At 34.9% G+C, this 144,179-nt stretch overlaps 1 non-coding gene and 1 pseudogene across 1 annotated transcript; both read left to right on the forward strand.

Moving 5' to 3' along the window:
- Positions 1-29,459: 29,459 nt before the first annotated feature.
- On the forward strand, positions 29,460-29,567 carry LOC121477210. Its single transcript, XR_005984139.1, has one exon. It is a non-coding gene; the product is annotated as a U6 spliceosomal RNA (small nuclear RNA).
- A 7,460-nt stretch (positions 29,568-37,027) lies between these two features.
- LOC121476754 lies at positions 37,028-102,244 on the forward strand (annotated as a pseudogene).
- Positions 102,245-144,179: the final 41,935 nt, after the last annotated feature.

Genomic DNA, 144,179 nt, shown 5'->3' on the forward strand with positions numbered 1-144,179 from the left:
GAGGGATAAAATGGTTAATCTAACAAACAAAAAAGTAGTCATTTGTATATGATACATTTTCAAAGAAGTGACTATGTATATATGCACACATGCCTGGATATGGAAAGTAATTTACATAGTAGTTATTGGGAATGGTCCTACAATTTAGGTCACATTAAATTGTGGGTGAAGAGTAAGAGACAAAGAAACCAAAGATACTAAAATTTCAAAGATGTGGCTGATCTATGGAGTAAACAAAAGCAACCAGAATAAGAATATAAATAAAAACTAGTAAGAAAGAAAGAAAGAAAGAAAGAAAGAAAGAAAGAAAGAAAGAAAGAAAGAAAGAAAGAAAGAAACCTATTTAGTAGTCCTGAAAAACAATGATCTCTTGTATGTTTTGGCAAATACTTAGTCCTACAATTGGGTCATAGGGGAGTTCAATTTTTAAATTTTTGAGGAGCTCCATACTCCTGTGGCTGCACCACTCTGGATTCCAATTAACACTGTAAGAGGATTACCTTTTCCCTGCATCCTTGACAACACTTGGTGTTTCCTGTGTTGGTAATTGTAGTGATTCTGACAGGTGTGAGGTGTATCTCATTGTAGTTTTGATTTGTATTTCCCTGATGATGAGTGATGTTGAGCATCTTTTCATGTATCAGTTATCCATCTGGATGTCTTTTTTTTTTTAATGTCTATTCATGTCCTCTGCCTATTTCTTAACTGGATTATGTGCTTTTGGTGTTGAGTTTGATAAGTTCTTAATAGATTTTGGATACTAATCCTTTATCAGATATTTCATTTGCAAATATCTTCTCCCTTTCTGTCAGTTGCCTTTTAGCTTTGTTGACTGTTTCTTTCACTGTGCAGAATCTGTCTTTTATCTTGATAAAGTCCCAATAGTTCATTTTTGCTTTTGTTTCCCTTGCCTCTGAAATGTGTTTATCTAGTATAAAGTTGCTATGGCTGAGGTCAAAGAGTTTGTTGCCTGTATTCTCCTATAGGATTTTGATGGTTTCAAGTCTCACATTTAGGTCTCTCATCCATTTTGAATGTATCTTCGTGTATTGTGTAAGAAAGTGACCCAGTTTCATTCTTGTGCATGTTGCTGTCCAGTTTTCCCAACACCATTTGTTGAAGAGACCATCTTTTTTTTTTTCCATTGGGTGTTCTTTCCTGTTTTGTCAAAGATTAGTTGACTATATAGTTGTGAGTCCATTTCTGAGTTTTCTGTTCTATTCCACTGATCTATGTGTATGTTTTTTTGTCGGTATCATACTGTCTTGATGATTGCAGCTTTGTAAGGTAACTAGAAGTGTGGAATTGTGAGACCTCCAGCTTTTCTTTTCTTTTTCAAGATCCCTGTGTCTATTTGGGGTCTTTTGTGGTTCCATACACATTTTAGGATTGTTTGTTCTAGTTCTGTAAAAAATGCTGGTGGTATTTTGATAGGGATTGCACTAAATATGTATATTGCTCTCAGTAGTATAGATATCTTAACAATATTTGTTCTTCCAATCCATGCACATGGGGTGTTTTTCCATTTCTTAGTGTCCTTTTTAATTTCTTTCATAAATATTCTATAGTTTTCAGAGTATGGATCTTTTACCTCTTTGATGATTAGGTTTATTCTTAGATATCTTATAGTTTTTGGTTCAATTTTATATGGAATCAATTCCTTGATTTCTCTTTCTGCTACTTCATTATTGGTGTATAGAAATGCAACAGATGTCTTTATGTTGATTTTGTATCCTATGACTTACCAAATTCATATATCAGTTCTAGCAAGCTTTTGGTGGAGTCTTTGGGATTTTCTACAGAATATCATATCATCTGTCAATAATGAAAGTTTGACTTCTTCCTTGCTGATTTGGTACCTTTTATTTCTTTTTGTTCTCTGAAGCTGAGGCTAGGACTTTCAGTACTATGTTAAATTACAATGGTTAGAGTAGATATCTTGCCGTTTGCAATAAATATGGATGAAGCTAGAGTGTATTATGCTCAGCAAAATAAGTCAGTCAGAGAAAGACAAATACCATATGATTTCACTCATATGTGGAATTTTAGAAACAAAATATATGAACACAGGGGAAGAGAAAAAAGGGGAGGTGAACTGTAAGAGACTCAATTATAGAGAAGAGGGGATCCCTGGGTGGCACAGCGGTTTGGCGCCTGCCTTTGGCCCAGGGCGCGATCCTGGAGACCCGGGATCGAATCCCACATCGGGCTCCTGGTGCATGGAGCCTGCTTCTCCCTCTGCCTGTGTCTCTGCCTCTCTCTCTCTCTCTCTCTGTGTGACTATCATAAATAAATAAAAATTTAAAAAAAAATTATAGAGAAGAAATTGAAGGTTCCTTGAAGGAGGTGGGAAGGAGGATGTGCTAAGTCGGTGATAGGTATTAAGGAGGGCACTTGTGATAAGCCTCAGAGGTTATATGTGATGAATTGCTAAGAGTTACTCCTGAAACCCATATCACACTATTTGTTCACTAACTAGAATTTAAATAAAAACTTGAAACATGGGAAAAATAATATGCTCTTATAACAGTTAGAATATAATTGATTTCAAAATAATGGAAAATTAATAATGAATTTGCTACTTAAATTTTTCCATGAAAAAAGTTTTTGATTTTTTTTTAGTTTTTGATTTTTATAACATGTACACACATAGTGTACAAACTGACCACCTTTCTGATTAGCTTCTTCCAAATGAACGTGCTTTGTAAATTACAAAAGCAAAGAATAAAGTAAAACTTTTCAAAAAAATTATGAAGTAGTTGCTGACAATTTTTAAATTAAGAGAATAAAATTGGCCACAGGAATTATTGGTAGTTAGAATTGTTTTCTAATGGTTCAATTTACTTGAAGGCAAATACCCATTTTGGTGAATTCCACAGATTCAACATGCAGTTTTGCTCTTGTAGAACAGGTTTATATCCATAATAATGGTTGAAACAGCTTCTTTATTTATTTTTTTTTTTGAAACAGCTTCTTTTTTTTTTTTTTTTTTTGAAACAGCTTCTTTATATATAGAAATGTAAATTTAGAAAAAGAAGAAAATGTAACTCTTATTAATTAATGAATAAAAATCATACACTTGAAATATAAAAGTCCTATCCTTCAGTGATTTTATAACTCTTCTAATTAAAAAAAAAAAATGCTCGGGACACCTGGGTGGCTCAGTGGTTGAGTGTCTGCCTTCGGCACAGGGCATGATCCCAGAGTCCGGGGATCAAGTCCCACATCGGGCTCCTTGTATGGAGCCTACTTCTCTCTCTGCCTTTGTCTCTGCCTCTCTTTCTGTGTCTCTCATGAATAAATAAATAAAATCTTTAAAAAAATTAAGGAAATATTTCATCAATTTAAAAGTCAGTGATACCCTTGAGGCAGATAGCAGAAGTAAGTACAAAAACTGCCCACAAGGGTCACTTTCAAAAGCAAGGCTAGCTGAGATTACCGATAGTAAACAAGTTTCCAAAAAAAAAAAAAAAAAAAAAAAACCACACAAACAAAATGTCTACCAAACATGAAATTATAATCTATCATGAATGTAGGTCAACAGATATAATATAAAAGGAAAACTAGCATTGGAAGATTTTTAATTAGATAATCCCAAAACAGTATATAATATGTTTGCTGAAAATAATAAAGAAAATTACAAAAAGGAAAATAGAAGCCTTTTAAAGCTGCTGGTAACCCTGCCTCTCCTCATGGCCACCTACTTCTGCCCTCTATTTTCTGTTGGGTGTTATGCAGTAGTATGATGTTGTGTTGATCCCTTAAAATAGGAAGCTTGGAATGGAATAGGCACACAGTGGACGTCTTGCACTCCTCTTAAAGTAGAAGAGTTCTTGCTTTTTGTTTTTTGTTTTCCTTCTTCCAGACTCAGTGTAGTGGATTTTTATCTGTGCCCTGGTAGTGTGAGAGCATTTCCTGGGTTGTTTTGTTAAAATTGCTTTTGGTGACTTTGTTCAGTGGTGGCCAATCCTTTCCATCCTAGGTGGGATGAAAAATTGTTAGAACTACTTGGAAAATGTTTTATTATATTCTTATAAACTTATTCAAAAACCTCCAGCATGACCTAGTAATTCTAATCTTGGGTATGTATTTACCCAAAAGAAATTAAAACTTGTGTTCAGACAAAAATCTATACTTGAATATGTATAGCACTATAAATCATAATCATCCTGAATTTGAAACAATTCAAATGTCTTTCAACTGCAAAATGGAAAAACAAACATAACATCTATACAATATAATATTACTAAGAAATAGGAAAAATTACTCATGTATGAAACTACATGAATGTAGTTTCATCACATTATGCCAAGTAAAAGAAGCCAAATTTAAAATGTAACATGAATGTTTAAATTCTAATTGTATTTTTCAATTAGTTAATTTATATTATTGTCCATTTCCCATTTCATTTGTTTTTATGTTATTTTATTTTTATACACTGTTTTAATCTTTTAAACACTTGAATAAAATATTTGTAACTTCTATAACAAAGTTTATTGAAATGTAATTTACCAGTAGTAAAATATACTTTTTTATAAGAGTTCTATGAATTTTGACAAATGCATAGTCATGCAACTACTAACAAATCAAGATGAAGAATATTTCCATCCTCTCCCAAATTTTCCATTACACTGTTATTGTCAACTCTTCCCCAAACTCCCATCATCTTGCAGCCAATGATCTATTTTCTGCCAACATAGTTTTGTCTTTTCCAGAAGGTGATACAAATGAAATTGCATACCTCTTTGACCTATCTTTCTGCATTCTTCCATTCCTTAGGGCCCGTGTGATTGTAAAATTCATAATCTAATTCTATTGGCAAAATTCTCTTTTATGTAAAATAACATGTTCACAGAATTTGGATATAGACATCTTTAGAGGTTATTATTCTACCTATCAGGATCTATTATCTAATCTAATAGAGGCAGGCTCCATAATTAATTCCATTGTCTGAAGACGGCAGAGGAAATTTACATGGCAATTTTTTATCATAGCCTTTAAGATCCTATGTAATCTGAACTTCTACTGCTTCTATGACCTCATATCAGGCATTTTTCTCACACTTAAACAGCAAATGTGTTTGTAATTTAGGGGCATTGTGTTTGCTCTTCCTTCTCGCTCATTTTTTTTCATCTTTGCACAAATAATGTTCTCATCTCTGTATGATATATGTCTTAATGTAAATGGGATTTAAACCCATGATATCTAAGTTAAGCACTTTCCCCATCCAATCTCTGTCATATTATCCCAGTTTGTTGTCTTCACACTAATTACTTTTTAAAATTAACTAATAAAGCAAGAATTAATCTGGCAAATAACTGTATTTCAGGAAAAATAACACTAACTAAAATGCATGCAATTCTCATTTGACTGAACAAACAAGAAGGCTACTTGGTACTTTTACATAGATGGAATAGAAGACGGTTTCATGGAAAAATCAATCCGTGTGAGAAAAAAAATCCAATATAAAATATACCAGCAATCTATAGTAATAAATGCATAATAAAATAGCAATGCTAATGGAGTTATATTAAAATAGACACGCAACTAACCAGAAATCTGCTTATAAAAATGCAGTTGTAACAGCAGGTGCATAAATTGCCTTACATAGTGTTACAATACGCAGAGCAGTGGAAACTTCTCACTGACACTCCCTTCTATTTTCAACTGCTTGATGCTATTGTTTTAGCTAAATGAATTAGATGTGTGAAATTCTAACCTTATAGAATATGACTTCTAACTGAAAAAAATTACTTCCAAATTTGTTTCTTTTGTGCAAAAGTAGGCAGTACATACATTGTATTCACAATACAATGTATGTACTGCTATATGTCTAGCAATAAATTCTCCTTGAGTCTGTGGCTTCCAGGAGATTTTGCTTCTCACACTAGGACATCTTGAACCCTACAGAATCATTTTTAAAAATTTTCTATATATATAGATATTGAGAAGTATGTTATCCTACTTCTATAAGGGAGAAAACTAATCCAACAATATATTACCAATTTTATTAAATGATAGAATTATAGACAGACTAATATGCTAGGGAACAATATTATTAAATGTTTAAATAAACATTCATATGCCCTTTTCATATATCATATTTTCCCTTCAGGTAAATTAAAAAAATAAATATATCTAATATTTTCATTTTTACAATGAATAAGAAAACTTGTTACCTTATCATTTAAATTTCAATTCAACTCTCCATAAAATGATTCTATTTGATGCATATTTCAATGAACCAAGCTCTATCTACCTTCCTTAAAGAGAACAGAAATGTGCTAATTGAATGACTAACCATTATTTACAACAATCTAAATTTTTTTTTTTAAGATTTTATTTATTTATTCATGAGAGACACAGAGAGAGAGGCAGAGACACAGGCAGAGGGAGAAGCAGGCTCCATGCAGGGAGCCTGATGTGAGACTCTATCCCAGGTCTCCAGGATCTGGCCCTGTGCTGAAGGCAGTGCTAAACCACTGAGCCACTGGGGCTGCCCTACAATAATCTAAATTTTAAAATAATGCTTCATAGCATTGTTTCATTTCATTCTTATATATCTAATCACCAAAAGAGTTGCCCATTTTTAATACTTTGGTTAAATAGAATCACAATATGATTTATTTTGGTTTATTTTGTTCTGTCATGGAACCTTCTAGAGATTTGCATTTTCCATTTACTTTTAGTGGATGATCTGAAAAAGAATATTAGAAATAAATGTTGATATTGAAGTTCAATAAATGTTGCTTTAAAATAATATTTTAACTTAAACACCCAGGTACATATAAGTGTTGAGATTTACATAAAATAGAATCAAGTAGTGCAGCCCCAATGGCCCAGCGGTTTAGTGCCGCCTTCAGCCTGGGGTGTGATCCTGGGGGCCCGGGATCGAGTTCCACATCGGGCTCCCTGCATGGAGCCTGCTTCTCCCTCTGCCTGATTCTCTGCCTCTTTCTGTGTGTCTCTCATGAATAAATAAATAAAATCTTAAAAAAATTGAATCAAGTAGAATATACAAATACTCAAGGATGGGGAGACCATATGGAATAGGTAACATCTGACAACTAATTGGAAAAAATGTTCTCATGTACTCAGTGGATGTCTCATTTATGCAGCTGAAAATTTTCAAGCACTTAAAATAGTTTATGGTCAGGACGCCTTTATGGCTCAGTGGTTGAGCGTCTGCCTTCAGCTCAGGGCTTGATCCTGGTATGGGGATTGAGTCCTGCGTGGGGCTCCCTGCAAGGAGCTTGTTTCTCCCTCTGTCTATCTCTCTGACTCTCTTTCTGTGTCTCTCATAAATAAATAAATAAATAAATAAATAAATAAATAAATAAATCTTAAATAAAATCTTAAATCTTAAATAAATCTTAATCTTAAATAAAATAGTTTATGGTCAAATTTGCAAGATGTCACCAATGAAGTTCCAGAAGATTCTCAGTTGACATAATCTAACATCTTAAAATACAATTGAACCCCACAACTAAAATCACTACTGTCACACAAAGTATTTTTTGGGTGTCTGGGGTGTTCAGTTTGTGTCTCTGTTCTTTTAAGTGCCTTTAGATTTCCTTCGCCTCTATACTGAGAAGCATAGAAGCTCCAGGCTACATCTTCAGTGTATTTGCCCCAGCCAACCGTCTTATTTAATTGGCTGACCTACTGTTCATTGCTTATATTACTGTTCTTCATGTCCTGCCTCCCTGTGTATTTTTAAATTTTGCAATTTTAACTGAATGGTTATGCATGTGCATAACATAGATAAACAAAAATGGTTTTAGGTTGTCATTACTTTTTAAGTGCCTAAGACCAAGCTTGAGAACATACACTCTGCTGCATGTCTTGCTTGAGTGTCTTACAAAATTTATAAGTTGTGTTTTATTCTCTACATCAGTTTAGGTGTCAGGAATGATATATGTAGTAATTTGTAGAGTAGTAGACCAAACATTGATGAGCTGACAGGTGTTAGATATGTGCTATCTTTTAAAAGATACTTTATTGCATCTGATTAAATTCACATTTCTACTTTAGCAGGGTATAGGTCTGTACATACAGGAATGAAAAAAAATGATGTAATGAGAATCTTAAGTCTGTGTATCCTAAGGGTGTCATTGAAGAAATGGAGTCAGATTGGTTCTTAAAAAAATAAGTCATAAAATCTGAGCTTATAATCAGCAGTGCTGTAGTTACAAAGTTTAATGCTTGGATATGTGAATCAGAACATACCATATATTATTTTTCATGCTTCCAATCAAAATCACTGGTATATTATTTACCACAAGAATTCTATGTAAATAAAACAATGTAGAAGGTACTCATAGCAACTTTGATTTAGTATGGAATAGTCCTCTCCCTGAAACTGTCAGCCCGTATGCTCTTAATACAGAATCACATCTAGCTTTCCAAGTAATGGCATGAGGATCAAACCACTTGTTATAGTAAATGAAATTTTTCTCTCCCCCAGTAATCTAGGTTTCAGAAACTTCTCTCTCATATTTGTACGCTGCGTGTTGTGCTGAGAACTCCACACCTTGTATTGAGAATAGAATTGTCATCTGCTCACTAATATCTCCCAGACTGATGCATTCAATTTTGCAGTTACTTAGTGTGATGCAGTCATTGAGTTCCCAAATGGTCAGACTGAATACTAATAATGTGAGTTTGGGTTATTAATTTAGTGTGAATAATGAACCAATTTCTAAAAATGGATGTGAAACACAAACTTTTGAGTTTTACTTCGTTCATTTAGGTATAGATTTCCCTGATAACATATTACAATCAATATATTTCTTTTCTATTATATGATGTTATGAGTATTTATTGATTTTTAAATATTTAGTATTTATGTCATTATGAATTTGTTTTTATGTGCTTATGGGTTTTTATAAGTTTATTTTATTTTTTTAAAATTTTATTTATTTTTATTTGAGAGAGACAAAGTGTATGCAAGTGGGAACGTGGGGTGGAGGGTGAGGGAAAGGGAAAGGGAGAGTATCCCAAGCAGACTGTATGTTGAGCATAGAGCCAAAGGTGGGGCTCTCTCATGATCCTGAGATCGTGACCTGAGCTGAAACCAAGAGTCTGACACTTGACTGCTTGAGCCATCCAGGAGACCCTAAAGTTTTATTTTAAAATTGGTGAAAAGCATGTGCATAAAATATATCTTAATTGACCTCTTAATTAGCCATATATATAGTTAGCTAGCTAGTTAGTTTGAAAACAAAGGCAAACTGCATATCATGTTTTATTCCTTCATAGACCACCTCCAACCAAGGGTCAAAGATGGAATTTGAGCCAACTATGTTCCATTGCCCATTTGCGTATGAGCTAAGAATGGTTTTTATGTTTTTAAATGGGTAAATAAATAAGATTTTGCCACATTTCAAAATGATATAAGATTCAAATATCAGTGTCTATAAATAAGGTTTTGGTTCAACTGTCTGGTAATCAGGTTTGTCCACTCATTCTTTACCACTTTATCAACTATTTATCCAAGTGTCAACCAATAAACCTTTCTCATAAATCATTCTCAACTAATTCCAATTGGCAGTGATCTCATTAATAAACACCAATCATTTTGTTTAACAATGTGACATTCAGTTACATATTCCATTTTTATATCATCATTTAAGAGTATGTTAAGGACACCTTGGTGGCTCAGTTGGTTAAGCAACAGACCCTTGTTATTGGCTTAGGTCACAATCTCAGCAACGGGAGATCAAGCCCCCCATTAGGCTCCACACTGACCATGGAGTCTGCTTAAGATTCTCAATCTCGGATGCTTTGGTGGCTCAGTAGCTGAGCATCTGCTTTTGGCTCAGATCATGATCCCGGGGTCCTGGGATCATGTTCCACATCAGGTTCCTTCTGGGAGCCTGCTTCTCCCTCTGCCCATGTCTTTGCCTCTCTCTGTGTTTCTCATAAATAAATAAATAAAATCTTTAAAAAAATTATCAATCTTTGTCTCTTCCCCTCCCCCCACTCACACTCTCTCCCACTAAAAAATAATATAGATATATAAATAGATAGATAATATGTAGATAGATAGGTAAATAGGTAAAGTATGTTTAAATGAACCTGGAGTTCAGTGGCACTCAGAAAATCAAGAATGCATTTTATTGATTTTATTGATATAAAATTCAAATATCAGTGTCTGTAAATAAGGCTTCATTGGGACACAGCCACACCTATTCATTTATCTATTGTCTATAGCTGCTTTCAAGCTATGAACTGCAGAGTAATTGCACCTGAGATCAGAACATGTCTTCACATACTCCACCCCTTGCTCTATAATTTATGTGTTTTAACTCTTATGTAGACACCCTTACATTACATACCCACTAACCACAGGCATTTTCAATTCCCCCTTGGTCTCTGAGCATAACTGAACACTCAAGAATTCCCTTCCATTGGAGACGTGACTGCATTCTCTCTTCTTCCAAAAGGCCATCTTGACTTTGCTGTTCTCTGCCAGTCACCCACTCACTGCCTGTCCTCTGACTCCTTCCTACTCCAGCCCAACTATATTCATTTACTGTACTCATCTTACTTCCTTAATATTATCATATTTTATATATCATCTATAAAATGTTATGCATATTTATTTTCTGTCTTGTTAATTGAGCATTTTTATAACATCCTTGGCATTGCCTTTTGGTCCACAAGTTCACACTATTTACTATCTTAACCTTTATTGAAAAAAAATTAGCTGAGCCCTGGTTCTAGACTATAAGCTCCATGAAGTCAGGGAGATCATTTTTGGTTCCTTATTTTGTTCCATAGCATAAAAACACACAGCAGATGCCAGTATGTACTTGGTGAATATCATTAGGTGAATCATTGGTGGAAAGACAGACATACTATAACAAATTTTGTCCCTTATTTTTCTCTACAAAAAAAGAGATTAAAAGGCATTTTTGTTTAAAAACCTTTTTTTAAAAGATTTATTTATTTATTTATTCATGAGAGACACAGAGAGAGAGAAGCAGAGACATAGGCAGAGGGAGAAGCAGGCTCCCTGCAGGGAACCCGATGCGGGACTCTACCCAGCTCCAGGGATCCGCTCTAAGCTAAAGGCAAACACTCAACTGCTGAGCCACCCAGATGTCCCTCAAAATCTTATCTTAAATAATAAACTTTTCAATATATTTAACATTTTAGCTATTGAGGAAATAGAGTCAATATATCTGCTTTCAGAATCCCCAAAAGGAAATGAAAGATTTTGGATAAAAGTTCTCTTAAAAAAATGTTTTATTTTATTTTATTTTATTTTATTTTATTTTATTTTATTTTATTAATATTTTAAAAAATGTTTTATTTTAAAACTTTATTTATTCATGATAGACACAGAGAGAGAGAGAGAGGCAGAGACATAGGTCGAAGGAGAAGCAAGCTCCCTGTAGGGAACCTGATGAGGGACTCGATTCCAGGACCTCAAGATCACAACCTGAGCCAAAAGCAGAAGCTCAGCCAGTAAGCCACCCAGGCATCCCTAAAAAAACATTTTTAAAATGAAAGATATAGTTAATTGCAATTAGTGTAAGCATGTTTTTTAATGAATAATACAGAGGCAGATATAAATGAGGTGTCTAGGGTCATACTGCTTAAACTATATATTATAAAACACTGTTTGAAAACCAAAATCTGTACTCTTAGAAGTACTCTCAAAATTGGAAAAGACAATTATGAACATACATTTGCATATATATTCTTATAGATGACATTCAGTTTCAAATAATTTTAAGCTTATCAAAATCCTATTAATTTCTTAATGAAATTGTTAAGCTGATAATAAAATATATTTAAAATGCAAAGATTTAGGATAGACAAAACAAGCTTGAAAAGAAAAACATTGGAGGATTATACTACCTGGTTTCAAGACTTAGTATAAACTGATAATTAAAATCATAGAACAGAATGAAGGATCCCAAATGGACCTACATATTTATGGTCAATTGATATTTGGCAAAGATGACAAGGTAACTTATGCAGAAAGAATAATATCTTCAAGAAATAATGCTGAAATAATTAGAAAAAAAATGTGAATCTCTATCCTTACTTCAAACTATACGAGAAAGCTATGTAGAAAAGGATCCTGTGTAGATGGATCATCTATCCATACATACATAAAAAACTATATAACTTCTTAGAGAAAACATAGTAAAACATCTTCATGACCTTTGGAAAATAATTTTTCAGTTTCTAATATCATGAAAAATAAATTTAACAGATGACCAAGCAGTTCTACTCCTGTGTATTTATTGAAGAAAAAACAGATATATGTTCACATAAAGACTTCTGCAAAGGATGCTTATAATTATTTCTTAAAGAGCCAAAATTACAAAGAAGCCAAATGTCAATCAACAAATGAATGGATAACCAAATCGTGGTATATTCATACAATGCAATACCTCTCAGTGATGTAAGAGTCCGAATTACTGATATACTAAAAACAAACCAAACAAACAAAAAAAATGAATGATTTGTAAAGCTTTTCCCTAAGCAAATAAAAAAAAAAAAAAAGCCAGACACAAGAGACTTTGTATTGTATAAATCAATTTATATATTTTGGAGTTAAATGGATGCATTTTTTGTATATGAATTAAATCTAGGTAAAGTTTACTTAAATATTAAAAAATGGTTACTAGAGCATGTTTAACTTAAACCACCACTACATTGTACTCTACTCTTAAATATTTTAGCTTTTTATCTGTATAATTATGTTTGTATATGCTAACTAAATTAATTGTGGATAGAGAAGCACAAGTAACAAGCAAAAGCTCTGGAAGAGGAATCATATTGTCTATAAGACATAGGTTTCCATTTACTAGTATATTCTTTTTAATGTTTATCTTACGAATATTATCCTAAATATCAACATGAGGTTTCTGGAACAGAGCAGATTGTTCTTACTTATGTATAGTAATCATCACACCAGCAACCTGTTGCCCCAATTCTAGCCCCTGGTCTAACTCGATGAGAGCCAGATGTTATCTTACACATAGCTGAATCTACTGCAGGTAAGGAGCCCACAGAAAATCAAGTTGGGTGATCACATAGAAGAGAGATAGCTATTTCTTCTCCTCTCCTGAGGAGGAGACTAAGCAAACAACTTCTCCTTGGAAATACAAAAGAGAAAGGTCCAGACCCTTTACTCTTTAAAATGTAAATAGATTCCTCCTCCAGGAAGTGAAATCCTTTTCTTCAGTTTTATAACTCAGGAATGTTTTCAACAGTTCCAGGTCTTATTCTTCCTTGAAATGTAATCACATACCTTCAAGGGAGGTAAATCTCCTTGCAGTTCTCACTAGTTACAGTCATAATTTAACTTCCAGGCTCAACTTTTAACCCAGGTCCCAAATTTTAATAAAATTTGCTCAGAAAGCCAATAGAACAGAAACAGTGTTTTTGTTGCAGTTCAACACCTATGTCTCTCTTTATTAAATATTCCCCTAAATAGTATTAATTTCATGCACATTACCAAATTATGTTGTATGAGACAAATTTATTTATCTATACCATTTCGTTGGACATTCAGTTTTCTTGCTTCTAATTTGTTGCAATTTTAAATAATATATAAGAAATGCAAATGATATCCACTTCAGATATTTCCCCAGAATAAATTTACAGCAGTGGAATTGCAGGATTGTACATTATTTCTTCAGGTGAAGTGGAATTATTTTGACAAAAAAGTTAAATTATAGAAATGCCCTCCAAAACAATGATGGCAATTTATACCTACAGAAGGTAAATATTAGAACCTTAGAATATTAATGTTGACTTAATCCATATTGAATTATTTTTATTTTTCAATTTTCTTCAATTCTGGTTTATTGAGTGCCTTGATCTACAGACATTTTGAATTATATATTGTAAAGTATGCCATTTTTCATCATTTATATCCTTCTCATTTATCTTTTACTTGGAAAGAACGATCCAGATAAAAAATGACATTTTCTTCTAGTTATCTTAGAGTGTTGTTTATAATATATGATAATTTTGAAATGTTATCAAAAATAACAAAAACACAGAATAGGAACCTAACAATAAAACTTTGTATTTATACCCAGATCCTGCTACTTTATACTAGTAGTTTATGCCCAGATTAACTACTTTAATAAAATGAACCAAAATGACTTTATGCTCATTGTTTTAAGTGCAGTAAAAATCCAAACCGTATTGTACACAGTAATTTGCATACAATAATAACTTGTACTGTATTGTATGCAGTAATTTGAATAAATGAAGTAAATAACCTACAAAATAATTTACATATAACAATTTAAATGCAGTCAAATTAAACTGAATTAAAAATAGAGTGACAGGAAGACATGATCAGTTTCCTGATACAAGGAAAAGAGAACCATCAAAATCAAGAGATGAACTTGTGACAGTCTGTCTGGGTACTGTGATCCCAAGGGCTCTACATTTCTATAAGGGGCTTTAACTCTTATGAATGTAAGAAAGGGAACTGAGAAAAGACCACAGATCTGGAGGCAATGTCAGGTAAATTCTCAACCTCTTATCCGGAATCCAGTATGTGGAAAAAGAGCTGCATTTCATAAAGTTTAGACCCAAACAGAAGGCCCACTTATGTGGGAAAGCTTGCTTGACTCAGAGCAGCAACCCATTAACACTCAGCTCTATAGAACAGTCAGCCCATGGTCACCTTCAGAAAGAACAACCAAAATAATACTGGGAGTAAAGAAAATTCCTGATAGGGATTTAAAGTGTCTTTAGAGGGAGACCTTGCCCATGTGTGGGAAAAGAGAGGAACCAAAGGATGACTCTCATTTCTCTAGTCTGGCATGGGATTAATATTTGTTATCATGTCTTATTTTTTTAACAAGTCATCTTTTGTACTAATTAGTGTTCAGGGAATATTTTGTCACATAAATATATTATCAAAATTTAAATAAATAGATAGAAATGTTTTTACAGATGAGATGATAAGAATGACAGGGTAGATGGAGAGATAAAAACAATGGTGGGAATTTCAGTCAGAAAGAAAAAGAATTAGGGATGCCTGGGTGGTTCAGTAGGTTAAGTGGCGAACTCTTGATTTCAGTCCACTTTGTGATCTGAGGATCATGAGATGGAGACTCTGTGCTCAGTGGAGAGTTTGTTTGAGAGTCTCTTCCTCTCCCTTTGCCCCTCCTGCCCCTTGCTCTTTCCCTCTTATCTCTCAAATAAATAAATACATTAAAAGAAGAAAGAAAGAAAGAAAATGAATTAGGGAAAAGTGATGTAAGCTATGATTTCATTGTTGAGATAGATGTATGTTAAGAGTGAACATTTCACCTGACGAAATGAATTACCATAAATGGATATATGCATTTAAACACATTATTTTTTGTTAAAGAAAAAAGCAGCAAGAGTCATAATGCAGAATGGATATCAAAATATAGGTGAAAAATAACATTTAAAAAAACTTAGACCATTACTTGTTTTCCTATTTTCATTATTTTCTGTTCCTAACAAATGTATTACTTTTAGGTTCTTAACTGTTATGTGAAATCTTTAGTATGTTATGATATGATATTCATTCTATTCTCATTCTTTATATGCATTTTGAATATATATACATATATAAATTTTATATACATTCTATACACACTCTATATTTTGAATATATATTTTTGAATGAATATATATTCATATATATGTATATATATATATATATATATATATAGAGAGAGAGAGAGAGAGAGAGAGACTGAGCAGGAGCTTAATAATCGCTCTGATCATGGCTCACATTATCTTTTTCAGCAACACTTCTTTTCCTCGCTCACAGCATGAGGTTTTTGCTCATATTGAGTTGCTCCGTCTCAGACACCTGCACGACTGCATGGGATGTTGGAAGGTCTCACTTCTCATCAGTAGGGAGTTCTGTTATATTGTTTCCCACTGTGCTTCACTGAGTCCTAGGTACTATTCTTCAAGCTCCTTGCTTGCATCAATCTCCTTTCATCTTTCTGTGGTTTTGTACTATTATCCATTCTTTCTCCACACTCAAGCCAGCTCCACTATTTCAAGGGCATCTTTGATACCAGTGGATTGAGTAAGATAGAAAGCAATCTAGAGGTAGTCCTTCACATTCTTTCATTACTAAGGAAATTAGTATAACTCTTCTATAAAAACTTTGAAATTTTTATATATGTCCTCAAGGGAAGATAATGGAAGCATGTTGGTTCACTAACTGCCCTCCTCCAAAACCGAGGGCTAGGGTAGACCAAAGAAAGAGGTAGCCATTCCAAATTGGTAGGTGGCAGGTTGAACAAGCAAAGAAACTTATTTATGAGGCTTGTCTTAGGGAGCCACAAGATGTGTAGATCTCTGTACCCACCTGCCATGACACAGACATTTATATAGAGGTCTTAAGTCAGTTCAATCACTGAGACCATCTAATTGGTCTCAACAACACATTGCTCTCTCAAGTTTAGTCCTTAAAACACCTTCCACTGTGGGAAGAGTGGGGACAGTGTACGTTTTGAGCACAAGAGAGAAGATGAGGTGCCTCTGATTGCAGACTCCAGTTCTTGGTGCAACTGGGAGTAATGTTCTTCCTGTTACCTTCTCCAACAAAGCACAGAAATTTGGTTTGTCATTTTATCCCTGACCATTTTCCATTATATCAGTTTATTTGCTATTTTTGCTTTGCTCCTTCCTTAAATATTTTTAGGAAGTTATAATAAAGGATCAAAATAGGAAAAGAATGAAATCCAATTCTCTAGCTTTTCAATGCTAGACTTCTCTACTAAATTTGCTTCAACATTGGTTGCACACTTTTATTACTCTAGTTGGTCTCAATATTTGATCAATCTGCTCATTATGTATGTGATATGCATATGAGTAACAAAATGAATGCCTCTATCAGCTAATGATATTCCATTCATCACTGTCCTTTCACACAGGATAAAAATTTTAAGATTCAACAAACTCTGGATTCAGAAGGCCTCTATTTGTGTTAGATTATTAGCTGTATGATCCTGAAAAATTGACTTGATATGTTATTTTCTCAAATTTATCAAGTTTATAATTTCTTGAATTTGCAAAATAATAGCAACAATAATAGTAATAACACCTAATCAATAAGATGAACATTAGATTAATAATTTACCTTAATAATTTAACTTAAAATTCTGGCACATGGTAAATGCTAAAGAAATGACATATTATTATATTTGCTGCATCATTTTTCCCTGCCCACAGTGTCACTATGTTCTTTCTGTCTTCTAAACTCTATATTCTATTCTTTCTTCTTCCTGACACTAACATCCTAGCTTTCTACCTCTCTGATAAGCAAATATCTTGAAATAAAACTATATCCTACCTTTTAAACTGAGAATATTTTTCATAAAGAATTCCAAGGTGCTTACTATACATGTAACTGTCTTGAAAATTCATCTGTGACCTGCTAAGTTCAAACTGTACAAAATATTTGAAGTGTTTAATAAAGTATTTTGCCAAACACTTAAAAAAGAGTAGTACCATTGACCTAACTCTACAGCCAGATAAAAGGGTATGATGGGAGGGCAAGCCAGGAGGCTGACTTTCTCTCAGAGATGGGAGGTGGTTGAGCTCTCCTGACTATGAAATGAAATTTCATAGGAGATTTCACATGAAAAACAAATAACATGAACTGCCTATCTGAAGACACTTACATAAAGATGAAGCTCTCTCACCCCACCAACAAAACGAAACAAAAAACAACAATAGGAACAAAAAACAATTCTGGAGGGAGCAAAGAAAACCACATGGGCTGATCTGTTGGGTTGATATCTGAATCTGTACTGTTTTCCATGTTACCACAGGGAAGGAGTCTTGAGTTATAAATAAAATAATTTCTTCAGGATTTCAGAGCACATCATAGCATGGGAGCAACTTCAAAAACTACTAAACATGAAGTGTGAAAAGAGACAAAGATGAGAAAGAAGAATTCAAGCCAAGATAAACTAACCAAATGGAAAAAAAAATAAATAGAAAAAGAAAATAAAAGAAAATAAAAATAAATAAAAAGTAAATTTAAAAAATTAAATAAGCCCATCTTGAGATGGATTGATTGCAGAGGAAATGAAAATAGTTGAATAATTTACAAAATGAATATACATTGCAAGTAAAATATGTACAAGTATAAAGGGAGAAGCAGTGTCCATTCCAAAATTACTTTTTTTAAAAAAAAGAAAGTATAAAGGTTTTTATTCCTGATTGCCTGCTGTAAAGATTTCAAGCTCTAGAATCAGATACAATGATATGAGCCTTAAAAATAACCATTATCTCGCTTCTAGTGGTTCTGCTTTTCTGCTTGAACATGAACTAACAGACAATTTTCTACTAAAAATGTTTCCAGAAAACAGAACCCTAATGGATATGTTCTGAGAATTGATTCTTAGTTATCTGGAGTTGTTTTTCTAATCTGATTAGATTTTAAGGTGCTGTTGACTCTATTTCTAGTACTAAATGGGTATGCAGTGGCAATATACTGATGGAGATAATCACATGGTGATAAACTGGCAAAATATTAATTTTCTATCCTTGCGGTGTTGGGCTTGGTGATGTAGAGTTCCTAATCCAAATCAGGAATACTTCCACATAGTGCACAGACAGTGCTTCCATTCATAGGAAGTTGACACTGCCACATAAACACTTTGTGTTCCTTATACCAATGAACTAATTGGCAAAGAAAAGCATTACTGTACAGTGATTGATTTAGATAATTGAGGAAGAAATGGGGTTGCTACCATGCAGAAGGAGGAATGAAGGATATGCCTGGAATGCAGGAAACCTTTTAGGGATGTTCTTTAGTACTCCCATGTCCTGTGATTGAAGTCGATGGAAAACTGTAATAACCCCAGTGTGGGTCATGCTCTAGGGTCTAAGGCTTGGGGCATCCCAGCTGGCAAAAAAACCACAGCCAGCTGAGATTCTTTCTAAAACCAAAGACATAGAACGGATAGGGGGAGAAGGTAATTATAAATACCAGTTATCATTATGAGAAGACTTGCAGAAACGAAGCTACAATAGTTATCAGTAGTTCTTTCTTATTTTCATACAAATAGATTTGTGTATATTTGTGTATATATGACTTTGTTATATTAACATTTAAGTAAAGCCTCAGGGTGTTGGATGGTGAACCAAGGTTTAAGAAAAAACACAGGAGAAATTGAAATAGAGAGGTTTGTTATTCATAGGTCCTGGAGGAAGTACGTAACACACCTGGAAAGGCTACAGGGGGAGGTGCAGGCAGACCAAAAGATAGAACCTGGGTCAAACACCTTTATTAGGTCCATGGGTAGCTTTGGAATTCCCAGGCTAAGACTAGATCGGTCAAGTAAAACAAAGTAGGTTTTGGCAATCTCCATGGGCTCTTATCTAAGGGACATGGAAGGTGGAAGAGACTTTATCATAAGAGCTGTTTGGAAAGTCATTCCAGGAACTTAACCTTTGCTTGTGACTCTGAAGGCTGCTACCTAGAACACATGCTTGGGTGAAGGGCTACTGTCATTTCCAGGCTCCCCTGACTGCCTGGCCAAACAAAATGGATACTGAGGCAGCAATAACATGGAGTAGCTTAGCTAAACTCCCAACTGTATGTATGTATAAGAATTTGCCCTTTAACCTTCCCCTATCAATGACAATAGAGTACAAATCAGCATTTATATTGTAAGCATGTCGTGAGACCCATGGAGAAACGAATGAACATCGACTAAAGGTGGAATATAGTTTTCGTGTATTTTTGTGGGAGTAAGAGCAAGCTTGTTTTCAGTTGCACATATGACAATCTTTTCAGAGCTGATGGAACATGAATCCCTTAATGTTTTATTTAGAAGCTACCTGTGGTTTTCAGAGTCCTGTTTGGACGCTGGGTTTATGAGTTGTATTGCAGTGGCTTTAAGATACATCCGCACGACTCTGCTAACTTACGTTTCCTAAACTTTTCTTCCCAATATATTCTGGCTAGGGAAGGCCACCAGAGATGCTGTGTATGATTTGGGAGGCGAAAGTGAAGCAACATCTGCATCCTTTTCATAACCAGAAAGCCGGTGAAGAAGCACCAGGTGCTCTTTCATCTCACACGTGTTGGTACTTATTGCTGGCTCACCTCATGCCACTGGCATGGGGCAGCAGCTTCCCAGAAGCTCTTGTACCTTCCCCAACTGTGCAGCTGGGCAGATTCAGGTCCATGCTGAAGTCTGCCAAGCTTCCTGGAGGACACCGGTGTCATCGAATCTGGAGGTGATAAGACAAACACAGTTTCCATCTACTTAAGGTGTGTTGCAGTGGGTCTCTGCTCTTCTCCACTTTCCACCACCTTCCCTTCTTGACTGCTTCCTCTTCATGCTTTATGATTCAGCATCAAATCAAAAGGCAAAAGACAGAGTCTTTTCACTCATCTCCCACAGTTACACACAAATTTCTGTAAAAAAAAAAGTCTGCTTCTCTGATTGAACCCTCATTCATGTAAGATTTATCAGCTGGTAAACTTTAGTAAAAGACTTCTATATTTTAAATAATTAATTGCTGGAATATGAGTGTACATTGGAACATAATAGAAAATTTAGGTATATGGTCTTTCATACAGAAATTTCATATAGGCTAAAAGTGGCATCGCAAATTCATGGAGAAATGATGAACTAAAAATATATGATGTGGACCTCCCTGGATGATTATTTGGGAAAGAAGGTACAGTTGGATACACATGTCACACTGTATACAAAGCTAGATCCCAAACGGATCAGAAATCTAAGTTCTGAAAGGGGAATATGCAAATAATGAAAGAGGAAAGCATACCAGCACTTAAACAGGTGATTTCTATCATAATATTCCAAGAATAAGTAAAACCATCCTAACTCTGCTGAAAAATCCAGACTCTCTGAAAGACTGCATAAATACATTCATTGCCTGTATGAATGTAGGTGATTACAATTCCCTGTATATAAAAAATGATTGATATGATTAGGACTAATACACAACATATTATAAATATGAAGTCCATTATTGCCTGTGAAATGTATATGGGCATATATCGTGGCCTATGATATATGGAAAGAATGGAAATATCTCTTGTTATTGTTATTATTGCCATTACTATTGGTAGTAGTGATAACAGTAGCATTAGCATTAGTAGAGGTGCAAGTACCAGTATTACATTACATTATTGGAGGTTGAAGACAATTTTAGTCTAAGGAGAATTAAGGACTGAACTGTGAATGTGTACATGGAAAAAATATGGCTTACAAAATGACTGGGAAATATCAAAGCATTTCTAGGTTGAAATATGACTCCTATCTGAGTAGTCTGGCTGGCCTATTAAATAAAATTCAAAATATTTATAAGAAACTGTGATAACATTTTGAAAGACACTTTGGGTAGTTTTTATGAAAAATAGTTCATTAAAATCACTCAGTGAAAAATCCAAAATTTTAAAAACATTATTAAAACTCTCTGGTAATAGCTTGAACACTAATTAAAACACAAGAGATCTAAAAATCACTTTTGTATTTAACTCTCTTAACTGTTTAAAAGAAGCCAAGCATTATTTTCCTCTTCTGATTACAAAGTTTCATGCATCCATAACAAAACAAGTTAGTATGCTTTACTGCTTTTCTTTCTGGCCTAACAATATGCTTACAAATTTGAAATCATTGTATTTTCCTCAACAACCTTTAATGAAGATATATTGCTGCTAATCTCACACGGAACTGTCTTCCATAACATAAAATTGCATCGAACATGAATACATGAGGCTCTGTGATTAAAGGTGCTTGTACAGCTGCAGTTTGCTTCTCCTAAGCATCGTATTATTACAGGAAAAAATAAACATGTTTTATTTAATAAAATAACTTACAAATTAGGTAAAATGTATCAATGAGGAGTCAAGAAACATGGTAAAATGGCATTTTGAATCAAGATCAAAGTCTGGGTTAACAAATATTCTGATGCCTGGGAAAAAAGCTCAAGACTGCATTTGTGATCATTTAATTTCGCTGAAACAGTTTGGATTTTTATGTTTCATCTTTTTAAAAAAGGAAAGCATGCAATTTACTAGGGTATGCACTATTATTAGTGTTCATTCTTTAGGGATATAACTTCTACCAAATATCAAACATTGCTGTGGGGAGTAGTGTATTCAACTATTATGAACAAGAATACCTTGCTTGAATTAACGTATCAGGGTGACTCTTTTAACTGAGTAGAATATTATAGGCAGTGTGGTATAGGGTAAATGCAAATGATTCGGAGTCATAGGACATGGTTTAAGTGGCAGCTGGAATGCCTTTATTTATTTATTTTGAATATTTTGGAACTCGACTGAGGTTGAATCTCTTTTGAATAAGTGACATGATATTATATTACTCAAATATTATGGAGTATGACTAATCAGAGATATATGTGAAAAACACAACATAGATCATAAAGTAACCATCAAATATGTCCTATTAGTAGTTACTGCAAAAAGATGTTAATTATATCTTTAAATTCCCAGGTCCTAGGTAGCATCTACACAGAGTAGATACTTTTGACTTCAAGTCTCGTTAGAGTATGATTGAGATTTTTATATGTCCCTTACAACCAATTTTAAGCTAAGATCCTGTGTGAGCTAAAATAAATTTATCTGATGAATTTATTGAAAATGTGTGAGATTTATCATTATTTTTTAATATCTACGAACTGAATCTTAAAATTTGGTTATGCTTCAGGTATTTCTTCGGTTCATGTTTATTTATGATCACAGTAGAAATCCATCTAAATGAAAGTCTAAAAACATTCTTTCAGCTCTGTTCGCGGATGCCATGTTTATTATGTTCATTTAACTTCCAGATTCTTGTTTGAAATGACCTGGTTAACTATGGAGGTATTCTCTCCCCGGAGTTATTCTCTCCAGATTTTTTGAATACCATTTCAGGAAATGTGGAAATATGTCAGTATTCACATTTACACTAACATTAACTCAATCTTTTATCACTACCACCATATGAGCAATGTACTCTATATCTCCATTTTTCATAGAAAATAAAAACACATAGAGAAGGTGAGCAAATTATCCTATAATGCCCACTATTAAGTAGTGGAGCAGCCTTGCAAGCCATCAGATTCAAGTGATTACAATCTATATTGCTATACCATAATAACTTTTCAATCTATAAAGCAGATGGAATGAGTTGAGATTACTGGAAACGTTATTTTTCTCAGTACACAAATACACACACATGCTTGCGTGCACACACATATGCCCCTCTTTAAACAAAATGGGAAGATACTGTGAACCATCCAGTTGGGCAGGGTGTCAACTTGCCATACAATATGGAGTCAATATAACTCTCTATTTGGCATGCATAAGTCAGGATTCTACTTGAATTCCACAATGAATAGGCTAATAAATATGTTTTACTGCAGAAGGGAGACACGATAACTAAAAGTCAGCAAATGAGAGAAGGCCTGGCTGCTCCTAATCTTCCTATCATACTACAGAAAATCATACAAGCAGGCTGACCTTTAAGACAAACACTAAGTGGGACCCCTGGGTGGCTCAGTGGTTGAGTGTCTGCCTTCAGCTCAGGGCCTGATTCCAGAGACCTGGATGGAGTCCTGCACTGGGCTCTCTAGATGGAGAATGTTTCTCCGTCTGTGTCTCTGCCTCTCTCTCTCACTCTCTCTCATGAATGAATGAATGAATGAATGAATGAATAAACAAACTCTTTTAAAAAAAAAGATGAACCCCAAGATTCTTCCCCACTTGTGTTCATACTCTGTATAATCCCCTCCTCTTGAGTTTGGGTGGAATCTGTGATTACACTAAAATGTTACTCCAGTGATTATGTTCTATGTTCTATGAAAAACATGACAGGATTTTTAGATGCAGTTAAGGTCCACATTAGTTGACTTTAAATTAACCAAAAGGCAGTTCTGGGTGGACCTGACTTAATTAGATGAAAGCCCTTTAAAGAGGGCATGGAAAAAAAACAAAACAAACAAACAAACAAAAAATAAGGAGGGCATGGGCTCCTACAGGCCCTGAAGAAGCAAATGGCATGCTGTAAATTGCCTATGGAGATGCCCAGTCTTAAGGAGTTGAAGCACAAGGAAATGAATTCAGCCAGCAACTTGAGAGAGAGTAGAAGTGGGTTTTTCCATGACTAAGCCTCCAGATAAGAATGTAGCCCAACTGACATCTTGATAGAAGAGGTGGAAGATCTTGAGCAGAAAATACAGCTAAGCTCTTTATAGATCTTGGAAACTAGCCCTTTATCTGATAGGTCATTTGCAAATAATTTTCCCATTCTGTAGGTTGTCTTTTAGTTTTCTTGACTATTGCTTTCGCTGTGCAGAATCTTTTTAGCTTATTAAGTCCCAATAATTCATTTTTGCTTTTGGTTTCCCTTATTAAACTCAACAGCAAAGAAGCAAACAATCCAATTATGAAATGTGCAAAAGACATGAACAGAAATTTCAGAGGAAGACATAGACATGGCCAACATGCACATGAGAAAATGCTCTGCATCACTTGCCATCAGGGAAACACAAATCAAAACCACAATGAGATACCACCTCACACCAGTGAGAATGGGGAAAATTAATAAGACAGGAAACAAATGTTGGAGAGGATGTGGAGAAAGGGGAACCCACTTGAACTGTTGGTGGGAATGTGAACTGGTCCAGCCACTCTGGATAACTGTGTGGAGGTTCCTCACAGAGTTAAAAATAGACTGCCCTATGACTGACCCAGCAAATGCACTGCTGGGGATTTACCCCAAAGATATAGATGCAGTGAACCGGCAGGACACCTCCACTGCAATGTTTATAGCAGCAATGTCCACAGTAGCCAAACTGTGGAAGGAGCCTCGGTGTCCATCGAAAGATGAATGGATAAAGAAGATGTGGTCTATGTATAGAATGGAATATTACTCAGCCATTGGTCACGACAAACACCCAACCATTTGCTTCAACGTGGATGGAACTGAAGGGTATTATGCTGAGTGAAATAAGTCAATCAGAGAAGAACATTATATGGTCTCATTCATTTGGGGAGTATAAAAATAGTGAAAGGAATAAAGGAGAGAAAAGGAGTGGGAAATATCAGTGAGGGAGACAGAACATGAGAGACTCCTAACTCTATCAAATGAACAAGGGGTGGTAGAAAAGGAGGTGGGCAGGGGGTTGGGGTGACTGGGTGATGGGCACTGAGGGGGCATTTGACAGGATGATCACTGGGTGTTATGCTGTATGTTGGCATATCGAACTCCAATAAAAAATATATACAAAAAAAAAGAAAAAAAAAAAAGAAAATACAGCTAAGCAGTGCCCAGTCTTTTGACAAATGGAAATTAAGACATTATGCATGAATACTGTTTTAAGTCATTAGATTTCTGAAACTGTGCAGCATAGGGAACTACTACAGGAATGGTACATTCAGGTCTTTGTTGGCTCAGTGTAGGTTTGAATTTCTGTACTGGGACCTTTGCTCTTTATGTCTTCTTCTTTTAACAGGATAAGCCTTGCCAATGGGAGAGGTATAGGCTGCTTAGCACTAGGTTGTGGAGAATTGGTGCACCAGCCCTTTGTGATACAGACTTGGCAAAGCCTGTTACCCTATGCCTGGGGGACCTTGTGTTACAATTCCATATATTGCTATTTTTTCAAATTTAATTTGTTTCATGACTGACAAGAATTGTTAAATCTAAAAAGTAGTATATTTAGTGCATTCCCAAATATTTTCAGAATCCTTAAAATATTCTTATTTTACTATCTTTTTCAGATTCACATCTCATTCTTCACACAATTTGATTTACATTTTCTATCCAATAATAAGCAGAAGCTATATGAATGAAGATTTATATACAATTATCTAAAGTAAGAAACAGAAGGCTTTGCTGATTTGTGTCTCCAGATGTTTTATGTCAGATGAAAAGCATTATATAACGCCTTGCTAAATATAGTACACCCATGTGATTATCATCACTTCTCCAGGGGAATATTTCCTTCAGTGTTAAAAATACAAGCAAACCAGAAAACTAAAACTTCTGTGAGTCATGATTTTTTTGAAGATTTTATTTATTTATTTGAGAAAGAGAGAGAGATAGCAAGAGACAGAGCATGAGCAGGGGTTAGAGGAGAAGCAGGCTCCCTGCTGAAATGGGAGCTTGATGGGGTTTGATCCCAAGACCCTGGGATCCATCATGACCTGAGCCGAAGGCAGATGCCTAACCGACTGAACCACCTAGTCACCCCTATGAGTCATGATTTCAATGTATAAACCTTAAAGTACAAATAGTAAGTCCACCTATTTCATTTATATAACTCAAAAAACAAACATAATTTAATTACACATAGTAATTATAATTTATACATGTTCTTTCAACTTAAATTATTTTATCATATTCCATGTCTATATTTCAAAGGTTTACTTACTTTAGATTTATGATTTTTTTGTTTTTTAATGTTCTCCTCATATATCCTAGATATTTTTAAATATTTTTTTATCATGTCTAATGTGTCTGTAAAAGCATTTTCTTCTGTTGGTTTATTTTAGGACACATAAAACCTGTATTATATTGTCTTTTCTAAGTAAAGATTTATAGATTCGAAGGAAACAGAAATTATGCAATTATAATTTTAGGGAAATCCAGAAAATGATGAATAACTTGGTGAAAATATTTAGTTATTTCCCTAAGTCATGTTAACATGAGTTACTGTATACCAATATTTGCAGAATTGGCTATTTTTGCGGGCAGTCTTTCAGCCTTGTTCTGAATCAAGGAGGGCCATTTTTGCTGTTTTTTCCCCTGGTTCTTCCTGCTAAATTAGTAGGCTCTTCTTAGCTTTGCTAACAAGGAACTACCGGCCTCTCAATCACTTGCCACTGCTTTGAGAGAATCCTTAGGGTAGAACTTGCCCAAAGTCAAGGCACTTGGGAATAGCTTCACACATCTCTTTAATTATGGCCTGCATTTCTCCTTGGGAAACATCTCTCAGCTCCTACTCCAGAGCTGGGTGTCGTGACAGGCACCCTCTTGTCTCAGAGTGATGTTCTTGCTTTGTGAGCAGTGAGCTGGTCAGGAGCAGTAGTCTCTGCTAGAGGCTCACTTTTTAGGTATGGAAACTCCACCATACAAATGAACTGAAGGGAGGGTGATTGGGACCTCTCTTTTCTTGGACTGCTATATCTACTGCAGAGGCTTTGTTCTATAAGTGAGGGCTGCATGGAAGAAAGGAATCCCTGAAACGCTGAGTTGGGAGATGAGAAATGCTGTACCTTGTCTCCTCTGAGGAGATGCTGCTGCCCTAGGTGGAATCTGTGGGAAGACATTCTTGGTCACCCATTTAGAATGTGGTTTCCATCTTGTTGGTGAGAGTGAGGGACATGGCTCAAATGCTATAGACTCAGTTTTATAAGATTTAATAGATTTTCTTCAATATATGCTTCTTCATTTGTTGCATACCCTTTGGCCAATTTGCAGAGATTTTAAATGGTTCCATTGCTCATCTATTTATTTATTTTTCTGATTTTCACCTGTTAATATTATTTCACTGGGGCAAGAATCCACAGAGTCCCCTAAGCCATGATTCCAGAAGTCTTCTGTCCGAAAGATATTTTGAAAACAAATTTTAAGTAAGCTTCAAAACTGAGATAAAATAAAGGAGACAGGAAACACTCTTTTGGCATAGTAAAGAACCTAAGGAAAATTTCAAATGAGATTGAAAATACAGGACACATTTAAGGAATGACAAATAGTCCAGCTTTGTAGAAATGTCAGGAATGTAAGAGAGTATTGAAAGAAGAGCTGGGAAAGACTGTTCGGATCAATTTCTGCTGAAGAATATACAGGGATATATATTTAATTTTGTATACAATGTAGTAGGATCAATCACTTCAACATAGGACATTAACATTTTGCCAGGTAAGATATTGACAGTTCCCTTAAAAGATAGAAGACTAGATAAACATTATAATTAAATATTTTTAAAAACACACATATTTATTTATGCTTCTGCATTCTATGAATACACATTAGCTATAAGTAATCATCCTCTTAAAAGTAGGTTGAAAATTTCAGTGTTATTTAAATCTTGACAGGAAGCAGGTTATGAAATTAAATCTCAAAGACAGCTCATTGTCATGATGTGTGTTAAATTTCCTAGTGAATAATACTCTTCTTTAAAATTGTTTTTCTCATTCACAAGTCTCATTCAACACATATAGGTGTAGTGTGTGGTGATGGTGGGTGGAAGAGCCACTCTGTATGTCTACTTGATCCAGGAGTAGAAAAGCCCATTCTCCACTCATCAATCTATTTAATTCAGTGCCTTCTCTTCTCGTTTGGGAAGCCTCTGCTGAATTAAAGTTCTAATGGGACTTTAAGAGTAGATGTCTGCCTTACACCATAGCCTCTGAGTGTGTGATGTTCAATGAAGATCAGAAGAGGATAGGTGGCCAGTCTTCAGAAAATAAAGGAATGAAACAAGTAGGTGTTGGGCATTAAAGAGGGCATGTGACAAGATGAGCACTGGGTGTTATATTATATGTTGGCATATTGAGTTTAAATAAAATAAAAATAAAAAATAAAGGAATGAAACATTCTCATGAGTGATTTTTTTTTCCGCAGAAAAACATCATTAAGCATTAGACACAACTAAATATATGCATCGCAGAGTTAACTTTTAGCACTATGGTTGACAGTGATGCACTTTTTCTCAGAAATAATTATTTAATCTGTTCACACCCTTTTGACGTGTATCTCTTGTGTGAGTAGTGATAACATTTCCCCTGACAAAGATTTAATGACTTCATACGAGAACATAAGAAAAAAAAGGACAAATAAAATGCCAGATTTTTTCCTGTGCTGTCACTGTTTTCTTTCCTTAATGTGCTTGCTGACAGCCAAAATTGAAAACATGCTCTTTCCTCAGCATCTGATGTTCACTAGATATTGCATGTCAGGGGCAGAGATCCTGTGACAGGTGAGGAGATCACTGCGAGGGAAATGGAAGAGGGAGAAAACATGCAAGGCCATGGTCACTTGTCCATTGCCAGGAAAATTGAGAAAACGATGCCCAGGATTATTCCTCTACCCTCTGACATGCTGCATGGCCTAAGAATCTCTCCAAACAGCTGCTACATCTTGTAGGAAGAAAGCACTTTCAAAGCACGAGAAGATTCAGATTTCTAATATAAGGAAGTGCTGAGGAGTTACTTCATTGTAAATTGACTGCAAAAAATAAATAGCCATTGCAGAACATGAGTGATTCTAGATATGGGTTGGGTGAGCCATAAAGACAGCTTTATAGAATTAGAATGAATCGAGATATATAAAGGCATGAAGTGGATACATGAACTTTCACTGATCTTTACTTGGACCACACATGAATTCATAGGATATTACAATTTTTGGAATTTTTTGTGAAAAATGTTTTGAATAAAGACATATGTATTTTTGTTTATTTAAAGAACAATTACAGTGCTCACTTCAGCAGTACATATACTAAGATTGGAATAATAAAGAGAAGAATAGCATGGCCCCTGCACAAGGATGACATGCAAATTGTGTTCTGTGTCTTTAGTGTATAATGCTAAGTGGAATAAGTCAGAGAAGGACAAATACCATATGATTTCACTCATGTGGAATTTAAGAAATACAGTAAACCAGCAAAGGAGGGTGGGGGGAAAGAGAGAGAAAGACAGACCAAGAAACGGACTTTTAATTCTAGAGAACAAACTGATGGTTACCAGAGAGGAGTTTGGTGGTGGTGGTGGTGGGGGGGAATGGGTGAAACAGGTGATAGGGATTAAAGGGGATACTTAACTGATGAGCACTGAGGAGTGTACAGAACTGTTGAATCACTATATTGTACACCTGAAACTAATATAACATTGTATGTTAACTATACTGAAATCAAAATCAAAAACTTTTTAAAAATTATACTATAAATTTTGGAAATTTTTGTGGCAAATGTTTTCTTGAGTTTTGAATAAAGACTTACAGTAAAATAAAATACACTTAGTGTGGGTAGTGGGATCTGATTACATGTTTGGGAACTGGGAAATGGAAAGTCTTGGTAGGGACGGCAAGAGGAAAAATTGTCTGCTAACATACAGTGTCAGGTCGAGACTGACACAAGGTGGCTCCAGGTATAGATAAACGTAACATACCTACAAACAAAGTAATAAAATGAAGATAGAAAGAGGCAGAATGGGGAAGAATGTAACACAAACTAAAATGAAAAGTATTCCTCCAATACCATGTTCCTGAATTTACTTAAGACAGAAGATACAGGGCATCCTGGGTGGCTCAGCTGTTTAGTGCCGCCTTCAGCCCAGGGTGTGATCCTGGAGACCTGCGATCCAGTCCCATGTCGGGCTCCCTGCATGGAGCCTGCTTCTCCCTCTGCCTGTGTCTCTGCCTCTCTCTCTCTCTCTCTCTGATAAATAAATAAATAAAATCTTAAAAAAAAAGACAGAAGATACAAGTGTTTTGTTTTGTTTCTATTACAGAGAACAAGAACTAACTTACCTGAGTTCAGTGACAATTGTGGAATTGGAAATATCCTTCAATACCCAGATTTGTTCATCTAGATTATTTACTATATATCTGCTGATTTATAACATGTGGAATCTATAATGATTATATATATGCATTATAGCACGTAATCTATATGTATAGTATATACATACATCTATGAAAATATGTGTATGTATAATTTTAAGTAAATATATTTTATAGGGCCATGTGATCAATTTTATTTTTTTATTTTTGTTTATTTTCAATTTTATTTCTTAATGGGATATGATTAAATATGGTTTGAAGACGAAAGTTGCATAGATAATTTAGTAAATGCACAAGGATAATGATGCTTTTAAAATTATTCAACATCTAAAAATGACTTTCAGTGTTCTTCACATGAAAATGGTCATCTTGAACATTATAGATAAACAACCTTCTCCCTTGAGTTTTGCCTAAAGCTTTGGAGATACATTTCTTTCCTGTTGTGTGTGGGAAGGTGGATGGAGGGTCTGCCCTGGGCTGAAGGCGGTACTAAACCGTGGAGCCACCCGGCTTCCCTACCTGTAGTTTTTTTATTTAATGTTTTTTGTCAAGCATGAAACTTTCAGAATTGTGTCCTTTTAAATTTGTGACACAAAATATGAAAATGTAATTTTTGATTAGTGTTTCTGAACAATTTGTATTTTTCCTTATATAGTAGGAATGAATCTCTACTGGTCAAAGTTAGGAAAATCCCTAATAATAGCCAACACTTACTTAGAGGCCATTGTATTGTAGACATTGTGCTAGATTCTTTTTAAATATTATCTCTAATTCTCAAATTAGAATTGCTCTTTGCTTATTATGTAAATGAGTATTCAAATTCACATCATCAATCAACTTAATACCCACATCATTCATTTTCTCCTTCCCTCCAGCTTTACTGAGATATAATTGGCATATAGTATTGTGTGAGTTTAAGATATACGATGTGTTGACTTGATACACTTATATAATATGGAATGATAATCACCATAACGCTGGTTAATACCTCCATTATGTCACAATGATCATTTCTTTTCTGTAATAAGAACATTTAAGATCTACTCTTTTAGCAACTTTCAAGTTTATAATGCAGTATTGTTCATTGTAAGCAACATGCTGTACATTAGATCCCTAGAACTTATTTCTCATATAACTGGAAGATTGTACTTTTTGAACAATAATCAACAATCCCACCCTCCATCCCCTGCCAACCACGATTCTACTCTCTGTTTCTATGAGTTTGGCTTTTTTTTTTTTTTTTAATTTTATTTATTTATTTATTTATGATAGTCACAGAGAGAGAGAGGCAGAGACACAGGCAGAGGGAGAAGCAGGCTCCATGCACCGGGAGCCTGACGTGGGATTCGATCCCGGGTCTCCAGGATCGCGCCCTGGGCCAAAGGCAGGCGCCAAACCGCTGCGCCACCCAGGGATCCTGAGTTTGGCTTTTTTTAAAAAAATTATACATATAAGTGAGGTCATACAGTGTTTGTCTGGCTTACTTAATTTAGTATAATGCCCTCAAAGTCTATCCATCATGTTGCAAATGGCGGGATTTCCTTCCTTCTTCTGGCTAAAAGATATATACCACATTTTCTTTGTCCATTCATTCATAGATAGACACTAGTTTGTTTCCCTATCTTGGCCATTGTGTGCAATGAACATGGGATTGCAGATATCTCTTTAAGATCCTGATTTCACTTCATTTGGATTTATATTCAGAATTGAAATTGTTGGATCATAGAGTAGTCCTATTTTTAATTTTTTTTGAGGGACTTCCATACTATTTTCCACGGTGGCTGTACCAGCTCACATTTCCATCAACAATCCGCAAGGCTTTCCTTTTGGCCACATCCTTGCCAACAATGACCACTGGTCTTTTTGATAATAGTTATCCCAAATGATATGGGATTATATCTCATTGTGGTTTTGATTTGCATTTCCCTGATGAGTAGCGATGTTTAATATTTTTTCATATATCTGTTAGCCATTTGGATGTTTTTCTTAAAAAATGTCTATTCAGTTCATCTGCCCATTTTTTAATCAAATTTTGTTATCATTAAATTGAATGAATTACTTGTATATTTTGAATATTAATTGTTTTATCAGGGATGCTGTGCATTTTGTATTAATATTATCAGATGGCTAGTGTTAAGTTGTTACCTTTACCATTTCTCCACTATACAAATATTTTCTCTGTTCCTTTCATCTATTCCTTTCACTCATTCCCCTATCCTACATATCTTTTTTCCAATAAATATTCATAAAGCATCTATTTCCACCCATTCCAACACAGTAGTTTCTGGCTACATATGACTACTATGCCCTTGAAGTGTGGCCAGTCTACATCCTAAGGTGCCACAAATGTAATATATGTATACTGCATTTTAATGAGTTAATATGAGTTTAGAATTTGAGCTATAACATTAATGCTATAACATTTTAAAATACTAAAATCCAAATGCTCCAGGTCAATGTTTTTCAGACATGTAATCATTTTTTGCCCCCTCTCCCCTTTCCTTCACCCATTCCTTGCAATTAAAAAAAAAAAAACAGACTTGTAAGGTAGTTGTAAGAAATAATATAGAGAGACAGCATGTGACCTTTATAAAGATTCCCATAATAGTGACATCTTAATAAACTCTGGCACAATATCACAATCAGGGTATTGACTTTGACACAGTCAAGATACTGTATCACAATAATGATTTTGTCCTCTTTGGACACATCTACTTGCCTTTCTATGCTCTCGTGCTTCATTCCTGACAACTACTAGCTTGTTCTCTATTGCTATAGTTTGTTATTTCAAAAGCATTATATAAACAGCATTGTAGATGAATGAATGGATGAATGAATGAATGAATAGCATTGTACAATATGTAACTTTTTGTGATTGGTTTTTTCACTACATATAATCCTCTGGAGATTATGCCAGGTTGTTGCATGTATCAACATCAACAGCTTATTCCTTTTATCATTAAATTGAATTCCACGCTATGGATATATCAGTTCATTTAGCCATTCAGTTGTTCATGTATATCTGAATTATTTCAAATTTTGCTATTATTATAAAACTCATAAACATTCCTGAGCAGGATTTTTTTTTGTGGGTTTTTGTTTTTGAAGATTTTATTTATTTATTCATGAGAGGCACAGAGAGAAGGCAGAGACATAGGCAGAGGGAGAAGCAGGCTCCCCACAGGTAGCCCAATGGGGACTCAATCCTGGGACTCTGGGATCATGCACTGAGCTGAAGGCAGACACTCAACCGCTGAGCCACCCAGGCGTCCCCTGAGGAGGATTTTGTGTGAACATACCTATTTCTCTCAGATAAATGAGGAGTACAATTGTTGTGCTATGATGTTTTAAGTACATGTTTTAGTGTAACCAACAAAGCCTACCTAACTATTTTCAGGGAGGATTGTTCCACATTATATACCCAAGAGCAAGATAACGAGTTATCTAATTTTCCCACATCCTCAACAATTAAAGTTGTCATGATTTTCTTTTTTCTTTTTACCACACAGATAGGTATATAGTTCTCTCTCATTGTGGTCCTAATTTTCATTTCCCAAATGTTTAATGATATATAACATCTTTTCTTGTGCTAATTTGCCATCTGTTTATCCTCTTCCATAAAATGTTTGTCTTTTGCTCATATTCAAATTGAATTTTTTTTTTTTTTTTACTATTGGGTGTTGAGGATTCTTTATATATTTTAGATACAAGTCTGTTGCTAGGTATGTGGTTTGTAAATATTTTATCCCACTCTGCAACTTGTCTTTTTATCTTCCTAATGGCATCTTTTGAAGACCAAAACATTAAGTTTTGATGGAGTCCAATTTGTCAATTTTTCCTGTAATGGATAATGCTTTTGGTGTCAGGTCTGAGATCTTTGCTTACTCCTAGATTTTCTCCTATATTAATATTTAAAATTTTAATCATTTTACATTTTTCATGTAAGTCCATGATCCATTTTGAGTTAATTTTTGAGTAAGGTGGAAGACTTAGCTTCAGATCAAGGTTGATTGATTGATTTTTGACTCTAGAGTATTTGGTGCATACTGCTATGTCTTCTTGGTGGATTGACCCTTTTATCATTATGTAAGGTCTCTCTTGGTCTCTGGTAGTTTTATTTGCTTTGACCTACTTTATCTTGTATAATATAGCCACTTCTACTTTAATTCATATTTTTATGATATATTTCTCTTTCATCTCTGGAGTACATTTTTGCTGAGTAGAAGATTATCAGTGAATAGTACTTATTCTTCAGTCCTTAAAAGTTTTTGTTCCTAATCTTTTTGGCCTTCCTGATTTCTGATAAGAAATTCTATCTTTTACATTTTTTTGTTGCTTTTCAGATTATTTTTCTTTTGTCTTCAGACAAGACTTGACTAAAATATGTCTTGATGTTTAGCTTCTTGAATCTGTAGGTTTATATCATTTCCAAATTTGGAGAGTTTTAAGACATCTTTTCTTCAAGTACTTTTAAAATATGCACCCCCCCTTTTAACCTTTCTTCCTGGGATTCCAATAACATGAATGCTAGATATTTTGTTGTATGCTCCTATGTTCCAAAGGCTTTATTCATTTATTTTCATTCTCTTTCCACCTTGTTGCTCAATTGAGTAAGTTCTCTTCCTTTATTTGTCCATTCATCAAGTCTTTCCTCTGTTTCCTCTAATATCCTGTTTATTCCATTTATGAAGTTTTTTAATAATTTTATTATTAATATTATTTTGGTAATTGTATTTTTTTATTTGAAACTTTCTATTTGGTACTTCTTTACATCTAACATTTCTTTTCTGATCTTCTCTAAGTTTTATTATTTCATGTGTCCACACAATTGTTCTTGAAGCATTTTATTTTTTGAAAAAAAAATTAAAAGAGTTTATTTATTTATTTGACACAGAGAGAAAACACAAGCAGGGAGAGTGGAGGTCGAGGGAGAGGGATAAGCAGGATGCCTGCTGAGTGGGGAGCCTGACACGAGCCTCCATCCCAGGACCCTGGGATCATGACGCCAACTGAAGGCAGACACTTAACTAACTGAGTCACTTAGGCACACCTCATTGAAGCATTTTTATCATGAAAGCTTTAATTCTAACATCTCTGTCATCTCAGATTTTGAATCTACTCATTGTCATTTCTCATTGGGTTTGAGATCTCCCTGGTTCTTGGTAGGACAGAGGCATCTTGTTATTGTCAGGGATGCTTGGTAAGTCCAGGCTTCTTTTGTGCTCTCCTGTGACACTGTGGAATCTTTTAGCAACCAGTGAAGCAACCAGTGAAGCTTATTGTCCTTACTCCTGCTTGGCCTTCTTGACACCAATATGACAGAAGTGTTGGAATATCTTGTTACAGCTTTGCAAGAGGGGATCCAGAGACTGCCCACTTGGTATTTGCTGACATGTGTAGGAGTAGGACCACATATTTTTGTATGGCATTTGGCTGGAAGAGAGCATTTCTTCCCTAAGAATTTTCTGTCTTGTTAAGCTTTTCATTTTCTGATCCTTTGTCTAGAGACAGCAAGCTCTTGTTGAGGCTTTTATTTTTCCCTCTTTTCTGCATCCATTCATGTCTCTGTGTTGCTGGTTCCTTCAAATCCAAGTCTGAGACACAGGAGGCAAAAAGAAATCAAGGAGTTTATCCCTGTGTTGTACTTTGGGTCCTAAATTCTCTAGTTTTTTCTCTGTCTTTCAGAATTGTCTTATGTTTGTTTTATACACAGTGTCCAGGGGTTGTATTTGTACTTAGCAAAACTAATATGGAAAAGCATTTCTACTCCACTTTTGTGGAGGTAGAATTTTCATAGCAAATTTTTAAGGTTTTGAGTTAGGCAGTGGATATAACCGTAAGGAGATCATATTCCCTGATGAAGGCTTTTGTTATAAATGAAATTAGAAGATGTCCAGAAATATTCCTATGAAACAATCATTTCCCCCCCAGGACACAATCTTAGCTAATGTGGTATATGGTGGAGCCACTTATTGAAATGAACTTGAAGAAGCATCAAGTATATAGAAGAATCAAATGTTTAATATTGGATATGTTCTATATATCCATGATTCCTTTATAGATCTGATGTTTAGAGAGATGTTAATTTGGATTTAAAATATTTCATTTTGTCAGTATATGGACTCAGTTGAAAACATGGAAAAGGAAAATGTAAAACATGGAAAACTCATCAGAGGCAGATTATAGAGATAGGCAAAGAGTAGGCCCAGAAAATTGCCCTAGTAAAAGTCAAAAGATAGACATTAGGCAATACAGAAGATACCATCAAAGATACAAATTAAAGTCAAAGAGATGATGGATGGGGAGTAGACAAGGGTGAGTCTCAGAGTCTTAAAGAAGAGAGTGAGAAGTCCAGTTACAATGAATGAGAAATAGAGGTTAATGATATGAATACTGAAATATAGTCATTGTGTTCGGGGACATGGAAATCATTATTTATTTTGGAAAGAAATGTTATTGTTTGATTGCCTTGAGTGGACATGATGAGGGGTACCTCGGAGAGTGAAAGGCAAATGATGAAGTGCATACATCATATGGAGATAACTCCACATTATCATGTGAGAAGGAGAATGCAAAATGGGAAAGTAGTTAGAATGAAGAAAGGTAAGTTTTTAAGGCATAAGGTTTATTTTAAAAATAGTTCAATCTGTTTTGATAGAATAGAGAAGGAGAAGTTAAAATGTACAAGATAAAGTATTTTTTAAGAGATTTTATTTATTTATTCATAAGAGACACACAGAGAGAGAAAGAGAGGCAGAGTCAAAGGCAGAGGGAGAAGCAGGCTCCATGCAGGGAGCCCGACGTGGGACTCAATCCCGGGATTCCAGGATCATGCCCTGAGCCAAAGGCAGATGCTCAACCACTGAGCCACCCGGATGTCCCTACTTCCTGATTTTATAAGCAGATTTTTTTTTTAAGTTTTTACTTATTTATTCATGAGAAACAGAGAGAGAGAGAGCCAGAGACACAGGCAGAGGGAGAAGCAGGCTCTATGCAGGGAGCTCAACGTGGGACTCGATCCCAAGTCTCCAGGATCAGGCCCTGGGCTGAAGGCAGCGCTAAACCACTGAGCCCCCTGGGCTGCCCAAGATAAAGTATTAATTGAAGGTGAGATTACATATAAACAGGTGACAAAGTAGGAGAAATCAATTTTGTACTTAACAGCGTTTTATATATTTCAAACTTATTATATGGCTTTCTTGTATATCCTGCTTAATGATTTCTGACTATGTAAGGGGATATCAGAAAATATTAGTTTCCTTATTTAAATATTCAAACATAGTAACATTTTTATGTTTTTGGAACAGATACAAGTAAGTAGCAAAATATCTGTAGATTTTTAAAAAAAATTATTACTTGTTCGAGATTATTGTAGCATCTGGTTCATGGTTCACAAATAGCATAAATAGAAAAATAAATACAAGATAGTTTAACTGTAAATCATAGTTAATAGTCCTTTAAATATTAGTTTATACATCTTTGGGTGCATTAAATTACACTGTCATAAACAATTTTCCCTTACTTGAAGAAGCGGTGATATGTACTAAGATTTAAAAAAAATCTGGCTTCGACTTAGAAAGTTTGTTGTTTTAAGATCTTGCTTGACCACCTACTACATGTGTTTGTAAATCCCTGCTTGCAGCTTTGTGTTTTTCATGAGACTTTCTATTCCAGTAAGAACAGCTGGTGAAATTAAGGTTACTGTCCTAAATTTCATTTAGAAGCCATTGGTGTAAAGCTATTTTCAGGATCATTTACTTGGCTCTCGAATAAACTCCTCTTAGTTAGATGTAATCTCAGTTTGCTAATGTTCAAATCATGGATGGATATCATTATGGTTCTGAAAATGAGTTTATTTTGGGTTTATTAAGTGTATATAGTAGATTTTAAAAAATTAATTTGGACATAATTTTAAAAGTACAATTTTGGACCTTGAGAACTTTAGTATTATGTGCTAAACTATAGATCTTTTAATTTTTTTAAATAATTATTTACCTATGCACTCTTGTTGCAGTTGAGGGGGTTTCTTTTTCATTTCTGTTTCAAGGAAGGATTTTATTGAGATTTATAAGAGACTTCACAGTACAAAAAACCCCTACAGTCATCTAGACTAATCCCATCATATTACAAATAAAGTTATCAGATATACAATAATCAGAGAATATAAATAATATATACCAAGTGGTGACACTACAAAGTGACAAACCCGTATTTTAAAATCTGTGATATTTGCTTTTTCCATCAGAGTGCTACAAATTTTATTGTCTTCTAATTTGGATATACTGAACAGTTGTATATTTTTATAAGAAAAGGGACTACAAGAAAAAATAACAGATTTCCTATTCTAAAATTAAAAGCCACGTGCTGGAGTTTTGAGGGTTTAATAGATAATGCTTCCCTCCTCTTTCCTCACCCAGCTTGAAATCAAACGACACATTGGAAGAACAGTGAGAAATAAGAATAGCAATATATGATAATAAAAATATTCAGAAAATATGGCTTAGGTCTGTGGTATCTTCAAATTAAAATTATACTTCTAGTCATTGGACAATCCACTTTGATAACTATAACCTCAGAAAATTAGAGCATGAGATTGCAGAATTACTTGCAGAGGACAGACCCCAAAAAGAATCAGAAGGGCTTGAATACCAATTCTCTGCCCATCTTACCAAATTCATCCACCAGATAATTTATTCTTTTCCCACTGGAAGTGAGTGAAGATGCATAACAATCCCCGGTATAGTACTCCAATAGAAGCTCCTCTCCATGCAAAAATGAGGAGCAGAGAAGAAATATCACAGAGAAACACAACAGATAGTGTGAAAAAGACTGTGTTATTAACTGAGTTTCTTAAATCCCAGCAATATTGTACCAGGCCTGACCATAGCTTTGATATGAACATATTGGAAATATAACTTTTATGATTCTAGATTCTGGAAAACTGTTAAGCTAGAAGATTGAAAGTAAAGAAAAATAACCATATCTCGCACACATACACACACACACACACACACACACACACACACACACATCTCATCTTCCATCACCAAACATGGAATTTATTTTAGATGTAAATGGAAATTAGGCCATGGATAAAAATTTGACAATGCCAACTAACAATTTGTTAAGTAACAACAGTTAGCATTTTTTAAAAGAAAAATTATAAATACAAAACAAATATTGTTGATTTAAGTAAAAAAAAACATTTCAAACAATTATATCATGGACTGATTCTAAAATACATTGCAAGAATAGAATTTGGAACAAAATTATACTTTATTAACTAAATAAATAAAGCCCAAAGGTTCTTTTAGTCACTGACCAGGTCATTAATCAATGACTAATTGTTTACTCTCAAAGTAACCCTCTAGCTTTTGAAGAATAATTAATGAGTCTGTTACCAGAATTAGTGTGTTTCTTGAACTTCTAGATATTTTACCTTATATATATCCATTACCATGGGGAACGATGACTGAACTCATGTGTTTTATATACTCATAGATTGTTCTTTCTTTTGACATGATTTTATGAATTTCATAGCTCTCTAAAGGTGCTTTTGTAATTATATTCTTGAATACTCATTCTTATAAAAATTAATATGCTATGGACTGAATGTTTGTGTCCTCTTCCCCCAAATTCATGTGTTAAAACCCTATGTTTCATTGTGATAGTATTAGAAGGTGAGGTCTTTGTATGTAATTAAGATAGATAAGGTCTTAAACATAGAGCCATCAGGAATGGGATTAGTGCCCTTACAAGAGTGATTCTGTCACCTGAGGATATATAGCAAGAAGCCTGCAGTCTACAACTAGAAAGATGGTTCTCACTAGAACATGACCATGCTGATGCTGATACCTTGATTTGCACATTCAGCCTCCAAAACAGTGAAAAATAAATTTATGTTGTTTATAAACCACCTTCTGTACTTTGTTATAGCATCTGGAATGAAGATATAATGACTAAAATTTCAATAATAAGATACTGGATTAGATGGGCTTTTATTTAATCTTACATATCACTCAGAATTTTTTCAAAACTTGTGTTATTATAAACATGTCTTCCACTTCCCATATTCAATGAATCACAAAATTCTACTAACATCTAATACATTTTCTCTTTCTGTTGCTGTCAGCCACTGTCTTGGTCCAGGCCCTCATCTTCTGGGTTGATCCAATATAGCCTAAGAGAACTTTCCACCTGGATTGTTTCTACTCCTTAAACTATAGACCTTGCCAGTGTAATATTTTTAAAGTTTACTGTGATTAAGCCATACTCACACTTGAAAATCTCCAAAGATTTTAATTTGAACAGTAGCCACTAGCAACAATCAAATTGAGTCAAATGATTTGCTACAATTGATGCATATACTCTTCTGGGGAATGTAATGTTAGAAACTGCCCTGACATGTTCTTCAAGTGAATGCCACTTGCATTGAAATTGTTTGGATTATAAACTGGGGACAGCCAGTCATAATGAAGTCAAAATAGAAACTTTAAATTAAGCACATCCCACCATCTCCTAAAAATACCAAAGATGACAGAAAATACACACACACACATGCAAAATTAGATCAGAAACTAAGACAAGAGAGTGAGAGGAAACTTTAGTATCCTCAGCATGTATTAAACAGAATTGATAGAGATCAAAGCAATACAAAATAAAGGAAAATTTATGTCACATCAAGCACACAGCCGGGTAGAGTGAGAAAGACATACCATATCTTCTCAATCTTTCAAAGACTTAAGTCCCATACTAGAAAACTAGACTCTATCTCTCAAAAAACATTCAAAGGAGACAGTAAAGGAAACATCAAGGTAGGAATGTTGTGATTTCTACTCTAGAAGATGGAGTCTCCATTAAAAAAATTAGAGGTACTAATGAGGAAAGAAAGGCAAAAACCTTTCAGCAGAGCATACTGTAGGTCTTTTGTTCATGTTCTCTATCAGTTCAAATTGCTTTATAAGAATACAGTGAGTGTCTGAGAAGCCATTATCATTTTCTGTGAAGAAGGAACCTGAATGAAGGACTCTTGAAGTGGAAGTTTTAGATGTCAACCCAGTGCATGGTTCAATGGGGACAAAACCATACAAAGTGGCAGGGCAGGCAATCCATTCAGACAAATCATTAGAAAACCTTAAAATTGGGCTAATACTGAACACTCAAAGATGCTGAGGAGACAAATCAAACATGAGATATATGCTTGTTGAAGGGCAAATAAAGAAAGGATTGACACTTGAAGATAAACAAAAAACAAAGCATACATCTAAAAATGATTTATTGACTAATGTAGAAGATTCCACAGATCTTTAGCTTTAACCACAGATTGAGAGAACAATTGGTCCCTATGAAACAGGAATAACAGAGACATAACAGCAATATTCAGGTAACAAAAGAAGATAACAGAAAGAAAAAGTACAGTTTAAAATGAAAATAAAGAAAATGGATCAGTTATGGCAGGCTTGCAAGAAACCAAAACGGTGCCTGTGTGACTGTGTAACTGATTCAGTGACATAGACAACATATTTGATTAATTTTAGGAAAAGGCAAAAGGATAAAAAATATTAGATGTGAGACATTAATAGAGATGGCAGATAATAAAGAACCAATAAACCCAAAACTAGTTTTCTTGAGAAGAGTAGAACAAGTAGAGCAAAAGCAATAGTTACATTAGGGAGAAAACTGAGCGGAAGCAAGACCAATGTGTTTGTAGGTGGAAAACAATTGACACATTCATGGGAAAATATAATTTTTCCAAATTGAGTCTGTAGGGTTTTAAGAAAAGATATTAGAAACTAAAAATACTATACCTACTCAATAATAAAAGTTTTCTTTAGAGAATTACTGGTTTCTTTATTGGAGGCTACATGCCTTTCATAGCCAAACATTCTGCCATAGAGTGTTCAAAAGTTAAATATAGTATATCTAGGATTCAAGGAAGATGTATAAATTACTATGTATGGTTACAGGCATAGCAGAAAAGAAAAAAATAGTTAATTTCAGATTTGTTAGTTATATCACAATCATTGTATTAGGATATATATTTCATTGATAGACTTTATAAACAGCTAAACATGTAATTCTTATGAATATCATTGCAAAGGGAAATATGGCACCCTTAAAATACTTCCAAACATAAAGTTAAGATCATTTAAATTAAGTTAAAATCAGAATGTATTTTATAGTTTAGTGTATATTTGTAAGTAATACTATTTTCCTTTCTGATTTTTGGATACCTTAAGATAATTCATTTATTTTTTTCTATTATTTTTGGTAAGGATATATGTGACTTACTGAGTCACATAGAATTCAAAGCTCCACTGTTGCCATCTTGCAATTCTTAATAAATTTTGAACAGAGTGCTCTGTGTATTTTTGTGCTCTATGCCTTGTAAATTATGTGGTCTGTGCTGGTGCCACATTTAAGTATTATCTCATTATGTTTATTTTACTTTCCTTTCTTCTTCCCTCTCTCCATACTTTCTTCCCCTCCTTTTTTAATAGGATTATCATAATCACTTGGGGTTAGGATATTTCAAACAACTGGAAAACCATAGCAAATAAAAAAAAAACACCCACACAATCCCCAATCTGCAAGTGCTAAATGGCCATGTTCTCAAATGAAAAGAACAACACAGATTTTCCCAAGAATGTAGAGGATATTTAAAGAGGATTTAAAGAAGAGAGTCAAGTGTGAAAACTTCTTCAAAAACTGTTGTCAGAAAGTTGTGTGTATCTCTTACCTTCACCATGATGCAAAGAAGCTCTCTGTACCTCAAAGCCAGGGAAGGTGTTAGGAGATGAATGGTAAGTTTGCGTCTATGGCACTAAGATACCACTGATATGGTATATGAGCCTTATCTGAAATGGCAAAAGTTGAGAGACTGGTTTGAGCAGCTTTGTAACCACAATCAGAGGCGTCTGCAGAGAAGAACATATATTCTGGGTAAGAATATGAGTTTGTCAGTGTGCTTGGTGATTCTGCAAAAGAATCCTACCCACAATTTCTTATCAGTAGTGAGACTACCTAACAAGGCACATCAACTTGTAAAGGCATCAAAGGGTATAGTAGGAAGGATGGATGACTTGGAGGGAAAAGATAATCTTACCAATGCCAGGGAGATCTGAAGAGGTCCCTAGTGGAGAGAGGTCTCTGAGGAATCCACAAAATTGGTATCATTCTTTAGCAGATATTTGAATATCTCTCCAAATGTTTTGAGAGCCAGAGAGAGTGAGAATGAGGTGGCGAGAGGCAGAAGAAGAAGCGGCGTCCCTGCTGAGAAGGGAATCAGACGTGAGATTTGATCCTAGAACTCTAGAATCATTACCTTAGCCCAAGGTAGACATTTAAACAACTGAGCCATCCAGGTGCCCTATTTTTTTCTTATATATTTTTTCTGCAATAATAACCCTTCTTTTATTTCTTTTTTCCTCATGAGTTTAGGAGAGAAGGAACCCTTTGACCTCCCAGTCTGTGGCTTCAAGCTCCCATTCTCATCTCATGTGGAATAAAATAGTAAACTTAACTCTGCAGCATTGAATTCCCAGCAGCAAATGCTAGTTCAGGACCCAGGACAATTCTATTTAGTGCATATGTGGAATGGGGAAAGATTTAATACTTGAATTTCTTGTACAAGAGAGGAAAAAAAGAAAAAGAAATAAAAAGACCAGGGCTCAATGAACTTCAGTACTGCCTTAATTGTACTAAAACCATACTATTTTAATAAAAAAGTCTCCTGAGGCATACAATTTAAAGACAAGGATATGCTTTCTAGACCACAAACATGGCTCCATTTTCAAGGCAGCAGGATCATGGCTCATCTCCCCATCAACTACTCTGTGGTGATGATGACAATCATGATGCATGTAAAATTCAGTGGTTCCATGCTGGCTTGTTTCTCCCTAAAAATAACTCAGTTTATATGTTTCAGTCTATTTCTCAGAATTTCTGTTGTCACCTTTCTATCCATCATCATATTCTCTATTGGTTTTACTCTTCTACTGCCTGTATATGACTCCTGGCCTCTCCTCTGGTGCTTGAGGGTTCTATATTTTTTGAAGGAAAGTGTGCATGTAGTAGTGATTCATGTTGAGCCAGTTTACTAAATCCAAAGAATCAAAGTACAATGCCAAGTTGCTAAGTCCAATAAATTAGCATCTAAGGGAGCTGATGCCTACATGAAGAGAGTTGAAGCAAGGCTGTTTCTTTCTAGACTGACCCTTCTAGGTAGGATGTTTTGATATGAAGTGAAAAACCCCTATCAAATAACCACTCTTCAGCTTTAATTCTAATATAGTTGCTATCTTTTTAAAAGATGTATTTATTTATTTTAGAGAGAGCGAGAGCACATGCAACCTGGGGTGGGGCAGGGCAAAGAGAGACAAACAGAGACAGAAACTGAGACAGAGGATCTCCAGCAAACTCCTCGCTGAGTGTGGAACCTGATGCAGGGCTGAATCCCAGGTCCTGAGATCATGATCTGAGCCAAAATCAGGAGTCAGACCCTTAACAGATTGAGTCACCCAAGTGTCCCTACGTACTGCTGTTTTTAAAATCAAGAAATGTTACATATTTTCTTTTTTTAAAAATTTTATTTATTTATTCATGAGACACACAGGGAGAGGGGCAGAGACATAGGCAGAGGGAGAAGCAGGCTCCCTGCAGGGAGCCCGATGTGGACTCAAACCCAGGTCTCCAGGATCGCACCCTGGGCCAAAGGCAGCGCTAAACTGCTGAGCCACCAAGGCTGTCCACATATTTTCATCTTCAAAATATATTTCCTTTTTTTTCCTCAAAGGAATTAAGTTGCTAATGTGACATTTGCACCTCTGTAAAGGTGGTTTATCAAAACTAAATAATGTATTTCACTAGAAAGTATTTTGCTACAAATACTCTAGTTAAAATCTTTCTTGGGGATCCCTGGATGACTCAGCAGTTTAGCACCTGCCTTTGGCCGGGGCGTGATCCTGGAGGCCAGGGATGGAGTCCTTTTTTTTTTTTTTTTAAAGATTTTATTTATTTATTCATGACACACACACACACACACACACACACACACAGAGGCAGAGACACAGGCAGAGGGAGAAGCAGGCTCCATAGAGGGAGCCCGATGTGGGACTCCATCCTGGATCTCCAGGATCAGGCCCTGGGCCAAAGGCAGTGCTAAACCGCTGAGCCACCGGGGCTGCCCCAGGGATGGAGTCCTACATCGGGTCCTACATCCTGCATGGAGCCTGCTTCTCCCTCTGCCTGTGTCTCTGCCTCTCTCTTTCTCTCTCTCTCTCATGAATAAATAAATAAAATATTTTACAAAAATCTTTCATAAATTCAGTGATTCTCATTTATTGCTGGCTTTGTGGCTGGTAACTCTGTTAATAAAAATTATTCTGACATTTTTGAAGACTGTAGGTCAGACTTTATTAAGGAAGACTAGACTAGGGGTTTTGTGGCGGTGGGGGAGGGTGGGTTGAACTCCACCTGTCCTCCCTAGCAAAACCCCATGTAGTAACCCGTACAAAGAACAGCATAGCCACCTTTGTTCTAGGGACACATTAGAGACTTCTCAGATCAGTATCTGAATGCCAGCTCCTCATTACATAACAGCAGACAATCCAGAAGACTATCAGACCTCAATTAAAAAAAATAAATAAACAAAGCCATACAATTTAAAGTACTGGAATGCAGGGTTCTTTGATTCTAAAGGAATGAGTCTCCATTTTTTTTCAAACAAGAGAAATTCTCAAATGGATTGGCTTGAGAATCAAAAGTGATCATAATATTATCATTTTATTATTCATTCTTCCCATATCTGCTAGCTCTTAAATTGTTATCATGAGGATAGTCTTTACTGTCCTTTCAGTAGATAATATTTTCTTATACTCCAATTATTACTACTAATCATACTTTATGATTATTACCAATAATAATTACTACTACTGATACATATGGCAGAACCAATTTACCTCCTTTTTGGGAGTCATCTTATATAATTCTTAATAATATGTCAGTGAAATGATCATTATCTCCAAATTTAGATTAGGAAATGGGCTGATTAGAGACACTAAGTAATATAGTCAACCCATGAACAATGCAAGGCTTAAGGGTGCTGACCTCCCACACGGTCAATAATCCACATACAACTTTTGACTCCACAAGAATTTAACTACTAATAGCCTTTTGACTGAAAGCCTTACCAATAACATAAACAGTTGATCAACACATATTTTGTTTGTTATGTGTACTATATGCTATACTTAAAATAATATAAGTAGAGCAAAAAAAATTATAAAGAAGAGAAAACACATTTACAGTCTTGTATTTATCAAGAAAAAATTGCATGTAATAGAACTGCACAGTTCAAACCTGTGTTGTTCAAGGGTCAACTGTATTTTTTTAATCATTAAAATGTTAGCCTGTGATCAAGCCCAGACTTCAACCTATGCTGTCTGAATTTAGAGCTTTTTTTATTTATCAGTATATTCTATTGTTTCTTACACATAAAATTCACACCTTAGAGTTCAGAAATGCTATATTAATATCAAGTGTAGGACACCTTATCTGGACATTTTATCCGTATATATACTTACATCAGGTATATTTTACATATCAAAGGAAGAAAAGGGACTCTAACACTGAGTCCCCGCTATAGGCACAATCTAGTTATTTTAATACACATCCTCTTGGTTGTTTGTACTCACAACAAACTTTGGAGTTATGTATAATCTGTTTTTTCATATGAGGAAACGAAGGCATCAACAGGTTAATTGGCCGTTATCTTTTGAAAAGCCTGGGTACTCACCTAAAGGATAACCTTTTATTTAGTAGAAAGATACAATAAATAAGTGAAAAGAAAAAGGAATTTATTTGGAAAAAAAAGCTGAGAATCTTATCAAAAATTATTTTCTATTAGATAATCTTATAATTAGGAAGCTTGACTCCCCCTCTGTTCTCATGATAATGAATATTCTTTTTGATATTTCTTACTTATCCTTTTTATTACTTTTTAATGCATCCCACTAATAATGATATTTTACTTCCATCTATACCATGGCCATAAAGTGGTTTTTCAGACATTTAAACTTTATGACACTTTCATATGTCAGACAAAGCAGGTTCCTAAAATCTGGCCCTGGTTGGAAAAGTGAGGCAAGAGTTTATGTTATTAAATTTAAAATATTAACTATCAGTATTTTATCAATTAACAATATAAACAAGTAATTCAGTTGTATCTTCAATAAGTAGAGATAGAGTATATATTTTTCGAATCAGAATTACTTTTTATTCTAATCACAATTCTCCCAGGTCTTATGTCATATTTCTTATGCATATTTTGACAATAATTGGTCTTATACATTCTTTTTTTTTTTCCCCCCAACTACCTCCCCTTCCACTACCCCTTGTTCATTTCCCAGAGTTAAGTGACTCCCATGTTTTGTCACCCTCACTGATAGTTTCACTCATTTTTTTCTTCTTTCCCTTTATTCCCTTTCACTAATTTTTATATTCCCCAAATGAATAAGACCATATAATGTTTGTCCTTCTCCGATTGACTTACTTCCCTCAGCATAATACCCTCCAGTTCCATCCACGTTGAAGCAAATGGTGGGTATTAGTCGTTTCTAATGGCTGAGTAATACTCTATTGTATACATAAACCACACCTTCTTTATTCATTCATCTTTCGAAGGACACCAAGTTTCCTTCCACAGTTTAGCTATTGTGGACATTGCTGCTAGAAACATTGGGGTGCAGGTGTCCTGGTGTTTCACTGCCTCTGTATCTTTGGGGTAAATCCCCAGCAGTGCAATTGCTGGGTTGTAGGGCAGATCTATTTTTAACTCTTTGAGGAACCTCCACACACCTTTCCATAGTGGCTGCACCAGTTCACATTCCCACCAACAGTGCAAGAGGGTTTGTTCCCCTTTCTCCACATCCTCTCCAGCATTTGTTGTTTCCTGTCTTGTTAATTTTCCCCATTCTCACTGGTGTGAGGTGGTATCTCATTGTGGTTTTGATTTGTATTTCCCTGATGGCAAGTGATGCGGAGCATTTTCTCATGTGCTTCTTGGCCACGTCTATGTCTTCCTCTTTGAAATTTCTGTTCATGTCTTTTGCCCATTTCATGATTGGATTGTTTGTTTCTTTGGTGTTGAGTTTAAGTTCTTTATAGGTCTTGGAAACTAGCCCTTTATCTCATATGTGATTTGCAAATATCTTCTCCCATTCTGTAGGTTGTCTTTTAGTTTTGTTGACTGTTTCTTTTGCTGTGCAGAAGTTTTTTATCTTGATGAGGTCGCAATAATTCATTTTTGCTTTTGTTTCTCTTGCCTTCATGAATGTATCTTGCAAGAAGTTACTGTGGTCAAGTTCAAAAAGGGTGTTGCCTGTGTTCTCCTCTAGGATTTTGATGGAATCTTGTCTCACATTTAGATCTTTCATTCATTCTGAGTTATGTTTGTGTATGCTATAAGACAATGGTCTAGTTTCATTCTTCTGCATGTGGCTGTCCAATTTTCCCAGCAACATTTATTGAAGAGACTGTCTTTTTTCCAGTGGATAGTCTTTCTGGCTTTGTCGAATATTAGTTGACCATAAAGTTGAGGGTCCACTTCTGGATTCTCTATTCTCTTCCATTGATCTGTGTCTGTTTTTGTGCCAGTACCACACTGGCTTGATGACCACAACTTAGTTACAACCTGAAATCTGGTATTGTGATACCCCCAGCTCTGGTTTTCTTTTTTAAAATTCCCCTGGCTATTCGGGGTCTTTTCTCATTCCACACAAATCTTATAATAAATTGTTCCAACACTCTGAAGAAAGTCCATGGTATTTTGATAGGGATTGCATTCAATTGTAAATTGCCCTGGGTAATATTGACATTTTCACAATATTAATTCTGCCAATCCATGAGCATGGAGTATTTTTCCATCTCTTTGTGTCTTCCTCAATTTCTTTCAGAAGTATTCTGGAGTTTTTACGGTATAGATCCTTTACCTCTTTGGTTAGGTTTATTCCTAGGTATCTTAGCTTTTGGGTGCAATTGCAAATGGGATTGACTCCAATTTCTCTTTCTTCAGTCTCATTGTTAGTGTATAGAAATGCCACTGACTTCTGGGCATTGATTTTGTATCCTGCCACACTGCCAAATTGCTGTATGAGTTCTAGCAGTCTTGGGGTGGAGTCTTTCGGTTTTCTATGTACAGTATCATGTCATCTGCGAAGAGAAAGAATTTGACTTCTTTGCCAATTTGAATGCCATTTGTTTCTTTTTGTTGCCTGATTGCTGAGGCTAGGACTTTTAGTACTATGTTGAATAGCAGTGGTGAGAGTGGACATCCCTGTCTTGTTCCTGATCTTAGGGGAAAGGCTCCCAGTGTTTTCCCATTGAGAATGATATTTGCTGTGGGCTTTTCGTAGATGGCTTTTAAAATGCTGAGGAATGTTCCCTCTATCCCTACACTCTGAAGTGTTTTGATCAGGAATGGATACTGTGTTTGTCAAATGCTTTCTCTGCATCTATTGAGAGGGTCATATGGTTCTTGTTTTTTCTCTTGCTGATATGATGAATCACATTGATTACTTTACGGGTGTTGAACCAGGCTTGCATCCCGGGGATAAATTCCACTTGGTCCTGGTGAATAATCTTCTTACTGTAATGCTGGATCCTATTGGCTAGTATCTTGCTGAGAATTTTTGCATCCATGTTCATCAGGGATATTGGTCTATAATTCTCCTTTTTGGTGGGGTCTTTGTCTGGTGTTGGAATTAAGGTGATTCTGGCCTCATAAACATAGAATGAGTTTGGAAGTATTCCATCTCTTTCTATCTTTCTGAACAGCTTTAGTAAAATAGGTATGGTTTCTTCTTCAAACGTTTGATACAATTCCCCTGGGAAGCCATCTGGCCCTGGACTCTTGTGTCTTGGGAGGTTTTTGATGACTGCTTCAATTTCCTCCCTGGTTATCCGCCTATTCAGGTTTTCTATTTCTTCCTGTTCTAGTTTTGGTAGTTTGTGGTTATCCAGAAATGCGTCCCTTTCTTCTAGATTGCCTAATTTATTGAGGTATAGCTGCTCATAATGTGTTTTTAAAATTGTTTGTATTTCCTTGATATTGGTGGTGATCTCTCCTTTTTCATTCATGATTTTTTTAGAGTCTTTTCTCTTTTGTTTTTAATAAGGCTGGCTAATGGTTTATCTATCTAATTAATTCTTTCAAGGAACCAACTCCTGGTTTTGTTGATCTGTTCCACAGTTTTTCGGGGTCTATTTCATTGATTCTGATCGAATCTTTATTAACTCTCTTCTTCTGCTGGGTGTAGGACCTATTTGCTGTTTTCTCTCCAGCTCCTTTAGGTGCAAGGTTAGCTTTTGTATTTGGGTTCTTTCCAGTTTTTGGATAGATGCTTGTATTGCCATGCATTCCACCCCCAGGACTGCTTTTGCTGTATCCCAAAGATTTTGAACAGATGTATCTTCATTCTCATTAGTTTCCATGAATCTTTTTAATTCTTTCTTAATTTCCTGGTTGACCCTTTCATCTTTTAGCAGGGTGGTCCTTAACCTCCACGTGTTTGAAATCCTTCCAAACTTCTTCTTGTGATTTAGTTCTAGTTTCGAAGTATTATGGTTTGAAAATATGTGGGGTACATACCCAGTCTTTTGGCATTTGTTAGGACCTGATTTTTGACCCTGTATGTGGTCTATTCTGGAGAAAGTTCCATGTGCACTTGAGAAGAATGTATATTCAGTTGCGTTTGGACATAAAGTTCTGTAGATATCTGTGAAATCCATCTGGTCCAGTGTATCATTTAAAGATCTTGTTTCTTTCAAGATGTGCTTAGAACATCTGTCGATTGTATAAAGTGCTATATTCAAGTCACAAAGTATAAGTGTATTATTATTTATGTATGTTTTAACTTTGGTTATTAATTATTGATATACTTGGCAGCTCCCACATTCGGGGCACAAATATTCATGATTGTTAGGTCCTCTTGTTGCACAGATCCTTTAAGTATGATATAGTGTTCCTCTTCATCTCTTAGTACAGTCTTTGGGATAAACTTTAATTTATCTGATATAAGGATGGCTACCCCTGCTTTGTTTTGAGGACCATTTGAATGGTAAATGGTTCTCCAACCTTTTATTTTCAGGCTGTAGGTGTCCTTACGTCTAAAATGAGTCTCTTGTAGACAGCAAATAGATGGGTCTTGCTTTTTTATCCAGTCTGAAACCCTACGCCTTTTGATGGAGTCATTAAGTCCATTCACGTTCAGAGTTACTATTGAAAGATATGAATTTAGTGTCATCATGATACCTATTCAGCCCCTTTTTTTGTAGATTGTGTCCTTGGACTTCCTGTTTCTTTTACAGAGTCCCCCTAATATTTCTTGCAGAGTTGGTTTGGTAGTCACATATTCTTTCAGTTTCTGCCTATCTTGGAAGCTCTTTATCTCTCCTATTCTGATTGAGAGCCTTGCTGGATAAAGTATTCTTGACTGCATGTTCTTCTCATTTAGGACCCTGAATATATCCTGCCAGCCCTTTCTGGCCTGCCAGGTCTCTGTGGAGAGGTCTGCTGTTAACCTAATACTTTTCCCCATAAAGGTTAGGGATCTCTTGTCTCTTTCTGCCTTAAGGATCTTCGGAATTTGCAAGCTTCACTATTAAATGTGGAGGTGTTGAGTGGTTTTTATTGATTTTAGGGGCAGATCTCTGTATCTCCTGGATCTGAATGCCTGATATCCTTCCCAAGTTAGGGAAGTTCTCAGCTATGATTTGTTAAAATACACTTTCTGGTCCTCTCTCTCTTTTGCCACCCTTGGGAACCCCAATTAAACGTAGATTTTTCTTTCTGAGGCTGTCATTTATTTACCTTAACCTATCCTCATGATCTTTTAATTGTTTTTTCTCTTTTGTCCTCAGCTTCCTTCCTTGCCATCAACTTGTTTTCTATGTCACTCACTGTTTCTTCTACCTCATTAACCCTTGTCATTAGGACCTCCAGTTTGGATTGCATCTCATTTAATTGATTTTTAATTTCTGCCTGATTAGATCTAAATTCTGCAGTCATGAAGTCTCTTGAATCTTTTATGCTTTTTTCTAGAGCCACCAGTAGCTTTATAATTGTGCTTCTGAATTGGCTTTTGGAAGTTGAATTGTAATCCAAATTCTGTAACTCTGTGGGAGAGAGGACTATTTCTGATTCTTTGTTTTGTGGTGAGTTTTTCCTGCTAGTCATTTTGCCCAGTGCAGAGCCAAAACCAAGTTGTACTGGAAAAAGGAGAAAAAGAAAAAAAGAAATGGGGGGGGGGGGCGGGAACAAACAGAAAACAAAAACCAAGGGGGAGTATCCTCTGATTCTATATACTGTAAATCTCTCGACTTCCCCTGGAACCTGCTTGGTCAATAACTTGTTTTTCCCCTGTCCTTCCAAATGTTTTTCTGGGAGGGGGCCTGCTGTGCTGATTCTCAGGTGTGTGCACCTGTGGGAGCTGCCCAGCCCCCTGCCAAGTGCACGGCTCAGTGGGAGCTGTTTATCCTGTGAGGTCTCTGCTCAGTCCCAGGCACAGGGTGACACCAGGGGAACAACAATAGTGGCGGCCAGCTCTCCAGCCCTGGAGTCAGCTCCCACAGTAACTACCGTAGCTGTCAGTCCGCAGGGGCCTATATGCTCCAGGGGTGGGGGGCACCGATCTGCACAGCTTGGGGTTGCCCAGTGGCAGGAGTGACCTCGCTGTCCTGGGGCCTCTCGGCCTCCACCTGTCGGGGGAGCACTGGATCCTGGGCTGTGTCACCCTGCGCCCTGGGCTCCAGGGCCTGCGCCACTGGGATCCCGCTCCCGGATCGCGCAGCCCCCTCTGCAGGGAGCCACCGCCTGAGCCACCGGGTCTTATGCATTCTTTTTGTAAGCTTTTACAAAGCTTTGTTATATGAGGGGTGCCTGTACATGTTAAGAATGTATGTATATATGTCTATGGCTTTGCCTTTCTAGACCTGCTAAATTATTGTTGGACCGTAGTGAATAATGATACTTAAGGAGAAAACTTAAATCCACCATAATCAATATTCCTTTCCTTGGGTTCTATATCAATTCTTCTAGATTCTTCTTCATTTTTTAACTTATCACTAGAGACTTCTCTTTCATTCCTCTCATAATCTCTAGTTTCCTCAGGAAAGTATTATTTGATAGTTAAGTATCAAAATATGCATATTTACAAATTACAGCAAACCAGTGATTACCATATTGGATTTCAAAACATAAAACATGGTACTAAATGTCAAAAAAAAATGACAGGGCAAGCATGAATCTTTATTTTTATTTCATAACTTGAAGTTTTTTTTTTTTAATTTAGTCATTCATTCAGAGAGAGAGGCAGAGACACAGGCAGAGGGAGAAGCAGGCCCCATACAGGGTCCTGAGGTGGGACTGGATCCTCGCATTCCACGATCACACCCCAGGCTGCAGGCAGCACTAAATCGCTGCGCCACTGGGGCCATGGCATAACTTGACGTTTTATAAAATTTACCTTCCTGTGCATATACTATGACTCCACAGTATGTTTAATAACTACCAATGTCCAAGAAGCCTAGAGTTGAGGATAGGGGAAAAAAAAAGTTATTATTTTACTCCTCATGTAATAAGGGGAAGATACAGTGTTAGGTAATATTACTTAGTAGGCTTAGGCTCATGAGAGATGAAGATGAAAGTAAAGCATTGTATTTTGTTAAGACTAGGACAGAATCAATAATTTCCTTTTAATGTATACATTTCTATCTGTTTGGGTCCTGGTGTGTAGTTAATTAACTAACAAAAATATTTAGCTTAACTGTTAAGAAACTGCAATTTGTTCAAAGGTCACTAGTAGTGAAAGAAAAATCATTGATTTATGTGTCCCCTCCCCCTTTCAATAATTAAGACCAGCTTCACATATTGTCCTAAAGATGAGTTATATGAAATTAAACAGATAATTGGTGTAACTTTCCTGATGACTATGAAAGCTCTGTCTTATCAAGGTACACTATGTAGTGATTAGGACTTATTTCAGCTGTTAATGAGAAATTTAAATGACTTAAATAAAATTATTTCCTTCCCATATGGAATAGCAGAGTAGCTTACTCCACTATCCTTTTTTTTTTAATATTTTATTTATTTATTCATGAGAGACAGAGAGAGAGGCAGAAGCAGAGACACAGTCAGAGGGGAAGCAAGCCCCTTGCAGGGCCCGATGTGGGACTCGATCCTGGGATTCCAGGATCATGCCCTGGGCCAAAGGCGGGAGCTAAACCGCTGAGCCACACTGGCGTCCCTTCCTCTACTATCCTTAAGTTCCATCCCTAGAATTTCTTCAAGTTCCAGGATGACTGTTCCAACTCCAAATTCCTTTCTGTACATTCCAAATAGCAAGAGGAAGTAGGAGGAGAAAATAACGTACTTTCCTTTTAATGGCAACAGTTGGAAGTTGTACCTACCACTCTTGTTAATATTCCATTTCCCAGTGTCACACTAAGCTTTAACAGTGTCTAGAATGAGATAATCATTTTGTATTACCACGTTCCCAACTAACATTGGCTCTTTTAATTCTTTAGAAAAATGTAGGACAGAATTGAATTGATTCATCCTACCTCTACCGCAAAACTAAACTGGTCAATGAATACTAGTAAATAAAGTTGATACTAGAACTGTAGTTAATGCTGATTTATAGATTACGTTGTTCTAATCCTAAAGCTATAACAGCCATCCGTTTATTTTATACTCTAGCTGTAAGATATTTTCTAGATGTATGATTCATTGTGCTGCAAGGCAAAAAAGGCTTGCTTAAAAATTATTGGTTACATCAGTAAACTAGAATATTATATCCAGCAATCTTGACATTTTTGTTTAGAATTTTATGTCAATAATGAATATTTTTAAGGCCACGAATATTATTAGAGTTAACATTTTGGAAATGTGTAAATCATTTGGAAACTGTGTAAATATGTATTTTTTCAAGTGACATGTCACCAACAACTAAATCTCCTGAGAAGATCATTGTAATGTATTTTAACACCTTAAAATGAATACACAAATCAATACAATTACCATTCAGATGGGCTAATAAAAAAGAATGTAATGATTCATCATACTTTCCTACCACATTTTCTGGCTTATCTGTAGTTATTCTTTATTTTACCATGCATTATGAGTCAAAATGACTAATGCAAACAGATGTAACGAATGGCAGCTTAATGCACAAGCATGGAAAATTAAAGATGCAGAATCTGGTCTAATCATTTAGTATAAGGATTAACCTCAAAATAAAAATAGGCTTGTTTCTACATATTAATGGATTTAGAAAGTACATTATTTTCTTTTTTGTATAAGTTTTCTCTACTTCATTAAAACAGTAATTTATTTTATCACATCATTTTCTGATATAAATAAAGACATGAGAAAAAATAATGGAAAATAGGGAAAAACTTAACACCTTAGTTTTTTCAAATATATTAACTATGCATGAAACTAATCTCTTTATAATACTATATTAAATGTATAAATATTAAAAATATATAATTAATCCCAATCTCTATGTGCTAAATTACACCTGGATGTCATCAATAAGACACTTTACTTCTGGTTGCAGTATGGTATAATTTCTGTGGTAATCCTGCCTGAGAGATATTTTTATATTTTGGACATCATTACAAATTCAAGTAACCTTGGGGGATAAGTATTAGGTCCCATATACTTAATGATTGACAGTCTGTGGTGGATACTCAACACAATCTCTCCGCTCCTCTTTCTCTTCGCACATAGTCCCATTTACAGTTGTGTTTGACCATGCTATGAGATCTGAACTGAGAGAATATAGGACATGCTGTATGAAGTATCCAGGCCAATCCAATGAAGAAGCTGTGCCTCCTCCACATTTTCTCTTCCTTTCTTCCAGAAGATGAATCTGAGGACAAGGTAATAGTGGTTGATAGAGTCATAAAATGGAAAGAGCCTCAGGATTTAATCCCCTCCCCTCCATGGAGAAGATCTACCGGGTACACGGTGTGACAGAATTATCGCTGGAGTGCAAATGTATTTCACAAAGCTTCATGTTTATGCTACTTAAATCTATTTGTTATTGCAACCTATTGTACTCTACCAAATACACAGCCAATTGTATTCTCCTTAAGCTTAAGTTTTTTTTTTACCTCAGTTCTCTTTTTGAATAGTCCAAATGCATTTTCTTCACTCCAAATGTGTTTTTATGAGATTAGAGATGACATAGTTAGAACAAAGTAAAAATAAACTATTTCTAGCATAAAAAATATACAATGTAAAATGTAGAATTAAGTAATAACTAATTATCTTTCAACTACTTGCATTAACATAGGAACATAAAATGTTTACGGTTTTATGTTTTCCTACATGTTTGAGACATTTAAAAGTCTGACAATTTTTTAAATATAAAATAAAATAGTACTATAGCAAGTGTTTTGTCTTGCTGATTATTTAATTATGTCTGAAATAAAATATCTAAGAAATCTAAAAAATGTGGCTTTTATTTTTTAGTCAAGACCATTCTGGTGAGAAAATTCTTCAGAATTTGTTTTCAATACAAGATTCCTAGAAATTAATTTTATGAATACAGAATAAGTGTTCTTTGCTTGAAGTTTCTTATTTATCTTTTGTCATTATGGATAGATATTTTATAGAAAATATTTTTGTGTGAAAATTATCCTTTCATAATATTCTATTAGGTTCTGTCTTTTGCCACCAGGTTGAACACCAATCTGAGTCACATTTGTTAGTATGCAATAGCCGCTACCTATCTGTTGGAAAGGGACTTTACTGCACACACTTCAAGGATAAAGATCATTGGTAAGTGGGAATGCATTTCATAATCTCGTGATGGACTCACTTTTCCTGATAGACTTCAGAACTCTTTTTAATTCTTTGAATACTCCATGTTTATGTATCTGACAATTTGCACTTAATTTTCCCCAGCCTAGAATGCCTAGAATGACATCAGGACCATGATCACCTGGTAAACTACATGAGGCTCTAACATAATTTCATCTGATAATATTTTCAAAGCATTAACTGAGTGGATCCTCCATTTTCTCTGCTCCCATAGCTCCTGTAATACTTGGTGCATTGTAGTTACTTAGATTTCCAGCTAAAATCTGGAATCTTTGAGGGAAGAACTGTGACACACTCACCTTTATAAGCCAGTCCAATATGTGTAACATAGAACTCCATGGTTAGATACCCAAAATAATAAGTTACAGGTTATATAATATATATAATATAAATATAATATATATATATATATATATATTTTATTTATTTATTCATGAGAGACACAGAGAGAGGCAGAAATATAGGCCAAGGGGGAAGCAGGCTCCTTGCACAGAGCCCGATGTGGGATCAGATCCCAGACCGGGATCACGATCAACTGCTGAGGTACCCAGGCATCCCAAGGGTTTTGTTTTGCTTTGTTTTGTTTTGTTTTGTTTTGTTTTGTTTTGTTTTGTTTCTTAATAAGTCTGCTACTGATTCAGATCAAAGATTTCATGTACATTTCAATCAGCAGATCCCAGTAAAATGAGGTAAACATTAGAACAGCACCAGCATTGTGCTTTAGTATACTGGTAGTTGCTGTAGAAAGTGTCCTTAAGTAAACTGTAAATTTAACTGTCATTGTTTACTTCATTCTGCAACTCATAATTCCACTGAATTATAATTTTCCATATTAAAGAAATTTTCTAGGTACAATTAAGGAGGAGATCCACCATACTCAGAAAAGGTAGCCAATAAAGCATATTCAGTGAATCTTTTTTTTTTTAATTTTTATTTATTTATGATAGTCACAGAGAGAGAGAGAGAGAGAGGCAGAGACATAGGCAGAGGGAGAAGCAGGCTCCATGCACCGGGAGCCCGATGTGGAATTCGATCCGGGGTCTCCAGGATCACGCCCTGGGCCAAAGGCAGGCGCTAAACCGCTGCGCCACCCAGGGATCCCTATATTCAGTGAATCTGAAGGGAAAAAAAGAGTTTCTTTTAAGTATGTATAACTTTGCAGTTTCAGGAAATGATCTTTCTACTTATCCTTATAATAACCCCATGAATAGTGCCTATTCCAAATTTCAATTATCTTCTTAAGTATTGAAGTGATTTTAATAATACCTCTTTTATTTTATAAGAAAATGAGGTCCAGAAAGATTGAGACCTGCCCCAAACTAAATGCCAAATAGATTTAGATGAGATTAAGAACTGAGGTGAATGACTTTAATTGGGTTTGGTTTGCATATCAAATATGTAATATTACTTCTATTTCTTTAATACAGTAAATGTAAATGTGTACAAGATAGTTGATATAAGTGCTTAAAAAACTGAATACTACTACTACTACTGATATTTATTGAGCAATTGTCAATTTACAGAAAGTATTCATACATTCAGTTCTTTCTGTAGTTTTAACATATATAGAGATGCAAGTTAACCAGTAGCTCCCACCAGCTGATCTTTTTTGAGTTGTGGGGTTTTTATTCACTGAAACTAACATCTCGAAAGAACCTCAACATTTATTTAGCATATGGTTTAATATCTAATTTCCTGATTTTATTTATTAGGAAAGAAAAGAATATGATAACTTATTTAATCTCTGGGCGGGATCAGAAAGATATATACATATGGGAAATCTATGTCTTCCCATGGGATTTAGAGTTTTAGTAACATTTTTACTTTTGTTCTTTTGGCCAGCATGACCTCTGTGCATAAGGAGCACAGGGCTATTGGTAGGGATCTTTGGTGGAAAGCAACTTAGTGAGACAGAGCCAAATAGTAGTCTAGAAAGCTTGCTAATGTTTTCCTGTGTAAGTATATGACCTATTGCTAATTAGCATAGTAACCTTGCCTAAAAATTTCACAATGCAGTAAGTCCTTCTCCTAAAGAAGGGGATCATTACATGGTCTGTTTTGCCTACACATGTTACTTATGTAAAAATGTGTGCTGTTTCAGGTTAAGGTTGCTCAAATAGGATAAAGGGAAAGCTCCCAGGAGTCAGAGGGTTATACTCCTGCTGATACGGCAAGTAGTGTCTTCACTATTGCTCAGTTGGGATTTTTATAGTCATGACAGCATAGGTTAAGTAACTCAGAGTGTATAAGATAGCTATCAAATTTACTTTATCTAGAATATACATTTATTGCTAAATGAAATTAAAAGCACTTAAAGCAAGCATAATGATATGTAAATACAAAATGAGCATAATCATTAATATAACACTATGTGTACAGGAAGACAAAAGCTTCAATAGTTGCACATTCTAGGATCATAGTAAAAATGTTGTAGAGCAAATGCAAGGGGGGAGGAGGGCGGGTGTTGGAGGGGAATGGGTGACGGGTACTGAGGTGGACACTTGACGGGATGAGCACTGGGTGTTTTTCTGTATGTTGGTAAATTGAACACCAATAAAAATTAATTTAAAAAAAAAAGAATATTCTCAAATCAGCAAGATACCAAAAATAAAGACAAAATTCCATGAGCTTCCATGGAAAAAGAATTCTTCATCTTCAAAATAACATAAATCAGATTTGTTTCAAGCTTCCCAACAATGATTCTGTGGAGGTACATTAACAGATTTGTACTTGTTTCCATGCTGAAGATAAAACCATTTGGACTTAAGATTTTATGTCTAGTCAAATTGTCATTTAAATGGAAGTGTATAGTATTTTCAAACATATAACACTTGGGGAGGATTGCACCACAAAAAGGCACCTTGTAAACATTCTTTTTTTTTTTTTTTTTTTTTTTTTACCTTGTAAACATTCTTAAGAAGAAAAAAAAATAAGACAAGATGATACAATAGATATGGGAAGCAAGAATGATCAAATGACTCAATAATATAAAAATAAAAGACAAAACATAAAAGAGGAGGGAAAATGTATCCATATTTATAGAATACTAATTCAGTTTATGTGTATATGGTTAAAACATAACCAACGAAGGGCAGCCCAGGTGGCTCAGCGGTTTAAGCGCCGCCTCCCGTCCAGGGCCTGATCTTGGAGACCCTGGATCGAGTCCACGTTGGGCTCCCTGCGTGGAGCCTGCTTCTTCCTCTGCCTGTATCTCTGCCTCTCTCTCTCTCCTCTCTGTGTATTCTCATAAATAAATAAAAATCTTTAAAAAAAAACATAATCAACGAAAAGAGGGTTTCAGATTTCATTAAAATACACTCATACACATAGTGCATGTATGTACATACAGTGTCAACAGAATGAGTTCTACAAGAGGCACACCTAAACAAAAAATGTGGTGAAAATATGAAAATCAAAAAAAAAAAAAAAAAAAAAAAGAAGAAGAAGAAGAAAAGAAAATACAAAAATCAAGGGTTGCGAAATTTAGGCCAGGCAAATATAAAGCAAAAGAAGACTGGGGGTAGGCAGTGTTATTATCTAACAACAACAACAAAATAAAAACTTAGCAAAATATTTAAACCAGAAAATATCAAAGAAAAAAGCAGAGTGTTATATATCCATACAAGGAACAACAAAATGGGAAGACATTTTCATCATAAACATAGATGTTTTTTCTTAGTATCATAGCCTCAAAATAAACAACTGGCAGCAACCCTGGGAGAGATAAGCATATTTACTGAATGCACATCCTTACATGCCAGCATTTGTGGGACACAACTAGAACAACATCTAGAAGGATATTCATAACTTTAAATACAATTATCAGAATATCAGAATGGTTATAAACAAATTAAAACTTCAACACCCAAAAGTGGTTAAAGAGCCAAAAAGAAAAGTCAAAATTAAAAAGGAAGCGAATAACAAGAGTGAATTACAAAACAGGATGAAGAAAATTAAATTGTTGAAAATATTAGGATAGATGCTCTTTCATTATAACTGGCCAATGTGGTACCTGATGGCTTAGGCAGCTAAATGTTAGACTCAGGTCATGATCTCAGGATCATTAGATCAAGCCCTTTTTGGGCTCCACACTCAGGGGAGGGATCTGCTTCAAATTCTCCTTCTCTCCCTCTCCTTCTGCCCCTCCCCCTATTCATTCTGTTTTTCTCTATCTCTCAAATTAATAAATAAATATTTTAAAAAATACTAGTCAAGAAGTGAATATAAAAATAAAATACAGAATGAAGATGGTAGGTGGCTCTTAAAAATATTTTTTAAATTTTATTTTAAAATTATATTAATAAATTTGAAAAGCTAGACTAACTGGATAATTTTTGGAAAAAATGTAAAACATTTATAGACAAAAGAAGCACCAAATAAGTTGAAATGGCAAGTAAAGTGATCCGTCACTAAGAAAGATACCGTCAAGGTAGCAGGTGAGTTCTATCAAACTTTCAAGGAACTATTCATTATCTTCTGCTAGTCATTTCAGAATGCAGAAAGAGTGAGAGAATTGTTTAACGAAGTTAATATTATTTAGACTCCCAAATAAAGACAATATAAGAAAAAATATAAAAACTCATTTTAATATGTATCAAAAAATTTATACACTCTAGAAATATCCACAGTTATATTTCAGTAAGCAATAATTTTTCCTCAATATTGTTTATTGGCATTTGTCCTGGCAATCATGTGTTATAATACTAAAATATCTGTGTACATATATAATTTTCATAGTATAATTATATGTGTAGCTACTCAACTCCTGAGAAAACTACCATCAACCTTTGATGACCATCACTTGCTCCAAATTATATATGTTATTCAAATATTCTCCTCTTCCAACCTCTCAGACCTCCTGGTTTCTCAGGCCTTCTTATGAACGCCTCTCAGATGGGAATAGCACTTCTGAGTTGTTCAAAATTAGGCAAGGAAATTAATCTTTGCATCACTAGCCAGTCATTGGATGCAGGACACCAGAGAGAAAGCAGTGAAGAGCTAGTCTCAGCAAGAGACACAGTTATGAGTCATTTGCAAGTTATAGATCCAGCCACTGAGGCATATGCATATTAGCACAGAGGAAGGAATCTGGGTAGAGCCCAACGTTATCCACCATAATCTCCTTCTGGCCCCACTTGTATCTATTTGCTTCTCATAGTAAGTTGGCCCCATCTATAAACAGGATTCTTGATGGTCCTATTTCTGAAAAGCTTAAGACAGTTAATAGAACAAAATTGATTACAAGGAAAAAACTAAAATTTATCATTCCTTATTCCAACATCAATTCTAGATTTCTGTCATCCTTAGCTAGCACTTTATACTGGTCCAGGTGGACTGCCTAGTGGAATGTCTTGAGGAGTATAAGCCTCAGAATACCTTCATTTCCTCATGCCATGGTTATTGTATTTGTGTGTGAATTTATAGTTAAAATTTGGCTTGTGAGCTCAAAATATGCCCCAGTGGATCATCTGCACTAAACATTCCTCCCTTTTGCCACTGTGTAGCAGCAACCCACTTTTCCCTGTTAATAGCAATCATTATCCCTGCGATTATTATGATTCCATTTCTTACCTGACTATCTCTTGGCAGGATAGGACTGAAGTGACCAGAAGCAGCCAGGGCTTAGAGTTAAGTGGTACTGTTAATATGCTTTCCAGTAAGAACATTGCCCCTTTAGGAAAGCCAGACATCTAGAACTGATCTATATTGTCCAGGATTTCAGAATTCTGTGTTAGTTTGTTTGAACTGATATAACAAATATACCATAAGCTGGGTGGCTTATAAACAACAGAAATTTATTTTTCACAGTTCTGGAGGCTGGGAAGTCCAACATCAAGGTTAAGCAGATTTGATGTCTGGTGAGAGCTCACTTTCTTATTGAGGAATCTTATAAGGTGGAAGGGATGTGTGAGTTTCCCAGACTGCTTTTATAAGGACACTAACCACATTCATGTGCTCCTTCATGATCTAGTCATTTCCCAAAGGCTAAGATTTCAACATATGGATGTTGGAGAGAGACATTCAATCTATAGCAAATCAGAATCATGATTCCCCAATGGGTCACCAAAAGGATGGTGATAATCTTATTCCTACTTCTATCATAATGGTTTCCAGATCCAGGTTTAGGACTTAAATTTATGAGTGGCAGAGATGCAGATAAAGTTGAATTTTAAGCCCTGCCAGGTATCTTCAGCTAAGGTCAGGGACCTAGTTAAGATAGATGGGATCTTCAGTCTTAGAACTGATATATCAGGGTCCACTCTGTATTGATAGAATGTGATAGCTTCTCATTGTGAAATATCACAAACAAGCCTCAAACAAGGCAAGTACTTCATAAGACAATCTTTTCTTCATCCTCCATCTTGGTATCCAGGCCAGCAATAAGCGTCAGATGTTAGTATAGTCTGAATAGAGTGTGCAAAGGGATTGTATGCTAAAAGAGCAGCAAAATCTCTCTATGCAGCAGCAACATCTGAAAGTAAGAAGGGGATTGCGTCCAAGGGTGCTGGATCACAGAATAAAGTATAAATGTGGATAAGGGAGATTTTAACAACGGGGAACACTTTCCTGTGACATAAGATTTAATACCCTGGAAAAGGCCTTGGGAGGAAGTGCTGAGATACTGCTAAGACAGTTATGAGAAAATCGGGAAAAGTGGCAGTCCATAGTAAATGAGGTAGAAATGCTAGAGTTGTCCAGTGGAGGGACCAAATGGACCTAAAGGCACAAAAATTGTGTATGCTAGCATGCTATCCAAATGCTAGAAACCTAAACAGTCTACAGCTTTCCATCAGTGAGCTAAGAGGATGTTCCATGAATCAAAGCAAGAATGCACTGATGTGAAGGCAACAGGTTTATTAAGAAACTAACTTGTGACTGTTCTCTATAGTCCAGTACTGATGGTAGCAGATGGTGTTACTGAATCTGAGCTTCAAAGTGGAATGATAGGATCCTGAAACAAATAAATCTAGGTGGCGAGACTTATTTCTCACAAGCAAGGTGGGCAAATTATTGCAATCAAAGGCAAAATCTAAGTGGCAGAGTCACCACCCATAGAAATTTTTGGAGAAAATTAATAGAATGTGATTTTTCTCAGAAATACGATAAATGAATCATCATCAAGAGTATTACTTAATTAATACAATAAAAAATCACAGAAGATAATTAGGATACCGATTTTAAAATTCATAACCCCTTGGTTGGTTTCCAGACCTGAGCCATTTCTCAAGTTCAAACTCATTATCTAAAGATGGAAACTCCATTCTGTCTGTCTTCTGGCTGGAGAAGGTAGGGTTTCTTGAAATCCTGCCAGGGTTGCTTTTTGGCTTTTAATTTTTCGTCCTTAAATTGATGCTTAATCATCCTGAACCTGCCATTCTCCCTTTGCAGTGGATCCACCGTGCTCACCAACAGGCAAAAAATTACATAGTCATTACAATTACCATTCCTCTGGACCTATCTAGTCTCAAAGATATTTCACCAATCAGTTATTTTTCTTTATGTTGCTGCAAAACTTAACAATTGCACTGCTAGAGCATTCCAGGAAACCCTATACCTTCTTCAGTTATCATCAGCAAGCCAGCAAGTGATACATTCTCAAAATCTTACTGTAAAATTTGGTTCTTAAGATCACCCCAAATCTGGTACCAATTATTTAAAAATCAGATTCCTGGAAACAAATTTTGTTATGGAAAATACGATACAGGAGCTTTACTGAAGAGTACTCTTAGGAGATATACCCAAAAGGAAATTAAGAATTCAGGATGAGGTAGAAGAAGTTGATACAAGGTGTAAATCCTGTGTGAAGCTGTGAAGTTGAATGACCCTTCAGAGTTGACCCACTTAAGGAAAAGGGTGAGACTGTCTCCAGAAGCTGAGGGATGGATTTTTCAGTTCTTGGAGTGTCTGATTGCAACATCGTGGTATCACCTACAGTAGTGATATTTGTTTTATTTCACATTTCCAAGTTGTTTACGAATGTTAGCACCTTATTAGAAATTGTAATTGTGTTTTTAAGATTGCATATATGCTTATATGTTTTTATTTTCTTTTTCTATCAGCTATTTTTGAAATATATAAATGCATTTAAACTAAGATTGTGGATTTATTATTCTGTTAAATTTTACTTTACTTAGTTTCAATCTATATTTGGAGTATATACATTTTCAGAATTGTTAAGATTCTTATTGAATTGATGCTTTTTAAATGTATTGATGTCATAAAGCAGCTACACTTATCCAAGGACAGCAATTTGCTTTGTTCTTTACTGTATAAATGATTCCAATTATGTTGTACATATATTTTTTAAAAGATTTTATTTATTCATTCATGAGACACACACACACACGCACACACACACACACACAGAGAGAGAGAGAGAGAGAGAGAGGCAGAGACATAGGCAGAGGGAGAAGCAGGCTCCATGCAGGGAGCCCAATGTGGGATTCGATCCCAGGACTCCAGGATCACGCCCTGGGCCGCAGGCAGGCGCTAAACCACTGGGCCACTCAGGAATCCTGTTGTATATATTTTGAAACAGAAACAGAATGAGATACCTGGTCAACATTGATGAGACCCAGGTATTGGGTCAATTTTTTAAGGTCCTTTAAATTTTAGTTGACTGTGAAAGTGGGCACTCATTTATAAAAAAACTAAATGAAAAGATGCAATGTGCCTTTTCCAGAAGAGTGTGAAGAAATATGTTCTTTAAACCTCTCACACTGCTTCAGTTGTCAAATATATCCTCAGATCCTCAGAAGTAACTTGAACTTTCTTCTACATTTCTTAATATTCAGAAACCAAATAAGTTTATGGTTTGACCATTTTAAATTATAAAATAAAATAAATAATAAAAATTAGCTTTAGTTATTAAGCAAATATGTTTCATCTGTTTTTTGAAAATGGGGGCATTTCTAGAAACTTAACAGTCGGGGAACCCTGGGTGGCGCAGCGGTTTGGCGCCTGCCTTTGGCCCAGGGCGCGATCCTGGAGACCCGGGATCGAATCCCACATCGGGCTCCTGGTGCATGGAGTCTGCTTCTCCCTCTGCCTGTATCTCTGCCTTGTCTCTGCCTCTCTCTCTCTCTCTCTGTATGACTATCATAAATAAATAATAATAAAAAAATTAAAAAGAAAAAAAAAGAAACAACAGTCTTAATTAGACAAAAAATAATATATTGGCTATTTCAGAGAAACATAGAAAAGCAATGGAGTATGGTAAATCTTAAAGGTATCCATTTCTACTTTCTCTTCTATTTTATAGAAGAAGAAAAAGATAGAAATTCTGAATACACATTCTCAGATCATGAGTTAATTGAGTGGCAAAAATAGGTCCCAGACCCATGTCATGTGATCCCAACCCACTACACAGTCAACTAAAACTGCATTTTATTTTGATTTCTTTCACTCATCAACACTGAATTTATTTCTCTAAAGAGAATTTGGGCATTAATATATTATTTAAAAGTAAACATCCAGTATATGTTTTTTAAGTATAATAAATAATTTATTGAACATCAAATTAGTGAAGCATATCAGGTACTGATCATTTGGAGTATATTGGTTTGGAAATATTTATTATTTATATTAAATAGTAGTTGGCAAAAATCTGAATTCATGTTTTGAACTATTTTTCCAACTGTAAAGTTGCAGTGCATATACAGGGGTAAATGACCCTGGCCAGGCTTCATAGTAATTTGAAGAGGAAACTACAATTTTGGAAGTGTAAATGTGAAGTTTATAACAGGTCAAGCAATTTAAACACGCAGTAGAACAGTGGAGGGAATAAAAGGGCAGCATTCGATCTCAACAGTTAAATATCAGTGATGTAAAAAACAAACAAACAAAAATAGATACACTGCCTTTTGCTTTCTGCCAGCAGCTAAGCTTAAATTGCAAGTAAAAAAAAGAGAGGAAGAAAAGAAATAAAAATTTGCCTGAAGAATAAGTGAATAAAATACAGTTCTACACCTTAACTTAGAAACTATTTAAACATTTTTATCTGTTTTAGCAATGTGCACATACTGGTTCAAAGAGGGTAATTTTGTATTCTGTAAGTGAGTAATCAATGAGGGAAAATATAGAATAGAAATATTTATTCAGATTTCAAATTAGAATGGAGGAGATAGAATTATGACTTTTATCAGTATTCATTTGAATTTCTATCTCGTTCAAAAAACCAGTACTCAACCACTAACTTCAAATGTTTCATCTTTCTCCTTTTAGAGACACATTAGAAAATATTTTCTATACTCTCAATACTTTTTATGATTAGACTTCAGAGATAAAAACCAGGTCTTAATGAGAGTGAAACTTCTGGCATTAAGTAGAGTCAAATTGCAAATACCTGGTTACGTAATCTGTTACATGGAAATTGATACCAAATTAACTCATCCTTACTATCTCCATCTGAAATATTTTTTTATATTTAATACAATTGATGCATGTTAAGCATTTACCCTTCTGTCCTCAAAAGAATAATTGAAAAAAGCTACAAAATTTTAAATACTTAGCTCTGCTTGAAGACCATATGAAGAGTCCATAATGTTTGAAGAATTTCTGAAATGTATTGTGGCAGAGACTTGGGAGTATATTGCTTAGATCTTTTTTTTAAGAGAGAAGCTGCTATGTGAAGCAAAATTAGCTGGCAGCCCCAGCTGGTATGGCTTCAGGATTCACTGCCACATTGGGGCCGAGGCCAAGTTATCCCTGGCTGTTGTCCAAAAATGACTAAGAATGGTGGAGGTTCTAGAGCTGAGCCCTTCCTGTCCAATGCAGGATTTCTCTGGGAATCTGAGTTTGGGACCTCTCCATTCACCTGGGCAAACTTCCTCAGAGCTATGCTGTAGTCTGAGAATCTCCATGTCCTCTCCTTCCTTCCCAATTTCTCTTCAGTGGAGCCAGAACTGAATCAGGTTCAGAGGCTCCCCTACTGACTTCTAGTTCCTCTCTCCTTTATACTTTATAGGAGTGCCCAGTAAACCCTTATAATTCTGAGTCAGTCTCGGTAACTATTTCCTGCAGAACCCAAACTGGTGTGCACACACACTGAAATACAGACACATTTCAGATTTTTTTTTAATATTTTATTTATTTATTCCTGAGAGACAGAGAGAGAGAGAGGCAGAGACACAGGCAGAGGGAGGAGCAGGCTCCATGCAGGGAGCCCGACGTGGGACTCAACCGGGGTCTCCAGGATCATGCCCTGGGCTGAAGGCGGTGCTAAACCGCTGAGCCACCCTGGCTGCCCCACATTTTAGATTTCAATCAAAACTGGGAAAACCTGAAAAACTCTCAATGGGTTCAGACAGAAGACAGAACCAACAACTGTAAAAAATAAGTCTTATATGGAGGCTGTGAGTGAAAAACCCAAATCAGGGCTAAACAAGGCTATGAATAGATGTTGCTAACAGCAATGGCAAGAGCAATTAACTTTAAAAAAAAAAAAAAAGGCTTCTCCTGTGTGTCAGTGTCTTATTTGCAAATTGTCTGGCTCATGCATTTAAACTTGGACTAATACACTGAGATTAGCTTGGTAAATGAATAGGAAGGATGATTGTCCTGGATACTCTAGAGTGCATTTTCATGTCTGAGAGAAAACTAGGGTAGAGTCTTTAAGTAAGATTTGGCTGCCATGATGGGCAAGGAGCCAGCTGTTCCAGAATCATTGCTCCATATATAAATTAATATAAAGCATATCCAGCTTCGTTTCCCTCCAAATTTCCCATTTCTCATGTTTAAATTAAGACACAATTCTCTTCCAAGAGAACAGGGATTTCTTCACTTAAGCTGATGACCAAAAATTAAAAACTCTTTCAGAAAAACTACAGCATAAGAAAAGGAAACTAAACTGAGTAAATAGAAGAAAAGAACAAAGATGGAGACAAGGCAAATGCTGTGTGCATGTAGGTATGTGTAAATACATATGTATATGTATGTAAATTATAACGATATAATAAATAACATTTTTAGTATCTTCAGAGAGACGATATAAAATATTTTATCTATTAACCCAGGTAAAATTACTTTGGGATAAAATAAACTAGAACCTAAACTACACACTGTTATATATAACAAAACCAAGACCAGAGTGTGCTCAAAATAGACTATTTTTCTTTCCTAATCTTTCCAGATTTTTCCAGAATCTCTAAATGGTTCTCAAATTATGGTGTGGTTTCCTGATAAAATCACATTTAGTTTGCTGCCAGGAAGACATTTTGTGAAGATAAAGCCAAGGGGTGACTCTAAAATGGTTGGTTAAGGTCTTAGAAAAATTTACAGTGGTGTCTCATAAATCATTCAAACAGGCAACAGGCTTGTAAAGATAATAAGAGTATGCCACATAAATCTCCATTTTCATAAAGTTTCTGAGAGCCCCATAGCAGAATGAATTCCAGTAGGATTTACAGAAACTGGGACACCTGGGTGGCTCAGTAGTTGAGCAAAGGACTCTTGATTTTGGCTCAGGTCAAGATCTCCCAGTTGTGGGATTAGCCCCACATCAGGCTCTGTGCTGAGTGTGGAGGCTGCTTGGGATTCTCTCTCTTTTCTTCTCCCCATCTCACAAAAAGATGAGACCTCAGAGAATCTTGGGAGGTATGTATATGGAAGATGTATATGAAAAAAAAAAAAGGAAGATGTATATGGAAGAAAAGTGAGTCCTTTGTGGTCAGAAAGCTAACTGTGATTGTTTGCAAATATTTCAATAAATCACTTGATACTCCTTTCATCAAGATGGGGGTCTAATTTACTTGTCCTTGAATATTTGCTGGTCTCAGCCACTCACTCTTAAACAAGGGAAGGTAACAAGATGAACATTATGTGACTTGCAAGGCTATGTTGGAAGAGGTGGAACAGCCTTTACTTCATTGTTTCTCTTGAGATAGTCTTGTTTTGTTTTGTTTTGTTTTGTTTTGCTTTTTCCATTTCAAGTGGCCATGTGTTATATATTCAATTATCCTAATCTGTAGCACTATAAAATTTCAATAAATCCTAACAGTTCAAAATAGCATAAATCACATTCTCTGAGATTCAATGAACTAAAATAATGAGTATTTTGGAAATATACACAGATTGTTTATAACTAATTGGTAAAATATGATTTGTGGTGAACAAGATATTAAGACATATGAATCCTGAAACATAGAGACTAGAGTATCTGTCACCTAGTAGGCAAATAGTCAATAATTATTTGCAGAATAAATCAATACTTGGTAGAAACATGAAAGCATTCAAGATGGTATAAGTTTATATAAGTAGGAAATAAGCCAGGAATACCTATGCTATGTAGAAATCAAAAGAAATTCATATTTGGATTATAATTTTTTAAAGTTTTTCTCTTGTTTTTTTTTTCTTTCCTTTATCCTTACTATTTAATTAAAAAATTGAAGCATAGGAATAGAATCATAATGTGCTATTAACTTACCTATCAATATCAATATTTATTTGACTGATAAGTCTTAAGCCAAAAGAGTGAATTTGTGAATGTTGTGCATAATTTTAGGTCTACTACAACAGAGTATGAATGAGCAAATGCTATTTGGCCAAAAGGCCAATAATAAGTAATAAGATGAGTAGCCTGATTCTAATCTTTTAATATTTTCTTCCTTTTCTGTTTCCTCAGAAAAAAGATAATACATCATTATTCAGAAGAGCCAGCAAATTCACAGTTTTGTCTGGCTATTTCTCATAAATCTTCATCTTTGCAGCTGGTATTACCACAAACAAAATGTATTAGATAAAGTATATTATATCTCCACACAAAAAAGAGAATATAATCCAATTGTTTAGCTCACAAGCTTCTAATTCTGACAAAGATTTAATTGAAGCGAAACAAGGAGCTCTTTCTGTCTTTTGAATTACATAAAAATCAAACAAAATGAGCAGACTTGTATAAATGTCCATTTTATGTGTTAATGTTCTTAAATGGAAACTGATTTTTCTGGTTTTGATTGTTTCCCATCATGTGGAGAAGGAATACTCCAGAGAAATGAAAAGATTTCTGGCACAAAGTATGCAGCATGAGACCATTCAACTGACCACAGGATGCTGCTACATCTCTGCTGGATTAAAACTTCAAACCCATTAAACAGGGTAGAAGCACTACAACTTCTGAAGTCAAAAGTTCAGCAGGGAATGTTTCAGGATTCTTCCTACCTCTAATTTTCTCTAATAACCCAGACACAGTTGTCATCTCAGGGCACTGTGGTCAATAGCTGTCGTGATTCTCTGTCCATAGCTGGTAAGATAAGAACCTATTTTCTCCATTAATTGGTGAAGCAGCAGCAGCAACCTTTAGAAGGAAAAAGAAAGAAAGAAAAGAAAAGAAAAAAGAAGGAAAACTGCTTACAAAAAAACATAATAAGTTTTCATTCTGAAAGTCTGGAAAGATTATGTGAAGGAAGGCTGTGTACCCTTGCCTTCACTGGTCATAGATAGCTCTAAGTTGGGACAACATAAATTAGTCACATCTTGTGAGACCAGCACTCTCTTCTCTTGCCATTCAGGATAACTAAAGGACTAACTAAGGAATACTTTCTAATTTTCTAGCTGTGGATCTAGCAATCAGTTTTCGAAATATGATGATATTCAAAGACCACATAATGATCACATTTTCTGAATAACCATTACAGACCTAATGCTTTAGAAAAACCAGAGTTCTTATCTATCTCCCATAAATTACCCCTCAATTTTAATCTATTTAATAATTTACATGTGCGTGCATGTGCCAGCTCCCCAATCTAATGAAAATACTGATTATTAATTGCTGATAATGTTGCTGTCTGTTCCCTAGGTTTTGTATAGTTATTCAGGCAGTTCAACATTGGCACTTTTCCTTAGCAGTTGTTTTATAGGTAGAAAGAAAGATAAAAGATAAACATTCTTTTAAGTGAATACTCATCCCAAAATCTGGAAATAATTTCATGTTCTTATTTGTATAGATATTATTATAATGAAAGTACACAGCACTGATATGTTTTTTAATAATATTCTTAAATATTATGATGAAAGATTCAGAAACATTATGAGTGATATAGTATCTTTTATTGTTTTATTATTCTCTGACAGTAGAAATATTTAACAATACAAGCAAATTAATATCATAGAATAGTTGTATGGGAATTTGGGAAGCAAAGTATTGGTGGTTATATAAAAATGTACTTTTTGAAATTTTACGTTAAGGTTAAAGAGTTAAGGTTTTCTCAAGAGGTATTTATAAATAAGATACCAAATATAATTCAATATGTTAATAAAAAAACAGGATTCCCTCCTTTTCCTGAATTATATTTAAAAATATTTTTCAGAGACAAATTCAACCTCTTATTTCTAAATACATAAAGTTAGAACTCTTCACTGATTTATCAATTTCAGATTTTTTTACAAGTATCTCCAGCAAAAGCTGAAAATTTATGTCTCTGAAACCACTACCCTATACATACTCCGCACATTTCACATAACAATATTTTTACGAAGCTATGAATCAGATTTTACATAATTTAGGCTAAATCAAAGTGGTGAACTGTGAACTGAAAACCTTCTTCAATAATCTTATGTTTATTTTCCTAGTTTCCTGTGTAGTTATCATTCATTTTCCCCAAAGCACCAACATTTAATCACATGGTAACAACAAATATTTCCATGCCTTCACACACATTACTTCTATCGCTCTCTGATGAGGATATTTTCTATAGCTTTCCATTTTTCTTGTCCTAAAGATTGTTTCCTCCATGATCTCTCTGCCCGATTGTCCTGGAAATTCTCTTTTCCTGCTCTTCTGTGATATATTACCTGTCTTATTGATCACTGTTTTTATTTTTCTTGAGTATAATGAATATAATATATTCAATAAATTATCTAAAGCTGTGTGAGATGTACATTTTTAAAAAAGATTTTATTTATTTATTCATAGAGAGAAGCAGAGACATAGGCAGAGGGGAAAGCAGGCTCCCCAAAAGGAGCCCAGTGTGAGACTCCATCCCAGGACTCTGAGATCACAACCTGAGCCAAGGCAGACTCTCAACCCCTGAGCCACCCTGGTGCCTGAGATGTACACTTTTGATAGTAATTAAAAAATATATTTTTATTCTATTCTTACACTTGATTGCTATGTAAATTTGGCATAGATTACTAACATGAAGATCATTCTCACCTAAGAATCTTAGATATGTTTGAGTTGTTTTCTAGCTTCGGTGTTAAGAAATTTTATCACATTCGAATTTTTGGTATTTTATACATGACCTAGAAGATACCTAGATAGTATACCTCCCTTCTCTCCATGTTCCTAGCCTTTCAAAGCTCCAGGTTCTTGGAGTATCCCCAATTCTAATTGTTTGTTTCTCCAATCTTTTGATAGTGACTAAAACTCTACTAGCTTCTCTGTCCCTTGCCAGTGAGTTACTGCTTATATTTACATCAAGAAACAGTAAATGTCTGGGGGCACCTGGGTGGCTCAGCCTATTAAATTTCTGCCTTCAGCTCAGGTCATGATCCCAGGGTCCTGGGATTATGCTGGTATCTGGGGCTTCCTGCTCAGAGGATTTTGCTTCTCCCTATCTTTTCCCCCGTTTTCCATCGCCCCTCTGCTTGTGCGCTCGCTCACTCTCTCTCTCTCTCTCTCAAATAAATAAATGAAATATTTAAAAGAAAAAAAAAAAACAGTAAATGTCCTAAGAGAAAAAGCAGCTGTTTTCTTTCTCTACATCATCTTGGCCTCTTAAATTCTGACAGCCTTGGCAGATCTCTAAACTTTCAAATTGATGTACATATTTTTAAAATTTTTATTTAGGCTTTCCAGTGTTTTTTAATCCATTGGTTTGTTTTCATTTAAGCCAAAACTTAAATAAAATCTATACAACAAACCTTGGGCACTAATGAACCATGGAACAGAGGAATGCCCTTAAATCCATGTATTCTGATACAGATTGAGATCCTCCTAGGAATAATTTACTTATTATTATTATTTTTTAATGTGCGGTAGCACCCAGGTAGGTTTCAAGAAAAACTTCTGTTTCTATCTCACTATTTACTTAGTTTCTTTAAATATTTACAGTGCAAAAAGATGGATGTGACATTATTGTATTAAAAATATATTTCGGGCAGCCCAAGTGGCTCAGTGGTTTAGCACCGCCTTCAGCCCAGGGCATGATCCTGGAGACTTGGGATCGAATCCCACGTCAGGCTCCCTGCATGGAGCCTGCTTCTCCCTCTGCCTGTGTCTCTGCCCCCCCACTCTGTGTCTCTCATGAATAAATAAGTAAAACATTTTTTAAAAATCTGCTTATGGGATCCCTGGGTGGTGCAGCGGTTTGGCGCCTGCCTTTGACCCAGGGCGCGATCCTGGAGACCCAGGATGGAATCCTACATCGGGCTCCCGGTGCATGGAGCCTGCTTCTCCCTCTGCCTGTGTCTCTGCCTCTCTCTCTCTCTCTCTGTGACTATCATAAATAAACAAAATAATAAATTAAAAGAAATTATAAAAAAAATCTGCTTATAAAATCAGGAAGTAGGGACACCAGGGTGGATCATTGGTTGAATGTCTGCCTTTGGCTCAGGGCGTCACCTGGAGTCTTGGGATGGAGTCCCATGTCGAGCTCCCTGCATGGAGCCTGCTTTTCCCTCTGCCTATGTCTCTGCCTCTCTGTGTCTCTCATGAATAAATAAATGAAACCTAAAAATAATAAATAAATAAAATAAAATCAGGAAGTATACTATTTGGATTCTGTATACAAATAAGTCATTGAGATTCTGACTAAATTTACATAAGCACGGTAGAAAATACATGACAAATATTTGAAACTTTTTCTTTTTGGTTAAATTCATCAGTGTATAAAGAATAATGCCACTGTCAAAGACATAAAATGGTAGATGATTCATTTATACCATCAGACACATGCTAATTAATTATTTGTCTCCAGTATTTCTCAGCATATATTAAACATATCCTCAAATATACTAAATATATTTCATGTTTATATAGATTGGATAAAGTGATATGTTCACAGGAGTAAAAAAACATTTTTAAATAATTATATGTATTTTTTTACTTTTGATTATATGCATTTTCTTTACTTACATTTTTACTTTACTTTCTCCATAAGTAAAAAGCAGTTGATAATGTTTAGATGGTATCAACATCTGGTCTAATAATGCAGTCTTAGTCTCAAAAGTACATTATATACATATATGTGTATATGTATATATATAATACATAGAGTAAGAGTACACATACATTCACACACTTGCTATTTCAATTCAGAACTTCTACAAATGCACATTTATTACAAGATTTAATGGAAGTATTTAAACATAATTTGGCTCTTGGAATGGATTCCATTTATAGGGCCACTCAGAAGAGTATGTTTATTATAATTTCCCATCAAGTTTTCTATGAATTGCAGTATCAATACATTGAAAAATAAAATTCTGGTTTCACATATAAGATTCACTATATAGCAATCCAACAACACTTTTAAATTATTTCCAAGTCTAACATAAGTAATTCTCTAGATTTTGCCATGTCCAAATCCTGATAATTTGATTTTACTTACTTCCCTACCCACAAGAGAAAATAACACTGCTACACAGTAATATCTTTGTCAATATATTAACTGATTCTGTACAAAATTCAGAGGGAACATTGATAATGAATTAGAAGTGAAAATAATCATCAGTAAAGCTCTGTAAAATGTTGATTTCATATTAAATATTTGCACCCATATATGCATTTTCATACCCTTCTGAAAGTTCGTTAAAATTATACTAAGACGTAGAAAAAATATTGATGTGCAAGGACAGATACCATGAAGGAAAAAAATAATGAATCAGTAATATTGACAAGTTTTTAGAGTACAGAAATAAGCAAAGTGAGGCAAATTCTCCCACAAATCTAGAACTCAAGAAGGCTCATGGGTAGGAAGTCCAGTGCGTAAAAATCAGAATGAGTAAAAAAGTCTGGATAAGAATATAGTTACAGAGCAGTTCGAATCTTCAGATTCAGACTCCATCCTCCTTATTCTAGAAAGACATTTTTCCTGAGAAACTGAATGGAAAAGCCTCCCACTCACTTTACAGCACAGTAGAAAATGAGTCAATCTGCATATCGCTGCACGGAAATCCCACACATTACTTTGTGTTCCCATCCTGTCTGGAATTCTGGCAACCAAGTTTACACAAGTACTTGTGCACATTGAATCATGCACAAACACACATCTAGGATTGATTGGAGTACACTGCCCTCCAAGTCCCTGGAGATCTGAACTGCTCTTAAGAAAAGACTCATAACTAAAAAAAAAAAAAAGTAAGAAAGAACCATAACTATTGGCTTTTGGGGGAGAGGTTCTCTTAATAATAAAAGCCACTTCTGCCTGCCAGTTTAATAAGACCAATCACTCAAGTTCCCAATATTAAACATAAACTTCCTGATCTCATTTTCATAAATTTCCTTAAAGATGCACTGACAGCAGAAGATCATCGAACATTACAATAAAGACTAACACTTGAAAAGCAGGCCACAACAGAAATCTGGTGGATATGTAGATGATTCAGGAAGCAAATAAAAGAAAGAAATTAAAAATTTTATTAGTATATTAAAGATATGAAAGGAAGTACTTACAGGAAACTAAAATATAAACCCATTTTCTTAATTTTTTAAAAAAGCAACATTAAAGTCATTTTCAAAATCCAAACAAGATATAAATAGGAGTAGAAAATAAATTAAGAAGATTTTTCTCTTCTAAAAAGTGGAACAAAACATCAAAATATGAAGAAAAGCATAGAAACAAAAACCAAAAGAATAAATGATTTATTCATAAAATTCCCCAAACCAAAAATTGGAGCTTTTGAGGCTAACAAACAGTGAAAGCATAAGTTTCAAAACTAAAAAGGTGTAAGTTCCCATCATATTGAAAGAAAATTGACATAGTTGAGATACATTCTAATGAGGACACTGCTCAGGTCAGTCCCCCCTTCGAGGTTGCATTATATATTCTCCCAGTAGCTAGCTGACAGCTTATAGAATTCTAATTTTTGGCAATTACCCTTGGCAGAAGAGAGCCACCTTACCAAAGTAAGTAAGTCACATTATCACCTCACTCCTCCCACCTTACTGTACTTCCTAGAGGCAGCTTGCATTCAATCATGGTATGCGACTTCAACAAGTATAAAAGATCAAATTTCTTAACACTAGAAACTAGAAAACAATCCAAACAAAAACGCTCCCCAAATCCCTAAGTGAAACTGACTTTCAAGCTAGATATTTTCAGCTTATTTATCAACCCAGGGGAAAAGTAAAAAATTTTTGAATCAATATTCAAAAGTTGACCTTCTTGTACATTCTTAATAGGAATTATTTGTGTATGTCCACACATACATATGAGTACAAAATAAAGAAGATAGAAAATCAAGGTAACAATCAACTATGGAAGACTAGAAAATGAATTCCTATATTCAGTGATTTTCCCCTGAAGGCAATTGCTGAATTTTGAGTATAAAGTTAGAGAGTATAACATCAAGTAGGAAAAACAAAAACAAAAACAAAAATCAACCAAATAAAACTCAATAGCTAATTGCTTTCAGAAATGCTTTTTATATGAGAATGAGAAAACAAGACTCAGAGTGGAAGAAAATATTTGTAGATTAATTTGTAGATCAGATTGTAAGAGACTGGTATCCACTATATATATTTACTTTTTAAAAAAATTTGAATCAATATTTTCTTTATTTATTTGAGAGTAGAGAGAGAGAGAGAGAGAGTGAGAGAGAGCACAGGCAGGGGATTGGGAGAAGGAGAAGCAGACTCCCCTTTGAGCAGAGAGCCCTCCGCAGGACTCCATCCTAGGACCCCAGCATCATGACCTGAGCCGAAGGCAGGCACTTAACCAACTGAGCCACTCAGGCTCCCCTATATTTACTTTTTTAATTGAATTATTTGTTTTGTGACTATGGATATCAGAATATTCTTTATATATTATATATTTATATATAAATATATTATACTTTATTATATATTTATTTAAAACTTATATATAAGATATATATTATATATATAATATATATATAAAGAATGCTCATCAATGGTAACAAAACAATTTAATTAAAAAATAGGCAGAAGAAAATACATTTCACCAAAGAAGATATATGGATAGCAAGTAAGCACATAAAAAGTTGTTCAGAGAGATATAAAGATGATAAGCATATGAAAAGATCCTCCACATCATATGTCATTAGGGAAAAGTAAACTAAAACAACAATGAATACTACTATGTATCTGTTACCATGGCCAAAACCCAAACATCAACAACACCAAACACTGGTGAAGATATGGAGCAATAGGAATTCTCATTAATCGTGGGTAGAACATGTTCTTATCATAAGATCCAGTGATCATACTCCTTTGGTATCTACCCAAAGAAGTTGGAAAATGTATGTCCTTACAAAACCTTCACACAGCTTTATTCATAATTGCCAAAACTTGGAATAAATCAAGATACCCTTTAGTATTGACTGCATAAACTGTAGTTCATCCAGACAATGGAATATTATTCAGTGTTAAACAGAAATGAGCTATCAAGCCATGAAAAATCATGGAGGAAACTTCCTATTACTTCATATTACATAACAATCATATCGCTAAGTGAACTACATCAATCTGAAAAGTTTATATGTTGTAGGACTATACGACATTCTGGAAAAGACAAAACTGGAGATAAAAATTAAAAGATTAATGCTTGCCAGAGGATGGAGTTGAGGGGAGGGATGCATAGGCGGAGCATGGAGGATTTTTAGGGCAGTGAAAATATTCTGAATGATACTATGACAATGGACACATGTCATACATTTTTCCAGATCCATAGAATGTACAACACCAAAAATAAACCAAAAGGAAAACTGTGGACTATGGGTGATAATGATGTATCAATGTAAGTTCATCAGTTGTAACAAATGCAACACTCTGGTGAGGGATGTTGATAATAGGGAGGCTATGTATATGTGAGGGAAGGGAATATTTGGGAATTCCCTGTACCTTCCTTTTAATTTTGGTGTAATCAGAAAGTGATAATAAAGGGTCTTTTAAAAAAATCTCAACATAATTAGACACAAGGGGTATGCAAATTAAAATCACAAAATAATACTACACACCTATTAAAATCGCTATAATCAAAACGTTGACCATACTATATCATGGTAAGGATTTAGCACAATTCAATTTCTCACATATTTCTGGCATATAGATGGACAGAAAAAGAAATCCAACGAGGTGCTCTTTATAGGACATGGCCCCTAAGTATAGGAAAACTGAAAAGTTTAAAGTAAAACATGGAAAATTACGCATAATTAAACACTAATGAAAAGAAAGCTAGTGTATCTTTTTAAGTATCACATGTGGTAGATGGCATAAATAGAAATGAGGAAGGAAATTTCATAAGTATAAAAAGGGTAATTCAGCCAGAACGTATAATTTTCACGCTACTCATGACTTCAAAACATGAATAAAGTTTTAAAAAATAAAAGTAGAAATACATACACTTAGAATTATATTGGTGAAATTCAAGCATCTCTGTCAGTCTCTAATTGGTCACACTGGCAAAAAAATCAATAAAAACTCAGATCTGTATGATACAATTCACAGATTTGTCTTGATTGGCATACATGCAGCATTACATCAAATGAAAACAAACAAACACACATTGCTTTCACGTTACCTAGACCATTTAAAAAGTGACCACGACATAGGACAGAAAACATGGTTCACCAAATTACTGGGTATGATAATACAATAGAGACTATTGTCTGCCCACAGTGGAATTGAGCTAGCTGTCATTAACAGAGAAATGACATGTAAACTCACAAATGTTTGCAGTGAAACATACTTCAAACCAATCCAGTGGACCAAAAAAGAACCCACAGTGAGGAGCAGAAAATATTTTGAACTGAATAACAAAACAACAGTGTTTAAAAATTTGTTATTTGTGACTAAAAGAAAATTGATAGCATTGGATGCCTATAATAACAGAAAAAAGTAAGACAAAAAAAAATCAGTGTTATATTTACACATCTTAAGATGTTGCAAAAATTTAATATAAAAATAGAAAAAAAGAGTACAGGACTGGGGGCCTGAATAGCTCAGTTTGTTAAGCCTCTGTCTTCAGGTCTGTCATAATCCTGGGGTCCTGGAATTGAGCCTCACACTGGGCTCCCTACTCAGTGGGAAGTCTGCTTCTCCCACTCCCTGTGCTCTCTCTTCCACCCTTTCTCTCTCAAAAATAAATAAATAAATAAATAAATAAATAAATAAATAAATAAATAAATAAAGGATTACTGGAAAAAATAAAGACATAGGAATATGTTCATAGTATTTCTTACTATTTATTACATCTTACTACTCCTTACTATTTATTATCACCATTTTTTGCCTTATCACCATTAACAAAAATAAAACCAAATGCTCATCAAGGATATATAATAAATTGTGGTATATTCTTACATTGAATTGTAGAGAGAAATGAGAATTCACATCCTGCTGCTATACATAGCAACTGGATGAATCTCTCAAACATAATGGTGATTCAAACAAAAATCTCTAATTGTTCAACTTGTATATGTTTTTGTTCAACTTGTGTAATATTCTACATAGCCAAATCTAACATATGGTGACCAAAGTCAATGTATTAATGTGCTTTTCAGGCTTAATAACTGGGAAGCTGGATTTCTATTTAGTTGGAAATGTTGTTATTCTTGATCTGTGTTTATATGGAATATGCATGGAGTTGTGCAATTAGAGTTCATTTGTGCACTCCTTTGTATATGTTGTACTTCAATCAAACCATTGTACATATTTTATAATGCAATCAAAATGCTAACAGCAAAAAAGCAAATCAATGTTTGTCACTATTCTTATGGATAAATACTTGTTGCTTTGAGGTACGCTTCAGAGTGTCCCCAAAATAGATTTTGCATATGTCAAATGCAGGCATACTTCTGAGATATTGCAGGTTTTGCTCCAAACCCCTGCAATAAAGTGAAATCACAATAAGGCGAGTTAAATGAATTTTTGTTTTCCCAGTGCATATAAAAGTTACATTTACACTATACTGTACTCTTTTAAATGTGCAATGTCTTTGGGTCTAAAAAAGGTACATGCCTTAATCCTAAATGCTTTTTTGTTTGAAATCTATCACCTCAACTTTCAGGGAGTCATCATCACTGACCACAGATCACCATAATATTAATAAAAAAAGTATAAAATAATGCAAGAAAAATGAAAATGTGACATAGAAACACATGCTGCTGGAAAAATGGCATTATCAGACCTGCTTGATACAGGGTTGCCACAAACCTTCAGTTTGTAAAAACAACAACAACAACAACAACACAATATCTGTGAAGCCCAATAAAGCGAAGCAGAATAAAACAGGTATGTCTGTATTATATTTTGAGGTAGACAATGTTAAACAGATCTCCCAAAATCTGGGAGAAATCTATCCACCTACTTTTTGATAATATTATTTAAAAAAGCAAACAAACAAATTTATTTGTGTCATGCAGGATATTCATGTAGTGCACAAAAAAATGAATACTGTATATATTAATGAATTACAACAGAAGCAAATTACAGATTATACTAATATGGTCTATTTTCAGTTGGATCCCAAACTACCAGTTAAATTGATTAGTCCTCATAATGTGGAAAAGATGCATAAAATTTCTAAAATTTATGCTGTTTCTCTCCAGTAAAAGAATCAGCATTGTTTTGAGGGTAGGAAACCATTTAATGATTCTCAAACACTCTGTGTCCCCCAGAAAGGTGCAAACTATTTTTCTACATGGAAGTAAACAGGCTTTCAAGAGCCACACAACAGGCTATGCCAGCATTCCCTTTGCTTTTTACAGCCTTGCCAGACAACTAAGTGGAGCATGCTGTTTGCACTGGTCTTTTCTCTCACAGGGAGGGGTGGTTTCCAGTTGATGCGTTTGATTGCTTTTCGGTATACGATTTAAACCCTAGAATTTTGTAGCTTTTAAACAGCAACCCAAGGTAGATTATGTCTTCCCCAGTAAGACTGCCAATTTTAGTCTTTTTGAGAGGATAAGAGATAAGAGATAGGGGTGAGACCAGGAGAAATCATCAAAGGAATGTAAAGAGAACCAGGGCACAGGAAGAAGAATGAAAAATAGAGATCAGGGGAAAATACTCTTGTTATGCATCAGCTGTTTCCAAAGAGGGTAAGGTATGTTTTCAGCTTCAAATCCTGTATGGAATCAAATATTTTTCCTAGAGCTCTGTTTCCTCCTGATGATACTCTTGCTCCACACAGAGTTCCTGCTGAGTGAGTTTTGCATTTTTATAAAGTCTGATTATAAAACGAGTGACCTTAAATACATTGCCACCAAGGGATTTCTGCTAATGGGTTTAGTGTGAATTATAGTAGTAGTAAGATAAATATGCCCACTCAACCATGTGTTTATACCTTTCTCCATTTCATTTTACATCTTATTGATAAAATTGAATTAAATTGTCAAGATTCACAGTAAATGATCTGGTATTCAGGATTCTCTAGTCCTAAATGTTAATACCCCAAATTTCAGAGACATCATACTTTCTGAGTGACAATATGTTTCAAACCATGAAGCATTTCATAAAATGCAGAACTATTTTTCCCTAAAGTATTCAGGTAAAATAACTTAATGCTTTTTATTGTTGACATGTCTTCTTCAATCTACTTCTTTTTTCTATAGGTGTCACATATCAAGGTGATACAATAATTCAGAGACTGAGGAAAATACTTAGTTAAAAGAGTAAAGGGTGAATCATGAAATAGGTGGGATTTAAGGTAGGTAATCAATCCAATTCAGACAGTGTTTTGAATGGTAGACACATATATAAATCTTTTTTTTTTTTTCCACAGATGGCTAATGGTAGCACTCTTCTTTCTTTTATCTGTTAGTTTTCAACAGTATATTGCTTTTCACAGGTACTTTAAAGATGGAGAAATACCAAAGTCCTGCTAGATGATTATCAAGACAACCTATGAAAAATGGACAGGACATCCTAATGCCTTCTTTTCCTCATGTCTCAGAAGGTAAAATCTCACATGCACAATGCAGACCAAATGGTCTTCCTAGCTTTCTAAAATTAAAATCTTAATATAAAAACATCTCTTTCTTAAGATTTTTAATACCTCCTACTCTTTCCATTAGAGAGGTGATATCCTTCAACCATATTATAAGACTTTCATGATCTGTGTCTGTCTATATTTTATTCTCATTTTCACTTGCATGCTACCAAGCCCCTGCCATCACATTCCAGAATATTTCACAGGTTCACATTCCTCGATGCTCTTGAACATGGCACAACTTTAACTTTTTTACCTGATGAGTTCCCTCAAAACTCCTAAAGACTTTGCTCAAGTGTATCCTATTATATAAACAAAGCTCTAATAGTTTTATTTAACATTTATATTTGCAGAAACCATTGCATTGTTTTCATGTGTTTCCTGTCTTTCATTTCTTCAATACCCTGTACCACCACCTTCATCATAAATAGAAATTGTCCGTGTATGTGAATTACCACTTCTCAAATCTCTTTATCATTCCACAGGTGCATTTACCTGAACTTATACCAATACTGTATCTTTACAACAAGTACTTTTATCTAGTAGAATAAGGTTTCCGACCTTGTGTTCTTCATTATTTCCATGACTCTACTTAGGTGGCCCTTTGCATTTTTATATATGTTTTAGAAACAGTGTTTCCATTATCCTAACCTATCCTATATGTTCATATTTTGGGGGGATTATACTGATTTTTTTACATCCAGTTCAAGAAAAGGATGTCTTTGCAGTATTGCATCTTTCAAATCATTAATGTAGAAAATCTACCTCTTTATTACTACCATTATTCCCAATAATAATTCTATTTACGAGTTAGATCTTTTTGTTTCTAGCAGATTTCTTGCTTTAAAGTCTGTTATATTAAGATAGCCACATAAACTGTTAGTGTGGGGATGGTATAATTTTTCAATGGAATTTTCAGGTTTTTTTAATGTTCAAAATCCATTCCTTATAACCAGAAGGTTTTTAATGTAGTATGAAAATTTTATCTTTCAATTGAGTACTTCACACTTATGCTTGATTTGTACTTTGATATATTTACATTTAAACCTATCATTTCAGTGTTTTATTTATATTATTCCTTTCCGCTTTATATATCTTTCTTTCCTTTGATTATTTTGTTATTCTGTCTTACTCCATAATTTCTTTGGTTAGTGGTTATTCAGTGAATACCATGTGTTTATTTTATTTACAGATATACAATGTAAATTAGTAATTTTACCACTTTTCTAACATTTCAAAAGTATTAGAGCATTTTTACATAGGCATCTTCCTTCAGCTAATGTACTATATTTATCTTATTGTGGTAAACAACATGTAACCTTAAATTTACCGTTATAACCATTTTTTAAGTGTAGAGTTCAGTGGTGATCATACCAGAGTGCTACAGGTGTCTAGAACATTTTTATCCTGTACCACTGAAACTCTATACACAAAACCCAGCAACTTCTCACCTTCCTCTTCTCAGTCCTTGGCAACTATCTTACTACTTTCCGTTTCTGTGATTTTGATTACTTAAGATACTTCATGTGAGTGTAATCATACAATGTTTGTCTTTTTGTGATTGGCTTATTTCATATCCCTTGTCCCCTGGATATACATATATATCCAGAAGTGAGACTGCTGAGGAAATAAGGTAATTATATTTTTAATTGTTTTTCACTATTTTCCATAACAGATGCACCATTTTACATTCCCACTAAAAGTGCACAATGTTCCAACTTCTTTGCATCCTCATTAACAATATATTTTCTGTTCTTTTGATAGGGGTCATTCTGACTGTGTGAGATCATATCTCATTTGGTTTAGATTTTCATTTTCCTATGAAGTTAAGTACTTTTGTGTGTGCACATGGGTTATTTGCTTATCTTTAGAGAAAACTTATTCAAGTCATGTTTCCATCTTTGAGTTGCATTATTCTTTTGTTGTTGGATTGCAGAAATTCCTCTAATACGCTGGATACTAACCCCTTATCAGATACATGATTTGCAATTATTTTCTCCCATTTCATAGATTGCTTTTTCACTCTGCAGATTGTTTCCTTTAATGCACAGAGTTTTTAAGTTGGAGGTAGTCCTATTTACCTATTTTTGCTTTTAGTGCCTGTGATTTTGGTGTCCTATTCAAGAAATCATTGCAGATATAATGCCCTGATGATTTTCTGCTAACTGTTTTCTCTTATGAATTCAGTATTTTTAGTATTACATTTAGGTCTTAAATCCATATTGAGTTAATTTTTGTGCATGGTGTAATGTGGCACTCCAGCTTCATTCCTTTGCATGCGAATGTCCAGTATTCTCACCATTATTTCTTGAAGACACTGTTTCTTCCCCATTGTGGTAGTCTTAACATCCTTGTGGGAAATTATTTTGCCATAGATAGGTGTATTTCTGGGCTCTCTATTCTGTTCTACTGATACATTCCTCTCTATCTTTATCCCAGTACTTATGCACTACTTTTGACATATATTTTTCTATGTTTTATATCCACAGTATGTTATTGCTTTAATTATTATGTTAGTTTTCAATGTCGTTTTATGCAATCAATATTTGCTAAGATGTACCTTCATATGCTTTTCCTGGTCATGTCTTATGCTCACATCTAAGATTCTATCTGATTTGTCTTCCTTGTACCTAAAAAGCCTTGTTTGTTATTTCCTTTAACATAGATCTACTAAAGAAAAGTTAACTATTGTCATTTGTTTGAAAGTGTCATCTTTTTAAAAATATTTTTTCAACATTTTGAATTCTATACTAACAGTTATTTTTTTCAGCATTCTGAAATTTTCATTATAGTCTGGCTTTCATTATTTCTGCTTAGAAATCAGATATCAGCATTATCATTGGCCCCGGTTATTCCATCTTTTTTTCTTGTACATTGTGACTTATATCCACTAATCATAATAATTTATTTTCTCTTTTACTTCCCCTATGGTATGCTCTGATGTGATATACCAAAATGTGTTTCTATTTCCTTTCTTTTTCTAAATCATCTGCTTGAGATTTATAGTAATTCCTGACTCTGTAGCTTGAAAATTTCCAGCTACTTTTTTTTTTTGTATATAACTTCTTTTCCATTCTCTCACACCTTCCATTATGATAGAACAATGACAGATATGTGAGACTTAATTATGATGTCTATCCTTCTGCGTCTAGAGACTTCACTGCAGATACTTTCTTCTAACCTGCCTTCCAGGCCATTTATTATTAATTCAGTTGTGTTTAATCTGTTGTTCCATGTCATTTTTTCCCCATTTGCTTATTGTATTTTTCATTTGTGAAAGTTGTTTATTGTAATGTGCAGTTATGGCCAAAAAATCCCTGACAATTTGTTGGATCTATCACTAGAAATATAACTATTTTAGAATCTATGCCTAATAACCATATTATCTGATTTTCCATGCGTATCTTTTTTTTAAAAAAATTGCTCTTTTTAAAAAATTATATATTTTCAGCACAGAATTCTGCTTATCTGTAACAATTGCCAAGTATTCAATATGATATATTGGGGAGATACGTTAAGACTTTGAGAGATGTTATCTCCCTCCAACAAAGGTTTACTTTTGTTTTGGACAGGAAGCTGTGCTAGAGTTGATTCACTTTAAATCAATAAAAGACTGAGGGAATTTAAACTGGGCTTGATCTCTTGCTGAACTGACGTGTTTACAATTCATCTTGCTACTAGGCCGTGCCCGTGTAAGGTACCAACTAAAATCATGTGTGCTTGCCAGTTGCCCCCTTTTCTGGCACCCTGTAATCTCCTCCTCCTCCTCCTTCTTTCTTCTTTCTTCTCTTCTTCTTCTTCTTCTTCTTCTTCTTCTTCTTCTTCTTCCTTCTTCGTCTTCGTCTTCGTCTTCTTTCTTCTTTCTTCTTCTTTCTTCTTCTTCTTCTTCTTCTTCTTCTTCTTCTTCTTCTTCTTCTTCTTCTTCTTTTCTTCTTCTTCTTCTTCTTCTTCTTCTTCTTCTTCTTCTTCTTCTTCTTCTTCTTCTTTTCTTCTTCTTCTTCTCCTGTTTTTAATCTCCCCAGCCCATGAGACTGTTTAAAGTTAATTCAACATCTCTAAAACCAATTTTAAAACGTATAGTAATATGGAGGGTAGAAAATAAAATTTCTGAGCTCCTCACTCTTGATATACCTCTGCTCCTGGATCTGAGCCGTGTGAGTTCTTTCAGCCTTGGAATCCTTCCAATATCTTTTCAAAAAAGTTGCACACACAAACAACTCACACAACTTATTTGGGTTAGTCTATTGTCCTCAGTGAGAGGGTTGGTAAAACAAAAAGTCCAACATTGCCAGAAGTGAAATTTTATTAAAGGTCTTAATGTGGTACTCCACTATTTTTGTGTTAACACTGAGGAACAGTGTTTTGTTTTGTTTTGTTTTTCCAATTAACTTACATTTTACTTATTTTATTGTTAGCCAATCTTCAGTGAAGATTGTTTTCAGGGAGAATATCTAATGTGGCATGATTTTGAAGATTCGGTGTATTTTTTTCCTGTCATGCTTTCTAAGTGTTTAATCAATTTCAACTAGATTTTTATGTTTATTATGACTTATAGATTCCCATGCACTATGAATAGTTGAAATAGTTAATAGCTAAATTAATATTTGCCTTAGGGTTTTGATTATTCTCAAAAGACTTTCCCCCATCAAAACACAAAAAGGAGATTTTGCTTCTTTGCCCTTTCCCTGAGGTGATGATAGTTCTATAATCCTTCTAAACTGAGGATAGAGATCTTTGAGTTTCTCAGTTTTCTCAAGGGTGTAAGTTTCTACTACCCATTGAACCTGTAATATATTGTAATAGAGCACGGTTGGGAGATGTACTATGAGTTCATATAACCTGAACTTGATTAGGCTTAATAGTTTTGGCTTTGACAGGCTGTTTCCTGATACATGGCAGCTGTCCAGACTCCACCACCTGTGAAATTAAAACTTAGAGAACTCTTGCATCAGGAGGCTAATTTGTAATTCTATGCAATGAACCACTATTGCTATAATAACAAGAAAAAAAATTTAAAACTATCTTTTAAAATGGTAATTATGGTACTAAAATGCAACATCTTAAGAGGAGGATCTTTTATCTATGTAAACTGCTTTTTTTTCCTCTTTGAATATAACATTAAGTCTCTTGTTTTTTGCCTGTTTTTAAAATTTCAGTCTTGTCACTTCTAACTATTTGGCATTTCTGAATAGATACTCTATCTTATATTCTCAATATTTGAAACTTCTTGATCTGTCTTTCCATTCATCTTTATCTCCTAGCAATTCTTTCCTGAATGGAATATGCACTTGCTATGTAGAGAAGTGTGATGGTACCCAATGTTTTCTCCAAATAGAACTCTAAGTTTAAAAAAAAAAACACAAAAGCAACCAGCTAAGCAATATTTATGTGTATGCATTGCCGTTCTACTTTTATCTGTGTGTTTTTCAACCCCCGTAAGATCTCAAGGTTTGCTTAGTTCACAGGGGCTGGCATTGGGGCTTCTCAAGTTTCTTTCTTCAGGGACCCAATAAAAAAAAACATATTCTTTCTCCAGTGCACATCCATATAACCTCACCTCCTCTTCTTAACTTTAGAAATACTGCAAACACAATACATATCCTTTTCTGCCACTGTCTTTCCTACTCCATGTAGGAAGGATTCTTTCATCTGAATTAATATGCTAGTCACTCAGTCCTAGATGAGAAACATGATCAAGTGGAAGTGTCACTGGAAGAGCAAACTCAATACTTTTCACTTGTTCAAAAGCTATATGTTACTGTTCTGTCTAGGCTGAGGTAAGCTTGGTCTCATTCCAAAAATGTTCCCTTATCCTCAATAAAATCAGTTCCTCCTTGCTTCACTTTGCTTAACAGGCTGATAAATACATTTGTGAATTGTGGTCTTGACTAAGACTTAATTGACTAAGACCATGATTGCAAAAATTAAAAAAACATTTCTTCCAGATGGAATATCCTCTAAGTACCTGCCACATTTGCTTGTGGGCTGAGGATATCACCACTAGAAGACCTTATACACGTACTCAAACTGCTCTTTCTGCATAGGGACTGAGTTTAAGAACCGTAATTATACTTCCATTTGTATTGCCCTGAATAAACTTGCCTCTTGTATAAAAATACTTTTTTTCCCCGTACAATACAATACAATATTAGATGTGTAACTGATGTAAAACAAATGTAAGCCAAGATTCTAGATTCTTGAATTAAATGTTGCTATTCAGATAGCGATGTAGCACTAAAGAAAATGGAGAGAAATAGATAGTGCAGTCCAATATAAAATAATACAAATGCAATTTAAAATAATGTGTAATTCAAAGTGTGATACTCAATACATTTAGAGTTCCCAAAATTTGAAACTTAGAGGATCCAAAGTTTAGAAACAGAAAACTGGTTTTTTATTAACAATTATTTGTCCCTTTATGTTAAGCATGCAATATTAATTATATACCCTGAAAATAACACTTATATTTTCTGTGCTTATTTTTAATTTACCTGCTTTTTTTCCCTAGGCAAATAGAATGTGCTAGTGACACTCATACAGAAAGATATAATCTATGTGGAAATAAATGAATATTCATTTAAAAAATATTCAGTAGGGCTGATGTATGGCAATTCAAGATGTTTATCTCCTTTCTTAGTTCTCTTTTCATTTGCATATCATGATATTACAGACGACACAGATTCTAGATAGGCTTATTAAAGTGCTGGAAGCCCAGATAATATTAGTAATTTATTCTTGGTAACTGGCTTCACAGACTTTGCTGACTTCAGTTAACTATAGACTGGCTGGCACATGTTGTACCTTAATTTCTGTATGTACAGATTGAAAACCTACTTAGCAGAAATAGGCTTTGACTTGCTGAAAATGGTGGTTTAATTCATTTGGTGGAAGGTGTGTCATTTAATTCTCTTGTAAAGAGTAACTTGTGAAACCCTGTTTATGGGCACTGTACATGTAAATTAATCAAATAATATATGTATTTTTTCCTGGATTGCTGCCTGACTGGTTGCCTGAACTCAGTTCTCCTACCCTAACACTACCTTCCAGACTGGTCTTCATGCAAGATGACTTGCTATTAATAACTCAAACATTCCACAAATCTGTGTTTGATTTCCTGCTTCATGAGCCTAGCTGATTGTTAGAAGTTGAAATAAATCATTTTGCCTAAATAAACAGCAGTCCTGACAATCTGTTTTATGATATTTACCCTTGAATCCCACTATACCTTATAAATTGAAGAGGGTTGATTTATTCCGAGGAAGAGAGGGAAGGAAGTGGAAGAACACTTGGTCCAAGAAAAGCATTTCTAATCAAAGCTGAAAGGTAATGCCATTAGCTAAACTTTGAGAAACATTCGGTTTACCTAGCTATTTATTACAGAATTTCTGATATTTTGTATGTGTCATTATATACACTGAAGGAAAAATAGATCTCTGAGTGGAGATACTAGTGTGAGGAATGAGAAAGACTGAGGAAGGATGCTTAAATAAAAAGAAGCCAGGACTTAAGGATTCTGAAAATTCCAACCAATCCAGAAAGCAAAAAGCAAAAAGCAAAACAAAACAAAAGCTAAAAGTAATGAATGGCTTAAGAGCAAAGATCAAATCCAGAATACTCCCAGCAGAATGTGGTCTAAAGGGAAACTGAGTGTGACTCTAAAATCTTTTTTTGATCTTCAGAATGGGGGATCCCTGGGTGCCTCAGCAGTTTAGCATCTGCCTTTGGCCCAGGGTGTGATCCTGGGGTCCCAGGACCGAGTCCCACATCAGGCTCTCTGCAGCTCCCTGCAGGGAGCCTGCTTCTCCCTCTGCCTGTGTCTCTGCCTCTCTCTCATTCTGTGTTTCTCATGAATAAATAAATAAAATCTTAAAATAAAATCTTCAGAATGATATAAAGTGGTATCTCAGAACAGTATTCCACCATATAAAACGATATGCCTTTTAAAACCATCAAGGGTGTGCCTCACCAATCCCAGCAAAGCACTCCTTTGAAAAAGTTTTATTAGAGGACATTTGTGGGTGTGGCTTTCATGTAATGGAAGGAATCCCAAGAAGAGTTTCAGAAAACTCACAAAGTTCTTCAAAGTGCTCTATATAGTAGAAACATTCCCAGCTTGTGCTGAAGGATAACAAGCAGTGCAGAATGAGAAGACTTTGAGCTCCCAGGTTTCTACATGCAGGAATCAGGCCTGATACTTTAAGGTGACAGGTACATATTAAGAGGAACTGTACTCAGGGGGCACCTGGGTGGCTGTCGGTTAAGCATCTGCCTTGGGCTCAGCTCATGTTCTCAGGGTCCTGGGATCAAGCCTTACCTTGGGCTCCATGCTCAGTGGGGAGTCTGCTTCTCCCTTTCTTTCTCCTTCTCCTCTTCCCTCTTATGTTCTCTCTCTCAAACGAATAAATAAAAAATCTTTAAAAACACAGAAAAGAGGAACTATATTCAATGTGCTACTGTGAAGGAATTATAGCACAGGCTTATACATCCGGATCTGAACTGAACCAGAAGGCATGATTCTGAACTTTGAGTTAATATTGTTATGAGACGAGACTTTGGGGAATCTGAAATAGAGGACAAGACTTTGGGGAATCTGAAATAGAGGGGTGTATAGTTTGTATGTGGAAGGAATGTGGGTCATTGGAGACCAGCAAGAGGACAGGTTAAGTGGCTTCTAACATTGCCCCACTGATCCTTGTATCTTGATGTTCTTGTCATTGTCTCATCTTATCTTCCAGAAAGTGGACTGAGCTTTTTAACTTGTTTCTATCCAATAGAATAAGAAATGATGGGTGTCATTCTCAAGATTAGATTATCAAATATTGTGGCTTCTGTCTTGGGCACTCTTTAATTTAATTTGAATTGCTTGCCCTGCCAGGGGCCAGTTCCTATACCACATGCATTCCGAGGGGGAGTCTGATGCAGTGGATGACTGGGGCCTGACAACAATCACATGACTGATCTAGGAGATGAATCCCATCTCCTTCCTCCACTCAGATCTTTTGGTGGGACTGAGCGCAGCCCTAGCTGACAGCCTGAGTGCAACTTCATGAAAGACTGAACCAGAGGCAACCAGCTGTGCCAGGCCTGATTCCTGACCCATAGAAACTAGGAGAATAGAAATGTTTGTTACTTTCAGGCGCTAAATTTTGGAAAGACTCATTATCCAGCAATAAATAACTGATGTATTATCTAACTCATTTAATTTTTAAAAATTATTTGTTCTTAACCGTAAACATGTATACACACACGTACACATACATACCAAGAGACACATGCATTTGAAAGGTAGATTCTGAGTCGGAGTTATCAATATCTGTTATTAATTGGATCCTTTCGTCTTCATTTTTTTAACACTGTATACACTTTATATGTGACATAAAAATGTTTAGTGAAGAACAAAAATAAGTGCAAACAAAAAAGCCGCTATAGTGGCCCCTGGGTGATGCAGTTAAGTGACCAACTCTTGGTTTTGGCTCAGGTGATATCAAGGTCATGAGATCAAGCCCCATCTCAGCTTCTATGGAATCTACTTGAGAGTCTCCCTCTCTCTCCCTCTCCCTCTGCCTCTCCTGCTATTATGCTCTCTTTCTCTCTCTAAAACAAAACGAATAAATTGATCGTTTTTTTAAAAAAGGCTCCATAGCTCTCTAATAGGACAGTACTTGAGCATTTGAAATGTGGTCAATAAAACTGAGATAGGCTATATGTATAAAAAACACACCACATTAAGAAGATTTAGTACCAAAATTAACTATCTTGTTAGTAATTTCTTGTTTTTATCTTATGTCAAATCAATATTTTGCATATATTGGACCAAGTAAAATATAGTATGAAAGTTAATTTTACATGTTTATTTTTACTTTTTAAAAATGTGGATGGGATCCCTGGGTGGCGCAGCGGTTTGGCGCCTGCCTTTGGCCCAGGGTGCGATCCTGGAGACCCGGGATCGAATCCCACGTCGGGCTCCCGGTGCATGGAGCCTGCTTCTCCCTCTGCCTGTGTCTCTGCCTCTCTCTCTCTCTCTCTGTAAGTATCATAAATAAATAAATTTAAAAAAATGTGGACACCACAGTATTATAATTAAAAGTGTAGCATATATAATATTTCTATGGGATTACACTGGTCTAGATTATAAATATCTGTGAAGTTTAAAAAAAGAGAATGAAAATGAATTAGGAGTAAAGGGTTGATCTTTGTTCAGATACCATGTAAGAAAGAGGGGATTAAGACTGACTAAAAGAGGTTAATACTATATTCTAGGTACTAAGTCATCCTGGCAATATATAACACTCAAATTCTTGAGTGCCACTCCAATCCTACATATCAAATGCATTTATATTTTCTTCTTTGTATTCAAAATCAAACTCAATTTCATTGAGGAGCAAGTTTTAATAATTACCAGTGTTTCCAATCCAATGCTTTGGGAATCAAGTCTCTATTAGGTGCAGCTTTGATAATTTAAAACATATTTTATTTAATACTTGTTTTGAAAATATTTCTTAAAAATAACTAAAAAAAACATAAAACAATTTTAGACTCCCTATTGTAATTATTCTACCTATGGAGCTCATAATTTAATAGATAGTACACTAGATAAGATACTTATGTTCTTTTTTTCACTTAATAATCATGGCTACACAGTGTCAATTTTCAAGTAATAACAACTTTTCTTACACTCTAAACGCATACAGTCAAGTGAACTAGTCCTATAATGAACTGTATTAACTCTTATTCCTAATCTATAGTGTAAGCTATTTTCATTCATTATTTGTTTAGATCATGTGAAATAATACTGGTGAAAGTGCTCTGGAAATATTACTTCAAAAGAAAAAATATTGTTAAAATGAATAGAGCAAGGTTATTCACAATAGGGCTTGGTCATCAGTATATTTATAGCCACACCATAATTATCACTGTATTGATGCATGTGTGTACATGTGTGCAGGTGTGCTGTGTGTGTGATTGCATGAAAGATAAAGAGGTGTTGTCTTAGGTTGGGTTTTACACAAGCAGGTCTTAAATAAGAATTTGTATTCAAGGTACCTCTAAAGGAAATGCTTGAGTCAAGACTGATAAAGAAGTCAAGGAAACAGAGCGGAACATGGGAAATAGCTGAGCAAAATTATTACTTGGCAAAGTTCCAACACAGGTACCTCCTGCTCACTGTACTTGCCAGCACAGCAGTTAAGTAGCTCAAGGGCAGTCCTCAGAAGAGAGTCACAGATAGATAATTAGTAGCGAAGTACTTAGAAATCACAGGATGGGTACATAAAAAGAGTAAGAAAGATTGATTTGGATGTAGGTGGAGGACTGATATGTTCTCTTCACTCAGTAAATAACAGCAGAGAAAGTTCTTTTCTCTCACTTAAAATTGCATTTAAGTATTCACTATTCATGCCACTCTTCTTAGCATCTTTCATTATTCAAATATAGATGAAAAAGATTTAAATACAAATATCCTTAAAGAAAGATTAAAAAAATCCACTAATGTATTCATTCAAATGTACCTTCAACCAGAATCTTTTAGACTCTTTCTTTGCAGACATAAAAGATGGAGACAGAGAGAAAAGCATAAAACGATTATCACATCCTAGAGTATTGATGTCTTCATAATTCTCCTGGAGTCTTCTTGGTTTAAATTACTATCAGTTGTGGATATGGAAGTATTTTATTTGTGTTGTTTATTGCCCTTGCTTTTTCATACAACAATAGGCAATTAGTGTACACTTGGTATTGAAATTCTTTGCTTATAGGAAATTCGGAAGAAGTTTAAATGCAAAAATAAATGGTCATATTATACATAATAAGATCAGTAGTTATAGTAACTAAAAGGTGGATTATATTCTTAAATTATCTTTGCAACCTAGATGTTAAATTCAATAAGATACCTTTATTGTTTTGTTTTTCAAAAAGTATTTATAGGGGATCCCTGGGTGGCGCATCGGTTTAGCGCCTGCCTTTGGCCCAGGGCGCGATCCTGGAGACCCGGGATCGAATCCCACATCGGGCTCCCGGTGCATGAAGCCTGCTTCTCCCTCTGCCTGTGTCTCTGCCTCTCCTCTCTCTCTCTCTCTCTCTGACTATCATAAATAAATAAATAAAATTTAAAAAAAGTATTTATAGTCTCTCAAACATAGAATATCAGTAAACTAATTAATTGAACAAAATTATAGATTATTTACAAAGTCAGGAATATGCATTAAACTTGTTTCTAAATAGTATTTTGGTTACATAATTAAAAAAATATGTTCAGTATGTTTCTTCCCAACTTCTCGACACTTTTTCTTTGGAAGATCTTCTTACGTATAAAATAATAGGCTCACCTGCTATTATGAAAAAAACTAAAAATTATTTCACTGTGTGCTCAGAATTTGTGTAGTTTGTGTGTATTTGGATTTGATAGAAATGAATTTGTGATTTGGTAAGTGAAATCATTCAAACTAGAGAATTAGAGAAAAATCATAGAGAATGTTCTAATTAAATACATTTGGTCGATATAAACTGAAACTCAAGTTTGTTCAGATAAATGAAGAATCACTATGTATGAAAGCTGATTTCATCGACTTCAAAGTACAAGTCTCAGAGAGAAGACCTGGAAAGCCAAAACTTAGTAACTCAGTCTACATGATCTCTCTTAATTCTCTTTTCATCACTCTTGTATATTGCTCAATACCATCTCTTGTTCTAGCTTTACATAATCAAAGTTTACTTCAAATAGTTATTACCTATCACCAGTAGCTGATGTGTCAATATAAATATTGAAGAATGAGAAACATTATATTTTGACAACCCTGAGTACCCTGCCTTTTGATTGTGATTCAGACGCCCATCACTAATTGTATAAGGTGGGCTGGAGACATAGATTTGGTTGTATCACCCTAATGCTACTTGAATCATTTTCCCTTCCCATGTATATAATATGAAAGATCGCTTTTTGTGGGTGATCATATAAAGCTACAGATTTTACAAAGCTGTGTTTCTGAGCCAGAGAGAACTGAAAAACACATCTAGCTATTGTGTTCAAAGTAAGATTTAGAGAGAGAATTCTTTCTTTTGTAAAGGCCCAATTGCAATTCTCTATAATGTGCTTTTTTATATTTCAATTCTTAAATAATTTGGGAAATAGGGAATGATGAAAATACAATTTTTTAAAAGTTAGAATGCTTTTTTTAAAAAAGAATGTATTGTAAGAATTCGAATTCTTTTTTTTCACCTATACATATCTCTTCAATTCCATCCAAGAGGTAACTCTGTTAACAGTTAAGTGAATATCTTTCCAGATAGTTGTTTATGTTTATGGACACACACCCCTACACACATACTGCTTAATATCAGACTATACTCTATTTATTTTATGAAATATATGTAGAACTATATCATTCTTTTCATTGCTGCTGAGTAAGACAGCACATGAATATAAAATATTTTATTTAGCCTATTAGAAATGTTTTATTTATTTTGCTACCGTTTTATGGAAAAGAGACATGAAATTATATATATTTGCATATATATTCACCCGCTAAAATTATTTTTTATGCTAGTTTCCTAAAAGTAAAAGAGCAGAATTATGGATAATTCATACTTCTAATATTGTTAGTTAAATTCAGTCTAAATGTACAGATTTATGCTCCAAACAACAGGAAACACTGATTAGTGACACTCCTCCAATTTTCACCAAAAGTAGAAATTGTGAATTTCATGTTTGACATGCATTATAGGAAAAAAATGTATTTCATTGAGTTTATTTCCTTTTAGCAGGGAGGTTGATTATAATTTTAAGGAGTCTTTTTTTTTCATCTTATAAACTGTATAAATGCCCTGTGCCAATTTTTCCACTCGATTACTTATCTTCTACTTACTGATGTGGAGATGCTTTTGTCTCTTAAAAGTAGTGAGAAAACTCTGAGTCCATCATTTGTACTCTTAATGTTATTTATGGTTATTTCTCTGTATAGTCAATTTAGGAATGATTTTCAGATATAATTAGCATAATTTTGATAATAATTGCATGGTTACTTATTATTTTGGTAGAAAGCTATTCTCGCATTTTTGTTTTCTAAAATAATTTTCATAATTTAGTCATTATCAGTGCCTTTGAGGTGACACAAAACCATTGAATTTTGTTGTTATTTCAGTGTTCGATTTATGGTGACCTTTATGGTTTTTCTTTTATTGAGTCACCTTTAGTACCTTCAATTTTTTAGAGCCCCCATTTCATCTAGAATTACAAATTTTGTGGACTAAAATTAGACACCTCATTATAAATCATCACACTATACAAAACTATCAAAGTCATGCAAATTTGCACAATGAAGGATAGGGCTTACCAGAGAAATGGCTCTAGGGCACAACAGTCAAAATTTTATCAGTGAAACACTTAAAAAAAGAAACAGGAAACTAAAAAAATGTGTAGCACAGTATTAGATAAATTAACAGATGTTAATTTGTTAAAAAATATGTAAATAGAATATGACAATTTATGTGGTACCTTACCTTGAATGGATACTGAAGTTTGCTTGTAGAGATAGGCTCTGAGAACTCTTGTGATTGATGGTGAAGAAGTGGAAGAAGGATTATCTGACATTTAGAGAGAAAGTTGTAAGTTGTCAAAGCACATGTGGATGGGTCCGAGTCCAAACACACACGCAGAACTGATGGACCTGATAGATGTTCATGGTGTGTGCTTGTGTGTGTATTCTGCACATTCTTACTCACACAGTTCATTACATTGATGTAATGTTCCATGGATGAAATCATGCATAAAAAAACATTACATTATTCTCAAATTCTTCCCTAGTAGATCAGATTCCTTGGAACAAATTTATGTTTTCAAAGAATCATTAGAATAGAAGTAGCTATAGATTTTTTTTCCTCCTTTTCTCCTGTGATAGGTGGATAGGATACATTCTTCTTGGTGTTATTAAAACATGAAAAATTTCAGCAAAAGGGAGATTTGGGAGTAAGGATATGTGATAGAAATGTTCACCACCCAGTGGCCCATGAAGGCTGGTCATTGTGAAACAATGGCCATAAGCATGCAAGGATTAAATAATCATGAAGTTATTTAGGCTGAAGGCATTAATTTATAATACATCAAACAAGACACATAATATTTGATAGGAAGCTTCTGCCGTTAGTGTTTTGAGTTCACTTGTCACGAGTCTAAAACAATTGATGAGGATAGCTCACAATCCAGAAAAGTTACCTCTGTCTCTCCCTTGTGGATAACACTAAATTGTGCATGATTTACAGCTAGAATGAACAAAAGTGTTCTTCAATAAGTTATGTATTACAGTTTTTAAGGTATTAATTTTATCTAGTAGGCTACCACAGAAGGGGAGAGTAGTAAATATTCTTTTTAGTTTTCAAGATATGCTGTGCTTCTTACCAAAATTATTGATGGTGTTGATGAGAACTTTGTCTTTGCTTTTGTGCAATGGGAAAGTAAAACAACCGATCATTTTGGATCTGAGATACTTTAGTCTTAGATACCATGAAAGATATTTTGGTGGGAAAAAATCCATAATCAAACCAACAAAGAACAAAATTAACCTTCCAAGCAAAATAATTGGTTATAAGTTACCAATTTAGAGATGAACTGACAAATGACTGAAACTTGGAAATTTAGAAGGAATTGAGTTATAAACTACTTTCCGCCATTTGGGGAAACATCTTCAACTTGAATGAAATTAGGATCTTTTTTTTTTTTAATTTATTTTTTATTGGTGTTCAATTTACCAACATACAGAATAACCCCCAGTGCCGTCACCCATTCACTCCCACCCCCCGCCCTCCCTCCTTCTACCACCCCTGGTTCGTTTCCCAGAGTTAGGAGTCTATGTTCTGTCTCCCTTTCTGATATTTCCCACACATTTCTTCTCCCTTCCCTTCTATTCCCTTTCACTATTACTTATATTCCCCAAATGAATGAGAACATACACTGTTTGTCCTTCTCCGATTGACTTACTTCACTCAGCATAATACCCTCCAGTTCCATCCACGTTGAAGCAAATGGTGGGTATTTGTCGTTTCTAATTGCTGAGTAATATTCCATTGTATACATAAACCACATCTTCTTTATCCATTCATCTTTCGATGGACACCGAGGCTCCTTCCACAGTTTGGCTATTGTGGACATTGCTGCTAGAAACATCGGGGTGCAGGTGTCCTGGCGTTTCATTGCATCTGAATCTTTGGGGTAAATCCCCAGCAGTGCAATTGCTGGGTCATAGGGCAGGTCTATTTTTAACTCTTTGAGGAACCTCCACACAGTTTTCCAGAGTGGCTGCACCAGTTCACATTCCCACCAACAGTGCAAGAGGGTTCCCTTTTCTCCACATCCTCTCCAACATTTGTTGTTTCCTGCCTCATTAATTTTCCCAATTCTCACTGGTGTGAGGTGGTATCTCATGGTGGTTTTGATTTTTTTTTAAGATTTATTTATTTATTCAGAGAGAACGAGAGAGAGGCAGAGACACAGGCAGAGGGAGAAGCAGGCTCCATGCAGGAGGCCCGACGTGGGACTCGATTCTGGGTCCCCAGGATCACCCCCCCGGGCTGCAGGCGACACTAAACCGCTATGCCACCGGGGCTGCCCAGGATCTTTTTTATAACTGTTGTCATTTTCAAGTTTTTTACTTGCCCTTTAAACAAAATTTAGAGGGAAAGCGTGAGGGAGACGGACGTTGAGAGAACGAGAGGGAAGGAGAGAAAACGGCGTCCACGGATTACAGTACCTACAGCCAAGCTGCAGCCCAGCAGGGCTACAGCGCATACACCGCCCAACCAACTCAAGGATATGCACAGACCACCCAGCAGGCATATGGGCAGCAGAGTTATGGAACCTATGGACAGCCCACTGATGTCAGCTATACCCAGGCTCAGACCACTGCGACCTATGGGCAGACCGCCTATGCAACTTCTTATGGACAGCCTCCCGCTGGTTATACTACTCCAACTGCCCCCCAGGCATACAGTCAGCCTGTCCAGGGGTACGGCACTGGTGCTTATGATACCACCACTGCTATGGTCACTACCACCCAGGCCTCCTATGTAGCTCAGTCTGCATATGGCACTCAACCTGCTTACCCAGCCTAGGGGCAGCAGCCAGCAGCCACCGCACCTGCAAGACCACAGGATGGTAACAAACCCGCTGAGACTAGTCAACCTCAATCTAGCACAGGGGGTTATAACCAGCCCAGCCTAGGATATGGACAGAGTAACTACAGTTATCCCCAGGTACCTGGGAGCTACCCCATGCAGCCAGTCACAGCACCACCATCTTATCCTCCTACCAGCTACTCCTCTACACAGCCGACTAGTTATGATCAGAGCAGTTACTCTCAGCAGAACACCTATGGGCAGCTGAGCAGCTATGGACAGCAGAGTAGCTATGGTCAGCAAAGCAGCTATGGGCAGCAGCGGCCCACTAGTTATCCCCCCCAAACTGGATCCTACAGCCAGGCTCCAAGTCAATATAGCCAACAGATCAGCAGCTACGGGCAGCAGAGTTCATTCCGACAGGACCACCCCAGTAGCATGGGTGTTTATGGGCAGGAGTCTGGAGGATTTTCTGGACCAAGAGAGAACTGGAGCATGAGTGGCCCTGATAACCGAGGCAGGGGAAGAGGGGGATCTGATCGTGGAGGCATGAGTAGAGGTGGGCAGGGAGGAGGACGCGGTGGAATGGGCAGCGCTGGAGAGAGAGGTGGCTTCAATAAGCCTGGTGGACCCATGGATGAAGCACCAGATCTTGATCTAGGCCCACCTGTAGATCCAGATGAAGACTCTGACAACAGTGCAATTTATGTGCAAGGCTTAAATGACAATGTGACTCTAGATGATCTGGCTGACTTCTTTAAGCAGTGTGGAGTTGTTAAGATGAACAAGAGAACCGGACAACCCATGATCCATATCTACTTGGACAAGGAAACAGGAAAGCCCAAAGGTGATGCTACAGTATCCTATGAAGACCCACCAACTGCCAAGGCTGCTGTGGAGTGGTTTGATGGGAAAGATTTTCAAGGAAGCAAACTTAAGGTTTCTCTTGCTCGGAAGAAACCTCCAATGAACAGCATGCGGGGTGGTATGCCTCCCCGTGAGGGCAGAGGGATGCCACCGCCACTCCCTGGAGGTCCAGGGGGCCCAGGAGGTCCTGGGGGCCCCATGGGTCGCATGGGAGGCCGTGGAGGAGACAGAGGTGGCTTTCCCCCAAGAGGACCCCGGGGTTCCCTAGGGAACCCATCTGGAGGAGGAAACGTCCAGCACTGAGCTGGGGACTGGCAGTGCCCCAATCCGGGGTGTGGAAACCAGAACTTCGCCTGGAGAACATAATGCAACCAGTGTAAGGCCCCGAAGCCTGAAGGCTTCCTTCCACCACCCTTCCCGCCCCCGGGCGGTGACCGTGGCAGAGGCGGCCCTGGTGGCATGCGGGGAGGAAGAGGTGGCCTCGTGGACCGCGGTGGTCCCGGTGGGATGCTCTGAGGTGGCCGCATGGTGGAGACAGAGGGGGATTCCGTGGTGGCCGCGGCATGGACCGAGGTGGCTTTGGCGGAGGAAGACGAGGCGGTCCTGGTGGGCCCCCTGGACCTGTGATGGAACAGGTGGGAGGAAGAAGAGGCGGGCGTGGAGGACCTGGAAAAATGGATAAAGGCGAGCACCGTCAGGAGCGCAGGGACCCGCCCTACTAGACGCAGAGGCCCCGCAGAGCTGCACCGACTACCAGATTTATTTTTTATTTTTTATTTTTTTTATTTTTTAATTTTTTTTCAGATTTATTTTTTAAACCAGAAAATGTTTTAAATTTATAATTCCATATTTATTTATTTATTATTTTTTTTTATAATTCCATATTTATAATGTTGGCCACAACATTATGATTATTCCTTGTCTGTACTTTAGTATTTTTCACCATTTGTGAAGAAACATTAAAACAAGTTAAATGGTAGTGTGCCGAGTTTTTTTTTCCTTCTTTTAAAGATGGTTGTTTAACTAAAGACAAAACAATGGGAACCCCTTGTGAGCATGCTCAGTATCATTGTGGAGAACCAAGAGGGCCTCTAACTGTAACAATGTTCATGGTTGTGATTTTTTTTTTTAAATAAAATTCCAAATGTTTATAAACAAAAAAATAAAAAAATAAAAATAAACAAAGTTTAAAAATAAACAAACAAACAATAAATAAAGTTATTGTGTCTCAATTTAATTCTACCAGGGCAAAAAGCAAGTGTCAGCATATTTATTAGAAACATTCAAGTTAAGTTTCATTGTAGTTGAGGGCAGATTCATGTAGTTTACTGGTTTGCTTTATATTTTTCATTCACATTTTGAGTACCCAGAGGTTATTATTACCAGAGCATTATGCTCTTCAACTTCATTAAGAAACAAAGAATTTCTACTTTCCATAGGCTTTTATGATATTTTTCCATCTCAGCCCAATGGGAGGTAAAGATGCATCCTGAAATTTTTTTTAGGGCAAAGCCCAATGGATTATACACATAAAATAAAATATAACTGAAATGCTAGTTAATGAGGTTTTATTTTTTTTTACTTTTACATTTTTCTCCTTCTTATATCAAAAGACACAGTGATATGTTTTTTTCCCAGCTTTTTTGAGCTATGACAAATTACATTGTTTAAATTTAAGGTGTACAAGGTAATAATTTGATACATGTATATATTGTGAAATGATTACCACAAATTAAGCTAATTAACACATCCATCGTCTCACATAGTTACCAATTCTGTATGCGTGATGAGAACCTTTAAATTCTACTCTCTTGGGGTACCTTGGTGGCTTAGTTCGTTAAATATCCGGCCTTTGATTTTGCTCAGGTCTTGATCTCAGGGTTGTGGGATTGAGCCATGAGGCTCTGTACTGGATTGGAGTCTGCTTAGGAATCTCTCTCTCCCAATGCTCCTCCCTTTCTTTTTTTTTTTTTAATTTTTATTTATTTATGATAGTCACACACAGAGAGAGAGAGAGAGGCAGAGACACAGGCAGAGGGAGGAGCAGGCTCCATGCACCGGGAGCCCCATGTGGGATTCGATCCGGGGTCTCCAGGATCGCGCCCTGGGCCAAAGGCAGGCGCTAAACCGCTGAGCCACCCAGGGATCCACTGCTCCTCCCTTTCTTAAAAGAAAAAAGAAAGATCTACTCTCTTAGCAAATTTCAAGTATAAAACATAGTATTGTATTATTAAATATAGTCACCATGCTTCATATTAGATCCTCATAACTTATTCACCTTATAATTTAGATTTCAAATTATACTACAAAACTTCAGTAATAAAAATAGTATGCTACCAGCAGAGAAACAGACACATAGAACAATGGAACAAATTAGAAAGGAATAGTCCCACACACGTAGAATCAACCAATATTTGACAAGGGAATCCAAGAAAATGCAATGGGAAAAGGATATTTTTTCAATAAATGGTTTTGAGAACACTGGATATTCATTTACAAAAGAATGATTTTGGATCCCTATGTTATATAATTCACAATAATTAATTAAAAATAGATTGAAGCTTTTTCGCAATGGGTTTGCCCAGAACACAGGTGTCATGAAAACCACCGCTAAACCTAAACCAAAATGGGAAAGGAAAAGACTCACATCAACATCGTCGTCATTGGACCCGTAGATTTGGGCAAGTCTACCACTGGCCATCTGATCTACAAATGTGGTGGGATCGACAAAAGAACTATTGAAAAATTTGAGAAGGAGGCTGCTGAGATGGGAAAAGGCTCCTTCAAGTATGCCTGGGTCTTGGATAAACTGAAAGCTGTACGTGAACGTGGTATCACCATTGATATCTCCCTGTGGAAATTCGAGACCAGCAAGTATTATGTGACCATCATTGAGGCCCCAGGACACAGAGACTTTATCAAAAACGTGATTACAGGCACATCTCAGGCTGACTGTGCTGTCCTGATTGTTGCTGCTGGTGTTGGTGAATTTGAAGCAGGTATCTCCAAGAATGGGCAGACCCATGAGCATGCCCTTCTGGCTTATACACTGGGTGGTAAAACAACTAATTGTTGGTGTTAAAAAAATGGATTCCACTGAACCACCCTATAGCCAGAAGAGATACGAGGAAATCGTTAAGGAAGTCAGCACCTGCATTAAGAAAATTAGCTACAGCCCCGACACAGTAGCATTTGTGCCAATTTCTGGTTGGAATGGTGACAACATGCTGGAGCCAAGTGCTAACATGCCTTGGTTCAAGGGATGGAAAGTCACCCGTAAAGATGGGAATGCCAGTGGAACCACACTGCTTGAAGCCCTGGCTTGCATTCTGCCACCAACTCGTCCAACTGATAAGCCCTTGCGTCTGCCTCTCCAGGACGTCTACAAAATTGGTGGTATTGGTACTGTCCCAGTGGGTCTAGTGGAGACTGGTGTTCTTAAACCTGGCATGGTGGTCACCTTTGCTCCAGTCAATGTTACAAATGAAGTAAAGTATGTTGAAATGCACCATGAAGCTTTGAGTGAGGCTCTTCCTGGGGACAATGTGGGCTTCAATGTCAAGAACGTATCTGTCAAAGATGTTCGTCATGGCAACGTGGCTGGTGACAGCAAAAATGACCCACCAATGGAAGCAGCTGGCTTCGCGGCTCAGGTGATTACCCTGAACCATCCAGGCCAAATCAGTGCTGGACATGCACCTGTGCTGGATTGTCACACAGCTCACATTGCTTGCAAGTTTGCTGAGTTGAAGGAAAAGATAGATCATCGTTCTGGAAAGAAGCTGGAAGATGGTCCCAAGTTCTTGAAATCTGGGGATGCTGCCATTGTTGATATGGCTCCTGGCAAACCTATGTGTTTTGAAAGCTTTTCTGACTATCCTCCTCTGGGCCATTTTGCTGTTCGTGACATGAGACAGATGGTTGCTGTGGGTGTAATCAAAGCAGTGGACAAGAAGGCAGCTGGAGCTGGCAAAGTCACCAAATGTGCCCAGAAAGCTCAGAAGGCTAAATGAATATTATCCCCAATACCTGCCACCCCAGTCTTAATCAGTGGTGGAAGAATGGTCTCCACCACTGATTTGTCACTGTTTGTGCCAATTGGCCATTTAAGTTTAATAGTAAAAGACTGGCTAATGATAATAATGCATTGTAAAACCTTCAGAAGGAAAGGAGAATGTTTTGTGGATCTTTTTTTTTTTTTTTTTGCATGTGTGGCAGTTTTAAGTTATTAGTTTTTAAAATCGGTACTTTTTAATGGAAACAACTTGACCATAAATCTGTCACAGAATTTTGAGACCCATTAAAACAAAAGTTTAATGAGAAATAAGAAAAGAAAATAGATTGAAGACTTAAATGTAAAAACTGAAACTAAAAAAAAAAAAAATCCTAGAATTAAATATAGGGGAAAAAGTCTTTGATATTTGTTTAGGCAATGAATTTTTTCTGACATGGCACCAAAATTAGGGAATGATTATAATGCTCTGTGGTCTCTGTTTCTACCTGTGACCCCTGATCAACTGGAAAGTGACAATTTTTCCTCAAAATGAATTTGATGCTGGGGAAATTATGCTGTCAGAGAAAGTCCTCATCCTCTAAGGACCTCTCTGAGTTGTAGAAGTGGTCTTTTGAACTAACTAGAGGCAAACTCATAAGTTACTGGATGCTTTTTTTTTCCCTCTAACCTTTAACATAGACAATTGGAAAGAATCATCTACAGTGGCCATCTACAACTTCACACTAAGGTGCCTGAGAGGAAAAGAAAGTAATGTAATAATAATTTGGAGTCTCCCTTTCCCCTATGCTGGATTTTAGCTTTTTTTTTAACCTGCATTATTATTGTAATTAGACTAAAAATGATGTTCAGCAATGAATTGAGATGTTTCATTCCAGATTTTGGAATTGTTACCTGAGCAAAAGTAAACAAGTAGGACTACATCAGCCTTAATAACTTGTGCGCAGCAAAAGAAAGAATCAACAAAATTAAAAGGTTATAGAATGGAAGAAAATATTTGAATTGATGTTTTAATAAAGGAAGATCCAAGCTATCTTCTCCTGGAAGCATATGGCTATCTTTGCCTATTTTTTCTAATTTAAATAGATAATTTTAGGTAAGATCATCAGATTTCCTTGTAGTATACTTCCATCATATGTTGTTAATTAAATCTAGACTTGCTGATTTAATCCATAGTAGAAGTAAAGGGTAGTGGGTTTTTCAAATACAAGTTATTTTCTTTATTTATCTCAAAATTTTCTTCAGGATATCATGACATATAAGCAAAAATGTTTTTTTTAATTGTATATAAATATTTTCCTGTTTTGAGTATATTGACTACTGTATAAATGCTTAAAAATAATGCTATTTGTCTTTTTCCTTGGCAAAATGTAATAGAATTGTATTGCTCTTCTCTGGTACAGGACCAGATTCAATAGTGTTCCTTGGCAAAAATTTTAACTTGAAGATAAAGTCAACAACAAAGATATATTTAGTTTTAGTGAAAACATTTTAATTCAATGAGATAGATGGCCATACAGTCTCTGATAATCTTAACAAAATTTGAACTGTCTTTCCTCTAAGGGCCTGAAAAATATTTGAAGAGTAATATCTCATAAATGGAAATTTGGACAAATGCCTGTTTTAACCAGTCAATACCTTCTGTGTGAGATGATAGATGATTTCCATGACTGTTGACTATTTTCTTCCTTGTAGGTTTCTACCCAGGTATGACCTTATTGATGTATTTTAGGCATTCTGAAATATTCATTCTTCTATGTACAATTTTTTTTGGAACTTGCTATACTCTTTTGTCCATTTCTAATTAGTAAGGAATTTTTTTCCTGAAATTCAGACACGAAAAAAGTAATGAAGCGACTACTTGCACTTTTCTCTGAAGGAATAATGAGCCCAATTAAATGGGGGGAAAACTCACCCCTCCTAATGCAATGAAAACAGTTTGCTTTTAGATTTAAATATTTACTTACTGGGCAGGTTTTACATAATATTGAAGTTGTATCAAGCCAAATGCCTGGGAGAACTATACAATTGGGAATTTCTCAAATTGGATTTATACTTGGAAATAAACACACACTATATTTAATTCTCTGAAAGTCATGATGAAGTTCAGATGAAGACTATATGGCACTACTGGGTTTTTTTTTTTTTTTTTTTTCCCTGAGTCAGGCTCTATTGAAATTTCAACAAGCTGTTCTACCAGCTTCTATATAACTTGGCAGGGGTTACAGCTAGCAGTCGGCAGCAGCTAAAGTCATTTCTCCTCGACAGAATCCATAAAGTCAACACTGTAATAACTTCTCTGATGGAATTTGAGTGGGGAAGCTTTGTCTTGTTACCATTGCCAATCACTCCAACTGAGCCTTCACCTGTAGAGAATGATTATGATTCTCTGTGGTCTCTGTTTCCACCTGTGACCTCTGATCAACTGGAAAGTGACAATTTTTCCTCAAAATGAATTTGATACTGGGGAAATTATGCTATCAGAGAAAGTCCTCATCCTCTAAGGACCTCTCTGAGTTGCAGAAGTGGCCTTCTGAACTAACTAGAGGCAAACTCATAAGTTACTGGATGCTCTTTTTTCTCTAACCTTTAACATAGACAGTTGGAAAGAATCATCTACAGTGGCCATCTACAACTTCACACTAAGGTGCCTGAGAGGAAAAGAAAGTAATGTAATAATAATTTGGAGTCTCCCTTTCCCCTATGCTGGATTTTAGCTTTTTTTTTTTTTTTTAACCTGCATTCTTATTGTAATTGGACTAAATAAAAGTGATGTTCAGCAATGAACTGGGATGTTTTATTCCAGAATTTTGGAATTGTTACCTGAGAAGTATTTGCACTTGTACTTTGAATTCAGAAGCATGATTTTGCAAAATAGGATGCCTTCACATGAATAAGTTGGTATCCCAAGAATAAAATAAAATTAAAGACTATTGTATTACTATTGTATTATGAATCTTCAAGGACGGTATTTGTAGTTCACGATTTTGTTTTGAGCTTACGTCAACATGTGGTATTTTGAGTCCTGATATGGCAACAGAAGTGAGTTCCAATAAATGAAGCTGTGTGAATTGGGGCCATGCCAACCTAGGTGGTTAAAATAAATTGAATGGATTAAAATAAAACATGGCTTGTTTTTGAACCATTTACATAAAACATATATAAATATGATAAATGTATATCAACATTTACATTAAATACATTATATATACATTAACTACATATTAAATATATATATGTATATATAAACAAAATGTATGCTCCTGATCACTATAAAAATCAGCCTTAAGATTGCCCCATTTGGAATTCAGATTTTATTAGGGCATATCCAATGAGAAAATTATAAATCTGGAAATATTTTAACTTTTGAAATCTTGAAAACTGCTTTACTTAATTGGAAGTAATATATGCATATTAGAAGAAAAAAGATCTTAACCCTGTATTATTAACATTAGTAATACAATTGTGGCTTTTTGTTTAAATTGACAAGTCTCTCATTTCAACTTACCAAAATAAAGACTTTATTAAAATTAGAAACTGGTTGGTCTTTCAGTCCTGTTATTAGTTTAGTTTTTGGTTTGAATCATTTAATAACACCAAATATAAGTGTCATGTGAGTGGGTTATGACTCTTGTGTAACACAAGAGCTGAATAGATATTCTAAAAAGCAGTAAAGTTAATCAATATAATAATTGACCATTGGACTGGTTATTCTATTTATAAAGTTAAATAGTGAAAGGAATATTGATAATATGTCACAGGAGTGCAGGAGAATTTATTATGATTTACATAATATCAGAAGGAAAACAAAGCTGAAATTTCACGTTGAGTTGAAATAATTGAAAATCTATTAAATGATTCAAACCAGACTAAACCATTAACAGTACTGAAAAACCAGCAAGTTTCCAATTTTAATAGTCTTTATTTCAGTAACTTGAAATGAGAGATCTGTCAATTCAAGCTTTTTTAAAACAGAAATCCAAAAGTTTAAAAATTTCCTAATCTAAATCTGAACTTTTATTAGCTTGTTTTATAAATATTACATTAAAATTATTTCATAATTACTAAAATTAAATGTTTTGAAACATAATAATACTTGAATATAATATCTTAAGTCTAAAAAGAAATTTCAACCATGACTTAGAGGACTATAAGAAAAAAGTTATATCCTTTGTGAAATTGCAAGTAAGTGGAGTAGCAATGGATTAAAATAATAAATAAATAAAACCTTATTATTTAAGATTTGGCCCATCTTTTTACCTTACTTCAAGCTCATTCTCACTAAGGAAGAATGATGATAAGGAAAAAATAATGAAGGTAATTATAATAATGTTGGTAATTATATGATGATGAAAATCTCTCCCAACATGACCATTTCAATTCCCTTTTCTCATGACCTCTGAACGCCCCCCACCCACCCTTTTATCTCACAGAAAATGACAATATTACAAAAGCTGATTACTCTTAGAGCTGGACTCTCACCTCTCACTATTCCCAAACTTCAAAGACCTATTTATAATGTAACACAAATTTCAATAACTGCTTGCTATTATCTAACCACTTACAATGTGAGAATCTATATTCTGAATTTTGTTGGATATAGGAAAAGCCCCATCTCTCTTTTTTTTCCTCTTCCTTCTCCTTCTTCTTTCATCTTCTCTTCTTCATTTTGAGATTTAAAGAAGAAAAAAGTCCTGAATTTACCCCTGAATCTTTAGAAGGAGGGTATAGTAACATTTTGCACTTAATATGTATTGTATGAATCTTTTCTTTAGTAAAAATGGGAATATGTGATAGCTAAATAACATTTGTGAAATTATTCTTATTAAATTCTGTTATTTTGAATATTAAATATGGAGAACCCACTGTATTGATGGCTTGAAGAAATGGAAAGCACCCAGAGAAACCATGTTGTGTATTTTTCTCTGGTGACAATCTCTTACTTTCTGGTGGCCCTAGTTTTCCTAGTTCCCTCCCCGACACCTTCCTCTGAGAGAAGTCAGGGTTTCGTGTTTTCTTCTCAGAATTTGGTTCCTTTATTATTGCCTGTCTTTTTTAAAAGCTTTTTTTTAGGTGATCATTTTTTTGTTGTTGTATCTTGTAAATTGTATATAGTTGAATCTTAGTTTGCAAGACGAATAGAAATCTGTTTCCTTTAAGAGATGAATTCAACTCTGACTTTTACTAAGGGCCTCAACTCCATCCTAATAGTTTCTTTTTTTAATTACTATGTTTTGTGTAATATTAGCCCTGTTTCTTTTTCTATGCAATAGTTTCCTGCTCTTTTTATTTAGTTAATTTGGTGTTTTAGAGAATTTTGTACTTTTTCCATAGGTTTGTCTTTGAGTTTATGACATTTTGTAATGTTCTTGTTTTCCTATCTTTCACTTAATATTTTATGTCTTTTTTTTTCAGTTTTTAATGGTATCTTACCATTAGCGCATACAATTATCAATGAGCTTAATCTCCTTTCCTCTTTTTTTTTCATTCTCTTCCTATTTTTGTTATTATTTCTATGTATTTCTCAATATAAAACATCTACACAGTATTCTTTAATCCCTTCTTCCTTTTAGTTTTAGATTTACAATTCTATTTATATATTGAATGCTTAGCATTAGATTTTTGCTGATTTCCCAACTTCTTTCTTTGTTGTGAGGAGATCATATTATAATGTTCAAGAATGGTTCTGGTATCCCGGGTGGCTCAGTAGTTTAGTGCCGCCTTTAGCCCAGCGCTTGGTCCTGGAGACCCTGGAGTCCCATGTCAGGCTCCCTGCATGGAGCCTGCTTCTCCCTCTGCCTCTGTCTCTGCCTCTCTCTCTCTCTCTCTCTCTCTCTCTCTCATGAATAAATAAATAAAAAAGAATGGTTCATGAATATAATTTTCCCTCAGTTAATGAATGCTTAAACAGTATTTGTTATAGCCCAGATAATTAATGAACAGTAATTATTGGTTCAGAGTTTCTTTAAGATTTTTAGAAATGCAGCTACATTGCTGGTTTTATTTATATGGTTTTGAGAACTGTCCAATTCTCTTGTCCTTTTTGTGTTACTTGTTTCTTTTGCTGGCAGATCTGAAGGTGTTTTGTTTTTTTCCCGCCTTTAATCTAGTGGTTTGACTTGAATGCATTTCAGAGTGTTTGATATGGGAAATTTTTCCATGTACCAAATGAATCCATTCAATTTGTGAATTTCTGGTCTGCTCTCAACTCTATTGCCTCCTTCATCTTCATCCTACTGTTAGGTAGAAGCTAGAAGAAAAAGAGGCAGAGTCCCAAGTCCTTGAAGGGAAATGATAAAAACACAAGCTGGAGGCAAGGACAGTTATAAATAATCTAACATTAAAGACACAGGAACACAACATCCTGACCTTTTAGCTTCCAAGACCTTGGGCCTGACAGAACTAGAGCCATAAGCACAGAACACAGGCACCCTCTTCTTCCACCTCTGCCCCAGGGTAACTCCCAGACTCATGATGATGCATTTGCATTGCATGTTGGCCCTCCACCACCCACCAGTGTAGGTGGGCTGCCATGGGGTACAAACCTTCTAGGATCCAAAACTCTGCCTTCCAACCTGTGATACGAGTTTCCCAAATGATAGGAAGCAACCTCCATTAGAGACCATGCCACTGTATGTCACAGCTCCTCCCAGCCCAGAAAGATTCACTAATAACCAATTCCAAAACAACTTGGGTGGAATCTGCCCTCTCTCCCACCTGAAAAGTGTACTTGCACTTTAACAAATTGCTTTGTGCTTGCTACTTTCCTTGTGGCTATTTGTATTTGAGAGTGGATCTTCATGTAAATCTTCTTGTGGGGAATCGATGGATTGAGGCCTCCAGTTGCACAGTGCAATAACACAGTATGTATGAAATTTATTTTAGAATTGTTTTTCACATTTTTGAAAACATAAAACACAATCTCTAAGCACATAGAAAGATGATGATTATAGATGCATCAATTTGTGGACTGTCCATTTATGGATTGGTGGAATTTTATGTAAATATAAAGTACATGTTTTTTCAATATCTATTTTCAGCTGTTTTTTTAAAATAATCTTTTAATTGCACATTAAGTATAGTATTAATTAAGAAAATATTTCAATCCTACTGATTAATCATAGCGTTAATACATAAAATGATTTCAATCACCTGAACAGTGCAGGTTTGTTATCTGAAAAACAAAGCAAGCCGCCCAAATATATTAGTTCTCCTCTATATTAATCTATATTCAGATTAATATATGAGATACAAAACATTGGTTTGTTTTCAATTAAATCTATTGACTATCTGTATGTGTTTCTGCCTCTGTATGCATATAAACTTTGCTCTCTGCTCTCTTCTAAGTATTTAACCTGAAATGAAAATGTTTCACATAAACTTTTGTGTTAAAAAAAGCTTGCCTTGTTACTCCTCTCCCTAATCTTCCACTAGTTAGTAAAGAAAATAATCTATAGTTTCAGTACTGCTAAAATGTTAAGGAAGCATAAGTTCTCCATATCCTGAACGTTATTTCCATCAAGTGAAATTGTGAAAGAACGTGACCTAATTGATCATCAACCATCCTTTGTGAGAAGATGAATAGCCCAGTTGATTAGAAAACTAGAGAAAATATTCTTGAACCAGAGACATTATTGTTCCACCGAAATAAATATTGAGCAGTATTGATAGCACTATTTTGAAGAATCCAGATAAATTCCCCTCTCTACTTTATCACCTTTCTCTTTTATTATTTGCCCCTTGCTTCTTTCCTTTCTCCCTTCTGTTCTCTTTTTCCTTTTCTCCATGATTTTCTGTCCTCTACCTTTTATTAGCTTAAGAAATTTGTTACTGACATTTTCAAGATACAGAACATCCATATGATCCTGAGTAATAATTCAAGCAGTATCAGATAGAATGAAACAGGAGAAATAAATATTAGTTTAAATCTTGCCTTATTTTGTTTTTTCTTATTAATTATTGCTTTGTTGCAGCAACTTAGCCTTTAGCCTAATACATGTGTATCCTCATTTTATGAATTGGTAAATTGACAAGGTTGTAGGTTAACAACTGCTAGGTGGTAGCTTGTATCTTTGAACACATGTCACTGTGTGCTATAAATCTATATCCTTAAGCATCATGAGATACTGCCTCCCATATGATACTTATAAAAATAGAGAAAAACCAGGGCAGCCCAGGTGGCTCAGCGGTTTAGCACCTGCCTTTGGTCCAGGGCCTGATCCTGGAGACCCGGGAACGAGTCCCACATCGTGCTCCCTGCATGGAGCCTGCTTCTCCCTCTGCCTGTGTCTCTGCCTCTCTCTCTCTTTGTCTCTCATGAATAAACAAACAAAATCTTTAAAAAAAAAACACAGGATGCCAAGTTTTCAAGCTGACTGGTAGTCTATTTTTGTGTTATGAGAGTAATTTATGGAAAGACAAAGCAGGTGGATTCGACTGATGTGTAGTTTCCATATATTATAAAAAGATATTATTCCATCATATCAATTTAGATTGAATTCTTATTCCTCTCTCCTCTCTGATAATTATTTTAGAAATACAATTTTGTGTCAAAAAGAAATGCTGACTGACCACACTTCTTTGGTAGTGGTTTATTATCTTTGTTCATTTCTAGGATTCTGTACAGATACACTAAACCTACAATGGGTTCCAAGAATCTATGAAATTAGCTATGATAATTTTGAGATGGACTTCAAGGATAAATAGAGACCACTGGCTTCTTCTAAAAAATAAGAAGTTTTGATGACATTGGGTTAGCATTTGAACGTGACATAAATCCCCAGGAACTAATACTTGCTGACTTTACAGTAAAATGAAACATGCTCAACGCTTCCTATTACTGCCTCCACCCTCTTCCTTCTTGGTCCTGCTTACTGTAGACAACTCTGCTTTATCCCTAACCCACTTTTAGAAAGATTGGGAAGATAATTAGTGAAAAGAATACACTCAGCTCATATTTGATGCTAAATAAAATAAAAACTAAAAAAATGAGGAAAAGAATTTTGCTGCACTTATGACATCCTGGGTGGGATTTATATTATATAATCATCATAAAAACCCTGGGGAGGAGATACTATTGTCTCCATTGTAACAAAGAGCAAAATGAGTTGGTTATATAGATCACCCAAGCAAGCCCAAGAATCACTAAGTGCCAGGGAGAAGATTGAAACACATGAAGTCTGGCTTGAGAGTCTCTCATTCAAGTTATGTTGTTACGACACCCAGTCAATGCAGTAATTAGGAATGTATAATTCCAAATTATGCATAATGTTAGAATACTCTAATTTGAAACAAGTATTAAATTGAATCTTATGAATTTAAAGTAAGGGAATAAATGTAAATGGAAGGGTCTTTATCGAGGACGTAATTCCTATTCTATCAAATTTATATGCAAATTTAAAGACAAAAATATATATTACTGAATAGAAGTGAGTGATATCTAATTCCGTTAACCACTGAAATTTCAATATGTGTATACCTCATAGATTATTATAATAGATTCATAGAGATGTTTGCATATGATTGTGCATAAAAATGAAACAGGCAGCTTGTTTTAGGAATGAATTCTGTTTTCTATAATAACTGTAGTTGTGCCTTCTAATATTTCTTTTGACTGCATCCCCTACCCTGTCTTTCAGCATGATTAAATAAAGGTTTTCATTGTGATTTTAATCTGCTTTAACATAAGTTTCCATTCCAATCTATTAAGATTTGTTAAAATAACAAAAATACAGCCACAAGGGAGAAAATATTTGCAATATGGAAAGTTTAGGCAGTAATAGCTTAATTGCCTGGCATACATTAGAAATCCCAGGATTTTGGCATTTGGCAATATAAAAGTAATCCTCAAAACCATAACAGGATAACAGGTTGTTCTCTGTGGTGTGCTCACTTTCAGCAGATTGTTTTCATGAATGTCAATAGTGGAATGGCTGAACTATTTTTTTTTTTTTTTTTTGCTGAACTATTTTAACAGGACAAGTTGCCTCAGTTGTGTCTGTATTATCTTGTTTTTTAAGGAAATCCTCTCAACCGATGGTAAGAGTAACTCCCGTATACTAATCATTATTGGATTCTTTATCATTTCCTGCAGTAGAGGTCAAAAGTCAATCAATACATTCTATTCTGAATATCTCAAAGAATTTCAGTCTTAATTAGATCATCCATAATTTGCCTGGAATTGAAGCATTAGTAAGTTCATATTAGTGGTCAAGATATGTAAGCAAAGAACTTAACCTTAATGGTATCACAGAAAATTAAAATAATAATACTGCATTTAAATAAGGCCAAAGGAGAAAAGTGGTCATTAGGAATTCAATATGATCTAATCTACAACAAACTGCCCAATCATTGCACATATAGTGAAAGACTTTTTTTTTCTTGAAAAGGCAAGGAGGTTGTATTTTAATTAACAAGTGAAATAGTCTGTTGCATACTAGTCCTATAATTTACTTTACTTTAGTTTAGATTACTTAACTTCCTAAATTATTACCAAATAATGGTAAACAGTGAAATTCCTAACTAGTTGTGTGTATACTGACAAATGAATGCTTTGTTACTATTGTCTCCTTCCAACAGCCACTGTCCTAATCATCCCAACACACACACACACACACGTCTTACAGACTTTCTTGAGAAAAAGAGGGAAAAGAAAACCTATAAGGGGAGAAAGGGAGTTGGCTGGGCAATTTTGCAATATGATAGCACAAACAGGAGAAAAAATAGCACTGTATATTTAGTTCCATTTTGCAGCATAAATGATAGCTCTGAGATATATAAAGCTGCTACACCTCTGAAAACATGGAAATATTGATTAAATTATAGTGGCCAGTAAATAAAAGGTATTTAATAATTATTATATATCTATCTTATCTTGAATTATGTAGCTTTCTATTAAATCTTGAAATCATTTACTAAAAGTTTTCCAACTTTGTTTCCTAGAATTCAGGACTTCTTTAGACATTAAAGAATATTTTATTTATTTATTCACTTTATTCATGTGAGAAAGAGAGAGAAGCAGAGGTATTAGTGGAAAAGCAGGCTCCCTGTAGGGAACCTGATGTAAAACTTGATCCCAGGACCCAAGATCACCACCTGAGCCAAAAGCAGACACTTAACTACTGAGCCACCCAGGTGCCCCCTGAAATTCATATTGATGTCATATTTACATATCGGCAGTATATGTTCAGTGGGTTAAGCATTTGCCTTTGGCTCAGGTCATGATCCCAGGGACCTGGCTGTTTTTTTAGGGCCGTGGCATTGAGTCCTGCTCCTGACTCCCTGCTGAGCAGGGAGTCTGTTTCTCCCTCTCCCTCTGCACCACCACTGCCTTGCATCCCCCTCCTGTTGCTTGTGCTCTATCTTGCTTTCACTCTCTCTCTCAAATCAATAACTAAGCCACTCAGTCACTCTAATTTTACATTTCTTATAGTGAAAGCTAAGATCATTAAAATTTAGACATTTCTTTATTTTTACACTAAGTATTTAAAGATGTGAATTTTCCTCTGAGCACTGCTTTTGCTGCATCCCATAATTTTATAACTTATTTCAGTTGTAATTTAATTCAATGTATTTCCATTTATTGCTCAGATCATTTCTGTTTTATTATTTTTGTCCAGTCTTTCTATAACTTCAGGAGTGAATAATATTAGCCAATTTTCCTTCACATGTTTGGAAACACTATTAATAGGAGCATACTTATTTCTGGTTGTTTGGTATTTTTAAAAAATTCACTTTTTATCATTATGAAATGTCCTCAATCATTTCTGACAATGCTCTATATTTTGATATTAATATCCAACTCCAGCCTTCTTTTACTGTTATTTCTTTGTCTTTTACTGTTATTTCTTTGTCTTTCTAGATATTTTTAAGTGTATGTGTTCTTACATTGATGTGTGTGTTTAGTAGATAGCATAGAGTTGGGTCTCACTATTTTAATCATTTTGATAATATCTATTAATTCAAGTGTATAGTCTAGTGATATTTAATGTAATCACTCCTATATTTGGATTTAGGTATGCTTCTTTTTCCTATTTTGTTTCTATTTGTCCTCTCTGGTTTTCATCTATAATTTTTCCTACATAAACATAGATTATTTGAATATATTTTTCATTCTTTTAAATTTTTCTATTAGTTTTCAATTATTCCTCTGTATTTTCAGTGTTAGCTCTAGATTTTGTATCACATACCCTTAACTTTTTAAATTTTAATTAGGGTAACTATTTATTTATTAAAATGAGCAAACCTATATATATACATATTTTTTCTCTCTAAGACTGTGTTTAGTTTGAATGGGTAATGTAATTTTTGTTTGTACTATATTGATATTTTTCTAAGTGAATGTGGAAATTTGTGATATATAGCAAATAAATAATTAATATGTGTAAAGATGTCAATAAAATGCAGTTAAGATAGAAATTGATTTCCAAGTCAAAATTACTGTAATATCAATAGTATTCTTTTTAAATAGAACCTTTATTTGGGAATATAAATACTTTTTACTTTTATATATATAATTATATATATATATAAGTACTTTTTACTTTTTATATATATAAATACTTTTACTTGACTATATTTAAATTCTTTTAATACTTCTGTTGACTTTAATGAGTAATTTATTCATTGTCTTTAATTGTCCACATAATAATAGATCATGATTTTATAAATGTAACAAAATTGAATATACCAATGACTATCTTTTTGAAAGGAGGCCATCGATGAAATTTTTTTAACATATATTTATTTCTTTTAGAGGCAGAGGGGAAAGGCCAAGGGAGAGGGAGAGAACTCCTTAAGCAGACTCCACACTGAGCATGAAGCCCAACATGGGACTTATCCCAGGACCCTGAAACTGTGACCTGAGCCAAAATCAAGAGTTGGATACTTAATGGACTAAGCCATCCAAGCACTCTGATGAAATTATTTTGTATCTATTGTTCTACAATAAAAAAAATCCAGTTTGTTTCAAGCACTGAAACTGAAATTGAAAATCAAATACATATTCATCACATATTTAATTCAGCAAAATCATCTTTGACTAACAGCTATGTCTCATATTCTTTGCTGATTGTTAAAAATAGAACACTTATAGTAAAGAATTTGTTTCTGACTTACATAGTTTTCAATATAGTGGGGGAAAATAAACAAGCATTAAAAAATCAATTTTGACATAGGAGAAATTAGGTTACACATAGAAAAGTATGTAATCTACACTGAAGAAATAGAAATATTTCATATTATGTGTAAAACTTCATGTAAGGAAACATGGCTAGATGAATGAATTACCTGGACAAATAATAATATCATGTCTTGCATTAAGGAACACTCAATAGATGGAGACATTCTCCAAAATGTCTCTTAGTATTAATATTCAGTGAGGCTCATGACCTCAACAAGTTTATTATTTATCTAGGAAATTATGTTCAGAGTTTCTTTTGGTTTGTTTTTAAAAATAAATGAGACATTTCTTTGATATTTAGATTATGCAAGAAAACTAGAGAAAAATAGATTCTTAATATAAATAGAAAAAACAAAATGAAGTTTTGTGTTTATATTTAATTTAATACTCATTTTGAAAAATATTTCTGTTCTGATTTGTTTTGAAAATAGATTCAGTATGTGAACTAAAATAGTACTTATTAGCATAGCATTAATATTTACCAACATAGACATAAAGATATGTTTTCCTTTAGGATTATGTTTTATCATACTGAGATATCTAATTTTTTATTTCTTTTTAGTATTTAAAGTTTGAAACTGAACTTTTGTTGCTGCTATTTGCTTGTTCTTATTCATTTTGTTTTATTGATGCTTATTAAGAGGCATTTTTAAGAGACATTTTGGATCAGCTGCTCCAGTGTCTCTCATCTTTTTCTTAACTAGAAAATTTATTTTAAATAAATTATATTCCCTTAACTCACCAGGTTTTAAAGTCATTTTGTCAAATTTATTAGTTATATGACCCTATTCCTCCCCAACCATTATTGCATAACACTTACAGATCCTTTCTAGAAAAACTTCCTAGGTTTTTTTCCCTGAAAGAAAAGTGATGTTTTCTGATAGCTGCAAGTAACAGGCTTAGTTTATGGTTTGGTTTTACCTTTTGTTTTTTAGATAAAATTGTGCAACCTCTTTTTTGGAATGTCTTCATCTCCCTGTCTAGAACAAGGGGCACCAATTGACTGATGCCTTCTTTAGGAGGTTAGTACTACTAATCTTGTTTATATATTTAACAGGAAAGAAAAAGAACAAAAAAATTTAAAAATCTAGAGATTTTATAGGTTTTTTCAATCATCAGCAATTCTTTTAAAGCTATACTTTTACTTCCTGCACCAGCAAATTACAATCCTGTTCCCTTGTCCTCTTATAATTATTAACATTATATACTTTTATTTGGTGCAGTGAAATTCATGTATCACAATAAAGGGGGGGGGTGGAAGAAAATCTTATTCAATAATACCACAAAACTAGCACTCTACTAGAGGGTCCTGAAGCTTTCAACACCTGTCATAATAACACATTTGATAAGAGGTTTCAAATATAATAATAATATCAGTGTTTCAGAGTATTGGATATCATTTGCACATTGTCTGCCTTTCCCACTGCATTCTTTTTCACATCACCTAGAAATCCAGATTTCTGCAACCAGAAAACTGACTTTGGCTCTCAGAACATGAAAGATTATTTCATGGTTGCTTCTGGTTTGGGTGTCTTAAATCCCCAGCTGCTTTCTGGTCTCGTGAAACTATATTCCTGTTTGAATCCTTACTCAATGGTCACCTTCCTTGTAATGTTTTATTTAAATTCCAAGCAGATTCCCCTTCTGCATTATTTTTTATTCTCTTTGCTTCTTAAACAGTGCAGTTCTGAATGGCCAATATACACACCCCTAATTTTTTCTCTGTCGGTCATGACTAACTGAGAAAAAAGAAGGAGAAGCAAATAGACAGAGGGAGAAGATATCCTTCAATACTGATGAGGCAGATTGGAGACACCACATTGGACACGGAGCCAATGAACTGGCTAATGTATTTCTTTAGTGTGACACATTTTCTTAAAGGGTCACTGACTAAGCCAGATATGCAAAATGCCTTTGTGAGGGAGAGTTGCCATGGTAAAAGTGACACAAAAGGCAAGCTAATATATTCCACTTTATCTGCAGGCAGCAGGATCTGAAAGAGAGAGGGCCTAAGATAGGCCAAAGCAGACTTTTCCTTCTCCTAAATCCAACCATTAAGTCAGTCAAAGTAGAGGAATTTGCAAACACCAGTGAAAACAATGGAGAATGCAAACTCAGGCCTAACATTCCACACCGTGAATGACATCAGCTTGGTGGAGATAGATTGAAAATTAGAAAGGATGAAATCAACCTTCTCCAAGATCAACAGCTTGAAATACGGCAGACGTTCATCCATTATGAGAAGCCAGTGTAATTTGTAAAGGCTGAGGTTGTCCATCCAGGGTAATTTCTGTCTCTCCATCTGTCTCTTGGCGAGGGTAGAGCTAACCTTGGTGGGGTAGAATGAGCCAACTCTTGTCACACACTATTTCATCCTCAGAAGCCTATATTTGAGCTTCCAAGTGCTTTTGCTTGAAGATAGCTAGAGCCTATCCTAGTTTCTAAAAGAAGACAAAAATGTTTCTTTCTACAAATGTCACTCATATTTAATTGTGTCTTTTGACAATTGGTCAGGATCTAGGGCCTGGAAACGGTGCAGTTTGTCTGGTTCATTTGCTACCCCACTTACAGCTCAATAATACCTACATACATCCACACACACACATACTAGGCAAACATACCTTACTTCCACTCATGGTAATTACTTGCCCTGGACTCAGCTTGAGTCTTCTTAAACACTGTAATTCTGAAAGTGGGCCTGTTAGTGGTACATCCTGTGCTGTGGTGCTTGGAAACTCACTGGAAGAGGGGGCAGGAGAGGCTGTGGGTGAAAGACGGTACAAACAGCTTAAGGATGAGTGTCCTGAATAGCACGCATGGATATCTAGAGTTATTTCACCAATATTATCTTTTTAATTCTCTGAAGCAATAATCTTTGAACATTATGCCCTGGGAAGGCACTGTGCTGGACATGGCACACCAGAGTGAACAAAACTGTACACAAAATGCTAGGGAATGAATATATTCCCCTAAAATTCATATGTTGATACCTATGGACACAGGTACCAGGTATCTTGGTCAACTTCTTTACCTAATTAATGACCATAAAACTCTAATTACCCTTCATTGAGCTATAAATCGCTCCAAAGATCTGTAGAAACTGACATAGGGAAAGAATGAAGAGAAGAACAACCAAAGGCAATATGTGGTTCAGATCAGAAATGTAAAAAAATGAAATGAAATGCTTTAGAATAATCTGAAGTGTTGAATATGAAAGTAAAAAGTACTTGGGAAACCTACTTAAAGAGAGTTAAACAGAGACTTGTGTTATAAAGTAAATGGATTGAGATTTTTAAAGCTTCTGATTATCACATACATTGAATATTGTACAGACGTTAGGTCAGAACCATCCAACCATTAGTTTTATACCTTAGGCCAATTCTTCCTTCAGAAAACCACCCCAAAAAACATTAGTTTTGGGGAGCCATACTTATTATTGTAGAAATGATAAACTGAGTTTTCAGTCATTAAAAAAAATGCAAGAATAGGAAAAACTCTTCCAGGTCTCTTGAAGAAGGGGAGTATTTCTAAAGAGTTGGACTTAATACTGAATTTTTAGGAAGTAAGTGTAATGAATGTTCATACAAGAGGGGGCAGGGTCTTTCAATGCAAATTTAGAGAGAAAGGAAACACAAATGCCTATTAAATAGACATAAAAAATGAATTCAGCTGAAATTATTCAATTGTTTTGGTAGCATCATTTTATAGTTTATTTTTTATGTGTATAAACAGTTTATTCAGTTCATGAGAGTGAGCAAGCTCCTGGCTAAATGTGAAGATACAAGCAAGGTATTCCTGGGTTAATGCCGAAGCCAGTAGGCTGCATGGGACTAGGCGGCAGGCAAGGAGAGAACACCAAGGTTTCAGAGTCAGATATGGCCAGAGACCCTGAGCAGTGGGTGAGCCAATGTCCAGACTGCTGCTTCTTTCTCACAGCTGAGCATCCTGCAACAATGCATGTCTTCAATATTGTGTCATTTCAGTGATGTCAGGGGAACACATATTGAAGAAACTGAGCTTGTGTCCTGTGCACCTCAACTGTTTTGCTTTGTACGTCACATGCTAGCATGCAAACAAGAATTTTAGAGTACTCTAATAATAATGGGCCAGAGTGGTAATATCTTGGTATTTCTCCCTCAATTTCTCCACTGTTTTCATTCCCACCCGAATTCCCATCATTAAGCCACTTGCCCTGATAACGAAAATCTCACATACACAAGTCTCCCAGATGACAAAGCTGTTTCCAAAGCGGCATCTTGAGCAGTCTGTGACATCAAAGTAAGGAAGTATCTCTGGTTAGCTATCCTCTGTGAAAAGACTCATCCATCCCTGGCAGATGCTTACATGAAAGCATAATTTAGTAGATAAATTTAGAAAGTAGTATATGAATAAAAATAGAAAACAAACTCCAAAGAGCTATCATGTCTGGGGACTGGGCCAGTTAATGACCAATTCACAGATGGTCTCACTTGAAGGCTACCAAATCGTTCTGTTTTGATGCTATCAGTTAAAAATAAGACAAAACAAAAACAAACAAAAAACATCAGGAAGTAGAATATAACTCATTTCTTATTTTTTTAGATTTACTCATCTAAACTTAACACTAAAGACTATATGATTGGTGATTGGTTATCAACCTTGTTGGGAAAATTCTTGAGAAAATAACTTATCTTTTCTTTGATCTATTAGAAGCCATCAATTCAGAGAACAAATCTAATTCTGGTGATAGAGAAAGTAAGAGGGAACAGGCCGTCAATGTCAGTCTTTTTTTTTTTTTTTAATTAGAAGAGATGTTGGACATAGAAAAAGAGTAAAGTTTCAGAGGTTAGCTCCAGTCCTTGTTATCAGCAGATAGTTAAATCTAAGAGTGAACTCCATACAACTGAAATAATCAGGTAGAAAAAGCATGATTTTGACACAACATCATGGTCCAAAACAGAGAGAATGAGGAACAAATGATATGATAATCTCTGCTATTGTTTGGGGGGAGAGAATTTTAAGTTTTAGAAGTGGAAGAAAAATGTTGCGACCCAGGAATTGGAATAGAAGTCAGCACCACAGGAATTCCTGCTGGTTAAAAGTCTTTAGCCTCCCCAAATTCTTCCCTCCAGGCATCAAGGGGGTGAGAAAATGAACTAATCTGAGTTCAGTCATCCCTCTCCAGGATGAGATTGATGAGAAATAGCCAGAATCAGCTATGTGTCAGAATGAAAAGTACCAGTTAGAAACTTGTTAGAAAATGTTCATGTTCAGGAAACAATCTCATATATACAATCAGAACAAAATACAAATATATGTGTGTACAAATATAGATGCATATCATATACAAATATATGGCATATGATATAAGCCATATATTTACATATATACCCACAGAGTTTATCTTCATTATTCATGGATTCTCTATTAGTGAACTCAGTTACTCACCAAAACTGATTCTTAATCACCAAAAACAATACTTGCAGTACTTTCATGGCCATTCTCAGACATTTGCAATGCAGCAACAAAAATAGGAGTCACCCAAGTGCACATTCCCACCATGAGGTCCAACAGCACCGTGCCTTTTTGAGTGCACTCTCATGTTTTGCTTCCTGTTTAGTGCCATGTCTTTCACAGTTTTGTGCTTTTTGTTGGTTTTTAATGTTTAAAATGGCTTCCTAGCATACAGCTGAAGTGCTGCCCGGTGTTCCCAAGCATAGGAAGTCTTTGAGACACATTATAGTGAAAACAATTGTGTTAGGTAAGCTTCATTAAGACACAAATTACAGTGCTATTGACATAAGTTCAAGGTTAATGGATTGAAAGTATAGCTTCAGTAAGGTGTCTTTAAATAGATACACATGGGGCACCTGGGTAGCTCAGTTAGTTAAGCATCTGCCTTCAGCTCACATCATGATCCCAAGGTTCTGGGATGGAGCACCACATCAGGCTCTCTGCTCAGTGGGGAGTCTGCTTTTCCCTCTGCCTGCCACTCCCCCAGCTTGTTCCCTTTCTGTCAATAAATAAATAAACAAACCTTTAAAAAAATAAACATATACATACATAAATTAAGATTATGGGTTGATCACTTGATAATAATGTGACAGAGCCAGCAACCTATAGTCCTGGTCATGTGCTCCCATTCTCTACAGTTCCTCCCCAGTAGAAATCACTATCTTTAACTGCAAAACAGTATGTATTGTATAACCTTTTATGTTATTCTATAAATAATATAAATCTTATAAATGTTAATACTTTTATATTTTATTTTAAATAATATTTACATAATGTACTCTTGAGAGCCATCAACAGTGTGCAGAAGAACTTTATTTTTCATGGCTACATTTTATCTCATTATGTATGTACACCTTGCTTTTTTTATTAACTCTTACACTAATAGTTATTTGGGTTGTTTCTAATTTAAGATGATTATAATTAGTGATGACATAAATAATCTTGTACATGTCATTTTTGGTACATAGATATACATGTTTGTCAGTAACTTTGAAGAGTGTGTTGCAGGGGTATGCATATATACAGTTTTGGTATATATTACCAAGCAGTTTTCTAAAGTAGTTGTACCAATTGACTCTCCTGACAGAAATATATGACTTTGAATTGCTCCAGTTTCATACCAATCTTGTTTTATCCATCTTATTTATTGTAGCATTTGCCATAGGCACATGGCTATAATGTATTTTGGCTTCAAATCTTATTTCACTGATGACTAATGAGGTTGGGAATGTATTCATGTGTATGTTGTGCATTTAAATAGTATCTCTTCTTATTGATCCCTAAAACACCAAAAGGATTAGTCTACTATCAAAAAATTGTACTTTCCCTGTCATCTTTGTCTGCCTAGTTAACTCTCCAGTGCATTTAAAACTAGATGTTTTTGTTCAGGTATTCACTTTGATTCCTACAAAAATGTTGGGATAAAATAAACTAAGACACAATTACCATTTTAAAGAATTGCTTCTGCTCTCCCCTCTTACTTCTCCCTCTGGTTTCTGGATAAAGACAGTGCTCAAGATCTCCTCAAGTTGGGATATATTTTTTAAAGATTTTATTTATTTATTCATGAAAGACACACACACACACACACACACACAGAGATAGACAGAGAAACAAGCAGGATGAAAAGCAGTCTCCGTCTGGGGAGTCTGATGTGGGACTCAGTCTCAGGATCCTGGGATCATGAGCCAAAGGCAGACACTCAACCTCTGAGCCACCCAGGTGCCCCAAGTTAGAATACTTTTGAATAAAGTTGGTCAGAATTCCCTTAGGAATGTTTGAACTATAGATTTCTTGTGTTGTCTCTTGTATACTAAAAAGGAAAAAGAAAACAATGATGGTGATAAAAATGAAACAGCAGATTCAGGATCAGTCAGGAAAAATGGTCTAATTAGAATCTGAAAGGAAAAGCCTGATAAAAACAGGGTTAGTTAACACTTCCAACTCTCCCAAAATTTTTTGTGGTGATAACTTTTAGGATCTACTCTCTTAACAATGTTCCAGTTTGTAACACATTATTGTTAATTATATTCACCATGTTGTATGTTAGATCTTTGGAACTTATTCATCTTCTAGCTAGGGTTCTGGGCCTTTTTTGATTGACATTTCCCCATTTCTCTGCCCCTCAGCCTGGTAACCACCACTCTACTCTCTTTTTCCAGGACTTCAGCTTTTTAAAAATCCACATATAAATGAGAAAATGCAATATTTGTCTTTCTTTGTGTAGATCCGTATTTCTAGTTCAGCTAAAATTGTATATTGATTCTGCCTATTATATTTTTTGAGTAAAATCTTCCCTGGGAAAAGTCTATGAATATTTGTTGCTGTTTTGTTTTGTTTTTCAAGGATTCTAGGACATTGAGATGGTCTCTGAAATTTGGCTGAAATTTTTTAAAGGAGGAAGCCTTATAAATATATTTCATCATTGCTAAATTTTATAGAAGCACAACATGCTAGAGCAGACAGAGAGAAAAACAGAGTCCGGAGTATCCAAAAAAGGCCTAATGTATCATAAAATAAGGCAAAAGTGATCTGCTTCTGTTGAAAATCACTGTAACACATAGAGCGATTGAGCGAGCAAAATTACAGAGAGGCAACACGATTTATTCATTTATGTATTAATGATACCTACATTTGTGCTTTCTTATTCATTCTAGGCACAAATTCCTTACCAGTAATATCAAGCCTGTATGATTTTTGCAGTTTAATGTAATCAATATGCAAATGATTATTGATATATTATTGATAGATTAGTCATGGTAATGATAATATCTCCATGCATCCTATTAATCCTCTATAATTAATACTGCATAGATATTCCTTAGACAAAGATGATTCACAGTTATTTAGGAGATATAGATAGCCACCCTCCTGGAAAGCAAGATATTCTTAAGTCTTTTAGGTACTTGCTAAGATGTTTGTGCAACACATTATTCAAAAATAAAAATATTGAAAGCATGGAACAGTTTATCTAGATTAATTCTTGGTATATGTTAATATGTGACTCAGTAAAATAAGTTATGTTTTGAAAAAAAAGAAATGATGAAATTCAAGTCATTTTATAAAACACTATATGCAAATGTGAGTGTGTGCACACACATGCATTTTCAGGAAAAAAATCTGAAGAAAAGACAAAGCTATGTATATCCATGTCTATATAACTTTTTGCATCTCTGTATAATCATACAATTATGAATTTTATACACAAACATGTATTTATTTTAAATTAGAATCAGTACATTATAAAATTAAAGTGGGCTTTGGTAAATACCAACTCCAAATCCCTTATGGACCAAGCTGGTTTTATTACAGCATATTACTGCACACACATTTGATGGTCATTTAATATTTTTTGAATATGGCTAATGTTATTGTATAAGAGGAGAAATGATAGCAAAAATAAGTAGGTCTTTCACAAAATTTATTTTATCGTTTATTTTGTGTTTTGTTTTGGTTAAAATTCTATACTAATGCTACTCAGCAGAGACTCAGAGGCAACATAATCACATACAAAATGACTCACTGTGAACCATATGATCCCTGCACTTCCTGCATACATAATGGTCTTTCACACTTTGCAAGCCTAATCATTTCATCAGCATGGACTCTCCTCAAAATTACCTGTTTACACTAATGGCTATTGAGCCACAAAGGGCACATTCCCTTAAGGTGACCCCAAGTCCTTACTGCCAAAGAAGAAAAATCAGTGTGAGATGTCACTAGTGGGAACTAATGAATGCTTATCCAGACAATTTGGGAACATTGACACCAGGACTCTATTTATTAGATAGACCCCATGACATCAATAATGACAATAATAATATCTCTGACCTATATAGAGTTTGTTTTTTTGAAGCTGATATGAATGTGTTATATAAAAGATGACTAAACTCATATTGGAATAAAGTTGCTGTTATATCTTGAATTAATCTATGATTGCCTGCTCTGTCTTGCTCTTGCTCTCTATTCTCACTGCAACTCCAATCCTGTTATATCTTCTTGTCCCACCACACACTTATATGCCAGATCTGGAATTCAAAGAAAGAAGCTGCCAACTGAACTTTTGAGAGAGAAATATTTATTATTTTTACAAAAATGTTTCTTCCCTGACACCAGATATGACTTAATTTGGGGAAAGAAGATGAGTCATTTGAAGAGCGAATCAGAGCGGAGGGAAACGTTTGGTGGGTCAGGAGCTATAGAGGAGCTGATATGTAATGGACCCTTTTCCTTCAATGAGTTCCACTTAGCTATATTCTAGGCTTGCAGCTACTAGGCATCTGGTAGACTTATATTGACAACCTCCCATACAATAGTCATGCAAGCTGCAGGCATCATCCCCCTCCAACGGTAAGTGATATTCATGGACCACAGGGATGGTACTGTTGTCCTAAAGGAAACTAGAAGAAACAGTTCCTTTGAGTTATAAAAGAGAATAACTAAAGCACTAATGAAGAAAAACAAAAATATGAATAAAAATTGATAAGATTGGTGAATCCTGACTAGTGTCATTAAAGAGAAAGAGAAGAGCTTAAATACGTAACATTAAAAATATAAAGGGACATAAAGACTCCTAACTCTGGGAAATGAACTAGGGGTGGTGGAGGGCGGGGGGTGGGGGTGAATGGGTGACGGGCACTGAGGGGGACACTTGACGGGATGAGCACTGGGTGTTATTCTGTATGTTGGTAAATTGAACACTAATAAAAAATTAATTTATTTAAAATAAATAAATAAATAAATAAAAATATAAAGAAAAAAGCAACTATGGACACAAGAGAGAATTTTAAAAATCATTAAGTAATTATCTTATATAATTCAAAATAATTAAACTTGAAAGCATAAAAGAATTTTTTCTAGAAAAATATAATATTCTTAGCTCTAAAAAATACAGCTATGTCCATGAGAGTAAAAGAAAAAGAAAGATTAAGATATGTATTCACATGAAAAGATAAGGAAAGCAGAATAAATACTGGATAGAATTAATATCAAAACGTTGAGACAATGATTTCATATCGTACTGCTAAATATTATAATTCACAATTTAACACATTAGACACATATACCTAATGCAGCAGGAGATAGGAGGTATAATAGAACACAACAAAACCAAAGGTTTTAATGCATCTCATTCACTCCAATATGATTGTAGAAGACAAGAACAAAACTTAGTAATAACCGTAGAAAATCTAAAGAATCTTATCAATAATGTGAATCTAAAAGATTATATGTATGCATAGTATAATTATCACAAAAAAACCAACAAGTAAAAATAAATGTTATAAAGTAGTTACAGCAATATGTTCTGAATCCATTCAGTAGAATCAGAAATTAATTTTAAAAACTCAGAAAACAAATACCAGCTTCCATCTGGACTTTTTATAATTTGATTTTTAAGCAGCTGTTCTGCTATGTCAAATGAGGAATACAAACCACACTTAAATGTTTTCTAGAAAAGAGAGTTAATTGAAATACTAATATCAGAAACTTTGAGATGCAGAAACATTAATGCCCAGAGAAAATTCTATTCTTATATGATTATATTAATAAAAAGTAAGGAATGAAAACCATCTAGTTAAGTATGCAACTCAAATTATTGAAAAAAGAACACAAGTATGTGGATGGAAATAATGATAAAATAGTAAATATAAATGAAGAACTTAATGAGTTAGAAAGAGTGTGATAGCTGAGAACCAGAAAGCTAGGTTTTATGAAAAATAAAGGTAAGATAAATAAATCCTAGGTAACAATCATGAGAAAGGAGTGCATATTTATACTCAAATTTAGAAAAATATGTAACAGACTTAATATTAGAATATAAATAGAAATCTCTTCAGAAAGAAAGAGAACTTCACAAGAGTCCTAGGTTATGGGTTGGAATGGTTAGAACTTTGCATTTTCTTTTTACTTTGCTGCTAATTGAGTTAGAATAGGTTTAAAAAGGATTTCTAAATCTGGAAATCATTTATACTTTTATATATAAATACCTTTCCCTTTGAGAATATGTAAATAAAGTTTAGCATGAAATATCAAGATATTTTAAGGAATCTGGATTTTTCAAGAGTTGATGCTGGAACGCTCATAAAACCAGGAGCAAATGTGAATTTTAATGGCTCAGAGGTTCCAAAGAACATAGTTCAAAAGGATAATTATCTTTTTTTCAAATGTTTTCCTCCATGTTACACACTTTGTTGCACACATGCACATAGTTATTTACTGGATTTGGAGAGTTTTCAAACGAGTCTTGAGAACCTATTACAATCCTAGAGATTATGACAATGTTTCTTAAATCATCTCTTACTCAGGCTTTGTACTGACACTTTGCTTACTACTTGTTTTGTGATGTAGAACACCAGTAGAATTAGAAAATCTCTACAGATTCTGGATCAGCTGTTTCTATTTTATTTCCTCCTGTGCGCTAGTGGCTACATCTGTAACAGGAAATGGTCTGGGTTAGTTGTAATACAGTCTAGAAATATCAATTAGACTCCTGTGACTGACAGGCACACATTAAAGATAGATTCCAGGATGTACAAAGCTGATTTTTAAAAATGAGGTACCAACCTAAAGAACAAATGACATTCAGAATTTATCAAAATGAAGAAAAAACAAGCATCCTATCAATTTGAATCACTAGGCCTTGCTATCTTTGGCATTTGCTGCTGGTGAAAGCTAGTAGCATTGTCATTTTCATAGTGTTATATAACATATGTCTCCAAATGATAAAGTAATTATAAAAATCCCCATGCACAATTGTGCATGAGAGCAAATTAGAAGTCATCTCTGGTTGTGGTGCATCAATAATTGATGGCCTAAGAATTGTGCTGAGCCTTATGATGGCTGGTTACGCTTAGACACTACAAAATTACTCCTTGAGAACAAGGCTAGGCTCAGAACAGAACTATTTACAATTGGCAGAGGAGCAATTTCTATCACTACAGAGGCAACAGACTAACTAATTATATCCACAGTTACCCTTTCCCAATGTTCGATAATTACAAGTATTCTTAGGGGCTCTTTTCAAGTATGCACCTTTAATCATGCCATCCAATATTTGGGATGGAGTCTTTTAAAAGCTAATTTTTAGAAGAAGTGATATATCGTTTAAGCACCTGCATAGCTTAAAAAATGATATAAACTAGTATAGGGTGAAAACTCCCCTATCCCCTTTTTAATTAATCCCATACCTACTCTCTAAACTCTGAAGGGAATAATTTTTCAAAGTTTCAGGAATTTTTTCTTAATGTTTCTTTATATAAATGAAAAATGTTTTTATTTTCTTCCTTCTTTCACAATGGGAAGCATGCGGTGTGTGCTGTTCAACGTCATATTTTTCCACTTAGCAATATATCCTGGAAATATTTCTGAGTAGAGAGATCCTTGTCATTGTTTTTATATAGCTATTAAATATTCCAATAAGTGGTTATGGCATAGAGTATTTTAAAAGATCCCCAAATAATAGTACTTTTTAAGTTTTTATTTAAGTTCCAGTTGGTTAACATATAGTGTAATACTAGTTTCAGGAGTAGAATTTTATAATTCATCACTTACACAGGACAGCCAGTACTCATCACAAGGATGGGTATTCTTAATCCCCATCACTGATTTAACCCATGTCCCTGTCCACCTCCTCCAGCAACTCTTAGTTTATTCTCCATCCTTAAGAGTCTGTTTTTATGGTTTGCTTGTCTCTTTTAGTTGAATATTTTGATTTTTTCTTTTTCTTTTCTTTTCTTTTTTTCTTTTTTTTTTTTTTTTGTTTCTAACTGCAAAGAAATAATGATGTACAAACACAGGATGACTTGCAGAAGGAAACTTGCAGAATCAAAGGGAAAATTTAACAATTTTAATTATAATGGATGACAAATTTTGTCAAACCTCATTGAGGTTTATGTCATTTTGCATTCCCAAAAGCCATGTTTGACAGTATCCGATTTTCCACAACTTCACAAATAGAATATGCTGCCAATGTTTGGATTTTTACTAATCACCTAGGTAGTTTTAATTTCTGTTGTATTATGAGTGAGGCAAGTATCTTCTCATATGTTTTACTATCATTTATATATTTTTAAGGCTTGTCTACTTATCTCCTTTACATAATTTTTATTAACGGGATGTGTGCTCTGCTCTTACTGGTATCTAAGAGCCATTTGGATCTGAAAAACTAATCTTTTATCTGTGATATGTGTCTTAAATTATTTTTCCTAGTTCGATATTTGTTTTTCATTGCTATCTTTTTTTAAAGGTTATTAAGAAATATATAATTTTCTGTAGTCAATTATATAAATATTTTGTTATTTCTAGGTTATTATAACATTAAGAAATACCTGTGCCACTCTAATTTTTATAAAAATTTACATAGCCTTAGCTTTTCACATATTTTATTCAAATATATGATGAGTATTGTGTTATTTCTGGTTATTTAACAATGTTCAGAAATACCTTGCCACTCTTACATAAAAATTTACATAGCATTAGATCTTATGGTTTTATTTTCTAATATATACCTTTTTCCACAGCCGGATTTAAAAGTTCTTCTGTGTCACTGCTGATTTGAGATTTTAACTTATTATATACTAAATTGCTGTAAGTCTGTTTTTGGAATTTATATTTTGTTAAAATACTGTCTATTCATTTGTTTGTACATCTAATACTAAATTGGATGAGCACATCCTATCTCCTTTGCTCTACCATTTCAGAGGATTTTATAGTATTTTTATTTTTCTTATACATTTTAAAATTGTCTAATGCGGAAGTGCATTAGGTTATATTTAAATATGTTAGTAGAGAACTAAAAGTAATTTTTGTGATGCCTATTCTTTCTATTGAAAATTTTAGGTAGCTTTTAATTTGTTCAAATTTAATTTTGTGTTATTGAGAGGTGTACTAACATTACTTCTTTTTGCTTATTTGTTTCAATTTTTTATTTAAATTCTAGTTAGTTAACACACAGTGTAATATTTGTTTTAGGAGTAGAATTTAGTGATTCATCACTTACATACAACACCCAGTGCTCATCATAAGTGTCCCCTTAATACTTTTACCCTTTTAGACCATCTTCCCTGCTCTCTTCCCAAGTTAATTCTTATTTAATTTAGAACATTTCCTGTTAAGTTTATGTCTATATGTTTTATCTTTCAGTTATGATTAGGCATACAGTGTTTTCCTCCATTACATTTTCAAATTAAGTTCATATAAAAGATATAATGATTTCTTCATAGTAATTTTATACTCCAGCAATTTACTGAATGTTTGTGGCCACAATTTTAATTGATCCTCTTAGATTAGATAAATAAAATAATATTTAAATTTTGATATTGCTAAGTGTTTAGACATGTTGACAATAATAAAATTATTGTACACTTTTATACATATCATATAATTCTACTGGATAAAAGTCTATAGGTCATCATCTCCAATATTAAATATAGTAACATGGTGGTTATTCTTTTGTCATTGATGTTAGTGAGACTGCTTAAAATTAAACCAGTTAAATATGATTCTGGTTTAAGGACTAATACAGACATACACAGAAAGGCACACACAGATCTTGACACATTTTTTTTTGACATTTATATATGTAAAAAGAATATGTGCTTGGTTTTTTTAAAAGATTTTATTTATTTATTCATAAGAGACCCACACAGAGAGGCAGAGGGAGAAGCAGACTCCTCATGAGGAGCCTGTTGAGGGACTCGATCCCAGGTCCCCAGGATCATACCCTGAGCTGAAGGCAGATGCTCAACCACTGAGCCACGCAGCCATATGTTTGTGTTTGTACTGTGCAGATATAAATATATACATACCTACATGATGTGTAATTTAGATGGCATATATATATAGGCATACATGTATGCATGTATGCACACCTACATGTATACATAGATATACCCTTGTACATATATATATTTATGCACATGTATCTATCCAGACATATATATATATATATATATATATATATATATACACACACACACATATATATATATATATAATGCATAGGATTATTTACTAATTCTAGTTTACTTAAAGGCTTTATTTTTTAATTAAGAAGTATTCTCATTTTTTCCAAATGATTACTAAATGTCTATTCAGAAAACTCATGCCTTTAGTCCTCAGATCCATTATTATTATGTTATGTTTAAATATTTCCTCATATTTATTCCTTCTTAAAACATGAATCTCTATACATTTACATTATGTAGAGTACTTACATATATATTTGTACATGATACTCATGCTGATCTGTGGTTGCTACCTCTTTTCCAGTCTGTCAGGTTTTGGTACTGCAGCAAAGCTACTATTTTTTCTTAGAGCTCTCATTCTATTTCTTCCTTTGAGAAATTGACAACTCACCACCAACCCTTTACCTAAGACCTATTGACCCTTTAAAAAAAGGTTTATGCCTCCAAGTTCTAGTCACCATTAATAAACACTGCCTTTTTTATTTCTCTAGCACTAAATGCTCTTACATAACCATACTTGCTTATAGAGTTATAAAAATAAATTTTGAATTATTCAAGAGATACTGTTAAAGCTTTCAAAATACCTGACATAACTCTGAAATATAATTATCTCTTCTATCCAATTTTATTTGAAAATGTGCAATATAGGACAGCCTGGGTGGCTCAGTGGTTTAGTGCTGCCTTCGGCCTAGGGTGTGATCCTGGAGACCCGAGATCGAGTCCCATGTCAGGCTCCCTGCAAGGACCCTGCTTCTCCCTCTGCCTGTGATTCTGCCTCTCTCTTTCTCTGTGTCTCTCATGAATAAATAAATACATAAAATCTTTTCTAAAAGAATATATAATATAAATTTTTTAATTAAGGAAAATGGCTCTGTTGACAGTTGTTTTCTAAACAACTCCACAAGTTTTTTTTTTTCTTTCTCTTTTTAATATTTAGGGTCCAGGGGTAAATATCAGAGGCTTACATTAAGCTTCCATGAATGGTCAAGAGTACAAAACTTGCTAGACTTCCAGCTTATTTTAAAAAAATCAAACAAAATTCCCAACATAAAATTCCTAGCAAATCTATCTCAGGGCATTCATTTGAAATACAGGTTGAGTCATTTTGCTATATAGTGTCACTCATAATATTTGCAGCTTCATAGTATTTGAAAGTAAATATAATTGCTTTGCTTTAATATATTATGTAAAAATTATGCATACACACATAAATTATATACATACAAAATTATCTATTTATCCAGTCTCTAGTTTCAAAAATTACTAATTATAGCCAATCACCAATATATTCATTCACATTCTTCCATAATTTTTTATTGAAACAAATACTACAAATATTACCTAAACTTTATATACTGCAATATGTAAGCTGAAACAGTCAAACTTTGAGTGGGCCACCCAGGCACCCCAACTGTAATTAATGTTTTAAATATATTTTATTTTTTAATATTCAGATCCAAATAATCATGCAATAGAAGGATATAAAAATTATTTCTCATTACTTTCTTTTTTTTTTTTTAATCTACTCATGAGAGACACAGAGGGAGAGGCAGAGACATAGGCAGAGGGAGAAGCAGGCTCCATGCAGGGAGCTCGATGTGGAACTCCATCCTGGGACTCTGGAATCAAGCCCTGAGCCAAAGGCAGGCACTCAGTGCTGAGCCACCCTGGTGTCCCCTCTCGTTACTTTCTATGGCTGCAGAATTCACTGTTGTGTGGATGTTGATTCAGCTACTTTTGGGATAAGCATTTGGATTGGTTCCAGTCTTTTCTATGAAAAATACTTCTTCAATGAAGAGCTTTGTTGATTTGTCTGTTCATATATTTGATATTTTGTATGTAAGATAAATTCCTTAAAGTGAGATGTTGCATTGAGCAGGATAGAAGCTACATTGGTAAATAACATCGACGTCTCTCCCCTGGATATGTAGAATTGGGATTCCCAGTATTTCATAAAAGAACTATTTTCTCACAGCCTCATCAACAGAGGTTGAGGTTAAGCTTTTAGATTTTGGCCAATCCATCAAGTGAGAATTGATATTTCAATATACTTTTAGTTTTCTTTTAAGATTTATTTATTTATTTATTTATTTATTTATTTATTTATTTATTAGAAACACAGAGAAAGGCAGAGACATAGGCAGAGGGAGAAGTAGGCTCCCTGCAGAGACCCCAATGTGGGACTTGATCCCAGAACCCTGAGATCACGCCCTGAGCCAAAGGCAAGACACTCAACCACTGAGCCACCCAGGCATCCTTCAGTATACTTTTACTTTTCTTACCATGGAAGTTTGAGCCTACTTAGATTCTGTTAAGAACCATTTGCATTGCATTTGTTTTTCTACAAACTGTCTTTTTATTTCTGTAATTCATGTTTTTAAATGCCCCCCCACCATTGGGTTGATGGTGTTTTTTGTGTCTATTTTTAGGAGACATTTCTATGGATGGAATATAACTTCTTGTCTGTGATATGAGACAAATGTATGTTTTCGCAATTAGATTTCTCATTACTCTGCTTATGATTTATTTTACCATGAACTTTAAAAAATTACAATTTTTTAAATTTAGCTCTTCCCTTGGTGATTCTGGAGTTGATACATGGCTAGGATGGTTATTCTTCATTTTCAGGTATTGTAAATTATAAAAATGATCACAAGCTTCACTCCTCTCATTAAAAAAAATAATAAAATGAAGTCTGTTTTTCACCCTTTCAAACTGAGTTGGCCATGTGACCTGCAGTGTAATAGCCAATGAAGCATTAGTAAATGTGACAGGTGAGAGTGGATGCTAACAACTGCTTGCACACTGGGAGTTACCTGCTTCCTGCACTGAGACTCAGCCCAGTCTGGATTAGCCGGCTTGATGGCTGAGAGACATATTACCCCGCTGACTTTCAGACCTAGGGATCAGACCCTTTGAAACCAGCCCTTCCCGGGTTAACTCATCAGCTGACTGCAGGCATGTGAACAAGCCAAACTGAGAGCAGTGAAGGCCAGCCCAGGGAAGAAAAACTGCCAAAAGCCGTAAGATCCAAGTGCAATTTATTCATATTTTGTTCCAGTTCTTTTACTTTTTTGTTTTGTTTTGGTTTGATTTTTTATTTTTTTTATTTTTTTTTTATTTTTTCAACTTTTATTTATTTTTATTTTTTTTAATTAATTTTTATTGGTGTTCAATTTACCAACATACAGAAAAACACCCAGTGCTCATCCCATCAAGTGGTTTGATTTTTTAATGTAACTCTGACCCATTTGAAATTCATCCATATACAGGAATGGATTTAATTTTTATATTATTGTCTATGGCTAATCTGCTATCTCCACATCAATTATTTAAGTTTCTTAGTATTTCTACTGACCTAAAATGCAAATATTGTTGCCACATAGACACACAAAATTGGGAAATTAATTTTCTGGATTTTCTATTCTATAGTCATCTGATCATTCTACTCATGTGCCAATAACAAAGCACTGTAATTATATACACTTTAAAATATATTTTAATATCTGGCAGGACTACTTATTCTCTTCTTCACTCTTTTTTTTTTTTGGTATTTTTCTGTTTCTTTCTTTTTTCTTTTCTTTTCTTTTTTTTTTTTTTTGCTTGCTCTTCCAAATAAGTTTTATTTTATTTTATTTTATTTTATTTTATTTTATTTTATTTTATTTTATTTTATTTTATTTTCCAAATAAGTTTTAAAATCAAGTTACATATCTCCAGAAAAACAACTCTGGCTATTTTAATGGGTATCGTTAAATCATAAATTGCCTCAGGCAGAACTAATATCTCCTGGGTATTTCTATTCAAGAAAATAAACTGTTTTTCTATTTGTTCACACCTCTTTTATGTCACATAGATCTCTGGATAAGGTAATTTTATGATTTTCCTTGTAGAGGTTTTGGATGTCTTGGACTGGTCTGCTTTTTTAAAAAAAAAGAAAATATGACTCCATTTTCACCATAATAGGATGTTCTATAGGCACAAAATATTTGAAAGAGGCAAAAAGCTTTCAATATGTTTTTACTAAGATGAAAGGGAAATAGTGTAAACCAAGGATAATGTAATTATTGAAATGAAAAGGAGGAAACCACAAGCAATACTCAGGTTGAAAAATGATGTCTTATTTAACTTTCGCATGATCTGATCTTCACAAGGTGGGCAAATGCTTTTTGGACATCAAGTAGCATCAAATGGTGTTGAAGATAAACCTTTTTTTTTTTTTCTGAGAGATCAAGCACAATCTATAGAACATAACATTTTCTTAAACTTTTCCAGCCCTAACTGTGTTTATATTCATTAGTCTGTGCTCATATAGTGAAGAAGTTATTGGATAGAATGAATGGCTTTACAATAATGGCTCAGAATATATATTCTGCTCTAGTAAGCTTAGATACAAACATTTCCATTTCATAGCAGATGGTATAGTCTCAGCCCCATGACAGTAATTATAGATGCATTTTGTACCATTATGGGTAAGCAAACAAGTATTAAACAGCTTCAACAATACATTTGTGACAAAAAAGGAGCATTTCTGTGCTAATGTGTCAGCTATTACACACAGTGCTCATTGCCATTAACAATAAAATTTTGGATTGATGGAACTCTGTAATGTGACAATGCACATGGGAATTATATTACCCATTAATCATGTGTAATGTTAGAATAGAGCAATCCCACGTTGAGCTAGTTCGGAATAACATGTTTCTGAAGACCTTTTGCTTTCACTGTATTTCATGTGCTTAACAGAAAAGACAGCTATATTTTCCATTATTCCCAATAACCATATGTTTCATCTAAAAAAATCAATAATAAACTATGTAAAAAGGCATCTTGATAAAATATGGTGGCACAATCTTATAAAATCCCAGAGTTTTAAGAATGCATGAGAAATCATAAGGAAATGATTCACAGTTGAATTTAAATCTTAAATAAACAATGGCGGGGATCCTTGGGTGGCGCAGTGGTTTGGTGCCTGCCTTTGGCCCAGGGCGCGATCCTGGAGACCGGGATCGAATCCCACGTCGGGCTCCCGGTGCATGGAGCCTGCTTCTCCCTCTGCCTGTGTCTCTCTCTCTCTCTCTCTCTCTCTCTCTCTGTCTCTCTGTGACTATTATAAATAAATTAAAAAAAAAAAAAAAACAATGGCTGTATTCCTTTCTTTGGTAAATCATGCATTGAAAAACCATTAACCACTGGATCCAGACATTTTACTAGGTTGGGTGAGGTATACAAAGATAAACATGCAATTTCTCGCCTTACAGAACTTCCAGTCCAGTAAGACAGATTTTTCAAATGAGTGTATGTTATATACTAAAGTAAAAAATATAAAAAAAATATTTTCCATTACAAAATGTTCTTTCTTTCAATTTTATCAGTCATTTAGCATATAATCATTAAACTGTAGTCCTTATAAAAATAAAAAATATCCTGAATTGGTTAATTAAAATATATTAGCAGTGGTAGGAAAATATAAGCACATAGAAAGAAGAGCAAAAGTAGATGAGGCAAAATATTGTGACATACAACACCCATTACAGATTCCAAATGTAGACAATTTCACAGCTAAGAATCGTTGGTTAATTTCCTTTGATCGGTGTAGTTTTTATGCAATAAAGTATGCAAAGAATTCTACAATCTTTTCTGATATCTTTGCAGGTTAAAGATTTGAATGTGCTAAAAACTAGAAACTGTGTTTCCTCGAAGAGAAAACACACATAAACACTTTGTCATTCCTCTCAAAATTATTTCAGTTCTAAAATCAGAAACAAGATGAAATGGGACTTGCCAATGTGATGCAAATGTACACACAGAAGTCAAAATAATGCAAATGTCTATCTTCCTTATTTTGGTAAGATCCCATATTATGTGGTGGTATGTGCAAGTACCTCAATAGATAAGATGATAGAATTCTGATGAAGTCTTCTTCTACCGCTCCAAATTTCCTTGTGAAATAGGAAGTAATATAATCTGTCAATTCCAATGCGATGGACTGGGAGGTAGAATTTTTTTTTAAGTTTTTCCTTCTTTTTTTTTTTTTTAAAGGTTCTTTTAAATGTATTTATTCATAGACACACACACACACACACACACACACACACACAGAGAGAGAGAGAGAGAGAGAGAGAGAGAGGCAGAGACACAGGTAGAGGGAGAAGCAGGCTCCATGCAGGGAGCCCAATGTGGGACTAGATCCCGAGTTTCCAGGATCACGCCCGGGGCCGCAGGCGGCGCTAAACCGCTGCGCCACTGGGGCTGCCCTGGGAGGTAGAATTTAATGTCAAGAAGAATGTAGAGGGTTGCAAAATAGTCCTCCAGGAGACAAGTAGAGTGAATTATAAGTACATAAAGTAAGATCTGGGGACAGCAGGAAGGACACACTTGAGATTGCCAGATTGCATTAAGTATACACTTTTGTAGTTATCCTAATTGTAACCAACAGATCACTTCATAATAAATAAAATATTGGATCACTATGCTATAAACCTAAAACTAATATGATATTATATACACCAACTACACTTCAATTTTTAAAACATTTGAAAAAAAAAGCAGTATAAAAGACTTTGGGAAAATTATGGAAATTTAAATGCTTAATAGCACTAAGAAATTTAAAAAATATATAATAAAAATGGTCATGGTTATATATTATACTTTAGCCAAGTTCTACTACAGAGATTTGGATGTGTACTAGGCAGAAATCTCTATTTAATAGGGGCTACTTTGTCACATGAACACTAGAGAGTCGACAAATAAATGGATGAAGAGAATATTAGAGGCAGTCATAAAAATGACTGGCTATGGAATTTCAGCTTTTAAAAAAAGTGAATACATGAAACTGAAGATAATGTAGAGTTGATAGCTCAGATATTCATGAAATAAAAAATAGGAGGAGCTCTTTAGAACAAGAAAGTTGGAGAAAATATGCTTAAAATATAGGAGGTAATAACCAGTAAGTGGAATACATGGAGTTCTGATTATGGACAGAGTGTTGCCATTGATTAAGACAAAAGTTTTGGGTATAACCATGGAGTAACTGACCATGGAAGGATGGAGGACAAGAACACAGAGAGACATATATTTAAGGCGCTGAGTGTCCAGATCGTGAGAGGGACCTTCCACATATAGGATGGAAATCACCAAGGTTTAGATAAAAATAAATTTTAATATATTAGATTCAGTTAAAGGCATCAAGGAGTAAGAGAGTACTGGTTGCCATCATGAGAAGACATAAGATTCAAGTCCACAGGGTTTTATGTAAAATGTTTTGAAAGTGACTTTCGGAAGGAAAGTATTTCCCAGTCCAGTATTATTAGAGTTGTGACAAAAAACTATATTACTCGGGGATCCCTGGGTGGCTCAGTGGTTTCGCGCCTGCCTTTGGCCCAGGACGCGATCCTGGAGTCCTGGGATCGAGTCCCACATCGGGCTCCCGGCATGGAACCTGCTTCTCCCTCCTCCTGTGTCTCTGCCTCTCTCTCTCTCTCTCTCTCTCATAAAAATAAATAAATAAATAAATCTTAAAAAAATATATATTACTCTACACTAGTCCTCATTAAATTACATTTATAAAAATAGTCAGTGACTGTTGTGGGTTGAATTTTATTCCCCAAAATGATAGGTGAAATCCTTACCCCCAGTACCTGTGAAGATGACCTTATTTGGAAACAGGGTCTTTGTAGATATAATTATGTTAAGACAAAGTCAATAGGGTGGTCTTAAGCCAGAATGACCGTTGTCCTCATAAGATGAGTCACAGACATATAGACACATAGGGTAAAGTCCAATGTGATGACAGAGATAAAGGTTGGAAGGATGCATCTGCAAGCCAAGAAATGCCACAATTGTTGCCAACCACCAGGAGATTAAAAGAGGCATGGAAGGATTCCTCTGTACAGCAGTCAGAGCAAGCATGGCCCTACCCACACGGTGATTTCTGACTTCTCACCTCCAGAATTCTGAATTAATTTTTATTGTTTTAAACTACACAGTTTGTGATAATTTATTACCAAAACTAACACAATGCCTAAGAGATTTGCAGGGAAAGTGATGTTCTCAGGGGTTAATCTTTTTTTTTGTTTGTTTTGTTTTGTTTTAGAGCAAGCAGCTAAAACTAAGAGGAGACATTGTGATTTTGGTGATGATTGGCCTAAATTCCAAAGGCAAGAAAGAGGGATGTCAGGAGTAGATGTGTATCTCCTGATATTAGAGATATTGACTATAATGTTTTAAAATATGTTCTCATGTTCACAAAGATATATATTATCTTATCTAAAAATATGAAAGGCAAAGTTTAGAAATTGAATATAGTTATTATTTGAGTCTCAGTATTGTGAATGGAGTCATTCTGACATTTTAAAATCTATTAAAAGCTAGAAGAATATAATGACTTTTCTTTCAATAGTTTTATAAAACCAAAATATACTAAACTTTTCAATAATCAATCCATTTCAAGGAAATTGTCCACATGTGAAACAAACAAAAACACATAACAGAATGGAAAGCAGAATACACACATTTCATTTTGCCATAGATAATTAGTGACATTCTTTTTTAGTAAATTTATTGAAGAAAACAAATAATATTTAATTTCATTGTAATTCCCAAAGGCAGATGGTAATAAAAATCTGTCCATCTTCCTGTACGTGTTATATGCTAAATTTATCTAAGGGAGATAATGCTGTTGTTAGTTCAAATAACTTGAACATAAACTAAACATTTCTTTTCCAGCAAAGGTTAAATCATCAAGGCAAATATTAAAAAATTAAGAACCATGTCTCTAGAGTTAAGTGATTCTTTGGCACGCATTGAAAAAATATGTTTGCTGTTTAAATGAAGCAAAGGTTCTGGTTACCATATTTATAGAAATACAAGTCGTGTAGTAGTCTCTTCCACCATATAAAGTTTGTTCTTCTTTGGAACAATTTTTATAACTACCATCATTGTAACTACCAAAATTGATGTGAAAGGTGATACTTATTGGGATTGTAAGGATATATTTATCTAAGCTTCAGCATACTAATTTATTTAATTTCTTGCTTGCACTCAATTTAAATATATAGACATAGACTTATATAGATGGATAATAGGGGATATAAAAGCTTTTAAGCAAAATATGCAAATGAACTATGTTGATCTTTGAGATTTGATCCCATCCCACACCCTTCTACAGCAATTCCTATTGGAACATTGTCCATAGCCTCTCGATGCTCAGCTCACCTCACATACAATGAAGAATTCCTATTCCCAACACCTGTAACTCTCCCCAAGAGAACTTTATCTGCAGGGATATGCTCAGCCCAAGCACAGAATGGGTCAGAAGTGCTCTGGAGTTACGGCTAGGAGCAGCCCTTACCTCGTGACATATCGAAGTTAGTTTAGAAAGTATCTTAACTCTCTTGCTCCTTAAAAGAAAAAAACCTGAGTTGTGTTCCCACAGTATCCCAAAGGTCTCAGTACTACTAAGCACCAATTCCCCACAGTGACCAATAACACGCACTTACTTGCTTCCTTCCCTTCCTGTCTCTTCCCCATCACTCAAATATACAATTTGAATTCAATCTTACTTTAAGGTGCATTTCTGGGGGATTCCAAACTATAACACCTACTAAACAACATCAACACTAATGTTCACATCCTTCTTTAAATATCATCAATCCCCATTCTCTACCTCTATCACATTTCTTTTATCCACCCAAAATAAATGTTGGTCTAAGTTTAACTTTCAGCTTCTGTCTGATTGTTTCATTCCCTTTTGCAGCAGAATTCCTTGAAAATACTATTTGTATTCCTCTTTTCCCTCTCTCTCTAAATCCACCTCATTCAGGACTTAGCCTGCATGACCACACTTTACCTCCTCTTTTCAAGAATACATATAATCTCAGTACTGCTAAATTTAATGGGTGATTTTCTGTTTTTAGGGTTTTTTGCTGCAATTGATACAGCAGACTTGTATTTTTATGCTGAATAACAGCTACCCCCAAAATAATAATTTTTAATCCTGAGGCCTATTAATGCTAATTTAT

This window comes from Vulpes lagopus, chromosome 16 (assembly GCF_018345385.1).
Source record: "Vulpes lagopus strain Blue_001 chromosome 16, ASM1834538v1, whole genome shotgun sequence".
NCBI classification, from domain to species: domain Eukaryota; kingdom Metazoa; phylum Chordata; class Mammalia; order Carnivora; family Canidae; genus Vulpes; species Vulpes lagopus.